Consider the following 132,643-nt stretch of genomic DNA (forward strand, 5'->3'; position numbering starts at 1 on the left):
CCACCCGTCTGGTTTTGACCTTGACACCCAGATTTCCAGAAGGTCTGCCTGGGTCAAAACTGCCTGCCCAGTTTTCCTCATTTGGAAAACCAGGCAGGACTTTTCTAAACTGACATGACAACCAACCAGTGACCGGTGACCCGTAGCAAGGTGTAGGGAAGCAGGGGCATGACAGTGCCGTAGGGGTTGTAAGCCACTCCCAGTTAGTGGGGGATTGGTTGGTTTGAATTGTTGCAAGTAAGGGGTATAAAAGGTGGCTTTGAGATTTCCCGCTTCCTGTTCCATCTTAGGCAGTACAGGAAAACGCCCACTCTCCCTCCCTATACAGGTGAGTTGGTATTAAAGTTTAGCTGGCGGGGTGGTTGAGTCTGGGAACCAATGGTTGCACGGTTATTGGTGGTTGGTATGCCTGGCACCTCAGGGGTAAGGAGGAGTATCAGGAAGTGAATTTGTTGAGGAGTAGGTGGTTCCGGGCTAGGATGGCAGCTGGCAGTGCTAGTGGCATTGAGCAGTTATTGGATTGTTACAGTTGTTTGTTACACAAATGTTCAAGTTATCATATGTTCATGATATGTTTATCATATTTTCATGTTATGTTTGATATGTTTATCATATGTTCATGTTATGGTATGTTATTTGTTTATGGTATGTTTTAAATTAAAACTTCAGATGTTAATAAATGTTCTGTGGCCCTTTTCATCCAAAGCTGGTGTCTGTGTAATTTTTCTGGGATTGGAAGGATAGCAGGGGTGGTGTGGTAGGTTGTCAAGAGGTGGGGCAAGTTTCAACGATGCGCCTGTCAAGTCACCGATCACTGTATCCATACCTCCCAACTGTCCTTCTTTTAACAGCTCAGCCCACAGTCCCAGATTTTTACTGAAAAGTCCCTCATTTCCCTTTGATCTCCTGCAGTTGATGTTAAAAAAGATACAATGTTTCTCAAACGTAATTAAATAGGTAGCTTTTGATATATGGGTATAGGTGGTCTGGCATTATAAGGGGTAATTCATCAGTGAAGAAGGCCAGGGAAGGGAGGAATTCATAGGGTATTACAAATTTACATTGCTGGTAGATTTGTCATTCCGGCCCTGGTGCTACTGGTGATTTACTGGCTGGGCTGGTCAAATACTTGCCTGGTGGTAGCCCTAATCACTACATTTGTCAAGTCTCCTGTGTCTCCTGTGCATGGATTGTGACCCCAAAGACCTGCAGCTTGTGTAGTCAAAGAATATCAGTCAAAACCATAGTGTATGTTTGGCAAACTGGTGACTTAGTGCTGCAGTTACTGGGCTAGAGCCCCTTGCAAGTGTTCCTGTTTCTATAAGGTAGAGGTAGAATTTAGGCCCAGCACGTGACACTGGTGCTTCCCCGGAGCTGTCACTCATTGCCTTGTTGTAGAGACATTAAAGAAACATAATTTCAAGTAGCAAAACATGGCCTGGCAGCGGAAGCCAAAGCAGAGGTTAGATGTAAGACCTCAGAGAAAGAATAAGTAGTAAATTACTCTGAGTCATGTCCTAATGTGCCAAGTTTAGGAAATAAAAATCCCCAGAGTTCAGTGATCAGAATCCTGATTAGGCATAATGTGAATGTTGTGACTATTACAGAGACATTGTGCAATAACTTGAAGATTTGGACATTGCTTTACAAGGTCACAAAAAAAATTCCAAGACCAGTGGTCACAAATTTTGCATTATAGGAATTTACTTTCTTGTTATTTAAACTGATGAGTGTTGGCCAGTATTTGATTTTTTTTTTTTTTATATAAATGTGGCTTTAGTTTAGAAGTACATTCACAAATTATGTACAGGCATAGATTTCCCTTTGAGAAGTATTATTACAAACTCCAACATAAATCACATTTTTGGAGTAAATAAATATGATATAATGAGAGATGAGGGCAGCCTATAGGGCTCATTTACATCTGCACGCACAGTGGGTAACTGGCACTTGTGTCTAAATGTGCTCCCTGCACTTCCATATAGTAACATAGTAACATAGTAAGTTGGGTTGAAAAAAGACATACGTCCATCAAGTTCAACCATAATGCCTATATATAACCTGCCTAACTACTAATATCGTTCAGTCCTTCCTGCCTTCCATTCCAAATCGGTGTTGCTGCACCTATTGACGAATGGGAGCCCTGGAGATACCGCCACCTCCTAACCAGGTGATAGCGCCAGGGTTTCCTCAGCATCCGGCGCCAGTAGGAGCAGCACACTTGCACCAAAAGAATAGGTTAAACGTGTCACTTGCATGCCGAAAACTGCAAATTACACCAGAAAACATTCTATTTGCGTGTTAGGTTCAGCACAATTGGGGTAAGAGAATCGGCTACTTGTGTCTGTAAGGGCACTGGGATTCTGGGGAAAAATTTAGCAATTGTGCTTAAAATTGCTCTTTGCACACTAGATCCCGGTAAGTGGATGCACCCTCATGTCTCTTATGATTATGGGTCAGATTTTATAATTTTCTTAGTACCAACTAAATAACTTTTCTCTTAGTACCAATAACTATGCTTTGATACAATTAAAGGAAAACTATACCCCCTAACTGTGTAGGTCTCTATTTAAAATGCATAAAACATATGTAAATAAACCATTTTCATAAAAATATTTTTAGTAGTATGTGCCATTGGGTAATGCTAAATAGAAAAGTTACCATTTTAAGTACTAAGGGCCGCCCCCTGGGATCATACGATTCACAGTGCACACAAACAAACCAAAGGCATGCATATATGTTAGAAAGAAATATATAACCCCCAAAGGATCAAATCAAAAGTAAAATGATAACTATATTATAAAGTATATTGGGATGGTAATGTAAAGCATACCAGTCACTCGTAGAGGCTTGGGTGTATAGACCTCGAGCCTATCTCAGACCATCACAAAATGGCAGCTCAAGGTAAAAGATGTACATGGGCAATAACTACTGATATATATATTCCAGTTTGGTAAGATTCTTTAATAGGCAACTTAATATGATATAAACTATGGTTTATGTATTCATTCTGGCGGTATATTTTTCCCTTAAGGAATTATAATGTCATGTCTGATTGATAGTGATTTGCGGTTCTTCTCACTTTCTTATCTAATGAGGCCACCTTAGATGTGTTGGTCACCATGGATTTTCAGGAAACAGCTTTATATACAAGGACTAATAGGAAGGATACCTTAAAACAACCTGCATGTGCTCCTGATTGGATACAGAGTTCACATGACCACTTGGCCACCCTAGGACCTAAATATGCCTTCAAGGTTGTGTGACTGCATGTGATGTCACTTCCTACAAGCCCCCTACCCCTCAACCCTCCAGCTCTGTTTCTGGATTTCCTATGGAAATCCATGGCAGGGGCTGGGGGCATATTTTATTAAAAAAAAATATATATATATATAGTCACCTGCTCGGATGCTTTAATAAAAATATGGTTCTAATCTCCCTAGATCTCCAATGCAGATGCATAAGATGATGAGCTGCAATTATACATCTCCTCATAATACACATGATCTCACATCTCCTCATAATACACATGATCTCCTGGCAGCAATGGTTCTGGTAAAGCTGACTTGCTGGAAATGGGAAACAAGCTGAATAAGTGCTTTGCCTCCTTCAGAGTCATTTGGACTAGTATTTTCTCATAAGCAGATCCAAAGGATCCAAAGGAGGGAAGGGCAAGTTTATCAAAGTTTGAGGTTGGAAAAGCTAATGGGAGCTTTTGACATTACCCTTAATTCATGACTGATTTTTTGATTGATGGCGTGCAATTTCATTTTTTTTCCTGATACAAACATTTTCATGATTTCTAATATAAGATGATGTTTCATCTCTCCGGCTTAGATCTAAGGCAGCACTATAGAAACCAGTGAACCAGTGGCCATTTGGTATTCTAATTGGGATTTAGAAAATCGAGTTTTTATGTTTCTTGAGCAGTAAAACCAGCGTTTTCAAGATATCAACCAAGTTGTCAAATGGCTGGAGACCACAAGAAATGTTGGGATTCAAAAAAATGACCTTAAGGGTGAAGACACACAGACCTACTAGTTGCAGCTACTTATCAAGGCTACTAAAAGAGACAATGCCGATCATTTACTGATAATTGTCAATTCTTATTATTGTCTATGGCAGGGTATTTTCTGGTGTTTAGTAGCCATGAAAAAGTAGCTGCTACTAGTAGCTCTGTGTGTCTTCATCCTAAACCTTTGAGTTGAACCTATTCAAGTCAAGGAGATGTATCAACTGGTACAATGAGAATAACTCATGATTATGCAAGATGATCTTTGATACACGTGACCCTATGTGTGAATACTGTGTGATTCTCATTGTTACATTTCTGGGTAAAGCCCTTTACAACAAAACTCAGATTTCCTGGTATGTCACATACCCCTTCCCCACCACCACCAACATTCACTCCTATGGCAGTTGCCTATAAGCTCTAGAGCGGTCATTTAACAAGCAATTGGGAATTGGGGGGGGGGGGTTGCAATAATACTAATAATCACAGCAAGAAAACACTTGAAATCGGCCTGTCCACCATAGCCCTTTGCTGTAGACCAGTGATCCCCAACCAGTGGCTCGTGAGCAACATGTTGCTCCCCAACCCCTTGGATGTTGCTCTCAGTGGCCTCAGAGCAGGTTCTTATTTTTCAATTTCTGGTTAGGAGGCAAGTTTGATTGCATAAAAACCCAATGTAATTGCCAAACAGAGCTTTCTGTAGGCTTCCGGTCAACATAGGGGCTATTAAGTAGCCAATTATAGCCCTTATTTGCACCCCCAGGAACTTTTTTCATGCTTGTGTTGCTCCCCAACACTTTTTCCATTTGAATGTGGCTCACAGGTATAAAAGGTTGGGGACCCCTGCTGTAGACAAATAGACAAAACAGCATTGGGAATCTGTTCCTAATCTAAATGAACTTTCAAGAGTTGGGCACACTGTACGGTCTGACTGTACTTTGCATTGCTTATTAGTTGCTCAGAGCCCCACTGAGATTTGTTTATTTAACCTTTATTGGACTTTAATAATAAACGTATTGTGACATATAAGATGGGTTTGGCTGCAGAACATTTATCTTCTGAAAATAACATACTGGATATAATAAACAGTTTTCAGACTTAACAAAATACCCTTAGGCTATTGTTTCTACAAAAGCAACACTGTTTATGGAATCCATATCAATTCACTGAAGATGGAACAATACGGTAGTGATGTAAGAAAAGAAAGTAGATCTGAGGGCCAGAGCCCGATACCCAACTGGGGAAAACCAACTGAGGTTCTTAAAGTGATACTGACACCAGAAAGTAAATCTTTTTTTTACATCTATCATAACATTGTCTTTGCAAGAACTTTATAATTTTGCCATAAAAATATTTGCCTGAGGCATTTACATAACCTGTCTGATCCCCCGTGTTCCTCTATGAGGGGGCGGCCATATTTGTCTGTTAGCATTAGAAGCTATAACTGACAGGTTGGGAAGGGACAGTCAGGTTGGCAAAACAGTCAGGTTTAGGAACTTCAAGTAACAATTACTTACAAAACCAAACCTGTCAGCGAAAAAACCGTCAGCATGACCTATAGGCAACTTTTTATGTATAATTATATTTTGAAAAGTAGTTTTTTCGTGTCAGTATCACTTTAAGGAGGATATTTCAATATCTTAAAGGAGAACTAAAGCTTAACAAAGATGTTGTATATTATGTTTTGGGGTTCTGTACCAGCCCATGGCAACCACAGCCCTTTAGAAGATCTGTTCCACTGAAGATGCTCCAGGAGCTTAGGAACTCAATCACAATATACTGTAAATATAAAAATATAAGGGCTTATTGTTAACCCAGGAGCACAGTGCAAAGTGCAAAAAAATGATTGGCCATTTTCTTGCACTTTGTATACTGTGCCTGGGTGTATGCAAATAGCTGCACTCCATTTTAAAGCAGCACTAAGCTCACTATATTCAAAAGGGGCAGGCAGGGGGAGGGTTGCCATCTCTTTTGGAGAAACAATACTGACCTTCTTATAGTTTTATGTTTTTCCTCTATTAAAAACATTGGCATCAAGCACCATTTTTACTGACCAGGCCAGTTAAATACCAGCCAAGGGGCAAGTAGGTGCCTTTACCTCCCACCCATAAAGCAGAAGGAGGCTTCTTATCCCCTGCCCAAAGGCGGTAAGGTCAGGGCTGACGCTACTCTTAGAATGAAATGTCATATTCAAAATTCGGCAACAACCCTGGAGTAGTGCAAGTTCTGTTAACTGGGAACTTCACCTTTTTAGCAAAACTGTAATAACACATAAAACAAAAGCCCCAGAAATGTGTTCAAACTTTAAATTAGCTGCCAAATTTTGTCAAATGGGAGTGGTATTTAGGGGGTGTGGTTGCAAAAATGGGCATGATCAAAACTTTCGCCACGCTATGCCCGACATTTATTTTTGTCCCTCTTTCCATTATCAAAATGTTGGGAGGTATGCTATGGTACAGTACAGGTATGGGATTCATTATCTGGAAACCCGTTATCCAAAAATATCTTAATTACAGAAAGGCCGTCTCCCATAGACTCCATTTTAATCAAATAATTAACATTTCTAAAAATTGTTTGCTTTTCTTCTCTACTAATAAAACAGTACCTGTACTTGATCCCAACTAAGATATAACAAATCCTTATTGGATTCAAAACAATCCTATTGGGTTTAATTGATGTTTACATGATTTTTTAGTAGACTTAAGATAATATCCAAGAGATTCAAATTACAGAAATACCCTTATCCAGAAAACCCCAGATTCTGAGAATTCTGGATGAAAGATCTCATGCCTGTATTAGTAAATAAATATAAAAAATAAATATATAAGGGCCAACAGTACACTCTCCTGTGAGATTGGAAGTACGGAGGTTTCTCAAGGTGCAGAAAAGGTAAAGTGAGGGTCACAAAGTTCTGGAGGGAGAGGTTCTGGCAAGGTTTAGATGCCATTTTTTAAGAAAAAAATATATAAGCCTGCTGATCAAGTCAATTGAGGCGCTGATCTAATTATCTTTTTTGGGCACGGTGGCATTTTCCCCCCTTTTGAGGCAATTCATAAGCAGCTAAAAAAAATTCTTTAACCCCTGATCAACTAGAAATTGAGTAGAATTTATTGGACAATGGTTGCACTTGATAAATGTGTCATTTTTCAACTTCAGCTACTGTGTAGTTATCTTCATCTTACGTATCTCTAATAGTTTCCCTTTAAACCCCCGGCAGCACGTTAATAGAACTCAATGGGGACAGTTTACAAACAAATTAATATTTGCCAAGCAGCCTACGCAGAAAGTGTTTGGACCCTGTAGAACCCAGGTCTTTTCTGGGATAAAAGTCACACAGTGAATGGGACATTCTTTCCAAACAGGATGTCATTTGATGTAATGATTACTGGGAACTTCTTGTTGTATTCATAACTAATAAGATCACTCCAAAACAATTCAAAACAATAACAGATCGGAGCGCTTGGTGAACTTGTGGTAACTCCTACTAACGTCAATGTATCTCACCGCGCCAGCAAAGTTTGTGGGGAAGGTATACACTCATTGCTGTCTTCAGAAACCTGCCAATATATATGTTTTATGATTTTGCCCTTGGAACCGTTCACAGACAGGTCTCCCCAGCATCTCTGTAACCTTTGCACAGTCACCAAAGGTAAATATGACACGGTTTGGCAGCCTTTCTCACTAATCCCCAAGCCATTCATGTGGTAGCCCCGGACTTCCAGCTCAGGCTGACTCAGAGCACTGGACACAGCAATCAGTTTCCTGTATTGTACTTTCTTGGCAAAATGCAAAGTGTGTCATTAAACTTCCTGACATCATAAAGAGCCTCTGTGATGTCAAAAACATGAACAACACCTCATTGTAAAAACAAGACTGTGCAATTGGTCATTGGTGCAATAAGCAAACACGAATAAGGAAGGACTCAGTGACTAGACATGCAAAGTACGTTACACATCCAGCCGTGCACTTTGTAGCCGGAAACCAGATGCCAATTGTAATGGCTTGTCCCTGGATGCCATCAGGCAGTTCTCCGATTAAAGCTTTTGCTGTATCCAGCCGCTCTTAGGAAAGGCTGGGGATTCCGCTTATGATATCAGTCTGTTTCGTAGCACATTTTCCTGAGAGCGGTTATTTTCTATGGGAATCATTTTGTGCTTTATGTAGCCCAGGGGAGATCTCATGAGGAAATGCACATTTATTATACTGTTGGCTGCCTCTGGGTAGGATAATTTCCTTTGTACAGTACGTAGAGAGAGAGCGATTTCACTTACAGGCAGGGCTTTTGCACAAGGAACACATGCTGAAAGCCTCTGTGCCTTGATAGGACTATTAAAAGTCCACTGACTTCATTATGTTGCCTGCTATTTAACTAAATGAGGTGTTACATGTATCAATTGGGCATGTCGTGTGTGCGTAAGGATATATATCAATAGTAGTATAGGAAGCTCTAAAGCAACAGTGCCACAGAGAAGGTCTGAAAAAGTGTATATACAGGTACATATCCGAATATTGTTATTATTCACAACAGCACTTTACAGAGTAGGGGGAATTAAATACAAAACATGGCAATTTACATGTACAGGTTATCCGGAAACCTGTTATCCAAAAATTAAGGGAGGGCCATCTTCCATAGACTCAATTTTAAGCAAATAATTCTAATTTTTAAAAATGATTTCCTTTTTCTTTATAATAATAAAACAGAACCTTGTATTGATCCCAACTAAGATATAATTAATCCTTATTGGTGTCAAAACAATCCTATTGGGTTTAATTCATGTTTAAATGATTTATTAGTAGATTAAAGATATGTAGATCCAAATTAGTTTCAGTTTGCAGAACTTCCGGCAGGGGGCGGGTGGTGATATTATAGGGTTGGATGACATCAGGGGTGGGTTTGTGATGTCATAGGGTGGTACTATGACACTGCGATCAGTAATTGGCTGATCGTCACGTCAACAAGGAGAGTCTGGAAAACTGGGCAGGCAGTTTTGATGTGGTTTTTGAATCAGGCAGGTATCAATCCAAGTTGTACCTATTACTCTGTAATACTAACAATAGGGCTCATTTATCAAAAAATATGATAAGAGAAGTCCATGCGAGAAAAAAGTCGCAAAAGACACAAATTTTTCAATTTATTGCTCATTAGGTTTTCTTGGATATTATCCCATAAGAGCTTCCATATACTGTATATATGGCAATTTTCTAATTGGGCCAGTGTGTGTATAAATAGGTTTGTGGGTGTGATACATGTATGTATGTATGTATGTATGTATATCTTTATTTATAAAGCGCTACTTATGTACGCAGCGCTGTACAGTAGAATACATTAATACAAACAGGGGGTTAAAGATAATGGATAAATACAAAGTATTACAATAAATACAAGGTACAGTTGCAATAAGAGTCAGAAACAAGATGAACGAGGTCCCTGCCCCGTAGAGCTTACAATCTATATGGGAGGGGTAACTAACAGACACAAATGGGCAAATGTAAGTGCTGTAGGTCACAGTGGGTGACACTACAATATAAGTGCCAGTTCCCAGATCAGGTGCTGGGTGAGTGCTCCAAAAGGTAGTCTTTAAGTTTAGATTTAAAAAGACTGAGGGAGGATTCTCTCCGGAGGGCATCGGGGAGGGCATTCCAAATGTAAGGGGCAGCAAGGCAGAAGGGTTTAAGGCGGGAAACAGCAGTAGTAGTGGGGGGCGCAACCAAACGGTTGCTCTGCGAGGAACGAAGGAGTCGGCCAGGAACGTACGGAGACACAAGGGAAGAGATGTAGTGAGGGGCAGAGGAATGGAGGGCTTTGAAGGTTAGGAGAAGGAGTTTGTACGATATTCTTTGTTTAACAGGAAGCCACGATAAGGACTTTAGCAGGGGAAGGGCCTAACCTCTCCTGGATGAGAGGAGGAGAATTCTGGCAGCAGTGTTTAATATAGATAAATAATATAATATATGTGCAATGGAGTTTATTTGGAGGAGCTAAACTTGGACATTTTTTTCAACCCAAATTGACTATGTAACAATGAACTATGTAACATGACACTGGGCTACATGATGCGCAGTATTTGTGTTTCATTTATAAACAGGTGCAATTTTTGGCCCCATGCTATCGCATTGCTTGTGCCCAGCACTATGCATAACTTTGCAGAAGTCTACAGCAGGTTCAGTTACTTTGTCCCATTAGTAAATTAAGAATCCTGTTCAGCGTATTTAGTGGATTTGTAACTTCTACTCCAATTTATTGTTTATAGAGCACCAGCACATCTTTATTGTGTCATGAAAAGATTTAACAAATTTAAAAATCGAAATATACAATTATACATACAGATGTAGAACTGCTATACTCGGGTACTCACATCGGTTTGTTTCCAACTTACTTTACAAATCATTCTTTCAGTGTCGCTTATAATGGAGCATCATCTTCTCTCTTACCTCTTTCTGTTGGGGTTCCTCAAGGCTTTGTCTTGGGCCCCTAATGATTTTCTCTCTATACTTCCTCCCTTGGCAAACTAATCAACTCATATGGGTTTCAATACCACCTCTTTGCTGATGATATTTAGATCTCTCTCCTCTCCTAATCTCAACCCAGAGCTTTAACTTGCATCTCTTCCTGCCTGTCCGCTATCTCCACTCGGATGCCCCAACGTTACCTTAAATTAAATTCCACTATTACCCCATCTCCCCAGGCCTAGTGCCTTGGGGTTATCCTTGATTCTGCCCTGTCCTTCACTCCTCATATCCAATCACTTATCTACTCATGTCACTTTCACCTAAGAATATTTCCAAAATAGGAGCATATATCACCTAAGATGCTGCCAAAATTCTAATTCACATCATGCCTGGACTACTGTAACTCTCTATTTATTGGCCTGTTCCTCCAGAGAGTCATGTCTCCAGGCCACAACCAATACTGCTGCCGCTAGGCTCATACCCCTCAGCAACTGCTCCTCCATAGCCATGCCACTCTGACAATCCGTGTACTGGTGTCAGGATCAGCGGGATTCGAACACCACTTGTGGTGTTCCTGGCGGCATGCATTAGCCTCTGTAGCCACTGGAGGCATTTGGGCTCTGTCTGTTTCTTCCCTTGTCTCCTACTTTCTGTCTGCTCTCTTTCCTCCGCCCACCTCATTAACCTCATGTGTTTCCCATCTCCTAATCTTCACCCTTTATAAGCCTTTCCCTGACCATTGCCCCTTGCTTGGTCATTAATTGTCTTTCGTGACCCTGCCGTCCTGTTCCTGTGTCCTTGTTCTCGCTGGTTCCAAGCTCCAGTTCCGTGTCCTGATCCTGCCTTCTGCCTTGTTCCTGAGTCCTTTCTAGTTCTGCCTTGATTTCCCGGTTTTGACCTTGGCCTGTCCTTACTTCGCTTGACTGCCGCTTGCCCTGACCTTTTGCCTGTTTTGGATTCTGCCTCTGCCTGCCGTTCAAGATTCAGTCTGTATATCCTTTGTGTGCACTGTTAAGTCACTAAGTTTATTAAAAGTTCTTCACTATCAACATGGCCTCTGACACCAGTTCTGTTACCTATGGTTACACTCCGGGTTACCCCGTCTTCAGGCTCCCACCTTCCTGGTACTCCATGGTGTCTCCTCAGGGAGACCGTGACAGAATGACCAAGCCATACAAAATGGAGCCTGCCGGTAACTCCTCCATGTCCTGTGATGTTGAACTACAACTCTCTACCGCTCCTTGGCTCTCTACCCTCAAGAAATACAAAGGTGAGGAAGATTCTTTTTCTGCCTTTCTGCTATCATGTAAAGCCTTAAGTTCTGCTCCATTTTTTGTACAAGCCACTAATCCTTTAAGGAGTAGACTTATAGCTCATTATCTCCTAGAGGGAGATGCTCGTGTATGGGCGGAATGGTGCATTGCTGAAAAGGCCAGTTTTTTGGAGGATCCCTGTGCTTTTTTGTCCTATCTGAAAGCTACTTTTACTGGGGATTTATTCCCAGTTACCTCTGACTCATTCTCTTCAAGTGCCACTGGGACTGCCGGTTCTGTAAAACCTTTCCCGTTTACCCCTTCAGTCCCAAGATATTCACAGCTTGTTGAGTTAAATATATTGAATATCCACCAGCCTACTGTTCCTTCCTATTATGATTTTTATGATGAGGAACTAGACTGTGAAGATGACTATACTGATTTTTCTGATTATGAGGATTGGGAAGATGTGGATACTGATGAGGATGAGATTCAAACTGCCATTAAGCCCATGTCTGTTCATTTACCTTCAGTTCAGTCTGTAACTGCTCCCCTGTCAGCTTTGGCTGTTCCGCAGTCTGACATCAAACCTGTGACAGTTTTCAAGTCTCTCAGACCTGAACCCCAGTTCGTGAGTCTGTCTATTAAAGACCAGTCTCTTACTCAAGTACCTGCAGCCAAGCTTCCAGTGTCTGCTCCAGTGCCAGCTATCTCCCTGTCTGCTCCAGTGCCAGCTATCCCCCTGTCTGTTCCGGTGCCGGCTGCCCAGCTTCCAGTGTCTGCTCCAATGCTGGCTATCTCCATGCTACCTGCTCCAGGGCCGGCTGCCCAGCCTTCAGCACCTGCGTATTTGTCAATTTTTCTGGTACCTGCTCTCAGGCGGCTTGGTCCCTTGCCAGCTTTCCCACGGATTGGGTCCCTACCAGTCCTCGGGCAGTCCAGCTCTGAACATTCATCAGCTCCTGTGCCTGAACTGCAACCCTCGGCTCCTGTGCCTGAACTGCAACCCTCGGCTCCTGTGCCTAAACTGCAACCCTCGGCTCCTGGGCCTGAACTGCAACCCTCAGCTCCTGTGCCGGCTCCCCGAAAGCTGACTACTCCAGTGTCAGCTGACTCCCTGCCCGCTCCTGTGCCAGTCTCCGCTCCTGTGCCAGTCTCCGCTCCTGTGCCGGCTCCCCGAAAGCTGTCTGCTCCTGTGCCGGCTCCCCGAAAGCTGTCTGCTCCTGTGCCGGCTCCCCGAAAGCTGTCTGCTCCTGTGCCGGCTCCCCGAAAGCTGTCTGCTCCTGTGCCGGCTCCCCGAAAGCTGCTGCTGTCTGCTCTAGCACCTGCTGTTAACCTGCCGGTTCCTGCATCCGCAGTCCAGTCTCCGGTTCCTGCATCCGCAGTCCAGTCTCCGGTGTCTGCCATCCAGCCAGTGCCCGCTCCGGTGTCTGCCATCCAGCCAGTGCCCGCTCCGGTGTCTGCCATCCAGCCAGTGCCCGCTCCGGTGTCTGCCATCCAGCCAGTGCCCGCTCCGGTGTCTGCCATCCAGCCAGTGCCCGCTCCGGTGTCTGCCATCCAGCCAGTGCCCGCTCCGGTGTCTGCCATCCAGCCAGTGCCCGCTCCGGTGTCTGCCATCCAGCCAGTGCCCGCTCCGGTGTCTGCTACTCAGCCTGTGCTTGCACCCCGACGGCTGCCTGCTCCTGTGCCTGCACCCCGGCGGCTGCCTCCTCCTGTGCCAGCAGTAAGGTCTGTACCAGCTCCAACCTCCGTGCCGGTTCTCCAGCCATCAGCTCCTGAGCCGGTTCTCCAGCCATCAGTTTCAGCTCCTGTGCCAGTGGTCCTGCCAGCTCCCATGCCAGCAGTTGTGGCTGCTCCAGCCTCTGTGCCAGCGGTCGTGCCTGTTTTCGCTTCAGTGCCTATGCTTCTGCCACCTGCCTCTGAGGACAAAATTGCTTCCGGGCCTACCTTCCCTGCTACTAGATCTGGTGGTTCTGTTGTCACAGGCACTGCCAGTTCTGTTGCAGTGAGTGGTGGTCTTGTTGCTTCCCTGGGCATCTCTCTTCCACCTGTAGTGGGTGTGTATGATGGTGCTTCACCTGTAATGGGTGTCTATGATGGTCCTCCACCTGTAATGGGTGTGTTTGATGGTGCTTCACCTGTAATGGGTGTGTAACACCTATTTCAGCTCAATAGCTGCTTTCCCGGACTAGTACCAGTAGAACATGGGTTACACTGTACTCTCTTACCCAGAATGGGCCTTCGCTAAGTGGAAGAGGAAGGTGAGGGTGTTGTGCAACTACACCTCTCTTGCTGCTATGCAGAAAAATGAAAACAGAGGGCGCCAGAGGTTCTTGTAATTAACAAAAGAATAAGTGTTTATTGAACATCCACAGGGTTTACTTACAATACAGCTTCAGAGGCCATTGGTACATGCAACACATACCGAGTGTATATTCAGACTCACACTCTCCTGCGGGCAGACTGGCAGGAATCTCCCTTCACCTCTGCGACACACCCTGTAGTGGATCCCTCAGGGAATTCTCTATCCTGATTCCCTATTCACTTGGATCCCTACACTACAGGCAATGTGGCCTGGGAGAACTATCTCCAGAAAAACTGCAAATCCTATGCAGGAGCTCATTGCTGCTCATTCTAGCTCAGCCCTAACTGCCTTACACTCCTAGAGTGTACTATAAAGGGAGCTACACCTGCCACTATCTAATGCCTCATTCACGGGGCCCTGTTCCCCGACTTCACTGGGCCTGGGCCCATGCCCTGGGCTCTCAGCACACATCCACCTTGTCCCTAAGGTGGAAGCAAACAACAGGAAGGTGCCACTCCTCTCCCAACACTATACCAAAGTCAGGCAGGATGTGGTCACTATACCTTCTAACCAATAGCACACATGTTAATGAACTCACTTAGATACATTCCCTTCTGCCCAGCAACTAAGGGAACTAAACCTGTAGGGATTTAAAGCCATAGGGACCATTTAACCCTATGGGTCCCTACATTCACCCCTGGGAAAAACCCATTTCGTCCCGACAATGGGGTACAATATCAAACACATCACATTACCCACAGAATACCATAGCACCATATGACATCCTCTTCTGGTAGTCTCTCCAGAGCACTACCGGGTAACAATGGTCACTGAAAAACAAGCAAAGCATTTCAAACATTGCAACATATCAACAGTGCAATCAATAACATTGGAGCAGAATGGGGTACCAGGCCTCCCCCCTATTCCAGTTCCTTTATCACCACTGACAGTCCTTCCAGAGCAGAAATCAGGGCAGACCTCAGTTCAGAGTCTTTGCTTTTCCCAACGGCTTGGAAGGGTCCCACCCAGCAGGGCATTTGGCAACGAGGGCATTTAGCAGCAAAATCACGCAGCTCCCTGGTGACCTCCGCATTGCACTTCCCACAGCAAGGAACCATGACCCTCCTGCCTTCACTGTCAGACTTCTGTATAAATGTGCCGTGCCAGACATACCGCTTGCCACTATCAGGCTTTGTTCCAAACGTGCCACGCCAGATGTATCTCTGGCCATTTTCAGTCACTGGCACTTCCCCTGTGGCACCACCAGAAACTCCAGCCGGAGTGTACTTTTCCTCCCAGCCATCCCAGCGGGCATCCGCCATTCTGCGTGGGTATGGGTTTACGGCCTTCCGATGCACACAGAGTCACTGGAAAGATACTCTCATAGTCCCACAGCTTATGCAGGTACAGAAACAGAATGCAGCAGTCTCTCCTCAGCATGGATTAGAGATAATGCGCACACCCAGGTACAGAGCAATCACCAGACATCCGTCTTCCTCGATTGCTTCCCACAAAATGGCGGCGATGACCTCACATCAGGGATCCTCCCTGGTCAACTCGCGCCAAAAATATTCACTCGCGCCAAAACATATGCACGCAAGACTTAAATGACAGGCAGTAACTGCAGCCAATGGGAGTAACGGAAAAGAACCTCAGAACCCGAACCCACGGCCAATTACTTTGCGCCTTTCACGAAGTGACCAAGCAGCTTTCTCTCCTGCATCCAGCAGTGCCTGCGCTTGTCACAAAAAAATTAAAGAAACATGCACTAGCAGCTTAACCTTCGAGCCCCACGCCTTTTGGGCGCCAAATGTAACACCTATTTCAGCTCAATAGCTGCTTTCCCGGACTAGTACCAGTAGAACATGGGTTACACTGTACTCTCTTACCCAGAATGGGCCTTCGCTAAGTGGAAGAGGAAGGTGAGGGTGTTGTGCAACTACACCTCTCTTGCTGCTATGCAGAAAAATGAAAACAGAGGGCGCCAGAGGTTCTTGTAATTAACAAAAGAATAAGTGTTTATTGAACATCCACAGGGTTTACTTACAATACAGCTTCAGAGGCCATTGGTACATGCAACACATACCGAGTGTATATTCAGACTCACACTCTCCTGCGGGCAGACTGGCAGGAATCTCCCTTCACCTCTGCGACACACCCTGTAGTGGATCCCTCAGGGAATTCTCTATCCTGATTCCCTATTCACTTGGATCCCTACACTACAGGCAATGTGGCCTGGGAGAACTATCTCCAGAAAAACTGCAAATCCTATGCAGGAGCTCATTGCTGCTCATTCTAGCTCAGCCCTAACTGCCTTACACTCCTAGAGTGTACTATAAAGGGAGCTACACCTGCCACTATCTAATGCCTCATTCACGGGGCCCTGTTCCCCGACTTCACTGGGCCTGGGCCCATGCCCTGGGCTCTCAGCACACATCCACCTTGTCCCTAAGGTGGAAGCAAACAACAGGAAGGTGCCACTCCTCTCCCAACACTATACCAAAGTCAGGCAGGATGTGGTCACTATACCTTCTAACCAATAGCACACATGTTAATGAACTCACTTAGATACATTCCCTTCTGCCCAGCAACTAAGGGAACTAAACCTGTAGGGATTTAAAGCCATAGGGACCATTTAACCCTATGGGTCCCTACAGGTGTTTTGTGTGGCGTCTCATCCGCTGTGGCTCCTGACCCTGGCGTCTCATCCGCTGTGGCTCCTGACCCTGGCGTCTCATCCGCTGTGGCTCCTGACCCTGGCGTCTCATCCGCTGTGGCTCCTGACCCTGGCGTCTCATCCGCTGTGGCTCCTGACCCTGGCGTCTCATCTGCTGTGGCTCCTGACCCTGGCGTCTCATCTGCTGTGGCTCCTGACCCTGGCGTCTCATCTGCTGTGGCTCCTGACCCTGGTGTCTCATCTGCTGTGGCTCCTGACCCTGGTGTCTCATCTGCTGTGGCTCCTGACCCTGGCGTCTCATCCGCTGTGGCTCCTGACCCTGGTGTCTCATCCGCTGTGGCTCTCGATTCTGACAACTTCTCTGTTCTAAATCCTGACCTTGGTGGCCTACCTTGTGTTAATGATCCTCTGGCTTCGGCTCCTGACTCTGGCGACACTCCTGTTCTGGCTCCTGGCTTTGGCGACCCTTTGGCTTCGGCTTCTGTTCCTGACGACCCTCTGGCTTCGGCTTCTGTTCCTGACGACCCTCTGGCTTCGGCTTCTGTTCCTGACGACCCTCTGGCTTCGGCTTCTGTTCCTGACGACCCTCTGGCTTCGGCTTCTGTTCCTGACGACCCTCTGGCTTCGGCTTCTGTTCCTGGCGACCCTTTGGCTTCGGCTTCTGTTCCTGGCGACCCTTTGGCTTCGGCTTCTGTTCCTGGCGACCCTTTGGCTTCGGCTTCTGTTCCTGGCGACCCTTTGGCTTCGGCTTCTGTTCCTGGCGACCCTTTGGCTTCAGCTTCTGTTCCTGGCGACCCTTTGGCTTCGACTTCTGATGACCCTCTGATTCCGGCTTCTGTTCCTGACGACCCTCTGGCTTTGGCTTCTGATCCTGGTTATTTTCAATTTTTTGCAGTTCTTTTGTTTTTGGTCTCTCTGGACTTGAAACTTTTGGACATTTTTTGGACTGCAAGCCTTAAGGACATTTTTGGTAGGAAAATGTTTAAAATATGTCCACCCGATCCTGGGATCGCCCAGTGGTCGATCCTCAAGGGGGGGGTAATGTCAGGATCAGCGGGATTCGAACACCACTTGTGGTGTTCCTGGCGGCATGCATTAGCCTCTGTAGCCACTGGAGGCATTTGGGCTCTGTCTGTTTCTTCCCTTGTCTCCTACTTTCTGTCTGCTCTCTTTCCTCCGCCCACCTCATTAACCTCATGTGTTTCCCATCTCCTAATCTTCACCCTTTATAAGCCTTTCCCTGACCATTGCCCCTTGCTTGGTCATTAATTGTCTTTCGTGACCCTGCCGTCCTGTTCCTGTGTCCTTGTTCTCGCTGGTTCCAAGCTCCAGTTCCGTGTCCTGATCCTGCCTTCTGCCTTGTTCCTGAGTCCTTTCTAGTTCTGCCTTGATTTCCCGGTTTTGACCTTGGCCTGTCCTTACTTCGCTTGACTGCCGCTTGCCCTGACCTTTTGCCTGTTTTGGATTCTGCCTCTGCCTGCCGTTCAAGATTCAGTCTGTATATCCTTTGTGTGCACTGTTAAGTCACTAAGTTTATTAAAAGTTCTTCACTATCAACATGGCCTCTGACACCAGTTCTGTTACCTATGGTTACACTCCGGGTTACCCCGTCTTCAGGCTCCCACCTTCCTGGTACTCCATGGTGTCTCCTCAGGGAGACCGTGACAACTGGTTTCTGCTACTATCCAGAATAAAATTCAAACTAATGACCCTCATATTTCAAGCAGTTGACAACTCTGCCCCATCGTATATCTGATCTTATCTCTAAATAACCACTTGTTACTCTACTAACCTGCTCCCCAACTTCTCTCTCATTACCTCCTCACACACTCACATTCAAGATTTTGCAAGAGCTGCCCCCCTTCTCTGGAATTCTCTCCCACATTCTGTCTGACTTTCTCTCAATCTTTCTTCCTTCCAAAAATCTCTTAAAACACATTTATTTGAAGCTTTAAAGTTAAACCTTATGCAACATTTCTCACCTGGCATTTTACAGCCAATAGTTTAGCCACAATAGTACAAGCTAGAACACTATATTTATTTTGTAGAAAGCTTTCCTATACCTGAGTAAACAGCCCTAGAAGCTCCCTCTGTTTGTTTAAGATAGCAGCTGCCATTTTAGCTTGGTCTCAGTAGCTTCTGTGCTGCAGCTCTAGCTGCTGGTAGGTCAGATTACACAGTACATTTGGGAGGGGGAGCAAATTATTATAGGAGGGGGAGCAGGTGAAAGAAAGGGGGAGAGGGAGAGAAGAGCAAAGAGACTTGTGCCCTGAAAGATTTTTCTGAGAGAGGAAGTCTGATACCAAAGAACATGTGTACTAAAAAGAAGAAAAGAAATTCTGTGTTTCTTTTGATAGAGGACTTAGTTTTTACTTTCCTTCTCCTTTAATTCTAATCATGCCCATTCCTACATTTTGTGTCTCAACTCCTTCCGTATAGATTGTAAGCACTTTTGGGCCGGGCCCTCTTCGCCTCTTGTATTGGTTATTGGTTGCTTTATGAACACATGCTGGTGCTTTATAAACACATGTTAATAATAATAATTGGAATGGGAAACCTTGCTTTGAGCAGGTTGTGGCTGAAACCTACTGCATGGATACTCAGTTTCACCAGCAGGGCCATTTTAAAGCACTGGTGGGTCCAGGGCTTTGATGGACCCCTGCCCTAAGGACTGGCCTTACCCAACTTAATGCATGTATATTTCTTTGTATTAAAGCTGCTTGCTATAACGTGACTAAATAGAGCATCCAGCGCTCCTTTCAAAATGAGTACTCATTTTAATATGTTATTATTATGATGTATAGTGAGCCTACAAAACCCTATGCAAGTAAATGTTTGTGGTGCAGAGAAGAGCAATTCCAACAAAAAAAATAAATCAATAAAAGTTAATGTAGTAGAGCTTTTCCAGCTGTTTCCCTGCCATTCATGGTAGATTTTATTGTCCCTGCCTACTTCATCATTTCTGTACCACATTGTGACCACATCATGGCGCTGCGCCTTTGGCACCAAATGCAAAAAAAAAGTCAGCTATACCCAGGGCCGGATTTGTCTTCTGGGTGCCCCGAGGCCGCCCCTGTTGGTCGCTCCCCCTCCACCCGTGTGCATGCACGAACGCCCCCCCCCCCCCCGCACGCCAGCCGCGAGTGCGCATGCGCGAACGTGCGAATCCCCCCGGTGCCAGCTGCGAGTGCACATGTGCTCCTTTAAACTCCCATAAGGAGCAGTGGGGAGAGGTCCCGACTGCTCCATATGGGAGCCAAATTTAAAAATGTTGTTGCGGCGGGGCGGCATGCCGCCCCTAAACCTCTGCCGCCCTAGGCCTGGGCCTTTGTGGCCTCTCCACAAATCCGGGCCTGGCTATACCCAGGTTCAGCGACTAATTATAGGTCTTAATCTGGTTAATTCCTGGGTGCGCAGTTTTGCTCTGATAGTCCAGTTATTGAATTCTGGCCTACTCAGTTCTTGATTACTATCTGTCTAGATCTGATATGTCACTCTAAACCTCTAACACCCCTTAGTGATAGGCGACTCTGTGCCATTTTGCTTTGCCGAAAATTCGCAAAACACATTGTTTATTCGTGTGGCTTTTTTCCCCAGTTACATTGTTGACAAGTGTTTTTTCGCTGTAAAACCTGACAAAAAATGTTGCCCTACACCCCATGAATTAGTAATTAATTCCATATCTTTAAGAAATGTTTTTCTTTATATCTTCCCCTCATATAATATCAGGATAACTGCCTTTGCCCTAATTTATTGCCCCTGAGAGGTCACAATACATTACAATCATCCTAAAATACTTAAAACTCCCCTTTATTGTGTTGATCCCTTTTCCTATGCACTATGTGTGAGTTTGCCAAATGCCTTTGGTTTAAACAGTGGGCTTGCAATTTTTAAATGGTCTGTGGCCATTTGCCAATTGTTGCCGAGACATCTAATCCACATGGTGAAAGTCATTGTATCCAAGGCCAATTTGCTGAGTGTCGGCACAGCGCCACTGCTACGCTACGACGAGACATTGACATTTATTTCCTTCACTTTTACTGTAAAGAAAACAATGTTTTTAACTGGAAACTTATGTTGTACAAGGTTATTAATTCTACTTTTTTTATTATTGGCCTTTTGACAAACATATTTTTAATTTGCACAAAATGCCTTTCTCATCGTGTAACCTCTAAAAACAGTCTATGTCTGTCTGCCTAGGGTCTACAGGGCTTTTCTATCACATTCTCCGTACACTGCTAAGCCGACATCTGTGTTTTTGCTTTATCTGTGAAATGTCTTCACTGAGCGCTAATGATACAAATCTGTTAATGCTTGAAACAAACTGAGTGCAGAAACAACACTTTAACGCATTCATGCCTAGATGGGCTTTGCTCGGCTTGAATATACAGCCAAACCTTTTATAGAGTAAGAATTAACCCTTAATCCATTATGTATTAAATAAACAGCTCAGTCTCCCTTTTCTTGCTGATATTTTCCTTTGAATTTCACATATTTTATAGAATACAGATATGGGATCCGTTATCTGGAAACCTGTTATCCAGAAAGCTCTAGATATGGGAAGGCTCTGGTTATGGGAAGTCCATCTCCCATAGACTCCATTTTAATCAGATAATTCAAGTTTGTTTCAATTGATTTCTTTGTTATAATAAAACAGGACCTTGTACTTGATACCAACTAAGACTGTATTAGAAGCAGAACAATCATATTGGGCTTATTTTATGCTTACATTTTATTTTAGCAGACTTAAGGTATGTTGATGCAAATTACAGAAAGATCCCTTATCCAGAAAACCTCAGTTCCTGAGCATTCTGGATAACAGACCTGTACAGGTATGGGATCCCTTTTCCAGAAACCCGTTATCCAGAGAGCTCCGAATTATGGAAAGCCTGTCTCCCATAGACTCCATTTTAATCAAATACAGTCATTCAGAATTTTAAATTTCCTTTTTCTCTGTAGTAATAAAACAGTACCTTGTAATTGATACCAACTAAGATATAATTAATCCTTATTGGATGCAAAACAATCCCATTGAATGAATGTTTTCTTGATTTTTTTAGTTGACTTAAGGTATGGAGAACCAAATTACGGAAAGACCCCTTATCCAGAATATCCTTGATCCCGAGCATTTTGGATAACGGGTCCTATACCTGTACTATATATATAATTCAGGGTTAAAGAAGGGAGCAGAGGTATTGCTGGGTGACTAGGGTACTAGCACTCTCTGAGTATAGCCCCAAGCACGTGCCTCTGCTGTCTAACCCTAGTTCCAGATGTTCTTGAGGTTACTGGACTCCACTAAAACATTGTAAAGACCTACTGCAGAAAAGTAGCCATATGGTTACTGAACCAAAGCAAACTATGTCGCTGTAACTACCAGGCCCGCACATAACTGACTAAGCATCCTAGAGGGTCATCATCTCATTTATTTATATTCCATATGAAAGGTCTGACGTAGCATCTGCGCTGCTCTATGGTTTTCCACAAATAATATTTGTTGGTGAGACCCAAAGACAGGTATATGTAACAAGACTTAAACACCTTTAGCTTGAAGAACATGATAAAGAATCATTTTCTTTCTATAGTAGTAAGCTTTTCAAAAGTTACAGGATTAGTACTTCCATCAAGCATGCTTTCTAGGTTAATCATTGTATACTATGTACATCCAGTCAGTGTGTATTGCTGTAGTGCATAATGGGCTGTGTTTGCAATTCATATTTAATCATGAATAATGCCCATTCTGCATTGCAACCATCAGCGACCATCTCTGTAAAGGCAGTAGGAGGCTTTCACTCATCTAGGACCTACATTCACAATCGCCCCTTGCATTGTATATAGCTAAAACCTACTACAGACACCCTCCAAGAACTCTGCACTGCATGTAGCACATAACATCATATTAGAATCCTAACATTGCCACTATCCTGGGGGAGAAAACTCCATTCGTTCCAAAAGAACCCATTTTCTTATCCCAACAGGCAAATCTGTGAAGAATGCCTTCCTTTGTTCCTTGGGTGTGCATAGTAAAATACAGAACAGTAGGCTGTACATACCAGGGGGACTCCGAGGGATACCTGCTACATTTGTTGTTGGGGGGTAATAAAGCCAATAAAAGGATCCAAATGTAGTCAAAGAACCTTATTGAAGCTATTCCCAACTTAAAAAAGAGGTAACTCTTTTGGGCAGGGCCCTCTTCACCTCTTGTATCGGTTATTGATTGCTTTATATGTTACTCTGTATGTCCAATGTATGTAACCCACTTATTGTACAGCGCTGCGGAATATGTTGGCGCTTTATAAATAAATGTTAATGTAATGTTAATGTAACTGAGTGGTAAAAATGCTAACTGAGATGAAAGTAATAGGGTTTCAAGAGTCAGGGTCTTTGACCTCATTAGAATTATATTAGAAAATATGTATTTTTTAGACAAGTCCTCACCATTTAGACTGGGGCCCCCAGACACTCTCTCACTGCTCCACCTTCAAACCAACCTTAGCGCCCAAACTGCAGCAGCGACATTCAACAGGGAAAGCTAATTAGTCCCAGGCACCAGGAACGCTACAGCTTATGCTAAAATTTGTTTCAAAGAAAACGTGTGTTAAGATAAATTATATATCTTTTCCTTTAAATATCTACAGAATAGGCCATGTTATGTAAAAAGCAAAAAGGAATTTAAGCATAACTAGCTTGAAAGCTAAAACATTAAAGTTTTGTGAGAAAGGTTTGACCCAAAATATACACAAGCCTGCCAAATTTCACCCCAGGCCAGCGTTCCTAGCCAAAGTTATAAACAAGTTAAATAGTCATTTAGTATTTAAATGCCTTGTGATCCATATTTATGTCAGTATGACCACCCTGGCAAGATAGTATAGGTATATCAAAATACAACTGTTTATAATGCCTTTAATATATCATCCTCCAGAATGGAGTGATTCTAAACGACTGCAGCCATACATTTTACTATAACATATAAATGGGTGAGACATCATAAATCATTTCAAATCACTTTAGGGTTTCAAATGTTGAGTGTCTAATTTATTTAGCTTTTAGAAAGGTACAAAAGGACATTGAAGGTAAAGCCATTCAGGGTTGGGCAAAACAACGCCAGATGCTGCGCTTTTATATGTCTGTCTGCACTAGAATAGAACACAAAAGGTAGAAAGATAGGGACATGGACACATAGATCATATTTATTCCTAAGGGGCACATTTACTTATCCACGAACGCTCCGAGTGATCAGTCCAATCATATTTTCTGCAACTTTTTCGTACCGCGCGCGACTTTTCTGACGCTTGCGCGACTTTTTCGTATTTTGTGCGTGAAACAATTCGGATCGGCTTTGCCTCTGTTTAAAATCGTTCAGTATGAACATTTTGTGACTTTCAGATCGCCAATACGATATTATCGTGACTAATACAATTTTTTCGTAAACATTTTCATGATATTTGCGATCTTCAGAAATTTCCGTTTCCAATCTGAATTTCGAACTCGTGTTTTGATAAATCTGCCCCTAAGTCATAATAGAGCCAAATTGCTAAAGCCACATTGTTTGTAGGCTGAATATAAAACTTACCAGCGGAAAATATGAAAGATCTAAAAAATGCCCATGAAATGAAGAAACCCATCTGCTCAAACCTGAGTTTCTCCAAGTAGTAAGACAACATATAATATCATGATAATAACATGACACTATCACAAATAAAAGGCATAAAAAGCAGGTCTACTGCCAAACAGAGTCTCATGTAGGCTGCCAGTCCACATAAGGGCTACCAAATAGCCAATCACAGCCCTTATTTGGCACCCCTGGAACTTTTTTTCATGCTTGTGTTGCTCCCCAAAACTTTTTCCATTTGAATGTGGCTCAGGGGTATAAAAGGTTGGGGACCCCTGCCTTATAGCATATAGTATATCTACAGATATGTAGGTTCCACATCAGTGGTTGCTTACCAGTAAGTAGTATGCAAAACAAATTCCAGGAACACATTGTACACATGGCCCTTCTTGGCAATCATGAAACTTTGTTTAAATAATGAAACAGCACCCCTCTTTCAAACCAATATTTTCAATCATCCAGTGTAAATTTCAACAGTTATCACGTATTACAATATTTACCGATTCCACAATGAACAGCACCAGTCAGGAGAATATCTTCAATAATAAAAGGCCTTTAATTAATTATTTGAAGACCCCTGTTTGTTATGAATTATAGTAAAGTGCTTGTGTTACTTGCTGATGCTTTATATGGTGATGACCTTGATATAGGTTCATAGGTAAACACACTGCAAATCTCCAGTGCATGCTTATTGGCCTCCAGGCTGGGGGACCAGGAATAAAATAAATAAGACATTTTTCTCACCTTTATAGCCCCCTCATGCATTGCCTTTGGCCCCAGATGGTCTAGTAATCTCTTCTTTGTTATCTTCCTTACCAATAGGCTGTGTGATCTTAATTCTAGTGACCACTAAGTAGTCATGATATGTGGAACCTCTTCCAAGTCTGTATGCTGTCATATATATATATATATATAAATTACAAGTTAGTTGCACTGCCAAAAAGATAAAAAAAAACACCAATTTTAAAACCTATCCCTACTGTAGATGTAGCTTCTCTTTTTAACAGGCCAGATTACTAATGCATATTAAGAGAATCCGTGCAGACACACCCTCACATTTATGGCTTATATACTACTCTTTTGCCAGCAACCTTTCCAACGTTTCCATCTTCTTACTCAATTCACATCTGGGTTTATACAAACTGATTCCACAGGACATCTCTCTAAAACATATACTGTGTAATAAAATCCACTCCACCATGGAACGGCATGCATACTTGTACTTTTCCCTTTGTTCATTTATTGAAGCTTTTGAAACACTTGCAAGTAAGTTTGATTGTGCTGTTAAGGGGTTTAAAACATTTATTTAATTCTAAAATAATTTCATGAGAGATCAGAGATTAAGAATAAGAGATGAGTAAACAACAAGGAATGTACCCTTATCTACAGCTACCCTGTTTTCTTTTTATATTCTGTACTACAACAGTCGAAACTAACTGTTTTATCCATGGGTTACTGGGTTGGGCCAAACTTCATATTCCCTTTTATGCTAAAATTGTGGTTATCTACTTAATTGCATTTTTAAAGCATTGAAGTTTGTTCCATACTTGAGTAAAGGGAAGCATCCATCATGCTTGGAGATGATTGATTGCTCCAAAAAGTGTCCCTTCTTCTCATATAATGGGCCTTGAAATGAATCTTGTCCATGAGTTTTCATGTGATAAACCATGAGATAACTTTTTCTTATTGAATTGAATCTGGTCAAATATTTTCTTTGACTCCCCTATATGACAATGAAACTCCTTGAAGTGACCAAACCAGAGCATCTCCTCCAGAAGGTCAGGGCTCATCTCAAAAGAGTTCAAATAACATAAATGATATCCTCTTAGTAGGGGCAGGTTAATCTTGTCCTTGTTGGAGGCTAAGGATCCTTGCAGCAGTTTAAAAAAGATTACCGGTATTTTTGAGACAAATCACATAGAACAATGTTGCACCAACTTTATTTTGACTGTACTCATTGATTTGCAAAGCATCAGTATTCATGCAGTTTCCTCAAAGATCCTTTATTAAATGATACTAGAATGATTTCTTGGATGTTAGCTATTGGTACAACATGTTGCTATGCAATGGGCCTAAAGCCTTATGTATAGTGTATTTGTCCTTATGCAAGTAAATGGCAGGTGTTACACTGTTACTCCCATTCCATTAGCTCCATATGAAGGCAGTCCTGAGGCTGAACTGTGCCAAAGGCACTTTGGCAATCAATGTGTGAGGCCCACCTGAGCAGCCCACCGTAAACCCATCCACTATGCGCCTCTGCTTTCCTGCTAATACAGAATAGCTGGGTGGGTCTAAACATGAAAGTGTAAGTCACTACTTTTGCAAGAATAACTTGTTTCTATATGAACTTTTATAGCAGAACAAAGTGATCAAACGTTATGGGGTATATCGTTCCCATAATGACCAATGCAAATTTGCGAAGAATGCTCCCCAAACACAATATGCTCTTACCCTAAATGTTGAATAAGGGGAATTTATATTTAAGGTATATTTCCCCCCAGTTTAGGTTACAGTCAACTCTGCCTTTAAGTAAAACAGTATCAATTGTAGGAATTGATTGATTAGTTATATGACTCTTACTGTATTAAGCACACAAAATATTAACACTCCAATGAGGAATTCTTTGTGGAGCTATTTTAAGTAGCCGTTATTGGCGCAGCCAGCAGCTGAACATGTAGGGCAGGGTGTAATGTGCCAAAACATGGGCCAATTTGCTGCTTTTGTTGTACTGTTCCCTGCACGTAGATGAATTGTCATAGGTCTCTCTCCTCCCAATTGAGCACAGAGTCCTGAGTCCCCCCAAAGAGGGTTGAGTGGGGGATGGCACCATTCACATGTGGGAGTCTGCAAAGAAGTTTGCAGGTCACAACTGAGCCCTGTATTGGTCACCTGTCCTGTGGTGCACTGACAACTGGGTGTCTGTAAATAATCCCAAAAATGTGTTACGTAGAAGAAAAGTAATTCATCTGGTGGTAAAAGATATTTCATTTTTTATGTTACATTATGGCCAATGGAATAAAAGTGACTAATGAAAGTTGGGAGGGGGATTCAGTAGTGACCCCAAAGCCCTACACCTTATGAAGGTGATAGAAGATGGAAGAGTCATACCCCAGCTTCTTCACAATGCAAAGCAAGTTCCCCCTGTACAGCCTATTACCCACCAACCCCTGTATGTGGAAGGAATGAGGGTATAACATGAACAATATTGGCCCTAGGATATGGCAATTTATGAAAAGGGGAGTCCTCCCCTGATCCTTATTTTCAAAGGTTTCGCCTCAGTGTGCAAAGAGGTCTGCAAAACCAGAATAGTTAATTGTCCCTAAATGCTTTCCTATTTGTTACAATAAACTATATGTAGACTTCCTGTCTTGTATAAAATAACTGTTATTAAATTGCAAGCTCTATTTAGCAAGGCATTTTTTTACTTCCTGAACCCATTACTATTTGTTTGAAACTTGAATTAATTCACCATTCTGTGGTACAGCAGAACTTTATAAATATGCATTAACAATGTAACTCTTATTTACAAAGTAAGGCAATCCTATTATATCAAGCTATATCTTTACTATGATATATACACTCCAAGTTCCTTCTTGCTTCAGGATGTATATTGTACCAATAAGTGGTTCCTTACATGTAGCAGCCAAAGATGGAGACTATGATAAACCACTGAGATATGAGTTTGTGTGCAGTGAAGGAAGAGATTGTGGAACAGAGCAGCGGAGAAGGATCCTATGCAAACAGTGCTCTCTGCTGCAGGATTTGGGTCATTGTGCCAAAGGCAAAATTAAAAATGTAGTGAATGGTTAAATACAATCCAGTAATATAGTCATTTGACTTCACAGTAATATTAGCAGGTTTACTTTTAATTTCTAAACAGCGGTAACTTCTCTTGATTATTTTCCTTTTTGAAAAGTTGTTTGTATAGTTCTCCAAACAGACTTTCCAATATGCCAAGTGCACATTTATGGTACAGGTGCAAAATACACTTTTGGATGCAATTGGCAATGTTTTCCCCCATAGATCGGCACTTAGTGGCATCCGAAGCAACTTGCAGCATAGGGTGCTAATATAGATGCAATTCTTGGCAAATGCACGCAAGTTATTGGGGTTCTAGAGAGGGAATTGCATCATTTTTAGCTTGCTGTGTTATTAAAGGGGCAGAATTTCTCTATGTGCAGCATTAGCTCTATAATTAGTACATATACTAAGCATACTTTTAATCAAGAAAAATCTATGGTTTTATTTAGTGATGTGATGTAGGTCCAGTGCCACCTTTACGTGTGATGTCACTTCCCTTTTGTGACGTTACATCTGCCCATCAAAGCGTCCAAACACTCTCACCCCCAGCTCAGCCGTCGGATTTACCCCACAAGCCTCCAGTGGTAGCGGGGTGAATTTTTAATTAAAAAAAATAATAATACTATTATATAGGCCCCTGAGGGCTGCCACTCTAGGCACAACCCTTGATGCCTATTTATAAATACGGCCTTGGTTTTATTATTTCTTTATCTAAACAGGGCAAAGGGGGAAACTAAAGCCACTATATCTTTGTGTGGTATATAGATTCCCTGTGCACAGTTAATCCCCTGCATAAGGAACAATTAATCCCCCTACCTCACAAGAAGCAAATATGAAGTAGCTTCAGTTTCTTTCAATGCCCTGTTTTATGATTAAAACAATAAGCAAAAAGTATGTTAAGCACAAGCCCTAATTATTGCACTCATATCGATCAAGGGGCACTGTATACTGTACCTTTAATCCCATCACTAGGCCAAGTCAGTTGTGTCCCCGACACCATCCATAAATCAGAATTCAGACTTATAAAACTTGCTCAATCCATTTTTAAATGACAATTGACAATTTCCCATCTGCTTTTGATAATTATGACCATGGATATGAAACTATGAGAAAAGCTGAAAGAGTTTGATGTTGCCAACCTAAAACTTGAGTTGTATGAGTGGGATTGGGTTTTATGAGGCTTATTTGCTTGATTTTCATGGGTTGTATAAGAAATATTGTTATGCCTTCAAGATAAGATTGATTTTTTTTGGACTTAATTTTAAAATATTATTAGATAATGTTCCAATTCAATACCAGAATCATGTTTAATGTCCCAGGACGCATATCAGTATAAATGCAGTGCCAATTTCATTTTTAATGGCCCCAGTATACATAGTGGTATAAAGGCAGTGACAACTTTAAGTATAGTGCCAACTTCATGTTTAAGCCTCCAGAACACAAATCAGTATAAATGCAGTGCCAGTTTCATGTGTAATGGCCCCAGGACACATAGGGGTATATACGTAGTGCCAAAATTCATGTTTGATGCCTCCAGAACACATCAGTATAAATGCAGTGCCAGCTTCATGTTTAATGCCTCCAGAATACATATCAGTGTAAATGTAATGCCAACTTTATGTGTAATGGCCTAAGGACACATAGGAGTGAAACTACAGTGCCAACTTTATGTGCAATGGCCCCCCAGGACACATATCAGTATAAATGCAGTACCAGCTGCATTGATTCTACAGTATGAAAGCAGTTGCAACTTCATGCATGTTTAATGCCCCAGAAACATATCAGTATATATGCAGAGTGAGTAATATGCTTGCTTTGGATGGGTACTTCCAAAAATTGACCGAGGTGTTAATCATGTGTTCCATTTAGGTATAGATTATATATATATACAGGAAGTTAAAGTTTTCCATGAATCTAAGATGCCTCCCGGGAGTTTCCAGTGGATATGTAAAGTGAGGCGTGGAGGTATAACACTGAAAATGTCAGCCTTAGTGTCTATACTGAATTATGTCCCACCAATAGGAAGTCATCTAGTCTGCAATATGTAAAATGTGGGTGTGAATAAAATGCCTCCATATGTCTTTTAACTAACAACAGTTTGCTTAAGCCTTTGGTGGGGATGGATTTCTCAGTGTTTGTGTTCTATTATTACATTTGTCTTTGGGTGGATTTAGTATGACATTGCAGTTGCTTAGTGTTCTAGGATACTGACAAACCTTGTGAAGAATGGTTTGTTTGGAGAGGAGGGTGTGTAGATATCAAAGTTATTGGTTTAGTCTGCAGTCTTAAATCAAATATCTGTTTTGGGGGCTGAGTGTGTGTAATTCCAGCTGTGTATACTGTATGTCATGCCCTGGGACATACTGTAGCTTTATAAACCCAACAATATGCTTATTGCAGTTCGGCTAGAGAAGCGCTAGCTGTGCAATCTCTGGGGCAGACCACAACAAGGCAAATCATCATTAGTGACTAAGCAATCCTACCTTCAGACAAAATATAGTAACATAGGTACAAATTTCCACTAGTGCAAGCATTCTAACCAGCCAACAAAAAATAAGATTTAACCAAACTACCAGCTGAAATAATGAAGCAAAGTGTGATTGCCAATGTCTAGAACCCCATTGACTATTATTATTCTCATTTATATCTTTGTCAATTTAAAATCCCTTTTTTGTTAGGGTGTACTTTAATTTCAAGCAGGTACCATCTGCAAGGAGTTTGTATGTTCTTCCCCTGAGTGGGTTTCCTCTGGGCATAGCTGGAACTAGGGGGAGGCAGAAAGGCCTAGGGCGCAACAATGAGGGGCCACCATGAAGTTAAGTCTTCTGCCTACCCCTATTCCTCTCTGTCTTGCCCCGCTGCCACTTGTCATTTTGGAGCACCCCGCAACATCACTGTGCATGTGTGCCCTTCACACACGTGTACACGGGGAGAGGGTGCTGAGGTTTCCAGCCAGGCGCCCTAGGTAACCCGGCTAGACACCTCAGCACCCTTTCCCCGTGCATTATCCCGTCTCTGCCTCCAGTTTCCTCCTACACTCCAAACAATAACAGGCAGGTTTGTTGACTCCAATGAGTGTAGGTTCATTAGCTCCAATTTAAACTGATCATAGTTCATGTGAATGTGACAGGTGCAAAAGGATACTGTCAAGAAGCCAACCCCCAAAGCCCAGATAATGCAATAGACTTTCTTTATCAGGATAATTTTTTTTGGAGATTTTGCCTCTGTAAACAGCCTTGATTCTTGGACTTTTTCTAACTCTACAGGGACATCATAGCACATTCAAAGGGCAAAATGCATGCTCCACATTCCAAAACACAGCCAGGTTAAAGGCAGATTAATTGGTTCCTGATTAAACTGATCCAAAAAGTCAAAAGCATTGTATGAAGTAGACCAGCTGCAAATTTAGAGATAGATGAAAAAATGTAAATTTAGAGCTTAATATATGGTTGAGTTCACCATTTGATAAATAGAACGCGGGTACGTTTTTAATGTATTAAGCTCTAAACTCACATTTTCATTAATCTGCCCCTTAGTGTTAAAATAAACTTTGTCTTTATATTTATGTTCCAAACCTGTTTATTTTGTACTACATACATTGTATGGCATATTTGCGGTTATCTCGATATTCAGACTAATCATGTCTTTGTGTCCCCCAGTTACACTGCAAAGCCCAATATGAAGCTGGGTCTTGTGGAGGCAATGGTACCAAATTCAATTAAGCCTAGATATTGCCTATTGCCTTCTCACTTAGTAGGTTTTGTGCCAAATGTCTGTTTCCATTTTATTTCCAAGCTCTTTTTGTCCCCTGGTGCATCTGAATAATCCAAAAAGACCGAATAGACTTCAAAATGTTTCCTTAATCTTCTGCCGTCCTCCTTTCCTTTGACTCCCACCTCTTGTGTTTGATCTGGACAGCTCCGGCAGGACCCTGCATTGAATAGAGGTGGCTGGTTTGTGGAGAGTGGAATGTGAACAATGTGATGACGCACTGTGGTGAAAAACCATTCCCCACATGACATCATTCAGCCCCCTGATCTGAGGGACCATTAAAACCTTTAGTTTTTTCCCCCACTTTGGCCAAGCAGAGTGCAGGGAGTAGGGAGGAGATGACAAAACACACAGGAAGGGAAAGTCTGTTAGAAGACATGAAAGGGAGAATCGGGAGTAAAACAAACAGAATAGATTACAAAGCACACTTATTGAGTTTCCCAGTCATTGTTGGGTGCAGAAAAGGGATTACCTGCAAGACAATTCTCCCACCCTGCGGAATGCCTGGAACTTTTCCCAGCATGAGCTGCACTGTATTCAACTGATGACACAAGCGGGGAAAATGTTTTTCATCTCAAAGCAGGCTTTACTAGAGAATGGCTCAAACTGTAGGTAGCACGTCCATCTCAACTGGTCATTAAGGCTCCCTATTCAGCATGGGACAGAAATAGACACTGCCAATTAAAGGCTGTCTCACTGATGTCACCCACGTCTTTGACTGAGTTTAAAGAGATACAGACTTTGGTTTAGAAAAAGAAAAAGATACTAGTCTATTTCATTGTTAGACAAAACCAAGAATTAGTATGGGATTCTTTTATTGTCTTCCTGGGAGCTCCAGGTAGCTATTATTGTGTTTTTTATTATGTAGGTTGCCTGGTGTAGTGTCCAGCTATGGAGCTATAAAGCTCTCTGCTGTCTGTAAAAGCCAAGGGTTTTGTTTTAGAAGAACAACCAGGTGGTATTGTTTCTGCTTACCACACTTCTACTAGTAATGGCCTTTAAAACCAAGTGACCAAGCTCTTCTTACCCAACCTGGATTTTGATAATGAAAATGTGCCTGATCTGCACAAATTGTACAGACTAAGTTTATTATAAACATGGGGCAAGGGAATGTGCATTGTGCAACCCGTTCTTGTGTGTTAACCAGATCTTCCATTATCCTATACTTGGCATTAGCTCCCACTTTGCGTTGTATTTTAACAAAGTTATGAAGAAAAAATGGCCAATGTGGTTGCTGCACCCTGACACCAGTCCCTTTAATGGTGGTCTTATGTCTTTTGAAAAGGGAGATTGGTCTTGGTAATTTCACCCCTGTAAAAGCTACAGTGAGGGAGGATCAGCCCCTGACCTATTCTTTAGTCAGAAGGAACTTTTCCCAAGAAATGCAACCATACAGGGAAGTGCCAGCCTGTAATAAATATAAATAGAGGTACATAGTTATGGGGTTAACCCTGATTTGGTATGGTGGCTTGCCAATTATATAATGCATGCACTTGTACAGATACAAAATTACTAATGAAACATGGAGCCAGGGAAATGGGGATTTGTGGGCCAATTTTGTGCACTGACCAAATCCTCTCTTTTGTATGTTCATTGTTCATACCATTGTTTGGTTGCTAGGGTAAATTGAATCCTAGCAACCAGATAGCTGCTTAAATTCAGTGAGAGCCACTGAACAAAAAACAAAAAAATTCAAACACCACACAAGAGAAATGAGCCCCAATTGAAAATTGTCTCATAATATCACTCTCTGCATTATATTATACAGCAATAACAATATTTTTTAATGGTGAAAATCCAGCGAATCCACCATCCCAGCATGGCATATGTACATAATGTACAGACATATAATATGATTTGGGTAACAGTATGTATTCACAGCGCTACACCTAAGCTAATGAGCCCTGGCACACTGCTTTGAACTTGTACATGAAAGGGGAGGGGAGTTGCCTGGCGCACAAAAGGTTAAAAGAACCCCATCAAAGTGACCACTAATCAGACAGTATAATTTGTCGTAGGCATTGAATGAATGACAAGACCAGACTGTCAGACGTTGGTGGGTCTGCCCCTTTATGTGTCACATTGCTGCCGACTTCACTCTCTCCTACTGCACTGTGTGCGCTTTCCCTCCCCACCTCTTCATTCCCTAACAATTATCCGGATCACTGGCAAAACGCTCACAAAGCCCCAGATATAAATAGCAGGGAACCCTTTCCTGAATGTTGAGTGGAGTTCAAAAGCTGCAGAAAATATAATGCAGTTATAAGAGTGGGCCAAATTTATCAAAGAGCAAAAATAGAGTTCAACACAGTTCACTAGAGGGGAATTCCAATTTGTTTGCTCTATTTTCATCCATTGCTAAATCTGCACATAAACTATACTACTAGAGAGCTGTGCTACATGTGCCAATTTTATATGTAAAATATACCCAGCAGGACCTAGCAGTGCAATTTAATATGGGCTCTATTTTGCCCAGTCCCCAGCACACTAAAAGATAGCCCTAGTAAGGTAAGGATCCTGTAACTTGCCAAGAACCTTGCCGTTATGACCAATGGGAATCTGTACTACCAGTGTCCCTGGCTAGACGAGAAAAGAGATGTTATGATAATAAACCCATAAGGCTTATGTAAAAAAAGGTGCAAAGTTTGCTGCAGGTATAGTTACCTATAGCAACCAATCAGCAGAATTTACTAGACACTTGTTTAAAACAAAAACATCTTATTAGTTGCTATGGGTTACTGCACCTGGGCAAACTTTGTGCCTTTTATTACATAAGGGGGCATGAGCGTCACTGCCCTTTGCAACTACTGAAAAAGAAACAAAACTAACCCTTTCTGGGTGTTGCTATTCCCTTTCTATTTACTGGTTGCCACAGCCACGCATTATTTATTTACTTTCACTCGAAGTAAAATCTCATATTTATTTTTTTATTATTTACTCAGTAATGTATGGTGGGGATTCTTAATCCATGCACAGAATATTATTCTTCAAAATATTTTCATGTATCATTTGCACTAAATGGGCAACAGTGTTTGGACTTCTGCATGTCCAATACATATTTCCAGGGCCCCAAGCCCAAACCATTGTAAACCCTTCATATCATTATTCTTCCTCTACCATGGTGACTTAAAGTCACCATGACACATTGGTTATCCAGGCTGCCAGCTGTCGAGGTGCAATTTACCATTATAGAGGAACACTTTTCCAATGGTGGCGACCTTTATGCCACTCCTGCTGACTCTTATTAAAAAACCCCTATGCTCTTGATAAATGGTCTTGATCAGAGACAGTTTTGAACTTGACAGCAAGTGCTCCAGCTAAGGACATGTGATATCAAAAGGGGGGTGATCGGTGTATGTTTGGCAAAAAAATGTGTCCAGATACTTTTGGCCATATGGTTGTGTATACTGTATATAGACAGCCCTTTCTATCGCATCATTCCATATAGACAGATGTGTAAGCAGCTTCTCTGGTGGTTAAAATTAGTGCTGCTAGAAGCAGGTATATACAGTATATATAAATATATTTATATAGTGAGAAAGTAGATATTCCCTTTACAGGTATGGGATCTGTTATCTGGAAACCTGTTAGCCAGACAGGTCTGAATTATGGGAAGGCCATTTTCCAGAGACTCGATTTTTAGCAAATAATAAAAAAAGTTAATACAGGTATAGGACCCATTATCCAGAATGCTCGGGACCAAGGGTATTCTGGATAAGAGATCTTTCTGTAATTTGGATCTCCATACCTTAAGTCTGCTAAAAAATCAATAAAACATTAATTAACCCCAATAGAATTGTTTTGCATCCAATAAGGATTATTTATATCTTAGCTGGGATCAATTACAAGGTTCTGTTTCATTATTACAGAGAAAAAGGAAATCAGTTTTAAAATTCTGAATTATTTTATTAAAATGGAGTCTATGGGAGACAGGCTTTCCGTAATTCGGAGCTTTCTGGATAACGGGTTTCCGGATAAGGGGTCCGATACCTGTAGTACCTTATACTTGATACCAGCTAAGATATAATTAATCCTTATTGGTGGCAAAACAATCCTATTGGATTTATTTAATGTTTAAATAATTTTTAGTTGACTTATGGTATGGAGGTCCAAATTACAGAAAGATCCCCTTTCTGGAAAAACACTGGGCTCTGTGCATTCTGGATATCAAGTCCCATACAGTACATGTAGCATGTATGAGGCAAGCTTAACATTTGCAACTCGTACCCTTGATCACTCAATAGTGACTACTCCATACCCTATATACAGAATGTCCCATATTGTATAATATACCAGAAACTCAGTTCTCATTGCATAATCCGTATTATAATATTTTCTTAGATCCTTTGAGCTCTGCTAATACACTGACTTAAGTACCAGTAATAAAGTCAGCCATGGAATAATTTCATTTTTCTTTTGTTTTATGAAACTATGGAAAAGGTTACTGACATTTCCATAGAATGAACAAATCACTGTTTCTGGTTAAAGCATTCACTTTAAGCCTTACTGTTGCTTTAAACAAATATATCTCACTTTGCAACAATAGGCCTGTTATGGACGTATGATAATTTGAGATGAGGTCAGGTAGACCACCTGGAAAGAGGGAGAGGCATAGAGAAAGCATGTGGGTAAGAGATATGTGAAGTCTCTGGAAAGACTGCAGCAAAGGACAATATTCATTTTAGTCTAGACATCAATGGGAAAGAGAGCAGAATGCACGTTCCCCCGGCTTTTGTGGTCATGAGGTGAAGTTTCCCTCCTGAAATATTATGGAATACCTCAGATAAATACAGAGCAGTCTAGAAATCTGACAGCTTAGCCGTAAAAAGGAAGTGCCTGCTCCCCCCCAGGTGTGGCCATTGACTCAGCAGTGCACACAGCAAGAGTTAGCCAGACGCCCAAACAGGGCAAGTAAAGGCCGTTTCACCATGGAAGAGATGGCCCCACAGAGACTTGCAGGAAGCCAAGCAGCCAATGAAGTTTCCAAAGCTTTAGTAGGACAAGTCATTCTATTTGACAACTTCATTCCAGCTACGCTGAATGTGCCAAATATACCAAATAAGAACTATAAAGGGATTTCTCTGATATGGGAGTCCTGTTATTTCTCTCAGTAGGAAATTTCATACTCTACTTTTGTGCTATTTTATTGTGCCTGTGGCTGCTCAGTGCCCCTTGAAAGAAACCAAACACCGCAAAATTATGTGAAAACCTCTAAGACTATAGGGTTCATTCGCAAACACAGTTCAAGTGCACACGTCACCATGTTTTTCCCAATTTAGCAACAGCCACAAGACTTACATTCACCTCCGCTTGCATGTAATGCACCAATATAGATGCCAATTTTTTCCATTTTAATAAATGACGAGGTGTGTGGGTTTTACCCTGCATTTGTGTTTGAATAGCATCACTGCCAGGACATTGTGTTAATAGTAGCATTCACAACTGATTGGCCCAGCATTCTAAACAAGCCCTTATGTTTCTTTTAGTAAGGTGGGGGCATGGCTCACAAGTAACAAGCATGATGTTTTTGTATTTGTCGTTGTTTATGATTCTACCAAACCCCCAAGTACAATTGCACTGATTACTAGTGAATATGCAACAGTGTATGTATCCTGTACACCCTGCATTGCCCAGTATGTCTTGGGCTAGTAATTTAAAAATATCTGTGCCCATAATATTATTTTTTTCTTTTGTTTACTGTGCCAATTTACAGTATATATAATCCTACCAATAACTGTTTTGCATTTAGTTTAAATTCCCTGAGTGCTCTGTGATTCCTATGCTGATAAACATATATTTTACAAAGTACCTACAGTCAAGCCAAGGTCTGCAACAGAGGGGACGCTATGTGGACAATTGCCAATAAGAATCCAATTATAAATCCAAAAAAGAACCAGTCTTTCTTTTCTTGTGAACTGTTTATGTCATATAAATCTAATGTTTTGGAATTGATCAAGGTTATTAGTGATGAAGCGGAACTAGCCTCTTTTATAAAACCATGGAAAAAAGTAAATTCCAAATACATTAGAGTCAATGGTTGATTCTTACTGCTTTTTTTTCTCATGTAAAATACATTGGAGTCTATGTTTTTTCTCTTGTTCTTTTCTTGCACCAAATGCAGTGGATTAAATGAGCTGTTTTTCTTGCCAAATGCATTGGAGTCCATGGCTGTTTTTTTCTTTGTAGTTTTTCTTTCAACAACTGCATAAAACTCCGTTTTAGAATGTAAGTTCTTGCGAGCAGGGCCCTCCCCCTAGTGTCTCCGATCCTCATCCAATGTAACTGCAAACCATTTTTGTGAATTGTTTATATGTATATGTTAACTGTTCTGTCTTTTGTACCCCTATATTCTGTAAAGCGCTGTGTAAATTGATGCGCTTTACAGAATCAGTCAGTGGTCGAGTCAGTGGTCATTTTTTTTCTTACCAAATGCATTGGAATTAATAGACATTTAGGGTCTAAGGGTGATTTTTTTTTCCTGGTAGAAAAAACTCTACCACAAAACCAAAGACATTCTAAAATTCTACCACAAGTTAGGGCCAAAATGTTGCACCTTAAATAAAAATGTCTGCATTTAGAGCCTATTTGTGCACGAGGACACATATGATGATAGAACAGAAGAACAGGTGGGTGAGGGTAAGTGGATGGGAAATCAAGATGATGCAGATCGATAAAATCCCAAATGCTGAAGCCTGATGACGTATTTCACAATAATATTCTGTTTATGAATTAGTGACCAGTTAATTAGTACCACTAAAGCAACACAACATCTTGCTATACGTACTAAGGACTTCACCACCAACAAAACCATATTACTATGGAATGAAAGAGACTCACAGAGAAATAATTTAACCCAAATTTAAATTAAATTTGTCAGTGCAACGTAACATCAGCAGAATTGGATCATCTTAAACCAGCAGGCAAACATTTGTGGTATGACATCTTACCTAGAGACCCAAACACTGCTGATTTGTGGCTCACCATGGAACAACGCCTCTGCCATTTCTTACTGACCACATAGCAAATTGTGACCCTGCCACTCTAGCCACAGGGATGGAACCGGCTGTCTATATCAAGGTCCCGTCACCCTGTTGGCTGACTTCTGCTAATGAGAGGATTTCACTTGCTGTATATATTGGGTAAGAGTACAGCAAGACAGCAGTCCCCAAAATAATACCAGACAAGAAGAACAGTGACACATTGTCTAGTCCAGGGTTGTCTACCTGGAGATTGCGTGCAGAGTGTGGCCCTCTTGGAAATTTTGCCGGCTTCTGGCGTGCCCAAGATATCATAGACCTCTTTGTGTGACATCATTGTTTTATAATAACCTTTAATATGTGAAGTGGTGAAAAACTGGACCACAGCATGGAAAATATTGGACAGCACTGGTCTAGTCAAATGCATAGGCACCATATTTCATATGTATTCCTTCTAGGAAGAAACACTAGTATTTTGATTGAAATATCTCGCTTCAAGTTTCTGATATTTTCTGCAGTTGAATCAGCATATTTATGACTTTCTGTATCTCCTTCCTTACACTTTTTTCCAGGTTCTTATAGAAATGAAGCAGGGGCATCCAGGAAAGAGTGTTTTAGACAATGTAGTTTGGCCTGTGTATAAACCAGAGTTCTGCGGATTTTACTATACCACTACTTTAGAAAGAGAAACTTCACTCATTATTATCTAGATCAGGGATCCCCAACCTTTTTTTACCTGTGAGCAACATTTCAATGAAAAAAGGGTGGGGAGCAACACAAGCACAAAATCTTTCCAAGTAGGTGACCAATAAGGACTTAGATTGGTCAATTAGTAGCCCAATGTGGACTGGCAGACTACTAGAGGTACTGTTTAGCAGTACAGATGGCCTTTATGCCTCCGAAACATGCCTCCAAATAAGAAATTCAAAAATGGGCACCAACTTTGAGGCCACTGGGAGCAACATCAAAGGGGTTGGGGAGCAAGATGTTGCTCAGGAGCCACTGGTTGGGGATCACTGCATTAGGGAATCCTAATGGATTCCTTGGGTGGTGAAAGAAGTAGGTGGCAGCAATAATAGCTACTGTTCAAGACCCCATATTTGTTCAGGGTCCCCTCTTAGTTTAAGGTTACAGTATATGAAAACACTATTCTATCATTCAGTCACAGTTCAAAAAAATATCCAGGATAGCAAATACGTCTTCAAACCCTACTTTAGCCCTCATTAACCTTCATGTTGGGTTTCTATGCAAACAAACAGCCAATCTGTCCATATTTCACCCTAATTAGCCTTTAGACTACTAATTTAGACTACTTTAATAACACTTAGCATTTCTCTATCTAGGAGCCCTTTTTTACAAGGGAATGTTATCATGTACAGTATTTATAATGGAGGATTGACAGACCCTTTAAAGATTCATATAGTAAAATCCCCATGGTGCGTGGCTAAATATGTTACGTATGACCAGACTGATTGCATATTATATTTATTATGTGGAATATATAAATCGCTTTTGAAGCAGTTAAGAATATTTAGAAAAATAAATATATATTATTGACAGGCCCTTGGCCCCTCTGGAAGTTTAGAACCAGGGATTGTCTCATGGTTTTTATGGTGTACATTTTATTTCTAAATTACATTGTTTACAAATAATTCACTCTACCATTTAAATTTTTATTTTTGAACCAATATATGTATTTTTTGTTAGCTGTAATATTGGTGTGTAGGCGCCATCTCAGTGCATTGTGCCTGAGTCTGAGCTTTCAGAAGGAGCCAGCGCTACACATTAGAACTGCTTTCAGATAACCTATTGTTTCTCCTACTCCCATGTAACTGGAGGAGTCCCAAGCCGGACTTGGATTTCTTACTATTGAGTGCTATTCTGATACCTACTGGGAACTGCTATCTTGCTCCCTTCCCATTGTTCTGCTGATCGGCTGCTGGGAAGGGGGGGGGGATATCACTCCAATTTGCAGCTCAGTAGGGGGGGATATCACTCCAACTTGCAGTAAAGTGTGACTGAAGTTTATCAGAGCACAGGTCACATGGCTGCTGCACCCTGGGAAATGAAAAATATGGCTAGCCCCATGTGAAGTTTCAAAATTAAATATAAAAAAATCTGTTTTTGGAAAAGTGATTTCAATGCAGGATTCTAATGGAAAAGCTCTATTAACTGATGCGTTATAATAAAAAAAATGTTTTCCCATGATAGTATTGCTTTAAGTTAAAACTTAAAGTTTTTACTATGCTTTCAGCAATACATGCTCCTATCTGTACATGCTACAGGGCTTTCAGTAGGGTTGCATGGCTGTACTTATTTTAAGTCCTTAATCATTTCAAATTGCCAGACAAGCTGACAGTGAGCATGAAAACTGTTTACTCCACCCCAGTATTAAAATAAATTCCATGTGCAACCTGTCTGTTCTGTATGACATCAAGAATGGAAAAAGACATGGATTCCCCTTGTTTGCATTACATAATTCTTTGTATAGGGAACACCTAGATACTTGTGTTAAAAATGTAACTAATGTAAAGGGTTTTAAATAGCGTGATGTTGCTTCAGATTACAGCATAGGGGTGTTTTGTCATAAATATCTGAGTATCGAACACCTTAGCAGGAGGGTTCTACTGTTTGACTGTTATGGCAACAGGGACTTTATTACAAAAAATAGCTAGTTTGTTTTAAGATAAAGACTTTCTCAATAAGAGCCTTATTACTGTCAGAGGGAGTTGCTGGTATTTTCCTCCAGGACCTACACACAGTGATTGTCAGCTGTGTTGCTCATTTGCACAGTATTCATTAATTTTATTGCCAATCAATATAATTAATGCTATGCTAATGGTTAGGAAGAGATGGGACATGTGCTGTAGTGGAAGCTAACTTGTTTCTTCAAGCCGGCCCAGGGGTGACAGCACTTGATCAGTTCATATAATATAGAAAACAAACTATTTTACTAAATAAAGTCCTTGTTACCAGATAATAAATATCATTCCCGTACCTGGATAGAGGCTAAAAAGATAGATTACAAAAGTGAAAACTAATTCTCTAATTGGACCAGTGTTGTTAGTTTAGTATTTTAGAAGTCTGTCATTGGTCCTTTGATTTTAAATTGTTCGTAAATGACCTTGAGTTTGGCATTGGACTGTAAGTACTGCCTCTAATTTGCTAATGCCAATTAATTAAGAAAAGAAATAGGTTTCATGCAGGATGATGAGTTTTAATGTTAATAAGTACAAGGTGAAACCCATGGCAGCTGCCCATTTCCTTATGGTAAATGTAAACATTAATTTGCGTACTATCTCTTCAAAATTTTTCCCAGTAAAATGTTTTTTTACTATTGGACCTCTACTAGTTATATACTAAATAAGTGTGTTGAGGGTCTCCTTAACTCAGTGATCCCCAACCAGTGGCTCCCAAGCAACATGTTTCCCACCAACCCCTTGTATGTTGCTCCCAATGGTCAGTGGGTTATTGTGGATAACAGACTGTGCAACTATAGGCAGTGTCAGTCATTTGCTACTCAAATGATTACAGTTCTCTTCCTGATTAAGAGTGGAATAGGTTCATTAGACAACAAATGGGGGGGGGGGCGGGATTTACTAAGACTTGATTTATATTCAGACTTATATATGTTTCAAACCATGAAAAAACACTTTTTTTACTTGTCACACGAAAAAGGTGACTTTTTTTGTATCATCACACAAAAGCCAGACTTAAAAACCCTGGCAAACCTTTAAAACCGCAAAGCAAAGAAAAAATTTCCAATTGTCAAAGAAATATCTGCCATTGAATTCTACATGATCTTGACAAGTTTTATCTGGTGTATTTTAGCATTCGGAATTGTTGCGGTTTTGTCATACAATAAATCGCAATAAATTTGCTCTTTTTTTTTCCACAACAAAATTAGGTTTTTGGTGACAAATCATTTTCACAAATGCACAAATGTTTTTGTTTTGATAGTATTCCTAAGGGACTACCAATTTATCAACTGCGCTGGTAAATGTCCGTTCCATGTACCGTATTACAATAAAGCAATCAGCCAAGGAGTGACGTTCAGCAGCTGTAACTTTGTGTGATGGTGAAGTGACCACTTGGAGATCATGCTCCCCGTAGAAATAATAATCACAGCACTTGAAACTCAGGTTGTTACCATTGCCTACAGATAAACGGGATAAAAATATTATTCTGCCTGGCACAGGCTCCAAACCTCAGTCACACTTCAGAAATCCCAAAGAAGTACTTAGCAGACCTCCCGCTGGTAAGGAGGATACTCACAGAGCCTACATTGCCATCTAGGTTTTTATCAAGTTAACGCATGGGAATAAAACTCGATCTTCACTTCACATATCCCTTTTTACTAGTTATCCTCCGCACATGTGAAAGCACATTGTAAAATGGAGTTTAAAGGTGATATATCATTTGTTGATGTGCACAATCACCCCTGTTTAGGTCTAATTATATTGTACATAGTCTGGCTTAGTTATTTTATGCATATTTATTACATATATGTTCCTCCACAACACTTGCAGATACTAGAATATTTAAACAGTCAGACAGGCTGTAAAAGTCAGTGTGGACTCATGGCCCTCAAACAGAACAAAAACATTACATACATGCCTACTATATACAGGTATAGGATCTATTATCCAGAAAGCTATCTGGGAAGTTAAACATGATTTCCTTTTTCTATGTAATAATAAAACAGTACCTTGTACTTGATTCCAACTAAGATATAATTAATCCTCACTGGAGGAAAAACATGTATTGGGTTTCTTTAATGTTTAAATGATTTCTTGGTAGACTTTAATGAAAACTATACCCCTGAATGTTGGTTTCTATAAAAATTTATTGCATAAAATAGTCCAAATTTAAAACCTTGCTACATCTAAATAAACTATTTTCATAAGAATATGCTTTTATCTATATGTGCCATATTGTTGCCACCTGTCCAGTTTTGACCCAGACAGCCCTGTTCACGGTCCCACATAGTGACTTATATATATATATATATATATATATATGGGAAATATTCTTTAATAAGCCACTAAATATGATATAAACTATCTATTGCTTAAGTATTAATATTGAAGGCATAGTTTTCCTTTAAACTTAAGCAATAGATAGTTTATATCATATTTAGTACAATTTATGGAGAGAGCCTTTATCCAGAAAGCCCCAGCTCCTGATCATTCTGCATAACAGGTCCTATACCTGTAGTTTGAATATTTTGAAGTAGCAGGTATTTTTTTTGTCCACCAAAGTTTCAACAAATATATTAAAAGTTCCAGTTTACCTTGTATATTGTCATGAAACTCCTTGGTGACTCATAATATCCTTATATTTTACACTAGGCGGGTACATTATTCTCTGTATCAGGATCAGTAATATATGTTGGCAAGCATTGTTCTGCCATGTCTACCTGCTTATACAGTATGGAAGGCATCGGACAACAGGATTTTCAGTATGGAGAAACTGTCTGTGATCCACTTGGACTATAATATGGTCACTCCTGTGGCCACCACAGAGTGCTAATAAGTCAATTCAGTTGAAATGGAAGATCTGACAAAAGATTTTTTTCCATGCGTGACTAGTATAAAGTCGGCTAGAACCCTTTTCCTCTGTTATGCGCTCGAACCAGCTGAAGGTTGTAGGCGACTTGAGTCTGTTTATTAAAAACATATGGAGCGAGTGACTACAATAGGTGTTTCATAACCTTAGCCAAACACACCCAAACATGTACCAACACTTCCCTCTCAGAATGAAGCGCTGGATGCGATCACTTGAATTTCAATGTGTGGTATGCAATCGAAATGGCAAACCGTAACCAATGATCAGCGTTATCTCTCTGAATCGTTATATTTAAAAGGCAGTGATTTATGGAAGCTGTAGTTCTTATTACTTTCAAATAGCTAAATTATTATTAAACAAAATAGCTTAACCTCCAGTACCTCATTCATTTGTTCATTTGCCACCTGGCTGGCATTTTATAAACATGACCACAGTACTAGATGCCAATGTTATTAATAAGGTAGAATAGTAACAGAGATAACCTGAGGCCCAATGGTTTGGAGTAAAATTAATTAACCTTTTACGTGCCATGGAGTAAAATATACAGCAGGACTATAACTGCATTACATGGAGTGGCAAGATCATGGTGCCCCGGCACTTAAGGGGTGCAATTAGTGGTAGGAGGGTTTGAGCGCTGGATCAGTCACCAATGAAGCCACAAAGACTTGGAGGCAGAATCTAAACACTCATTATTCCCAGTCTGAGGCATAGGTTCCAGCAGCAGCAGCTTTTAATGGGTTCTTGTATATCTGAAAACAAAAAAGTTGTGGTTCCTGTGGCTCTGCTCTATTTTTTGTTTATAGTTAACTTTTCCCTCTGTGAAGCATGTCTGAGTCCAGCCAATGAGAACAGATGTTTTGTTGCTCTATAGCCCACCTATTGTGACCCAGACCCTCTTCTGCTCCCTCCTCCTGCCCAATGCCTCAGCTTTCATTGGAGGAATCTTCAACCCAGTAAATGACTGAGAACCACTGCGTGTTTGTACAATAGAATGAAAGGTTGCCTATACACTATCATTTTTTTCTGTAAAGCATTCACTTCTAAAATGTGTGCCTAAGCCAGGCCCAGATTGGCAATCTTTGGATTCAGGCAATGCCAAAGAAGCTGCCATAAGATGCCATAGACAGTCACTATTTATTGGTCTGGTGGGGGCTTTTTGGGCCTCTGTGTACTTGAAATGCCGGGGCCTATTTTAAATCCTAGTCTCTGCCTTGCCTAGGCACTCACACATATAGGTATAAGCCAGAAGCAGAAGAAATTAGGCTTGCATCAATAGCCACATAGTGCCTATACACAGAAATCAAGTCACAGTTATTTATTAAATAGGGTGTTGGAATTGCTGTTTCAACCTCCCTTCATCAGGTATGAATTTAGGATTTTTTTGTCTGTAAAGCATGAAACCAGTCTAGCATCACAAAGAAGCAGTCCTCTTTGTTTATTGAAAAAGCAGCAACACAAGGACAGGAGGCTGCCCAGTCATATTCTAGAGAGACAGAGGGAGGGAGATATATAAAGCATATTACAACATATAGACCTCACTTTACAGTATCTAGAGGGGTTGCTCCTCGGTTGAGTAGGGTCTGCAGTTGGCCAGTTCACCACATTTTCAAGTGACTTGTCTGACTTTTAAGTGCATAGGTTCTAAAATATTGACATTGGAATGAATAAACAGTAATTCCCAGTGTTGGTGCAGACCAGTAAGCTGAATCACCCTGAGGGTCATTGTCCTATTGAGGTCAAAAAATAAATATTCACCTGTAAATCTCACTCTAACTGGATGTAAGTGTGTTCTTCTTTGAGTACCTTGGGGTGCAAATGGGCATTCTCCTCAAATTTTACCTTAACTGGTCTTCTGGCTGCCACCCTCTGCCTGGCTCTGGGACCTCCTGGTGGGGACTGCCCCTTGGTTGGTAACCACTGTCCCAAAGAAACATTAAATCTGAGGTGGCAGAGGAAATACGGTGGCTATAAGAACCTTCATTTCCAGGGGATTATTCAATGTTGCCCCTCTGTTACACTCATATTCATGTGATCTTTTCCCACTCCAGGTTAAACTGTCGAGTACATAAGAGGCAACTTCATGGAAAGTGTTAAAATAACAAGGCAAAACCATACGCTTTAATGTGATTAAATCCCCCTAATCCTTTCCTGCTACTTTAGAAAAGAAAAAAAAAAAAAAACACTGCGAAAACTCATTTACCTTCTGCCTATTTTAACACTTTGAATATAAAAAAAAAAAATTCCAACTTTATTCTGTTAATGTACAGGAAAAAAGGGTAACTGGCTATGGAAAACGTGTGGAATTCAGAAGCCGCAATGTTTTCTTAAAGCAAATCCTTGTGGAACTGACATCATGTCCAAGGTATACATGCTATTGTTTTCCCCTGCCAGAGACTCCATAGATACCCAATGAAAGTAAGAGATGGGGGGGGGGGGGGATTTCGTGAATCGGTCACTTCTATTTTGAAAATTTAGGAATTTGCTGAGGGCAGAAAGGGTCGGGCGCCTGGGAGCACTTACAGACAGCAGCATTAGCGTCTTGCCTTGCTCTGGGTTTATTTATGTTACACACACTCACTGCTGCCCGATGCTAATCACTATCCAAAGAATGGAAACTGGTTTGGGGGCAAATGATTTGCAGAGAAATGACTTTACATGATGATCATGACTTCCTTTTCTGAGATGGGCCGCAGCCAAGCAGAACCCAGACATGCTGTATTTGGGATGTAAGGGAAAATTCAGTGTCATGCGTGATGTTTTAACTCTTTCCCACCGGAGCAGGGCTGATGTACGTCACAATGATTATGCACGTCTAACGCACTTCCTAAGTTTATTATCATTATCATAATAAGTTTATTATAACAGGATTCTTTGCTTTTCTTTCAAGAGAGAGTTTAGCAACATAATAATAGTGTATTTGTGGCTAAAAAAACGTATGAGGTTTTATATTTGTTGGAAGATGGCTGTTCTTTTGCAGTGAGCAAGTGTGACTTATTCTCTGTTATAAATAATGAAACTGTAATTGTAATACATACTGTTATAACAGAACATGAGTCAAAAGAACTTTTATAAGGTAAATGACATCCTCCCTGAATGATTTAAAGGTTCATTTATGAATTGGGCTAAAGTGCAAAAATGATGTGTTTATGCTCACATTCGCCCTGGAGTGCTAAGTTTGCCCAGGAGCAGTAACCCATAGCAACCAATCAGCAGATAGCATTTACTGAGAAATGACTTTCCCCAGCATGCCCTGTAATAGCACCCAGTGCTATAAAGCACAAATCTTTGTGCCAGCTGAACTTACAAAAGCCTAACACAGGAAGATATAATGCATACAATATATATATATATATATATATATATATATATATCTTACATAACTCACATATATACATATATAGCATTGCAAAGGTTCAATGTGAGAAACCATCAAACTTCATTATAATGGAGCTGTTGCTGATACCATTTGTTTTAAACTACAGCACTACAGATGGTATGTATGTATATCTTTATTTATAAAGCGCTGTACAGTAGAATACATTAATACAAACAGGGGGTTATTAAGATAATAATAGATAAATACAAAGTATAACAATAATTACAAATTAATATAAGATACAATTGCTATAAGTTAAGAGTCAAAGACACAAGGGGACGGAGGTCCCTGTCCCGTAGAGCTTACAATCTATATGGGAGTATTTAAAATTCATGCACCCATATGTAAAAGGCCCAGTAGCAGTAACCCACACATACCCATTATCCACTGTTTGTTTTTAAACAAGTGAGCAGTAAATTCTACCTGCTGATTGGTTGCTATGGGTTACTGCTCCTGGGCAAACTTAATGCCTTTTATTACATAACCCCAAAGGTTTTCATAATACGTTGTAGCAGGAAACCTTTAACCTTCAAGTTGTTCAACAGCAATATATTTTGTTCTCAGCCCACTGGTGTGTATAGTGCCATAGAAATGTAATAAGTCAAACTGTGACTAATAAATGAAGTGACAGTGGGCAGAATAGGAATAAGTAATAGGTGGTTATGCACAGTGGAAATGCATTAGCACTTATTATAAGACAATTATTATAAGACACTTAAGGAACACAAAAAAGCAAGATCTATTGCCTATATCAGTGCAGTCCTACTTTTTACTTGTAATAGGCCAATTTGTGCTTATATATCATGTTGGAGGGCCGGATTCAATTAAAATGGTAATGTCATACAGTGTCTTTGAGCACTTTGAGCCTTTGAGCAGACTGGGGGACCTTCAGATTCTTTGCAGGGCCACATTCAGCCCACAGGCCTCCAGTTAGACAGTTCGATCTATATATGTATGTATGTATGTATATCTTTATTTATAAAGTGCTACTTATGTACGCAGCGCTGTACAGTAGAATACATTAATACAAACAGGGGGTTAATAAGATAATAATAGATAAATACACAGTATAACAATAAATACAAATAAATAAATACAAATAAATACAAGATACAGTTGCAATAAGTTAAGAGTCAAAGACACAAGAGGATGGAGGTCCCTGCCCTGTAGAGCTTACAATCTATATGGGAGGGTGCCTTACAGACACAAACAGGCAAATATAAGTGCTGTAGGTCACAGCGAGTGACACTACAAATATAGTACCGATTTCTTAATTTAATTCCAGGTATGGGATCTAGCACCATAAACCAGAGTGCAATTGTCTTACAAAATACTAATACTTTCTAGAGAAGGATCAGTGTAAATATTAAATCTAGTAGAGGCGCCTGCTGCCTAGACTGGGGTGAGACAGAGCCCAAGAAGAGGTCTGACAAACTTAGAAGAGAATGTGTGTGGAACGGGTCATCCCTTACCTCTAGACATGTTTGAAGACCAGTATCATAAATGTCCTGGAGTAAGTATTCTATTCTACATGTGTGTTAGTTACCTTGTATTTTATTCTCCATTGTGGGAAGGAACTGATGCAAGGACAGATTTATAAGGATAGTATAAATAGAGGGTACTAATAGTTACCAAATAAAAGAATGCTAATCGCTGGAAAAAGAAGACTCTGTTTACAAAAACTTACAATCTAAAGGCTATCTACAGGATTAGAGCTAACACTTAGGGGCCCATTTATTAAAGCATGATTGAACACGAATGAGACAATTTCGTATTTTTACTAATTGTTAGAACTTTTTGTATTGCTCACGATAATATCGTTAAAATAGTACGATTTTTTTGTGGTTATCATTAAATTCCATGAAACAGCCATATTTTTCACAAGACTACGATGGAATTTATTCAAGCTTTGTTATTGTGACTTTCTTTTGGCCAGCTTAGAGCTGCAGAGTGCCATTGAGTCCTATGGGAGACTTTCCTTGGGCCAGGTTGGAGCTGCAGAGTGCCATTGAGCCCTATGGGAGACTTTCCTTGGGCCGGGTTGGAGCTGCAGAGTGCCATTGAGCCCTATGGGAGACTTTCCTTGGGCCAGGTTGGAGCTGCAGAGTGCCATTGAGTCCTATGGGAGACTTTCCTTGGGCCAGGTTGGAGCTGCAGAGTGCCATTGAGCCCTATGGGAGACTTTCCTTGGGCCAGGTTGGAGCAGCAGAGTGCCATTGAGCCCTATGGGAGACTTTCCTTGGGCCGGGTTGGAGCTGCAGAGTGCCATTGAGCCCTATGGGAGACTTTCCTTGGGCCAGGTTGGAGCTGCAGAGTGCCATTGAGCCCTATGGGAGACTTTCCTTGGGCCAGGTTGGAGCTGCAGAGTGCCATTGAGCCCTATGGGAGACTTTCCTTGGGCCGGGTTGGAGCTGCAGAGTGCCATTGAGCCCTATGGGAGACTTTCCTTGGGCCAGGTTGGAGCTGCAGAGTGCCATTGAGCCCTATGGGAGACTTTCCTTGGGCCAGTTTGGAGCTGCAGAGTGCCATTGAGTCCTATGGGAGGCTTCCAAAATCATGCACTGAAGTTTCAAAGTCAGAAAGGTTTTCGCGCTGTTTAAAAAAAAAAATTGTGACTTTCAGATCCCAATCACGATATTATCGTACGACCAAGAACACAGTGGCTCCAGTAGATTTACAGTATGTACTGTAGTTACAGTGACACTCCATCACATATGCAGCAGCAACGTTGCCCTTCCCATGAATGTAAAGTTCACTAAATGCCCTTGAACAGATATTGTTCATCTTCAATACAAATATGAATAACCAGATTTTGGTGCAATTTCCCTGAGGAAGTTTCTGTTTTTAGCAAAAGGCTTTGCCTACCAAGATTTGCTGAGTTTGCAGTCTATTCTCTTTGTATCCCATGTAGGCCCTGGCTTTACTCACTGCCTCTCTGCTGTTGCCATAAATATGAAATGTGCAGCTGTCTAAATCCAGATTAATTACTATTATTCCTGGTATATTTTGGGCTTCCTTAATTGTGGAGTGCTTCTTCCCAATGGCAAGTTCTATGAGATGTTGCTGTACCTTGACCAGCTAATGGAACCTAGCAGAGACCTTCTCTAGCTTTTTATTGGCCTTTTTCTTTCCCACCTTAAGAAACCACTTAAGCTTAAGGCTGTGGAAAAGATTGGCTTTCAGCATATTTACCCATGTAACACTGAACTGGTTGGAAGGCACAATGAAGGTCTGGCTGTTCACCTAGTTGTACTTTACAGTAAATGTCCCAACTGCCTTTTCAAATTCTTGGTTAAGAAATTTCTCAGAAGTCACTTGCTGTAAATCTACAACTTTACCTCATCTCCTACTGTGATGTTCCTGTTGTAAGGAGATGGAGGTGGAAATCATATATCATAGAATGGTATCTGCTTTTTTGCCCAGTTTTTCTAACAACAACAGTGATGGCATCTTTGTGCCCCTCACATCTACTTCCAGTTCATCAATGTTGCCCTGTGGCATCGCTTTAGTTATTGGCAGGATATAAGGTGGATCTCTACCACCCTTTACCATGGCTCTTTTGATGGTACCCAGCACAATGGGCACTAGTGCTCTTTCTACTGCTCTTAGCAAATAAAAAGCAAGGAATCTGCTCAAACTCAGCTTCCACCCTGTACCATTGAATGTTCTGTTTAGTCAGGTTATAGATTTTCTATAAGACTAATAATAAAGAAATATGTGTGGGTATTAAGCTCTGATAGGACAGTACTGCCACAAGCTCCTTTGTGAGGAAAACCATCAATGGTATCTTTGTCTTGGGTCCAACAGTACCCTAAAGTGCCCCAAAGAGTTTCCATTATTTCCCTTGGCCCCCCTCTCCTCTATCTTTCACCTACGGTAAATATTCAGGTCTGGACTGGGATTTAAAATAGGCCCTGGCATTTCAAGTACACAGAGGCCCAAAAAGCCACCCACCAGCGCATATTACATTATTTTATGAATTAAATGCTTCCTTCCCATCACATCACATAAATCCGCCAGATACAGAGGATGTACTGAATTAAATGTCCCACTAGCAATGGTTTTTGCTTTGAACTAAGCAAGTCTAAATATTTGAGAAACAGCTTTTGATGTTGACTTAATGCTGTGTCTCAGGGCAGAACAACCAAATATATGTATTTAGGGTTTTTTATCTCCTGATTATCCAGAACAAAAACAATGAATGCGTGTCCTTCTTCCTGTTCTGTGCAGGTACTGACGTACATATGTCACTGCACAGCAGCAGGGCCTGGTATTATTCACTTTTCCTGTTCTCCACACCAGCCCCTAATTTCATGTGATTAGCTGAGGCATTAAATCAGGGACACAGAACTTAAAATCCCCTAAGGCCATCATATTCCGGCTTAAGCTGGGTACTTATAAAAAAGATGTGATGCTTTGCTCTGTCGTGCATTACTGTACATCCTGTGTCAATTCAACATGCAATGGAATGTTTCCCACAATAGCACTGTACTGTGTTCCGATATATTTGCAACTTAGAAAAAAAGGGAAAATGTAGTACAAGACCCCAGTGCAACAACTCATAAGGGGGGTAATTTGCTGAATGGAAGGTAGGGTGCAAAAAGGGTGAAGTTGGACATTTTTTGACACTTTGAACTATCTTTAGTACAATTTCTGCAGGTCTCTGTGCCAAGAGCAGCCACCCCCATGAATATAAAGTGGCCTGGGGTCACCAGTGATGTCTTTATAAATGGTGGGAGGTCTTGCACCCCTTAGTTTTCTTGAACTTCTGTCCAGAGTCTTTGTAAATGACCCTGTAGTAACCAAGGCTTTGCTTTTGCCTAATGCAGCTGGTGTAGAATAATAAATGTAAATGGCAGACTGAGTATGGGTTACTACACTGGGGTTAATCAGTAAACACCACCGAGTATGTAATAAAAGGCCCTAAGTTTCCCCAGGAGCAGTAACCCATAGCAACCATCTATATCCATTATGGGCTTTTCTGGGCCTTTCTGTTCTACACTCTACACTACATGAGTTTACCCCATAAGATCACCCGTGACTGCTTCCACTCATATTAATAAATGGTAATATGCAGTTTGTTTCACTGATCATGTATACTAATTCAACTGAATGTCAAGAGATCTATAATAAAGTATATATTTCCTTTAAATTAAATCAAGGCAGTGCCTTTGGCATTGATACAGGAGCAAAGTGCAATTCAAAAGGGGTGCAAAGGGCATAGATAACTGTAAAGCAAGGCCCAGCTGCTGTTTATTGCCAGAGTCAGGACAGTTACCAGCAAGTAATTTGCTTAACAGTTTTTGCCACTTTATTCAATACTACAAAAGGTAACTTCTGATAACAATATCACAATGACATGTATATGATCTGTACATATGTATATACTGTATATATACCCTGTTGATACTGTTTGTGCTGTCTAACGTGTAGCTGGAATTTCTATTAGACTATTAGCTTGGTTTTCCTTGGTCCACAATGAGCCTTTTTGTCTGGAATGTAAGCTATGCACAAGATTTCAAAGGCATTATTAATATTACCCCCAGGCTTGGAACACTCAGGAAGATAATAACAAGACATAACAAATATCCAATGCTGTGATTTATTAATGTTATCATTCTGACCCACTTTTATCTGCAAAACCTCAATTTTCCTACCAGAGGAACAGGAGTGTTCAGTGGTAATGACAGCAGCTCTTCTGTAATGATCAAACAGAGTCGCCCCAATGTGGCAACGTGAATTAACTTGTAAAATACAGTCAGCCCCAGTATGGTGGGCATCCTATGGTGTAAACGCAAGCTTAAATAGTAGGTTAAACCTTGGCCACCCACCTTGCTTCCAAAATGCCCCTGCGCCAGCCACCATCAGGTTCTTAATATCCTGCCCTTTATCCGCTCGTGAACCCCAACATTGGATTTGTGCAAAGCAGTCTCAGGCTTTTTGTGTTTTCCCTGCATAGAAATAACTGATGCTCCACCTCATAATCCAGGGTCTAGAAGCAACTGCAACCCCCATTCTTGCCACAGGAACCACCTTGCCACAAAGAAGGAAAAGAACATTAATAACATAGATGCCATTCTCCCTATTATTGCATAAAGTTTACAGTAAATATGCTCTGAAATTCACAAAGTTCAGGAACTCAGTGTTTACCTTAAAGGAGACATATCATGTTAAAATTAAGAATGTACCCGTGAATTATACTCCTCTAAATATAGAAGGATTGTGCTTTAAAAAGTTGAGTTTCAGGCTGATTTATTGAGAGATTCTCCCAAATCTCTCCCAAAATGCCCATCTGTTCCACTTCCTGCTGGCTGATGTGCAGGGGAGCCGACAGCACTCAGTTCACTGCACTGTAGGATAGGAACCAATCAGCAGCTAGGCTGACCTGATAGGGAACTGAAGCCTGTCTTTGCTTGTGTGACAGCAGGGCTGTGATTGGCTCTCCCCGTCCTACTGTGCTTATTAGAAATAGGGTAGATCTTTGTGTGAAAATGGTCCTTCTGCCTCCCTATAGTCTATTTATTTATTTATACTGTACATGCCCATAATAGTGCCAATAATATACTACCCAGCCACCTATTCATGCTCTACAGTCAGTACATTCAGACATTTGTGTTTTGAACCCCCTCCCACCCCTTTTGTGTACTAGGAGGACCACAGGATAAGTGTAAGAATACTCCAGTCCCTACGCCCTCCAATCATTCTCTGATCTTATTTCATGCTTTATTATTATTTATGACTATTATTATTAATGACCTGGAGGAGGGCATAGACAGTACTGTTTCTATTTTTGCTGATGACACTAAATTGTGCAAAACTATAAGTTCCATGCAGGATGCTGCTGCTTTGCAGAGCGATTTGACAAAATTAGATAACTGGGCAGCAAACTGGAAAATGAGGTTCAATGTTGATAAGTGCAAAGTTATGCACTTTGGTAGAAATAATATAAACGCAAACTATCTACTGAATGGGAGTGTGTTGGGGGCATCCTTAATGGAGAAGGATCTAGGGGTTTTTGTAGATCACAAGTTGTCTAATTCCAGGCAGTGTCATTCTGTGGCTACTAAAGCAAATAAAGTGCTGTCTTGTATAAAAAAGGGCATTGACTCAAGGGATGAAAACATAATTTTGCCCCTTTATAGGTCCCTGGTAAGGCCTCACCTTGAGTATGCGGTGCAGTTTTGGGCTCCAGTCCTTAAGAAGGATATTAATGAGCTGGAGAAAGTGCAGAGACTGCAACTAAACTGGTAAAGGTGATGGAAGATTTAAACTATGAGGTGAGACTGTCGAGGTTGGGGTTGTTTTCTCTGGAAAAGAGGCGCTTGCGAGGGGACATGATTACTCTGTACAAGTACATTAGAGGGGATTATAGGCAAATGGGGGATGTTCTTTTTTCCCATAAAAACAATCAGCGCACCAGAGGTCATCCCTTTAGATTAGAGGAAAGGAGCTTCCATTTGAAGCAGCGTAGGTGGTTTTTCACGGTGAGGGCAGTGAGGTTGGGGAATGCCCTTCCTAGTGATGTGGTAATGGCAGATTCTGTTAATGCCTTTAAGAGGGGCCTGGATGAGTTCTTGATCAATCAGAATATCCAAGGCTATTGTGATACTAATATCTACAGTTAGTACTAGTGGTTGTATATATAGTGTATGTATGTGAGTGTATAGATTGGTAGGTGTGGGTTAAGTGTGCTGGGTTTACTTGGATGGGTTGAACTTGATGGACACTGGTCTTTTTCAACCCTATGTAACTATGCCTTCATGCCTATAACTCACTTGAGTCTTCTATTGTTGACACCCATTGACATTCCCCTGCTCTCCCCTAAGACGGCAATCAACTGTTAAAATTTTTATCAAGGCTGCCAAAAGATAGCATACAAAATCCTTTTGGTACCATTTAAAGCTCTTCATTCCACTGCTTGTATCTCTATTCCTCCCAGAACCACCGTCTTTTCCCACCATCCATCTGCCATTTCTCATCTTAAACCATTCTCTCTTGCTCCTTACCTTTGGAATTATATCCTTGGTAAGTAACACTCTTTCATAATCTTCTAAAAGAAAGTCAGGTCCTCCTTTTTAGAGTCCTAGAATAATATTAGGTCCAATTTGGCACTAAAAGGCCAATACTTGACCTTTATGCACAGCAACATTTTATACCCTCCTTTTTGTGCCTGTATGTTACTTACCTCTGAGATTGAAAGTTCTATGGGGAGTTGACCTCCTTCCACTTATATTTCTTAGCACACAGCATGTAATCCTTACAACTCTATTTATATGTATTTATTGCCATGTTTGTGCTCTCTGTTTGCATTTGTACTGTATTATAAACATGTACAGCACTGCACATGCTAGTAGTGGTATATAAATGAGGCTATACATTCAGTATGCTCTGTACCTCTGCAGCCCACAATTATTGTGCCTATATTTGGCTTTCCCTTTGCTAAATACACGCAGGAGACTTACCACAAACTTCTTACATTTCTTTACATCCCTCTGGGTCCCTAAGGACCTCTTAAACTCACGGTTATTTACACTAACTAAAGCTTTACCACCCAAGCCAAAGGTTAATCCAATTGTAACCATTTTCTGCATTTGTCTGACTAAGAATCACATGAAAGCAGTAAGCCTGCGGACTGTAGCCCTGCTGTGAGTCAGGGTCTGTAAGGAAAGGGGGGGCAATACCAAGTACCAAATCTTGTGGTTTCTTTGCTCTTCTATGGACAAAGCTTTACCTCCCAAAGCAGGAAAGGGAAGCCAAAGGCACAAAATCTTTCTTAATCTGCCAATTAATATGCTACTAATTCAGGACACAATTTGTGAACTGTGAAAATTCCTGCTGATTCTACACCTGGAAGTAAAATTTAAGCACTACGGCTAAAAGCACATCAAAGAGCTCATAAAAAGATAGGCACCAAAGCAAAGGGGTGAATTTTATTTCCAAGGCCACCTCATACATCCAGGATATTTGTCTTTCAGTTCTGTGGTTTCAGTTTTATATGCAAAGTTTTATTCAGCAGTTTCTTTTTTCACTTGTTTAGCATCCATTAATGATCAACTTGCCACCGGCGGAACCTTCTTATGGTCAGACTGGGTCACGCAGACTCCTTGAAGGCTTTCCAATGTATGTCAAGTTTAATTTCTTCTGCCTCCGACACCTCAACCCTGCTTTGTAGTCATCTTTATTTCCTTCAATATTACGTACAACTTTCCAGAATGTGAACTTGTTTTCGGTTTTTTCTTCTTAGTTCATTGATCTACAAATAAACATAATTCTTCTGTCAACAATGATAAAAATAAGTGGAAAGTCACATAAATCATCTTATTGTTTGGTTAAAGCAACATCCATTGTTTTCATAAATAGGTACAACTTTGCTTAAGCTCTTGTGGTGGGAACCATTCTATTGTAGGCACCTAGCAACGTAATGTTTTCCCCTATGTTGTTATACATGTCGAACCTGGAACACTATGACCTCATATTGGCACACATCTGTGTTTTCTCTCGAGTGAAACATGCTTTATTACCTTTTTATCCTTCCAGAACCCATCTTCTTTGTCCGACTGCTGAAGCAATCGATACGGCTACCTGCCATCACAAGGAACGCCATCTAAATATTATCTTTATCGACGGCCTGCTAAGAAAATGGCAGCGTGTTTCTCCAAAACATGACAGTATTTTAGGAAGTGCTTTTGACTTTTCCCAGTCATGCTTGGAAATGTGCTTGTGAAATGTGATTTCAGTACCCTAAGAACAAGCCCGGCTGTATAAACTGCTTTATAATAAAGGCTTAGATAAGGGCAGACTACACCGAAGCTCTGAACCTGATTTTCTTTTAAATGATTTGATATATATGACAATATTTTACTGCCTCAAAAGGAGTTTGATTTAAAAGAGGCATTACAAAATTGTAGACTCAATGCATAATCATTTATTTTTTTAAAGAATAACTAAAGTTTGCAAAGAAGATAGAAATGGTGCATGTTATATTATAGGCTTCTGTACCAGCCCAAAGCAACCACAAGCCTTTAGCAGGGAAGATCTGTACCCCCAAAAATGCACCCAGTAGCCCCCCATCTTCTTTTCTGCTGATTCCCAGCAAACACTCTGTGCTGCTCACAATATACTGTGTATATAGAATATAAATAAGGATGATTTGTCATTTATTTAGATTCCCATTACATGGCAGCTTATAAACCATTGAGATTCCCATCACACTTTAATAATTAGCCCTGTAGCACCAGATTATAAGACAGGCAAACTTTATTTTCTGTTTGATGATTTTGATGACCCCTAGGCTCAGCTTCTCAACAGCTGCCCAGAGCACACTGAGCATGTGCAGTGCCACTGACACTCATAAAATTCAAGATAGTGAAATCCTGTGCACTTTGAAGGCCTGGGTCATTACTATAGAGATGCTAAACATTTAGGCTGGTGCAATAAGTCCAATATATATAATAAGGCATTTTTAGGTTTTTATTTTCCTTTAGCTAGTTGTCTATCCTCATTGCCTTTTATTTTTTTTTATTCATTTTTTTATTGTTTTATAGCAGTACAATATTTCACATTTCAAGCATAAAATTGCATTCTTTTTTGTTTTTTACAGTCATTAACATTTAGGAAGTAATGTCATGTTGTGTCATTGCCTTTTCGTAATTACTGAGACCCCAAACCCAAGAGCAAAAGGAGATGTGCATACCTTAATGCTTATTTACAGAGCACTTGCATCCAGGTTCTTGCTGAGCTCTGCACCACTTGCAGGTGCAGGGCACAAAAAGGGAGCTCTGTTCTTAATGCCTACTATAGGCATATTTCCTAAATTAAATTGATGAAAAATTGCTCTTTTGGAATTTTTTTTTTTTTAGATTTGACATTGGCGGATCCTATACTGCCAATAGCATTCCCCTGAGGCAGGAAGTATCTGTTGGGGCTTAACTGATCAGAGCATTTACCATTCTTTATTTATGCAAATTAAATATAATTGTTATTGAAAGCAATAAGCGTTCTCATCCAGATACAATTTCATTTCCAACAATGCCTGCATACTCTGTGAGTCTTGCTTTTTACCAGTCTGTTTATCACAGAACATACAAGGCATTGTGGGATTTTAAGTATTTAATATTGGTATTCCCAATATTATTATTAGAACATTATTACATCATTCAAGTCTGTCCCTGACACAATAATATACATAAGGGGTTATGTAATAAAAGACACTAGTTTGCCCAAGATTAGTAATCCATAGCAATCAGCAGGTAGAATTTACAGGCCACCTGTTTGAAAGCAAACATCTTATTGGTAGCTATGAGTTACGTGGTGCTCCACTTACACAGTGTTTGTGACTGCAAAACATATCCAGAGGTGTGTATGTGTGTACATATATATATATATATACTGTATATTTCGCATGTTATATGAAGTTTTTATGAAAGGATACAGTAAAAGGAAAAAATCAAATCAAGTCATTTTCATTGAAGAGACAGTCTCAATTAATGTATGACTGCAAAGATTCACTACCATAGACCTCCAGCAAGGGGAGCTCACAGCCAAAACATTACAGCAGGTTGGCACTTCATAAGCAAGAGTGATTTAAAGGCATATTTCCTAAATATAAATTGATGAAAAATTGGATTTTTTTTTTTTTTTAGATATAATATTGCCAGATCCTGCACTGCCAATATTATTCCCCTGAGGCAGGAAGTATCTGTTGAGGCTTTTCTAATCAGCTTCTCCCCTTATGTCACATTAAATGCCTCCTGCTTCAGGGAAAAGAGCATTTGCCATTCTGCCCGGCCACCACACAGACTGAACAGCAGGGGGTGCTCGGGCTATATTATGTCATTAGCAACATAAGAACTGTTAATAGAAGTCTAAAAAAAATAATAGCATAACTTGCAAAAGTGCTCATAAGAGTGCTGAGCAAGTTTTAATTTCAGCTAAATGTCTCCTTTAATAAGGGCAGATATACGGTCTTATATAGTATGTGCACTAAAGGACACCTTGACACAGGCTTTATACAAACTCATCTTTCTATTCTTTGAGATTTTCAACCCCACTTGATTGATATCTGCCCAATTTTCAGCCAAGTATCTGTCGGCCAGTCAGTAGGCCCCAGGCAAGGGCCAATCAACCATTTCAGATTAAGTGCCTGCAGTTTTCTGGGCATTCTAGTTTATTGTAGCCTGATACACAGAGTTCTCTTCTGCCCCCTCCCCAGTGCCAGTGGCGCCCATTCCATACAGCAGACCAATGGGCCTGGGCCCCTCCACTGTAGGGTTGCCACCTGCCTGCCAGGTATTTGACCAGTAAATCACCAGCTAGGTCTGCTGTATGGTAGTTACACCCCTGGGATATGTAGATTAACCAAGGGGCTTCAGGCTGGATAGGCCTATATTTCATCACATAAAGTACAGTTGATCAGGAAAGGTAGGAAATTTTATTAGGTTTCTTCTATTATTTCTGCTGATTTGGTTAATCTATGACACAGAATGAAAAAGAACATCTAAAGAACGTCTAAAAAATTTTAAATGCCTTAATTCTGCCTAATTGAGTTTTTACACATTTTATTTAAGTATTAAACACTGGACAATTAAGAACAGATGCAGTGAGTAATTGAACGAAAGTTCCTGAAATATTTCCTTCAAAGCTTGCCTGGTGGGTGAGAGGGAGCTTTGCATCTTTAACTCCGTCTGCTGCGCAAATCATGGAAATTGCTCCCAGGAGAATAATCTGTAATTGGTTACAATGCTGGATCTGTTCAGCCATTCCAAGGAAAATAATGGGGCAGAGGATTCAAAGGGTGTCAGCGCCCTCTGCTGCTCAATCTGATAACTTCTCTCTCAACACAGTCAACTCATTTACTTACATAGTGGCTAAATGGCATCAGAGCAGTTACCTGTAGCAACCAATGAATTCCTTGCTTTTTTTTTTTTTGCTTGGAATAAAATGAGCAATACTAATCGATTGGTCGCTATGGGTAACTGATCTTGTTGAGCTCTAAGTGCCCTATTACTTTGCTCATGTAAGTTCACAGTGTATGTTGTATTGCTAAAGGTACCTGCATTCTAATTGTAATGCCTGTGTCCACTCCCATTTATGGAAAAGAGAAAAGGGTTTAGTACACTTTTCTCCTATGCGTTAGCTTTTAGAATTTAGAAGAAAAGGGCAAATAGATAAAAAGAACCTTTAAGAAATAAATAATGAAGACCAATTGAAAAGTTGCTTAGAATAGGCAGTTCTATAACATACTAAAAGTTAACTTAATGCAATCAGGAAGGCAACTGACTCCATTATCAAAGTGAATTCATTATACCAGATAACTAACTCCAATGGTCAACCACAACACATGAAACATGCATCCTAAAATGACTATGTAAGAATAAATCATAGGGGGAGAGCCCCCTTCACCTAACCCCCTCTGTCCCCCCCCCCCCCTTCCTTTCTTCTTACTTCTCTTCTATACTATATTTTTGTTATAAAATTGTTAACCTTTTAAATAAAACACTGTACACTTTACTACTCGACTAACTCCGAGTAGCTCCAGTGGGGAACTGTATGAATGTAGCTGACGGTCTTTTATAATTAGAAAGGAAAAAAAGATTCTCCTGCTCATTAACAATGAGGCAAGGCAGACAGTCTTCCACACAGCAAGAAAGAAATCCTCTTGGCAGCAATTAAAATCTCCCTTTATTATTATTATTATTATTTATAGCGCCATCAATTTAAGCATCGCTTTACCTTTCTCAAATGTATCCCCCCATTCATCTTATGCTTAAACAATGCTCTATGGGGCTTGCCCTCATTTAGGCAGATGGGACTGGCCATGCAATAAGTTGTGTCTCCTACAGTTTGGTCCACTACAAGCTCCTTTTCGCATCCACAGTTTATACCTACCTCCCAAATGGACAGCTATAGAAGTAAAGGTGGCCATACACGTAAAGATCCGCTCGCCTGGCGAGGTCGCCAAGCGAGTGGATCTTCTCCCAATATCCCCACCTACGGGTGGGCGATATCGGGGGAATTTAGGCTAATTCGGTCATTTGGCCCTGGGGCCATACGATCGAATTATAACAAATGGAATAGGCGCAGTTGGTTCGGGGACCGCATCAACGAGCCGATACAGTCACCGATCCGACTGAATTTTGTAACCTGCCCGATCGATATCTGCCCGATTTCAGGCCAGATATCGGTCAGGCAGGCCAGTCGTTGTTTCCCCTACACGGGCCGATAAGCTGCCAAATTGGTCCAAGGGACTGATATAGGCAGCTACATTCGGCCCGTGTATGGCCACCTTAAGGCTGCTCCAATAATATAGAAAGGAAGTGCATAACTATACATAACAACAATAAAAATAAATCTGATCCTTTGCAATTGCCTTGTGGGCTAAAACCAGCCACAACTATTTGGAAAACACCCTTGAGATATTGTCAAGCTGGTAAATACAACCGTTCCTTAACAGCTATACTGCCCATGTGTCATCTTAAAGCTGTTTGTCATACACATACTTAAAGGTCATGTATGTATGTATGTATATCTTTATTTATAAAGCGCTACTTATGTACGCAGCGCTGTACAGTAGGTACAGCGCTGTAACAGGGTGTTAATAAGATAATAATAGATAAATACACAGTATAACAATAAATACAAAATAAATACAGCTGCAATAAGTTAAGAGTCGAGGACACAAGAGGAAGGAGGTCCCTGCCCCGTAGAGCTTACATGTCAGCATGGAGTCCTGCCCACTTGGGTAGTAAAGCTGCATACAGTATAATCTTTTAAAAGATATGGTTGTACAAAAACCTCATTAAACCTCTATAATGGTGGATCTCCTGCCATTTGAATTAAGGTATAGAAAATATACAGATTGATATGGTAGAACTGCAAATAGTTTACAATTACATTGTTGTTATCCTTCATTTACAGAGTAACACAGTAAGTTATGTTGAAAATATACACATGTCCATCAAGTTCAACCGTTTATGCCTATACTGTATATAACCTGCCTAACTGCTAGTTAATCCAGAGAAAGTCAAAACCCCCTTCTGAGGCCTCTCTAATTGACTCCAAGATGGCAATCGGACTAGTCCCTGGATCAACTTGTACTAAGAGCTATCTCCAATAGCCCTGTATTCCGTCACTTTTTAAAAAGCCATCCAGCCCCTTCTTGAAGCTATATAATGTATCAGCCAGTACGACTGGTTCAGGGAGGGAATTTCCCAACTTCACAGCTCTCACTGTAAAAAATCCTTTCCGAATATTTCAAGGGAACTTTCTTTCTTCTAATCAGAATGGGTGCCCTCGTGTCCATTGGAAGGACCTACTGGTAAATAAAACATTAGAGAGGTTATTATATGATCCCCTTATATATTTATACATAGTTATGTCACCTCTTAAGCTCCTCTTCTCCAGTGTAAACAAACCCAACTTGGCCAGTCTTTCTTCATAACTGATACTTTCCATACAATTTACCAGCTTAGTTGCCCTTCTCTGGACCCTCTCTAACTCAATAATGTCCCGTTTGAGCACTGGGGACCAGAACTGGACAGCATATTCTAGATGGGGCCTTACCAGCGCTCTGTAAAGGGGAAGAATAACCCCCTCCTCCCGTGAATCTATTCCCCTTTTAATACAGCTCAAAACCTTGTTTGCCCTTGCAGCTGCTGCCTGGCATTGCTTGCTACAGCCAAGTTTATTATCTACAAGGACTCCAAGGTCCTTCTCCATTATGGATTTGCCTAGTGCAGTCCCATTAAGGGTATACGAGGCTTGCATATTTTTACATCCCAGGTGCATGACCTTACATTTATCCACATTAAATCTCATCTGCCACTTAGTCGCCCTGTTTGCCAGTTTGTCAAGATCCTGCTGCAAGGATGCCACATCCCTTTATGTACCATGCCCTGCGACAACCACTGACTGGACTGAGCTGAGCCAACATTGCAGCTATTGGGTGGGTCTTGGAACTCAGATTCCTCTATTGTATACACTGAAGAAAAGAACTGAATTAGCACATTTGCCTTTTTTTGTATCTGTTATAACCACATTATTTCCATTTATGTAATGGAGCCTCACTATCAACCTGCATTTTGTTACTAATAATATACTTAAAAAAATATATTGTTTAATGGGCTTATGTATTACAGTTTCAGGTATAGTGCAGATAGACAGTAGCAGTTTCCAAACACCACTTATATGGGCAGTGGTTCTACTATAGATATGGACTATTATGGACTCATGAAACACTTTGGATCAAGGACTTAATTATGGATTTGTAAACTAATGTGTTTGTTACCTGAGCACTCACAGGTGGGTGGCACTTGAGAGCACTTGGAGGTACTGAAGGATATATGCCACATTGTTGGTTGTGATAAAGGGAAGTATCACAAAACACGTTGTGACCTTCACAATAAAGGCGTTGGCAACCATGTTATGTCAACAGTTCTTCATCTTGTATAATTTTGGAAAAGTCTCCAACTGCAAATAGAACTTGATCCTGCCAATGCAACCTGGCCAAGGCCTTAGCATATTAATCCTTGGTTTCTCTGGGCATATATAGTGTCAGAGTTTACTCCAAGCACTGGCTAAACAAACCTCTGTTGCTAATACACATGCACACATACAAAAGTAAACAGCATTAATATCATAATATACTCATGGATATATAGAATAAATATTATAAAGCAACAACTTTAATTAACGGTATAGAAGTAATTGGGAGTGCAGTGCACAACAATAATATCATTATGAATATCTTAGCTTAAAGTAGAGCTGGGCGGTATGACCAAAAATTTATATCACAGTATTTTTCAAAATTATATCGGTGTCACTGAATTTGACTGTATTTTTTTTTTCCATGCATGATCTTGGGCAGGCAGCAGACAGAATCGTAGTCGGAGGCAGGCAAAAGGGTCTTGGGCAGGCAGCAGGCAAAAACGAAAATCAGAGTCAGGCAAGCGAAGGATCGGCAACAGAAAGTTGCAAGGTAAATCAGGCAGGCTTAGTTTCCCAGGCAAGGACGCAGACAACATAGCACAGGAGGAGGCGTTTGATAGCTTTAAATACCCCCCACGCATGCGCAGAACTGGCGCCATCAGCGCGTCACGGATGCGCACGCTTTGACATGTACGTGTGCTTTGACGCACGCGCACCTGGACGCGCGTGCGCAACGTCCCGCGGACAATGGGACGCGCGTGCGCAACGTCCCGCGGACAATGGGACGCACATGCACAACGTCCCGCGGACAATGGGGCGCGCGTGTGCACGCAAGGAGGCGCGCGAGACTGGGCCGCACGGGTGAGTACCCTGACACACCGGTATTGGGGTATATGCAAAATGAATATCATTTTTAAAAAAAACAACGGTATTCGGTATTAAAAGGTATACCGCCCAGCACTAGCTTAAAGTATATGTATGAGGTGAGTACAGTGGTAGGCCCCATAGCCAGGGGATCAAAAATAAATTGCAAAAATTGCAGGTGGGCAAAGCCAGCTGGGAGTCCTAGGATACCCGGCGGGCTACCAACCCCCTGTGTGGTGCCCTAGGCAGGTGTCTCTTTTGACAATCCCCAGATCCAGCCCTGATGACAGGTGAAATGGTTGATATTGGCAAGTGCCCCCTTTGTCCATTTATTAAGGCTCCTCGGATAATGTACAGATATGGAGAGACACATATAGACACTCCTTCTGGAGTGTCACTGTAACAAAATAAAACCACTGATTTATATGCAGACTGATCTGCTCCTTTAACAAAGCACTATTTGCCCCACACCCCAAGCACATCATCCTGATACAGAGAAGGGAGTGGAGCCCTGGGTCACTAAATGTCAACCCCTGGTTCTATACATGTAGTCTGTAAATGACCCGTACAAACTTCTTACTCATCAGTGCAATGGCACCAACTGTCCATTTTATTTTTTTTTAGGTACACTTATGCCATCAACGTATGCCCTGCCTGTGTTCGGTTTGCCTATTTACTGCTAAATGCCTGCTGTACACAGGTGATTTCCGTGAGATACAGCAGCTGATTAATCGGCCCATTTATATAAAAACTATGGAATCTGTGCAGTAGCCAATCAGATCTGATATGTGCAGTAAGAAATACAAAGAAAACAAAAAATAAATCAAGGATTTCGTGTCTGTTTTTTTGTAAACATGATGTTCCAGTGTCTGACTTCCTCTCTCAGAAACAACCTTAATTCCCTGGGCCAGAGTCTGTGTAGTTCTCTCCTCACTCCCCTCTCCTGCTCCCCCCTCCCACCAGAATGCTAAGAACTCCCTCCCCCCCCCTGTTAGGATTGTGTGATCTCAGCTATAACGGCTAGAGACGACAGGAAGGAAGCAACCCAAAATGGCAGCTGCTATCTTAAGCAAAAGGAGAAAGCTTCTAAAGTTGTTTACTCAGGTATGATAAAGCTTTCTGCAGAATAAATATATTGTTCTAGGTGGCACTAATGTCTGTCTAATCTATTGGCAGTAAAATGCCAAAATGACTTTCCTTCTCCTTTAATATAAAGGCAGGGTTTTTCAATACAATTTGTCAGCTAAATACCAGTTAACTGAAGTCTATTTTATACATAGAGATATCACAGCAATCTGTGTGGCAGCTTTTAAATAGACACAGTCCGGACTAATTCTACATGGGCATCTCTGTTCTCCTGTGTGTTCTGCTTGTTGTATCATTGTCTGTACAAGCTGTGCAAGAGCACAGAGCAATTAACCATTTAAATACTTTAATTTCCCCTGTGACATTGTATTACAAAAAGTTACACTAAAAATTACAAAAGTAACACTAAAAATTTGTATAAAATCTGTTAGTAAAAAATCTATTTGTCATGTTACACATGCATTGTTGTTTCATGCTTTGCCTTTTTATTCATTTGTTCCCTCTCCCTGTAGTTTCCTCATTTTTCTGTCTGTATGGTTAACCCCACCCCCAGCAGTATCTCTAGACTCCATTTTATGTACACACATGTATTTGCTGGAGTGGATCATATTATGATCTTTTGACCTATCTTTAGTGTTCATTGTTACCAAGATCTTCACAGTTTGGAATAAACTTCTCAATGATCTCCAAGGTGCCATTCCGATTGAGTCAACTGTCTGCCAACACTACTGAGGTTGTAAGTTATTGCTGTCTTAAGACAATTTGATAAGTTATAGAGATCACACTTGCAATGCTTAGAATGGGGAGGCAGAACACTATTCTACCCTGCCCCAATAATTGCCCTTACCTGCAAACCATTTATTATTTTGAATGCTGTAGTACAAAATACCTGTTAAAACTTGGCTTCCGGTCATTTGAAGAAAGGCGATACGGCGATGCAGGGAAAGTATCAGGGGAAGCATCCACTATGCGGTGATCTATTGAGCCTAGCCTTCCTTCTGTATAGGAAGGAGTCCGGCTAGGCTCGATCAATCGATCGCCGCATAGTGGATGCTTCCCCTAATACTTTCCCTGCATCGCCGTATCGCCTTTCTTCAAATGACCGGAAGCCAAGTTTTCACGCGTATTTCATACTAAAGCATTGAAAATAATAAATGGTTTGCAGGATAGAGCAATTATTGGGGCAGGGTAGAATAGATTTTTTACCTAAAAATTTTTAGTGTTACTTTTCCTTTAAAGGACTGCATTTTGTTACAACAGCACCACCTGCTGGTCACTTTCCGAACATGAAGTAGTCAAGGACATTGTCAGCCTGGGGGAGTGGGGAGAGGTCCCCATTGCTCTGTATGGGAGCAAAATTTCAAAATCATGTTGCGATGGGGCGGCATGCCATCCCTCAATTTGTGCCGCCCTAGGCCCGGGCCTTTGTGACTTCTCCACAAATCTGGGCCTGGACGTTGTTCTTCTGGTTAGGGATATCAGATCAGCTCTCTATCTTTCTCCTTCCTTGGCAACATCCTTGACTACTTCATTTTTGGAAAGTAACCAGAAGGTGGTGGTGTTGTAACAAAATGCATTCATATTAAAGGAGACATTTTATATAAAGTTCATATTCAGTTATAATATTCATCCTCCCTCAAAATGTTAAATGATGCAGAAAGAAAGATGTTTTGAAAGCATTTTACCTCCTAAAACTGCCATTATATGAGAGCTGCATACACAACCTCACTGATCAGAAGTCAGATCCAAATGAGACATGGGAGTGTCCTTCAGTCTCCCACAGGAAGTGGTCACAGCACTGACTGACAGGCTTTACTCAGCAGCAGCAGGGAAACCCCTCCCTCCTTCTGTGTCTCTCTGCTTGTGCTGCTGCCAGGGGAGGGGAGCGAGTAGGAATGGACTGTCTGTGAGCTTGCTAAGCCCCGCCCACTCTATGAATATTCACTTTAAGTAGGTGAGGTGGTGTCATAGAGGGCCGGCGGCTCTGAGCAATATACTGAAGAGTCTAAACCGGAAGCTGGCATACGGTCTGGGTAGAGCACAGTTTTCAAGCAGTTATGGACATATTTGAACCCAAAGGTATTAAAATAAAAGCACTTCCTTCTATTTTACGTTATTTTGTTGTAAAAATTTATGATATATATCCCCTTCAACAGTACTTTTAACCCTTAATATCTTGGAATTAAAAAAATAAATAATGAATGAATGTAAACTGCAAAAGTGCTTAGAATAGCACTCTGATCATGTGGATCAGAGCTGGGCAGCTTTACAGCTTTTCCAGAAAACCCCAGGTCCAGAGCATTCTGTGTAACAGGTCCCATAGCTGTATTTATTCTAATTTATTAAGTATTTATTATGGTGTGATGTTTTAGCAGGTAACTATATTTTCACTATATTTTTGCACCCAATTGATTGCAAGATCTGTTTAATGTGTGAGACGTCATTATTGTGGAACTGTTGCTCCAGTTGGACAGCCAGGGCCCACCTGATAGAGATAGTAGTGTGCAATGCACACGCTACTGGAAGCTGTACCTCATGTACCTGTGACAATGCAGCAAATGATGTTTCTATTGAGAATTAGCGAACATCATCACTCTCTATCATCTTGTCTATGTTCGTATACAGTATAAACTAGAAAGGGAAGTTTGAGAACAAACTTTATGTTGGGTTGAAAAACGTGAAGTCACGAAATGAAATCTGATCTGTTGTTGGCTCCGCCCACTTTTTCTAACCTTGGACCCACAGTTATATAGTAAAAACCACTGTGCAAAGTTTGGGGACCCTGGTTTTAATAGTGTCTGCATGGCAGCGATTTAAATTTCCCCACTGCAGTTACCCAGTGACTAACTCTGCAAAGTTTAGGAACCATAGGATTAATAGTTAAAGAACGGCAGCAGTTTAAATTTAAACCAATAAAAGTCTATAGGTAAATTGTGATTGGTGGTTGGTGGCCCCACCCACTTTTTCTAACTGTGAGTCGAAGTCACATTGGGCACCCTAGCATAAATAGTGTGAGAATGACAGCATTAAATTTAAACCAATAAAATTCAATGGATGAAATCTGATTGGCTGTTAGTGGCCCAACCCACTTTTCCTATTTTTTAACTGCAGTCCCCCAGTGACCAACTTTGCAAAGTTTGGGGACTCAGGCATAAAAATTGTGAGACTGACAGCATTTTACACTTCACCATTGAAACGAAATAGGTGAAATGTGATTGGCTGTTGGTGGCTCCGCCCACTTTTTCTAACTTTGAACAGCAAATACCCAGTGACTAACTTTGCAAAGTGTAACAACCCTGGAATTAACACTTAAATAATGGCATCAGTTTAAATATAAACCAATGAAATTTAATGGGTGGAAATGGATTGGCTGTTGGTGGCTCCGCCCACTTGTTCTTACCCTGAATACATAGTCAGCCAGTGACTGACTGTGCAAAGTTTGGGAACCCTGACATAAATAGTGTGAGAAAGGCAGCATTTTAAATTTAAACCAAAAAAAATTCAATAGGTGAAGTCTGATTGGCTGTTGGTGGCTCCACCCACTTTTTAAAACCTAAAAATGCAGTCCCCTAGTGACCCTGGTGTTAATACTTTGAGAATGGCAGCAGGCTGAATTTCCCCATTGACAATCAATAGTTAAAATTGATTGGCTGTTGGTGGCTTCGCCCACTTTTTCTAACTCTGAACCGCAGTTACCTGGTGACTAGCTCTGCAAAGTTTGGGGACCTTAGTATTAATATTTAAAGAATGGCAGTAGTTTAAATTTAAACGTATGAAGTCCATAGGTGAAATCTGATTGGCTGTTGTTGGCCCCGTTTCCTAAACTTGGAACATAGTCACCCAGTGATAAACTGTGCAAAGTTTGGGGACCCTGACATTAAACGTGTGAGAATGGCAGCAGTTAAAATGTCCCCACTGAAAACAATGAAAGAAATGTGATTGGCTTTTGGTGGCCCCCCCACTTTTTCTAACCTTGAGTACGGTCACCCAGTGACATAGTTTGGGGACCCTGGTGTTAATAGTGTGAGAATGGCAGCAGGTTGAATTTCCCCATTGAAAGTCAATAGGTAAATCAGATTGGCTGTTGGTGGCTCCGCCCACTTTTTCTAACCTTGAACCGCAGTTACCTGGTTCCTTACTCTGCAAAGTTTGGGGACCCCGGTGTTATTACTGTGAGAATGGCAGCAGGTTGGATTTCCGCCAAGTCAATATGTCAAATCTGATTGGCTGTTCACAGCTCCGCCCACTTTTGGGCATCCAACAATCATCATATTTTCATTCAGGCTGACCCCATGACTGTGTGATTCAAGTTTGGGGAGTGTAGCTTGAAAGCTGTAAGAGTGGCAGCGGTTTGAAAATCTTCCCTGTCAAAGTCAATGGGAGAATTGGGGTGTTCGGAGCGGCGCTTAGAAAAGCACAAGCAAACTGCTCTGCTATAGGGCGAAGAAGCGTGGGGAGTTTGGGTGTTGTACCCCTAAAACTGTAGGAGGAGTAGCGTTTAGAAAAAGGGGGGCACTAAGAAGACAGATTGAAAGACATATTTAAACTGAGAGCCAAACCCCTTGGGCCGTATGGTGGCTCAGTGCATAGCACTGCAGCCTTGCGCGCTGGAGACCTGAGTTCAGTTTCAAGCAGGACACTTCATGTCGCGTAGGAGTCTCTATGTCCTCCCCGTGCGGGCAGTGGGCTGCGCCCCCACAGCACAAAGACATAAGTTGCCAGTTACAGTTCCGGGAGTTGGCCGCTCCCAAGTTTTTTATGTGCTGTCAAAGAGTAGTTATGTCACATATTAAAGCCAAGCGCCCCCCATTTTCTAAACTAAGCCAAGCCAAGCCTTAAGTCATTAGATCCATTGCAATGTACCTATTGCTCCAATTCATCTACGTTGGAGGCCATTATTGCTGCTCTCCATCTTTCTTTGTCTCATTTGGACAAAATACTTATGTAAGGATGTTGTTTATTGATTTTAGTTCTGCTTTTAACACTCACTCCCTCACACACAGCCATTTTGTGAGCCAGCCTCACTCTCACACACTCAGCATCATGTGACCAGGCTGGGGCTCAGAGAAGATACAAGGGAACAAGTTTCAGGCTGCAGCAACTGCCATAGAGACAGACAGTATTATCAGGAGAGAGGCCCAGAATCAGCACAAGCTGAGATCTTAAACACCACTATGGCGACCTGGGGCAATTGTACTCTCCCTGTTTGAGGGGGAAATTCTGGGGGGCAAGTGACTCCCTTGTCCCTTACTGTGGATGCCAATGCTGCTGACATTAAGAAACCATAAGAAATAAACAAAGAGTTGGGAAAATAGCAGAGAACATTATAGGCAAATATCATCCCCGAGCTTGTGGAATAGCTTCTTTCCCTATGCTGTGAGACTTATAAATACATTGTTTTCTATAATTAAAAAAATATGGGATGTAATTCTGTGTAATACACATATTCCACTCAGGTACTGTATTTCAGTTGAGGTTCAGGTTGTATAAAATAATGAAATAGGGTAGCAAAAGTGTTACTCATAAACTGATAGACAGAGAGAGATATAGACAAACAAAGAGAGAGAGAGAGAGAGAGAGAGAGAGAGAGAGAGAGAGAGACATAGACTGACAGACATAGACAAACAGAGAAGCAAATTTCTTTGTCTCATTTAGATAAAACAAGATACTTATGTAAGGATGTTGTTTATTGATTTAGTTCTGCTTTTAACACTGTTATTTAACAGAAGCTAATTTGTAAGCACTGTAAAACTCTACCTTATTTATATTTTGAGGTATTTTTAAAAAAGGGAGAATTTGATGCTTGATTTTGCTCACATAGGCACAGTGGCTTAACGAGAATGCTTTGAGCCCCTATGCAAAAAACCTTAAGCAGGACCCAGCACGCACAGGTACTTGAACACCGGCCCCTTCCTGCCTGCTCTTATGCGCGCACCACAGTTATGCGCACCCCCTACAAATATTAAACAGCGGTGGCTATAGAGGAAGCAGACCCTGCGGTCCAGGCCCCACCCACTTTTCTAAACTTGGAACATAGTCACCCAGTGACAAACTGTGCAAAGTTTGGGGACCCTGACATGAAACATGTGAGAATGGCAGCAGTTAAAATTTCCCCACTGATAACAATAAAAGAAATGTGATTTGCTTTTGGCTGCCCCGTCCACTTTTTCTAACCTTGGGTACGAGGTCATTTTGTATTCTGTTTGTAGATTGTACAGCACTGCGTACTCTTGTGGTGCTTTATAAATAAAGTTATACATACATACATCTGCATGTGAGTATTGATTCATCCCTGTACTAATAACATCTGTCTTGGACAATAAAGAGTTACCAGTTTGATTTGCAAGAGCTCCTGGCGTCCATTTTCATTAATGCACTACACAGTAGCAGTGTGAGTTACAGTACAACAACATCTCCAGTCCTATCCTTCCACCTAGCGAAGGCCCATTCCTTTGAAAGAGAGTCCCAATGTGCCCCATGCTCTATCCATAGTCGTGGTTTGTCTAATTACAGCCAAAAAGGGGTTACACAAGTAAAAAAGGTTGGGGATCCCTGCTGCAGGGTTATCTGTGTTGTGTAAAACAAAGGAATGTTCCCTTCCCAAGCTACTTTCCTTGATCCCACCTCCCCTAGAATTCCATTCCTAAATAATTATTTGCAAACAAAGGAAAGCAACTTTTAAGTAGCGCAGAAGGAGCTTTTTCAGTCCCATGATGAAGCTCATAAAGATACAGTAGATAATGTCAAATCAAATTCTTCATCGCAGGTCTGAATATGCTTGTTCCCTTGTTCCTTGCCTTGATTGCACCCTCCACTAAAGGTGGCCATACATGGGCCGATTCTAGCTGCCGATATTAGTCCCTTAGACCGATTCAGCAGCTTATCAGCCCCTGTATAGGCACTGACGATGGGCCTGCTTGACCGACAGCTGGCCTGAAATCAGCCAGATCTCAATTGGGCAGGTTTGAAAACTAGTTGGATTGGGGACCACATTGGCTTGTTGATGCGGTCCCCGAACCGATGGACGCCTATACACTGGATATCGGAAAAAGATCCGCTCACTTGGCGACCTCGGGTATGTTGTTTTGATCACGTTCCTAGTTCCAACAGTGTCCTGGCTCATGGTTCAGAGAAGCCATAGCATTGCAAGGTAAGCACTTTTTTAAGCACATGGGGGCCAGCAACCATATGAGAACATTAATACTCATTTTTTAATAGCAAAAGCAATAAACTTGCATTTGTACAGGAGGGAGTGGGGAGGAAGGTAGTGAAAGCAGATGATATAACCCTGGGTGGAGTGAGATATACAGTTACTGATGCACAGGTACAGCTGAGCCGGCTGTGGGAGCTTGCAAACAGCTAACTCACCATGTAATCCCATGGGTCCCATAGGTCTTGCCACTAGCCCACTCAGAGCAGCAGGTCCAGGAGTGGTGCCATGGAGAAAATATTTGTACAAGTATAAAAGGTGATATAAATACAATGAAAAGCTAAATTGTTTTTTTATTGTTGCAAAATTAAAATATTTGTGTATTTATATTATTTTATTTTCTCTATTTTCAAAATGATTTATTGCATATAATTTGATTTTTAAACACTGCTATCATCTATATACACAAATTAAAACTGTCTATATAAAATAGTGGTAAAACAGGGAATAAAGCAGTGTCTCCCTTTGAAACAGAAATGTTCAATGCAAAATAATGTACATTAATAAAATGTAATGAAAATAGATGAAAGTAAAGGAAAATACAAAGGAAAAATATAACAAAAAAACAAAAATTACTGTTGAATTTTCTCATGCGTGAGAAAACTGCAGAACGTTTCCTTCTGTTTTAATTCTGCAGTATTTATTTTTGTTTAAAGAGGTAGTTCACATTTAACTTTTATTATGATGTAGGCAGTAATATTCTGAGACAATTTGCAATTAGTCTTCATTTTTAATTTTTTTGGCTTTTGAATTATTTAGCTTTTTATTCAGAAGTTCTCCAATTTGAGATTTCAGCATCTATCTGGTTGCTAGGGTCCAATATACCCTAACAACCAGGCGGTGACTTGAATGAGAGACTGGAATATGAATAGTAGCGGGAGTGAACAGAAATATAAGTGTTGCCATTCTGATTAAGAGATGGAATAACCGGTATAAAGTATTAGCTCAATCTTATGTGATAATAAAGTCTCAACTTTATTAACTCTTCTGCATTAACAGACAGACATCATGTCACATGACACTAGATCAGTTTGAGATCTGTATGAGAGCACACCCATTAACGGGGTTGCTCACCTTCAAGCTAACTTTTAGTATGTTATAGAATGGCTAATTATAAGCAACTTTTCAATTGGTTTTCATTTTGTTCTTTTTTTTTAGTTTTTAAATTAATTGCCTTCTTCTTCTGCCTCTTTCCAGATGGGGGTCACCGACTGTGGAAGCCAAAATATTATTGTTCTGTGAGGCTACAATTTTATTGTTACTTTTTATTACTTACCTTTTTTATTCAGGCAATCACCTATTAATATTCCAGTCTCTATTCAAATTCTCTATTCCAGTCTCAATTCAAAGCCTGGTTGCTAGGGGAATTTGGACCCTAGCAACCAGATAGGTGCTGAAATTCCAAACTGGGGAGCTGCTACATAGAAAGCTAAATAATTCAGAAACCACAAATAATAAAAAACAAAGACCAATTGCAAATTTTCTCAGAATTGAACTAAAGGTTAAGTTGAAAGTGAACAACCCCTTTATGATGAAGCTGGCTTAGGGCAATGCCACATGCAGCGTTCCTTATCCACAATTTTCCCCACTGCTTTGCGCCTGTGCAAAGAGCCTCCTTTTATGGGAATGGGAAGCGATCCATAGTGGAAGGTCGCCTTTGATTTCCTCACAGGGTACACGTTACTTTTAAACAAATGAAAAGAAAATATATTTTCTTTTGGTCTCAAGTATATATGTACATTATTTACAGAAATTTAAATTTTTAAAAATTGTTTTTTTCTGTTAGTAGGAAGAGCATTTCCTGACGGTATGGCTATATTGTTTGGCTAAAGGTAGCCATATGTGGGATAATCATGTATGGTATCTGACCACAGGCTGAATAGACACACAGTACTGCACAGTATGGCCACTGGCCCATTGTTTGGCTCGGCAGCCCAAAATCAGATCAGCAGGAAGTGAAGGGCACATGTAGTACATCTGCCTGGTACCTGTAAAACTTTATACAGCCCCTGCAATAGACCAATGAAAATAAAGTTCTATTGGTTCATAGGGGTTGCAGAAAAAATAAAAAAAACTTTAAAAATATTCATAAATGTGCTACATTGTTTCTTTACAGGTTCTTTTAATCTGTTCTGTATCTGTGAGACCAGCACATGGTTCATAGATTGAAATGTTTCAGCAGCCATAAAGGGGACACCGAGCAGTCATTTAGTGCCTAAAGATAGCTAAAAGCTTCCGTGGCAGCTGGATCCTGGGCAGTTCATCGGGGTGGTTCTATTTCTTTTTTTGCTACAAAACCTAAACACAAAAGGAAAACAGAAGTTAAAACAGGACAGGAAAAGTTCAATCAAAGGCAATGTTAATTAAATAAAAACGCAGTACTCTCTAGTCTTGCCACACCCTCTATTATTTAATGGTGGCATCTTTAAAGGAAATTAAAATAACAAAGATGAGCAAGGTTTTAGCAGACTATTAAGTAAGAGTTTATGCAACTTTAAAACAGTCCATCAGGTTATGACTTGGGACTAATTGGGACTAATATAATGCCTGACACCAGATGATTAATGTGGGTGTGTATCTCCACTGTCTGATCCTCCTAGGTTTATAAATAACACCATTAGCTTGGATGGAAGGAGAAACTCTCACACAGTGTAGTACAGGTATGGGACCCGTTATCCAGAATGCTCAGGACCTGGGGGTTTTTGCATAAGGGGTCTTTCCGTAATTTGGATCTCCATACCTTAAGTCTACTAAAAAAATTATTTAAACAGTAATAAGGATTTATTATATCTTCGCTGGGATGGAGTACAAGCTACAAGGCACTGTTTTATTATTACAGAGAAAAAGGAAACCATTTTTAAAAATGTGAATTATTTGATTAAAATGGAGTCCATGGGAGATGGCCTTAACATAATTTGCAACTTTCTGGATAATGGGTTTCTGGATAAGGGGTCTGATACTTGTAATACAAAGGCTGATTTTAAAATATCTTTATTGGTACACAAACCAATGCTCAAGGCTACTAAGCTAAACATATCATCACATTACATCTTGGTCAGTAAAAGAACCAAAAAACTTGCCCCTTTTTACATATACTTGTTTCATGCCAGGCTAGCAAATGAGAGCACAAACTACATTTTTAATATAGAACCAGGAGTCTTTACTTTAGCTATGGATAATATTAAGGGCTTTTGGTGTGGCTCTAGGGGTCTCAGAGAGGTGTAAAGATTCAGATTTTATAGGCACTTGAGTTTTGGTTCTCTGCCATATGTCTAACAGAAAAACTAATTTAGGCTTTGGTCTAATGGTCCTGTATCCATCTTCCAAACTCTCCTTGTAACATCCAAAGTGGTAAATGCATGGCACTGGACCAACAGCGGTGTGTTTTTGGTAGAAAATACATTCTTGTGGCGATGAGCGTTTTTTTGCGAGGCATGGATTCGCAATGAAATTTCGCTATTGGAGATTTTTTTGTGACACTGCCACAAAATTTCGGCATGCAAAATTTGTGGTTGCATTAAAAAAACAAGGCGTGGTCGTGTCAAAAAAGTTTGCATCAAACTCAAAAGAGTTTCACAGTATGTGAATTTTGCAAATTTTTTGCTGTTTCATAGGGAGGCCATGCATTGAAACCCAACCAGGGCTGGTGTAGTTTTAATCCACCACTGCTTTCACTATGTAAATAAGTGGCATGTGATATGTCATGTGATTAAAATAAACAGGAACTGTAGATAAAGGCTCTGTGTAAATGGTAAAAACCTGTCAGATAAAGCAGAAGTTCTCAATTTATTACCTTATTATATAGAGTGGATGGGGATGTTCTAAAAGGGTTATATGTTCAGTCATTCTGGCTACTTGGAGGCAAATTGCACAGTCATGTCTACATGTATGGGTTCATTGAGGAGAAACATTTTTTACACACTGTCCTGAATAGAGATGTAGCGAACTGTTCGCCGGAGAACTAATTCGCACGAAAATCGGGTGTTCGCAAGTTCGCAAGTTCGCGAACTTTTAGCGAAGTTCGCAATTTTGGGTTCGCCTTAGCTGGAGCCAAATTTTGACCTCTCACCCCAGAGCCAGCAGATACATGGCAGCCAATCAGGCAGCTCTCCCTCCTGGACCACCCCCGGACCACTCCCTTCCATATATAAACCGAAGCCCAGCAGCCATTTTACATTCTGCCTGTGTGTGCTTGATGAGATAGTGTAGGGAGAGAGCTGTGCAGGGGTTTGAGGGAAAGTTTAGGTAGCTTTGCTGACTAGTAATCTACTTTCTACTGCTCTATATGTAGCTGCTGGGGACAGCTGCCCTGTGCTGATCTCATCTGCTGTAACCCAATACGTTACACATAGTAGTGACATTGCATTGCAAAAAAATCACCTGAGCAACGTTTTTCCACCAGCAATAATATATTCCGTATCCACTACTGCGGCGTTTTGTCTTTGCGTGTGAACCGGCCGTAACCTTTACACGACTTGATTGGTATGTAGACGCCGGACGTTTTAAAGCAGTTTATTACACAAATTTAGAAATGTAGTGTGATTTCTGCCCTTTACAGCACAAAACGCAAAACTGTGTCAACAACGTATTTTTCAGAGAAATTTTTGCCCTTGATCCCCCTCCTGCATGCCACTGTCCAGGTCGTGGCACCCTTTAAACAACTTTAAAATCAGTTTTCTGGCCAGAAATGGCTTTTCTAGGTTTTAAAGTTCGCCTTCCCATTGAAGTCTATGGGGTTCGCAAAGTTCGCAAAAGTTCGCACTTTTTGGCAGAAGTTCGCAAACGGGTTCGCGAACTTTTTTTGTGAGGTTCGCTACATCCCTAGTCCTGAATGGGCTCACAGCAAGTCTCGGGAAATCTGGTCTGACTATGCCTTCCACTTAACAATTATGGAGCACTGATCAACCTGGGGATGACACCAGGGGCCCACACCTGCACTGAAATACAGTGGACCCTCATAGGAATCACCTTATCCCTGCTGCCTTACATTCTGCAAAACATCACCCAGAGCACTTCATGCATTCACTGGCAAGTAAATAAATACATGATATAAAGCACTGGTTTCCAATCTGTTGGGCTTGCCCCACTGAGGGCCTTAAGCTGGCCATACACGCACCGATAATATCGTACGAAACCTCCTTTCCTACGATATTCGGTGCGTGTATGGCAAGTCGGCGAGTCGACCGATATCGCAGGAGGCTGCTGATATCAGTCGACTTGCCAATCGGCCAGGTTAAAAGATTTTGATCGGGCGCCATAGAAGGCGCCTGAGCAAAATCTGCCGTCAGGGCTGAATCGGCAGAAGGAGGTAGAAATACTATTGTTTCTATCTCCTTATCTGCCGTTTCAGCCCTGAACGGTTAGTGGCTGATTAAACGATCTTTCATGGGACCGATGGTAGCACGAAAGATCCCAAATCGCCACGTGTGTGGCCACCTTTAAGTACTGGCTGAGCAGCCCAGTCTGGAAGTCAGTTGGGGTGAGATTTGCAGATAGCTCTCCTAGCTACATGGATGTTTTGTTTGAAGGTTGATTGCAGTGAGATTTAGGCTTTGTTCTCCTGTTTTTTTCCCCATAAAGAAAAAAAGCCTGATGCTGGTTGTGGATGCCTTGGCTGGCACTTACAGTTAAAGTATAGGAAAAAGTGATGTATACATTTAAAAGGGGTTTCTGGAGGTTGCTATGACTAGTAATGTTGAGCTGAAGCGTCACACATTCTAAAGACAGAGTGGAGTTGAGGCACTGGGTGAATAAATGACTGATTGTACAACAAGAGAATCCTAATGTAAACATTCCAAAACCTTTACATTTAACATGATATTAATGATAATAGCCAAATTATCTTGATCTTCATCTCCCAAAACCCATTCAAGAAGCAGCTCCATAGTCGAGCCTCCTTTGTTGTAAAACAAAAGGCAGGTGGTCTCTGGCAGACACAATGGGAAGGGGAACAAGCTTAGGTTACAGAGCACAATGACAATAAACAAACCATTCAAATTTGATGAGAGAGTGTAAAGCTTCAGGCCTGTGCTGAGAATACTAACAAAGAGACTGTATAATAAAAGCATATTCTTCATGTAACCCAGTGCCAACATTACATTTTATACATTTGTGCTATATCAGTCAGTCTTTGATATCTTCTGAGAGTTCCAACACTGTATTGGTTCTGGGTGGTATTTCTTTTACATTTACTTTACCTGAAATTTCTGAATACAAATCTGATAAAAAAAATCCCTTATACTGCTTCCCATTATAAAGCTCAGGCAAACCTCTTCTTGTGAAAGACACAGGTTATGGCCAAATGCTGTGGACTTCAGGCTGCCCAAAATCCAAAACTCAGGCAGGTTCAGGCTAAAATTTGTTGATCTGTGTTGGTTTGAGTTTGGGTCATAAAAGTCTGGTTTTACCTTTTTTGTAATGTGGCTGGGCTCCCTGCATTCAGTATCCATCAGCACTAGTTTCCTGCCCAGCTCCCTGCAAAAATTACTGGTCTCCATCACAAAAAAAGCCTAATGCTAAACCCTTCAGAAAAGACAGCATCAGTGGCCCATTGGGGTTTTAAACTTTAGTGCGAGGCAGAATCTGCACGTCAGTAACAACATTATAAAAAGCCAAAGAAGTTCTGCAAAATGGTTATTATCAGACTCCACGAAATGTCTTTTTCAACCTACGTTTTATATTCCCAACCTTACACTGCCAGCTGTTGTAAAACTATAATTCCATAGTCCTTTGTATGAGGAAGAAGCACACCAGCATACCGGCAGATGCCTTTTACACATTTATTGCAGGAAGATGTGGCACTGGGAGCTGCTGAGGAATTGAATGCACCTTATGAAGATATGTAAGTGGTGTGCCGAAGAATCTATTTATTGTAAAATTATATTTACTGCAATCCCTCTGACAGTCTATGGGCAGGAAAAATACATAAAAACTTTAATCCCAATGCATTAGCATGTTAATTTGGCCCTAGCAAGACAGGTCTCCATTAGCCCACAGCATGATCTGTTTTTGAGGTCCACCTGTCAAGCTCTGTGTGCATCAGACTGGGTGCATTTCATTCAATAACATTACCAGCAAGTAATTTTATCCAACCTTCCTGTGTGCCATTATTAAAGCAGACCATACACAGATTGATACTGGATACCATGTCAGTCTCTCCTGGCCTTCATATTGGTGGCCAAACCAGGCAAATTTGTGTTCAAACGGCAACCTCACACCCTTCCTTTTTGACATTCATTTGGGCTTATGTAAATAAAGGTGCATTTACACAGAACATCTAAACTGCAAATTATATATATATATATATATATATATATACACACACATAAAGCCATACATGATTCCTCAGCTTTAGTGGAAACCTGGATAGATTGCCTCTGACTTGCAGGAACCATCTTCCAACCTTGCTAAGGCTCACAGAGTCGTTCGTCCCCTTGCTTACCTTGTTCCATTGTGAAGTAATGACTATTGGGAAGTACCTTTGAATTCTGTAGAGGGTGGTGCACAAGGCAGAGAGACTTTCATCATCACCAGGCACTTGCATTTTGTCTGTGGACTACCAAAACCAGACAAAGGAGTGGCACTGATTACACTCTTTAATTTGTTAAGGGATGAACTATTTTGAAATTTTTATTATTAAACACTGTACTTTGCAAATAGATTCCTTGTGGGACCTATATTTTGATGTTTTACTAAAAAGTGCAAACAAAGGTGAGTATATTACTCACTGAATAGCATATTTATTAAATAAGTGCTGTTCTTATTGAGCAACCGTCTGCTTATTTAAGCCCTTTCAACAATGTAGGACACTCAAGCAAGGAGTGGCAATTCCTACACCCATTTACAGTGAGCCATATTGGCACCGATAGGTCTTCCCAGCAGCCTGGTGTGGCCCAAAGCTGGCAACTAAATATCAGGTCAGGTGCAAACAATTGTGCCAATGAATCTTATGGACTGTATTTACATATATGGGGACTAATTACCCCTCTAATCAAGTGCAATGTCAATACTCTACATAGTTAAAATATTAGAAACTATATTAGCATATGTTTCTTTGCACCCAACTGCTGCTCCATGTCCTAGTCAGAGTTTTGCGCAATGTCCATAATGGCATATACAGTAGTATACCAGGGTGGTACTAGGTTAGGATATGCAGTGGTATCCTTGGGACCTGAGATTTACACCTGGTTGTGAAAGTATGATATATACCCTGTGCTTCTCCCAGCTCCTTATAGTGGTACCCTAAATCTCTGTCCAAGGAGAAAAGGCTTACGCAGCAGCATATGTGCAATCGCTACATACAGTGTCGGACTGGCCCACCAGTATACCACGAAAACTCCTGGTGGGGCCCCCCTGCTCCTGACCATTTGGCCTGTTTCATGGTCATTCCCTATTTCTGAATGGGAAGACAGAGGAGAAATAGATGGAAGAATAGATGCTAGCATGTAAATAAAAGAAACTAGGAGTATAAAGAGGTTGGGGGAGGAAAGGGGGAAAGATAGTTTGGACAGTGGGCCTATAGTCTAAGGTTATCTGGTGGGACCCTGGGTTCCCAGTCCGACACTGGCTACATACTTGGCAGGTCATTTTCAGGAAGGACAATGGCAAAATGTAGATTTCTTAACTGCACCTTGGTACATTCTCAGTGTGTCCAGTAGGATGGCAGAAAAGTTGGATAAAAGGATAGTTTAAGAACACAATTCTTTTCCATGGTAGATTTCTGTTAAACATTGACGTAATATAGAGCAACTCACCTTAGGATTCGGAAGCTCCTGATAGCAGTTCTGGCTTTGGGGCCTTGGCTCTGGATAGCTGTAGGGTATCTGGCTTTCTAGATCCTCCTTGTCCCTCAGTTTTCCATCTTCTGCTTCCACGGTTTGTCCCCCGGCTAGAAATGTGACGTGAGATTTTCCGGGCCAGACGGGCAAGGGTGCCATCCTTAATGACATAGTCTTGCTGCAGTTCTTCCAGAGATATTTCGATATTCCCTGTGTACCAAAAGATCCAGCCAATCAAACTCAAGAAGACAAGAATGGCTCCAGTGTATATCAGTAGATCACCAAAGTCTTGACCATTTAATTGCAGATCTGCAAAGATGCCAACGAGGAGGGAGACCACGCCAGCCAAGTCCATTAAAATCGCAAAGAGCAGGGCTAGCCGACAGCGATCTAGGGTGCTTGCAGCCATTGCTGTGACATAACCAGGTAGTATTAGTTTTTCCCTGTGGGCTGTATGCGTGTGCTTACTAGTGTTCAATTCAAATGGATTGTGTGGAAATGGGAAGGAACTGGTCTAACAGGTTTGAGGACACAAAGGGGAGGTTGAAGGGATCAGTTTTCACAGGGCTATTAACTGTTTAAGTGTTCTTTTCCAACACCTAGGCAAGGGACACATGCATGGCAACCTGGATGTGCAACTTGACTTCCTTGAGCCATTGTTAAACTACAACTCCCAGCATGCTTCTCTATCATCACATCAAAAGAGAGCAGATCACACCAAATATACCACAACATTCAAGGAAGTTAGTAGAATTTTGCTGTGTCTTTCTACACAGTTGTAAATGAAAGTATATACTTTTATTTTTCATTTTATGATACAGTGAATTTAACTTTCAATTACAGTAAGCGTTTTAGAGCTTATTTATTATCCTTTATTTTCTACTGTCAGTACAAAGTGAAAGCAATTTTTAACTGCTCTTGAAAGCAGTATTTGTTAATCACATTGGATATGAAACAATTTATCAGAAGCCAGTAAAGTATATTTTTTATCAATAAAAAAATGAAAACAGTTCTCTGCAAGGTCTGTCTGTCAGCTTGTTCCTTCTACATTGTTTCAGTGATATTTTGAAAGATACTGGGGTAGCAGGAATAATATTAGGGCAGATACTGAGGCAGCAGGAATGATATTATGGCAGATACTGGGGCAGCAGGAATGATAATAGGGCAGATACTGGGGCAGCAGGAATGATATTAGGGCAGATACTGGGGCAGCAGGAATGATATTAGGGCAGATACTGGGGCAGCAGGAATGATATTAGGGCAGATACTGGGGCAGCAGGAATGATATTAGGGCAGATACTGGGGCAGCAGGAATGATATTATGGCAGATACTGGGGCAGCAGGAATGATAATAGGGCAGATACTGGGGCAGCAGGAATGATATTATGGCAGATACTGGGGCAGCAGGAATGATAATAGGGCAGATACTGGGGCAGCAGGAATGATATTAGGGCAGATACTGGGGAAGCAGGAATGATATTATGGCAGATACTGGGGCAGCAGGAATGATAATAGGGCAGATACTGGGGCAGCAGGAATGATATTATGGCAGATACTGGGGCAGCAGGAATGATAATAGGGCAGATACTGGGGCAGCAGGAATGATATTAGGGCAGATACTGGGGCAGCAGGAATGATATTAGGGCAGATACTGGGGCAGCAGGAATGATATTATGGCAGATACTGGGGCAGCAGGAATGATAATAGGGCAGATACTGGGGCAGCAGGAATGATATTATGGCAGATACTGGGGCAGCAGGAATGATAATAGGGCAGATACTGGGGCAGCAGGAATGATATTAGGGCAGATACTGGGGAAGCAGGAATGATATTATGGCAGATACTGGGGCAGCAGGAATGATAATAGGGCAGATACTGGGGCAGCAGGAATGATATTATGGCAGATACTGGGGCAGCAGGAATGATAATAGGGCAGATACTGGGGCAGCAGGAATGATATTAGGGCAGATACTGGGGCAGCAGGAATGATATTAGGGCAGATACTGGGGCAGCAGGAATGATATTAGGGCAGATACTGGGGCAGCAGGAATGATAATAGGGCAGATACTGGGGCAGCAGGAATGATATTAGGGCAGATACTGGGGAAGCAGGAATGATATTAGGGCAGATACTGGGGCAGCAGGAATGATATTAGGGCAGATACTGGGGAAGCAGGAATGATATTAGGGCAGATACTGGGGCAGCAGGAATGATAATAGGGCAGATACTGGGGCAGCACGAATGATATTAGGGCAGATACTGGGGCAGCAGGAATGATAATAGGGCAGATACTGGGGCAGCAGGAATGATATTAGGGCAGATACTGGGGCAGCAGGAATGATATTAGGGCAGATACTGGGGCAGCAGGAATGATAATAGGGCAGATACTGGGGCAGCAGGAATGATATTAGGGCAGATACTGGGGCAGCAGGAATGATAATAGGGCAGATACTGGGGCAGCAGGAATGATATTAGGGCAGATACTGGGGCAGCAGGAATGATATTAGGGCAGATTTTAGAGCAAGCAGAAATTATATCAGGACAGATGTTGGGGCGGCAGGAAAGATAGTGGGGCAGATACTGGGGTGCAAAAGGGATGCCTGGAAGTTCTATTACAATATATTGGCAAGCATAGTTTGACCAGCAGGATATCTTATAATTCCGATTGGTTTAAAGGACATGACAACCCCAAAAATCATTTTTTAATAAAAGAAAAGAAAATTCTAAGCAACTTTCCAATACAAAGGTTAATTGTAAATATAATTACTACTGAAAACAGCATTTGTTTAACTCCTTGTTATGACAGTTTAAGCAGTGTTGCAAGGCCAATCTCCCCCAGCAAGACAGGTCTGTCAGTCTGCTGGCTTGTTACTTTTATGTTAAAAATCAGAGCTACAAGGGCTGAGAATGGAAAAGGACAAACACTGCTTTAACTTGCAATAATATATACAAGTAATTTCAAGACCATTACAATTTTGTAATGAATACATAGTGCAAATTTGCTTGTAATTGCGTTTTCTTTTATTACACAAAAAAATATTTGTTTTGGTTGTCACGTCCTTTAACCATCAGGCAACGCCCTGCTTAGATTTCATTGGCTAAAAAGAACTAATGGACGGGAAACGCAAGCAGTGAGAAGCTGAGGGCGGGCTGATGTAATGTACTAGTGACAGAGATGAGAAAATGCCAGCAGATAGGACATCCCTTGCAGCATTAAGTTAAGGAGCAGGTCGGGGGAAGGGAGTAAAATAATGGGGAAGGAGTAAGGATGAGAAAACACAGGGGGACGCGGATATCCGGTTGCGAGGGGCACAGGCACTAGTACCGCTGCAGGGAGAAAGTTGGAAAGCTGAAAGGGGAGGGAGCCAGCGGAGGTGTGCCGAATGCGGATCATTTGATTGGCTGAATTATAGGGTAGGCGGGGACACAACTCCCATGCAGGAAGTGGCGAGGTGAGTGACTGAAGGTGAATTGCAGAAATTGTGCGCTATATAAATAACATGTGTATCGCTATTTGGATTGTAAACTCCGCTATAGGAACCTTCAGAAGTAACTGCCCCGTATCCTGTGAACAGGGGCTTTTTTATACATTGCTTTCCTACGTCTTACAGTGTTATAGGACCCCTCAATTTTTTATCCATATGGTTTAACCCATTCCATCCTGTTGCTGTTTTAAAACACAGACAATTGGATCAGTGTGGTTTGAAGCAACGCTAGGATTGGTGCCTTTCTAATAAGTGTGTGACGTGTGGGGGCAGAGTCTAGGCAGGGGGTAAAGGAAAGGAGTGGGATTATAAAGTATAAAGTGGCAGTGTCCCCCAACCCACTGCTCCCTAGTCAGCTGCCTGGGGCACAAGTACATTGTGGGTTCATTGGCATTGTGGGCCAGTTCACAACCCTACCTAGAGAGTACACAGAGTGGATCAAAGAAGCAGATCCTTGCCAATATGTCACCCAGGCAGTGGGTTAAACTGAGCTGATCCGATCATTTGGCCAAAGATCATGGAAAAACAGGTTTGGATCCACTAAATCCTCAGTAAAGAATTTGGCCAAATAGTGAATCAAATCCAAACCCTGATTTGCATAATAAGATTACAGAAAATGAGCAAATTTGCATCATCAACAAATAAAAATATTGTTTGAATGGTGCAGATTCAGTTTGGCTAAATCCAAACCCTGCAAGAATCGCTGCCGTTCAGCTGAATCCCAAACCACATCCTGAATCCAGAGCATCCCTAATAGCCTAATGATACACCATTCCCTGCTGTGTATCTTGCTGCTTTTTCTGCTACGGGACCCACCAGAATGGCACCAGTATGATCCCTTTTGTAAGGCCACTGCAGGAGCCTCAGTGAGGAGACCGAACATACGCAGCTGTTTCTGCTTTGCTGAGTTTAGAATCTCTAAAGATGGCAGGAGAGTTCATCTTAAAAAGTACAGAGGGGCACAAACCTATAGTGTGATTTGGTAAAATTGTTTTAATAAGCTTTTACTCACAATATAACAGACAATAAAAACCTCTGAATTCTACCGTCTCTGGTTCCGGATTGCTCCAGATGTCCTGCATGGAGCCTGTGATTGCTTGCCCCCTCAGCTGCATTTCCCTATATGGTCCGTATGTAAGTAAGCTGACCAATCCATTAGAAAGATGATATGAACCTAGGGGGTCTCTTCTGCTGAAACAACTTCCTCAGGGTTAAAATAATTATTAAAGTGTTACTAGCTACTTGTTTTTCTAACCATATTCCCACAATAATTTGCCTTCTTGTCAGCTTTAACTCTGCCCTCCACCTCCATCATTATTTCCTCTTATTATCTGTGTGATAGACTGGCCCCACTCAATCATCAGCAATCATTTATCAAAACGTAGAAGTGGCAGTCAGGGCCAACATCAGAAATCATGGGCCCCATACTAGGTTAGCAGAGCTTCCACCCCTATGGGCACCAATGTTATTTGCCCACTGAGGCCAGTGGTCAAGTAGTAAAAAACATGGAATACCCTAAACATTATGGCACTCTCCTAAAATCCTCCAGATCTCCTAGGGCCTATCTAAACCCCCAGATTAATTACCTGCTTTATAAACACTACTGCACCTGTGTTACATAGCTCATATATGGTGAGATTAAACAGACAAATATGGTCCCGAGATGACTTCAAGGATACTGATATCTCAGAATGTGCTAGGGTTTGCCCCGGTTGTGGCACATTTCTTTGCTGCGATACTGACTGGAGAATATACCATTGTGACTATCACCTGCCACAAGAATATTCCAGCCATTTATACCAATCAATGTTCCTATAAGACAGATGACTGAAAGCTGCCCACAATACCCATTGCCCAAATTCATTAAACTGGCAACATTGGGTTGAATACCTGCAATGGTCATAGGAGTCATTAAAAAGTCAGTTTAAACATTCATCTCACAAAGTGCTTAAATGCATGTTTTCTCAAATGGTACTTTGTAGTGTGCATTACACAATATTGAGTAATTGATCAGTACTAATAATAGATTTAATTAGATCTGGTTCTCTAGGTATTCAAGATGTCGTCACTGAGGCGCATAGGAAAGCTGGGTGAGCGATCCAGCATCCTGTTCCTGTGCGATATGCAGGAGAAATTCCGGCAGAGCATTGTATTCTTTCCTGAGATTGTGTCTGTGGCTGCCCGCATGCTCCAGGTAAAATACGATACAGTGACATAAATATCTTCACTTACTGTCTTTCTGGATATCCTTCAGAATTCCACACTTTGACTTTTAGTGCATTTGACCCTTAAAGCTTGAAGTTCAGGTTGTTTGTTCAAATAGTGATCCCAAATTCTTTCATTGATGCCAACCTTTCCTGCTTTTGCTGTTTCATTTGTGATTCCAGAAATCTTCTAGCCTCCAGGCTGCATCTTACCTGCTTTAGGGAACTCGATGTCAGATGTCCTGCATGGAGCCTGTGAGTAGGGCCTAAAGGTGGCTATACACGTTCAGATCCGCCTAAATCTGTCCCTTAGACCGATTTGGCAGCTTATCGGGCTGTGTAGGGGCACAAACGACCGGCCTGCCCGACCGTTATCTGGCCTGAAATTGGCCAGATATCGATCGGGCAGGTTAAAAAATTTAGTCGGATCGGGGACTGCATCGGCTCACCTATTACCAACTGTGCCTATTACCAGCTTTCTAATTTGATCGTTTTGCTCCAAAGCCAAATGACGGCATTAGCCTAAATTCACCTGATATCGCCCACCTGTAGGTGGGGATATCGGGTGTAGATCTGCTTGCTTGTCGACCTTGCCAAGCGAGCGGATCTTAACGTGTATGGCCACCTTAAGCAGTTGGCTGTCCTTTCCCAAAAGGGCAGGTCCTCTCAGCCAAGCTGTGCCCCAGGCTTCATCCAGGGGATAATGCTGATGAAGTGTATGCTATCCATCAGAATGTAGAGAATGAAGCTTTCCTGTGTTTTACAGAAATATCTATTAAAACATCATTATAATTCTTTGTTTCCTTCAATGTTGTAGAGGAAGGGTAAATATAGAATCCTGCAGTGGGTAGAGTACCCTTTGGGTTAGGGTAGATTTTTGCTGTTTACTTACAGTCTTATTCCATGTTTCTTATCTTATATTACCTATATTATCTATATTCACTATATACACCTTAAACATTTTTATTTCAATTTTTTTCTACCCCCACTTTTGGTTTGCAGCAACAGCACTTTCTGTTAAATTTTGGTCGTTGGGTCACAGATTGGGTTGCAGATAACGGCAGTTCTCGGTTGGGTAATGGGCCAAAGCAAGTAAATATGTGGGTTTTGGATTGGATCGCGGGTTGCAGGCCCCTCAGGTTAAATGAAAAAACAGCAGCAGGTCTGGCCAGTTACTGTTGCCCTCCAACTACTAAACAGTTCTTTTAAATCACTGCATTTATTGGCATTGCATGGCAATTACAGTTCTCTCAGTCATTGGGCAGAAATTTTCTCTGTGTATAAGTAATGCTACTGCGTGTAACATTATACTGACATGTTCATTTTTTCCTGCTAGGGACAGTTCAGGGGTAGACAGTGGATTTGGCCTGAATGCCAGTTAGGATAAGATTTGGGGAGACTGCCAATTTTTTCTCCTACCTACACCATAAAGTCTATCTTAAAGGTCAGTTGGAGGAAATTTGGGGTTAAAAACATAATTGTAGTTCTAAATATTGTGACTATGACTAAATTACTCAAACCCAAATATATCTCTAGAGTGAAACCTGTTTTACGTACCCCTGAATTGCGCACATGAGCCACAAGGTGGCATTCAAATCCTTCCTCCATATGAGAGCAGAGCTTCTGGTACAGAATAATGATGTCTTGAAACCCCAACTAACCTTCTGCTGGGAGTTTCTGATGGATTGTACTAAAACAATTTTTTTCCATTTTGCAAAATAATGTCAATTTTAGACAGTATGCTGTGTAGTTTTTTAATTCTGTTACCGCTGGTTTTCATGTTAATACTAAATTAGTAAAATAAACCCAGGCTGCCTTATAGGGAAAATGAAGATTTATTGTTGGTGATGTAGAAACCCAGAAGCTGTTGGCAAAAAGGAATCAGAGCACAGCCTTTGCAAATTTCTTTTATTATCCTGTTATTTATATATAACCCACATATTATGACATCATTTTGTCATCTCTCCATCTGTTACGCTCCAGCACACCACCCTTTCCGTAAAGCATTGCTGTCTATAGCTCACACCCTCAGGGGCCAAGTATTGGAATATCCAGTTGCTTACCTCACGCATGCAGGGAATCATTGACTTGTTGCATATGCTGCTTTTGAGAATTTTGTCAGTAACTGATTGAGTGTTATAATAAATTATCCTCTATTTGGCTATTTCAATATTAGAATTTTTGCATGAAACATTGGCATTGGCATAGTCTGTGCAGCGCCGCGAAATGCGTGTTCCTTCATTAAGGCTACAGGCTGAGGTTTAGTTCTTGTTATCCTCCTGCTCTAAAGTAAGTTCCCTGTCCGTTCCTTTCCTTGATTTATTTCATTTTATAGCACATGCTCTCCATCTCTTCTCTTGTTTAAGCAATACACAAAGTATTGACATTTTTATAAGTCTATATTTAATGTATTAGGTATGGGACCTGCTATCCAGAATGCTCAGGACCTGGGTTTTTTTCAGATAAAGGATTTTTCTGTAATTTCCATACCTTAAGTCTACAAAAAAATCATTTAAAAATGAATTAACCCAATTGGATTGTTTTGCCTCTACTAAAGATTAATTACATTTTAATTGGGATCAAGTACAAGGTTCTGGTTTGTTATTACAGAGAAAAAGGAAATTATTTTCAAAAGTGTGAATTACAGGTATGGGACCCATTATCCAGAATGCCTTAAGTCTGCTAAAAAAAAAATTATTTAAGCAGAAATTAAACCCAATAGGATTGTTTTGGCTCCAATAAGGATTAATTATATTTTAAGTTGGGATCAAGTACAAGGTACTGTTTTATTATTACAGAGAAAAAGGAAATCATTTTAAAAATGTGAATTATTTGATTAAAATGGAGTTTATGGGAGAGAACCTTTCCGTAATTCGGAACTTTCTGGATAATGGGTTTCCGAATAAAGGGGTCTGATACCAGTATTATTTGATTAAATGGCCTTCACATAATTCAGAGCTTTCTGGATAAGGGATCCTATACCTGTATTTGTTATGTTATCCAGGACCTGCAGATGTTTCTGAAGATCAGTTTCGTGCTTCTATTTATTTTTATCATGGTCTATAACAGGGGTCCCCAACCTGTGAGACACATTCAAATGTAAAAAAAATTGGGGAGCAACACAAACATAAAAAGTTCCTTGGGTGCCAAATAAGGGCATTATTGGATATTTGGTATTCTCTGTATGGACTGATAGCATAGATAAGGCTCTGTTTGGCAGTACACCTGGTTTGTATACAACCAAAACTTGCCTCCAAGGCAGAAATGCAAAAATAAGCGCCTGCTTTGAGGCCACTGGGAGCAACAGCCAAGGGGTTGGTGAGTAACATGTTGCTCTGGAGTCACTGGTTGGGTATCAATGTTGTATAATATTGAGTCAGTTACTATCTTTATATTGCTTTAAAGCTGAAAATGAAAAGGTATTGGATACATTATCCAGAAACCTGTTACCCAGACAGCTCCAAGGCTATCTCACATAGACTCCTTTTTAATCAAATGATTCAAAATTTTAAAAATGATTCAATCATGAAATAATCATATTATGTTTCTTTAATGTTTAAATGCTTTTTTGCAGGTTTTAAGTATGGAGATCCAAACTACAGAAAGATCCCTTATCAGGAAAACTCCAGGTCCTGAGCATTCTGGATAACAGGTACAGGTATGGGACCCTTTATCCAGAATGTTCGGGACCTGGGGTTTTCCGGATAAGGGGTTTTTCCGTAATTCCTACTAAAAAAAATTATTTAAACAGTAATTAAACCCACTAGGCTTGTTTTGCCCCCAATAAGTGTTGGGATCAAGTACAAGGTACAGTTTTATTATAACAGAGAAAAAGGAAACCATTTTTAAAAATGTGAATTATTTGATTACAATGGAGTCTATGGGAGATGGGCTTTCTGTAATTCAGAACTTTCTAGATAATGGGTTTCCGGATAAGGGGGTCCGATACCTGTACTAAAGACCAGTGCAAAAAGCTCAGAGAACATTTAGTAGAAATCCTCCACTCATAAAGCCAGATCTTTCACTGGGTATTTTATTTGCCAAACAGGTACTTTCAAATATGACACATTAGGGTAAGTTGTTCCACTAATAAATATTCATAGAACTGAATATTCATCATTTCCATAAACCTTTATGAAATTCCAATATGCCGGAAAGGTCCCTTATATGGAAAAGCCCAGGTCCCTAGCATTCTAGATAATACTTCCCATAACTACTGCAAAGGAAGCAATCCTCTACTCATTAATTGTTACTGTTCTTACCACTTACTTGAATCAGTTTATTGTGTCGGCCTGCTCCTAATGATTTACTGAAACCTTTGTTTGTTACATTCACTGTTCCACCCTGATCTATCTACATCTGAATCCTCGCATGCAAGAGTGATCTCTTGGAGATACATAGAAGACATACATTAAACAGCTGGCAGTTGAGATATTGAATGAAAAATACAGATGGGGGTCAACAAGGTTTAGGTGAATATATTAACAAATAGATTGATGGGGAGGGAGAGAAAGAGAAAGCATAGAAATGCTGATTGGGATGTGAAAAGGGAATTTAATTACAAATCAGATGATTAAGTGGGAGCAAGGCAAGCAGACAAAGAAGGGTTAAAAATGTTGATGAATAGTAAGGTGCTTGGGAAATGCATAATGGGAATGTGGGATAGGAAAGCTGGACTCATGTAAATGCTATTTATTATATCATGAACGAATCACATTGCTGTACCATCTGAAGACCAGTCAGGCATGGTTTTGTTTTTTAATGTAATTTAAAATATAACACTTATTCTTAGTTTGTGGCTTAGCTGATCCTATGTTTTTTTAATTAAAGGAGTTTCAGTGAGGAAGATAAGGCCTGAAGCTTGGGCAGAGTAGATATAGTTGTACTGGTGTCTTAGGGTTACAGTTAGGCATCTGAAAAGGGCAAGTAAAGATTCACAGTGGGTATGAGATAGAGAGAGACTGGGCACTAGCCTTGTTAATGATCATTATACAGGTATGGGTCCATTATCCGGAATCCCATTATCCAGAAAGTTCTGAAATACAGGAAGGCTATTTCTTATAGACTCCATTATAAGCAAATAATTCTAAATTCTTAATATTGGAGGCAAAACAATTCTACTGGGTTTAATTAATGTTTGTTTTTTTCAGTAGACTTAAGGTACAGAGATCCATATCTGGAAAACCCCAGGCCCAGAGCATTCTGGATAACAGGTCCCATTCTAATATAGAATGAGAGTCTGTTAAGGATCACTGCAATTGCACAGCATACACCAAGGTTGAGGAACTGGAACCTATAGGGATTTAAATTAAATTGTAATTTGTCCTAGAATGTACTATCCCTAGCAGTTTTGCAATTGGTCTTCATTATTTCTTATATATGTTTATATGTTGTGTTTTTTTGTTTCTTTAAAGCTTTCAAATAGGGGTCACTGACCCCAGCAGCCAGAATACACTATTGCTCTGCAAGGGTTCAATTTTATTAATATTGTTACTTTTTATTAATTATTTTTCCATTCAGGCTTCCTTCTATTCATATTCCAGTCTTTCATTCAAACCACTGCCTGGTTGCTAAGGTATACAAGACCCTGGAGAGCCGCTGAACAAAAAGCTCAATAGCTGAAAAACCACAAATAATAAAAAATGAAAACCAATTGCAAATTGTCTCAGAATATGATTGTCTACATCATACTAAAAGTAAAGGTGGCCATACACTATAAGATCTGCTTGTTTGGTGAGGTCACATTTTTCTCCTTATATGACCAGCTAAGGTGGGTGATTTCAGGCTGTTTTGATTGTTTGGACCTATGGAATTACAACAACAGGCTATGAACCGTTGGAGTAAAGACCACATTAATAAACCAATGCTGTTCTCGATCTTACAGGAAAATCAAACCTTCCCATTTGACATCTGACTGATTTTTGACCAGATGTCGGTCAGGTAGGCCCGTTGGTGGGCCCCATATACAGGCATATAAGCTGAAGGACCTGAATCACAGAAGCTTAAATTTGCCTGTGCGTGGCTACCTTTAGTTTAAAGGGAGACAACCCTGTTACAAAGAGTGCAGATAACTGATTGTGTAAGATGTGGCACTGATGAGGCAATGGCAATCCTTCTCTATGGTGATTGGTGATTGTGTCGCACAAGAACAGAAAATTAGTGACTGGTAATAAGTCTCCTTGAGGATCAGTGACTGTGGAGTTGGTGAAGGACAAGTTCTTGATGATGATTAATTGTATATACCAAGAACAGACGATGAGATCTCAAGGGATCAGGGCAGCGGCAATTAGGGATAAAGAGTAAGCTCCTGGGTATCGTCTTTCTTGAGGATCTGTGACAGTGTGCAAAACTGGCAGTGGATGATGGTCTGGGGTTCAATCTCTGACAGTCAGTGATATCGTATACGGTAGCAAGCTCAAAGAATGAGGGACTGGGGATCATTATCCTGGAGAATCAATTGCAATGTGCAGTAAGGCCTGAACAACCTTGACAATAGTCAATAAAACAGATTTGAATTTTGTTCCCAGGGAATTGCCCAACATAGGATTCTCAGCGAGGGTAGAGTTTCTCATTGCGTTCTGTTTGCAATTAGCCTGGTCTCCCTCTACTTCTAAATAATTGTTATTTATGCAAAGTGGACACCTGTTCTTCAGTATCTCTGCCAGGCTGTCATTTTAATTGGCAAACATAAACTCTTTGTGGGAAATGGCTTTGTATCAAACAGAAAGAGCTTTTTTTTAACCACAGTTCACTATATTTAATCATTTTTATTTTGGTCACTAGGAACAAGGCATCCTAAGCTTTAGACATTAGAATGATAGTCATGATGTTGCATAATATTTTTCTACCCAAAAAATGATTAATGATATTTTTGTGCATTCATATAATACCTGGGAAAAGCAATTGGAACACACAGAATAATACAGCCCTCTAACTAAACTTGGAGATCTCACCTGTATGGGCCCTGTCTATCCTCCTCCCTAATAGATATCTGTCCAAAAATTAATTGTCACATAAATGCAGTTCTCTCCCAATGGCCTGTATTGGACCCATTATGATTGACAGGCCAAATGGTCAGATCAGCCTAATATGGCCCAGCAAATAGGTGGCCATATCGGGCAAAGACTTTGCATGAAGTTGAACAGTTCCAGAATTGCTAGTACGCAGAAAAAAATTGTGAGAAAAGAACTGCAGCAGAAACAGTGGTCATTACCTAAAAGTCATCAGTGGGGATAGATGGGCACTAAGGCTAAAAACCAAAATCCTGTAGCCTTGGAGTTTTTCTAAAGGAATCTACACCTCTGTGTCTGAACCTAACTATTTAGTCTGTGTAGTAAATTCTACAATGCTGTTAATGCTGGCATTTAGAAATAAGTAACCTTGTCTAATCAACACAAATCATGAGTTTATGGGTAGTAAAAGAGAGCATTATGATTAAAATAGTTTTCACCCCCCCCCCCTTTTTTTTTAAGAATAATTGCAGGGGAGCAGGAGAAACCAACACTGCTTGTTATCATTTTATGAACAGTATAGATGTGCTATGATGTTATTGACTGCTATCTTGTGCAAGTCATTCTGATTACTCTGCATCAGTGGTTCCCAAACGATGGGGCTGGCCTCTCTGGGGAGGGGCTAGAACAGAGGCGGTGGGGGCTGAAGTCTATCTTAGGTAGAAAGACAATTTTCTCCTTTCCAGGTACACCTGAAAGCCTAGCTTAAAGGTTGGGTGAGATCTTCTATATCTGTAGCCTTTTTATGGACTATGTGAAGGAAGGTTAGACGTCCAATGGGGGCTTTAAAGGGGCAGTTCACCTTTGAATTAACTTTTAGTATTGTAGGCAGCGAAATAGATCTTTATATTTTAGTTTTTGTGGTTTTTCGGTTATTTAGCAATTTGTTCAACAGATCTCCATTTTGGTTGCTAGGGTCTTGTTTACCCTAGCAGTCAGGCAGGGGTTTGAATAAGAGACTGGAATAAGTATGGGGGGGGAGAATAGGAAAAGCTGGAAAGAGGTATTAGAGAAAGGCAAACAACCAAAAAAAAATATAAAGAATAAATAATTAATAATTGCAAGGTTTCTAGGAATAGGACATTCTATTAGTTAACTTAAAGTTGAACTACCCCTTTAACCAAAAAAGTTTGATACTCCTTAGCATAGAACTACAGTTACCACCATATGCCAACATCATATGTGGGACATTTTGGAACATGCAGTGCTGGGTATATTTCAGTGAAGGTAAAAAAGATAAGGAAGCCCAGAAAAGCCAAAAGTCTTGGTTCAAAGCACCCAAACAGCATTTTGTACCATTACTCTTAAAGCTTATGTAGAAATGAAATGGTATTATTATAAAAGGTGGTCATTTTTAAGGTTCTTCCTATTATAACATAATGCAGTGTGCTGCTGAAAATCGGCTTCAGACTACTTCACAAGTATGGGATCTGTTATTCATAATATATACTTCAGCAATATAGAGTAATATACCTTAAGCCTACCGAAAAGCATTTACGTGTAAATAAAAATGGTTTATTTTGCTTTAACTTGCATTTCATGGATAAGAGATTCTGTGTCTCCAAGAAAACTGCCCATGACTGTTCATTCACATTCTTGAACCATAAACCAAGAACAAGATCAGGCAAAGTGACTGTATAGATTGTAATAAAGCAAAGGTTGGTCCAGATGGTGAAACAGCAGAATGACAGAACAGGCAGGGATCCGCAGTGGGAACCTTCTACATATGCCAGCATCATTTAGGCTACAGGTTAGAGTCAGAATGGCAGTACAAATAAGTCCTGGATCAAGGACTTCGGCATCTTAACATGATAATGACTTCCACAGGATTCACTGTGTTATAATGGAAACCTTGACAGCGATTTATGATATTCAGATGTGTTCATGATTCCCTATGTACAGCTCTGGATAATGTCCCAAAAACTTGTTGATTCAATTTTAGGGTGCCAAGAAACTAGAGATGCCAGTCATAATCACAGAGCACTACCCAAAAGGACTTGGACCCACAGTTCCAGAACTTGGGGCAGATGGCTTAAAGAAATACGAAAAGACTTCCTTTAGCATGCTGACCCCTGAGATAGAAGAGAAACTGCAGTCGATTCCTGACCTGCGCTCCATTGTCTTGTGCGGCATTGAGACCCAGGCTTGCATTATGGTAGTTCTTCTAAACCTTTCTAATCTTTCATAGGTTCTGAAACTAGCCCTAAGCCCTTACTAATAATGGATATCCATGCTTTTTTTTAGAATATTCCTCTATTTAATGTGGTCTGCTCAACTGAAGACCAATGGCGAGGCCTGTGGCCAACTTTTAAAGAGTCAGATCAGTAGAATGTTCCCAGTTCACACGGTCACTGAGGCAACTGCAAAAAAGAAGTTTATTAAATTTGCCTTTGTAATCGTACTTTTCTCAGAAGGGGCAATGATGTTTGGAGATTCAGTTGTGACCCAGTGTGTGTTAAAATGATATGTAGATAACTGCAGAAAATGTGTGGGACCACTCAGTTATGGGCAGTTATGTTGATCATGATACAGTACAGTTCTTCCATCCTTTCCAAAGCAATTTTACATTTCTCAAAGCCTTCATATTTATATCAAGTAAATGTTCCTTCAGTATGCCTAGTAGAAACACACATTTGTTCTTTTTTCAGAGCACTGCCTTAGACCTTCTGGACAAAGGTTATGATGTCCACGTTGTGGCTGACGCTTGCTCTTCCCGAAGGTATGATTTAAGTGAAGTTGCAATTTCATGATGTCTTTTGATACTGTAGCTGCTGAATGTATTGTATCATTCAGTGGTGTAACCAGTTAGAGGGGTTTTGCAGCAATATTTACTGCCCTTCTTGGCATGTCCAAATACCCAGGACCAAAGCATTACCAGTCACATAACCCAACCTCATCTATGCATCTCTCAAACCCTGCAAATATGAGTGCGTTTTAGTACCTATTTTTTTCTATTGCACATGGTCCCCCTTACGTCTGTGTGTGTTATTACACTTCTGTTGTTCTTCATGTTTTTATAACCAAATAAACCTATTTCTTAATTAAACACTGGTTTCTGGCCCTCGTTGAGCAGTAAATTCTATCAGTACAGTGCCTGAAATATACAGTAGATCTTAATGCTTCTACTCGCAGGGGTTCTAGTCAGAATCCAGATAAATAATGTATCTATTCAGATAAATAATAAATACAAGTAGATACAGGTATGGGGCCTATTATCCTGAATGCTCGGGACCTGGAGCTTTCTGGATAAAGGATCTTCTTTACCCTTATTTATTAAATCAGTTCATGCCAATAAAATGGCAGAAATGTAGGTATTCCCATATACCAGTTACATTTTAGTCCTACACTTATTATTTTTGTTTAAAGGGACAATTTCACCAAATGAGGGTTAGATTAAAGCACTGCATAATACTGCTTATTCTTTCATGTGTTCTCATTGTTCTCGGGGGATAGCAGTAGATAGCATTTACGTGCATAGGTGACCTTTTGGCGGCTTTGTAAATGCGCCACGGGGCAAACTGGCATCAGGATCACAGGGATGCTCTCTGCATTGTGTAATAAATAATGTAGTTCCCTTTGTAATATAATTATTAGCGGAAAGCTGGATAATGGAAAGAGAGCGCTTACTCTGCATTCAAGTAGGTGTTTGCCTCCTTAAAGGAACAGTGGGGGGCGGCATTTATTAAGGAGCCAGCTGTGCACAATTCGATGCGCCTGCTTTATGGTATCAGCAGCAATAGTTGTGTAAGTTCAGGGCTTTGCATTGTTGGCACAATGTGTTCTAGAGATAAAGCCTTAGCTCTTAGCGTTCATGGCACTGCACAAAGTGGCTTTAAGATTCATGTATGATTTCCTTATTATTCTATGCTCATATAGTTTATTCTCAGTCTTAGCCTTAGTTAGTCATATTTTGCACAGAGCCTACCTGATCAATATTTGGCCTAAAATTTGGCAGATCTCGATCAGGTTCCATCGGAACCTCAGCCTGATGACGCCTATCGCCCGCCAGTGTAATTCGGTCATTTGGCCCTAGGGCGAGTGATCGAATCAGCCCGATATCACCCACCTCACCAAATGAGCGAATCTTACAGTGTATGGCCACCTTTAGAGATCATTGCTACAAACAACCTTGGCACCTTTTAGTTCAGTGCTGTCCAACTTCTATGGTACCGACGGCCGGAATTTTTCCGACCTACGTGGTGGAGGGCCGATAATGGAAGTCAGTTTTGACCACTCCCCTTTTTGAAACTGCACCCACTTGAAACCACACCCATATTATCACTTGACCATACCCATATTAATGGTTGTAGTAAAGCAAAAACCTGCCATACTCTGCCTTCCCTACCCTGCCTGTGTGTGCCATACTCTGCCTTCCCTACCCTGCCTGTGTGTGCCATACTCTGCCTTCCCTACACTGCCTGTGTCTGCCTTACTTTGACTGTGTGTGCCATTCTTGGCTGGTTTGTGCCATTCTTGGCCTGTGTGTGCCATACTCTGCCTGCCCTACCCTGCCTGTGTGTACCATTCTCTGCCTGCCCTACCCTGCCTGTGTGTGCCATACTCTTCCTGCCCTATGCTGCCTGTGTGTGCCATACTCTGCCTGCCCTACCCTGCCTGTGTGTACCATTCTCTGCCTGCCCTACCCTGCCTGTGTGTGCCATACTCTGCCTGCCCTATGCTGCCTGTGTGTGCCATACTCTGCCTGCCCTACCCTGCTTGTGTGTTCCATTCTCTGCCTGCCCTACCCTGCCTGTGTGTGCCATACTCTGCCTGCCCTATGCTGCCTGTGTGTGCCATACTCTGCCTGCCCTACCCTGCCTGTGTGTACCATTCTCTGCCTGCCCTACCCTGCCTGTGTGTGCCATACTCTGCCTGCCCTATGCTGCCTGTGTGTGCCATACTCTGCCTGCCCTACCCTGCCTGTGTGTACCATTCTCTGCCTGCCCTACCCTGCCTGTGTGTGCCATACTCTGCCTGCCCTATGCTGCCTGTGTGTGCCATACTCTGCCTGCCCTACCCTGCCTGTGTGTACCATTCTCTGCCTGCCCTACCCTGCCTGTGTGTGCCATACCCTGCCTGCCCTATGCCGCCTGTGTGTGCCATACTCTGCCTGCCCTACCCTGCCTGTGTGTACCATTCTCTGCCTGCCCTACCCTGCCTGTGTGTGCCATACTCTGCCTGCCCTATGCTGCCTGTGTGTGCCATACTCTGCCTGCCCTACCCTGCCTGTGTGTGCCATACTCTGCTTGCCCTATGCTGCCTGTGTGTATGGCACACACAGGCAGCATACAGTGACACTTGTGGCACTGCTCCTGCAGTCTGCACAATAACTATATATTAAAAAACTTTTTAATTGCAGTACCACCTCAGTATATGTTCTTTTTGTACTGTGCAGGGGTAGTCTGAGGTGTGAACAGGGGAACAATGTGGGTGATTACAGCCTGAGCCTAAGGTGTGAACACTGCAGGGGGAAAACAATGCAGAGATTAAAAGGTGTGAACAACACAGGGGATTACATTTTTAAACAATACAGGGTGATTACAGCCTGAATCTGAGGTGAGAACCATGCAGGGGGCCAGTTAATCTCAGTACTGATACCATTTAAAGCTAACACAAGAGTAAGCCATCAAAGCAGCCAGACAGGTGGGGGGCCACACAGAGGGGGGTCGCGGGCCGCCAGTTGGACAGCACTGTTTTAGTTAATGACAATAAAGTATTATGACAGAGCACGGAAGGAAGTGACACATCTTAATATCATGCCATCCCAATGAAATGATCAGAAATGCATCTTCAATCTGTTGCTAGCCATGTCAGATTTCTGAACTATGGGCCTTGGCCCCTGGGATGGACAGAGTGGTGCATGGGGCAAGGGTTTGGCTCAAAAAGGATAACTACAGGGTCATCGTTACAGTGAAATTTTCATTTTTTTCTGCAACTATGGTGGACAACAGGTTTCCAGATCCCTGTTCCCAGGTTATCTTTAAGTAAATGTATTTGAAATAATGTCCTTATTAATATCAGAATAATAATGCCATAACACTTTGCCTATTAAAAAAAAGGTGGCTGGGGAAAGAGCGCGATGCATTGCGCAAACAGGCGACTCTAATTAATTCAACATGCTGCTATATTTCTATCCTATTAAACATGTACTGTGTAGGGGGAGGGCGGCAGCTGTTATGTGAGGAGAGTGAAGCTGTATACTAAATGCAGCACCAAGCCCTTTAGAAAGTGAATAGATAAAGATATGCTCTGATCTTGTATCGGCTGGTGAGCTAACTGCTTCTCCCATCAGAATAAGCCATTGGCAGAGCCCCCCGTTAGTTGCCACCGCACTGAGCCTTTTAAGATTTTGTGCTTTTATTTAAGCCTCTGTACTGTGACCCTGCTTTCCCTGCGCTTATTGCTAAGTACAAGGATTCTGTCGGCGCCTACAGCTCCATTCCCAAAAGCATGCAAAAATGTCCAATCAGTGTTTTTTCTGGAGATGGAACATTGCTTGCTGAATTATTTGTGAATTTGTCAGTTAGGATAAATATCTAATGCATCTATAAAAAGTGTTTGAGAAATTTCTTTGACTTTCCCCCCAAAGACTACTGTAGGGAATGATTGGTGCTAAATCCCCTGCTCAATCCCTTATTGGCAAGTAACATGAAAAGGGCATTAGCCCAGTACTCACCATAGGCCCAAGGGAAATATAAATGGGTGCATGCTATCCTGTCTATTTTTACACTTTGTTCATTTCTTGCTAATCCTTGTGATCTATAGTTTGTATCTGTGCCCCTTTTTTTAAGCAAAAGAAAAAGTATAATCACTTGGGGTGACAACTTGTTAGGCACCCCCCCCAGTCATTTTAGTTACTTATCTCATGTCTGCCTCACCCCGTTCCTGCGTTCCTCTTCTTTAAACAAAATGCATCAGTTTGGGGTACCTGACTTGCAAGCACTTTATGCCTTTGTATTCCACGTCTCAGGTTTCCCTGTACTGCCCTAAACAAGTTCATGTTCATTTTGCAGCTTTATAACCAAAGCTAATAACTGGTTGTGATGGGTTACTGCACAGGTTCTCAACAAGGGGGTGGTCTTATCAAGGCCACTATAGTATAATATACTTAACCTGAAGGTAAACCACCCCTTTAATATTTAGTATTTTATAGAATGACCTATCCTTTGCAACTTTTCAATTGGTCTTTATTATTTTTTTTTTTTAACTAGTTGTCTTCCTCTTTTGACTGTTTCCAGGTTCTTTCAAATGGGGGTCAATGACCCCAGCAGCCAAAAAACTATTGCTCTGTGTGACTTTAATGTTATTGGTATTTTTCTATTTAGGACCTCCTCTATTCACTTTTCACAAACTGGAGAGCCACTGAACAAAAAGCTAAATAATTCAAATAATAAAAAAATAAAACTAATTGCAAATTGTCTCAGAATAGCATCCTCTTTAATATACAGTACTATAGTAAAGAGCAATGTATACTACATTATCTGGCCTTATTAGGTTTTCGCTTGTTGCCATGTGGGGCACATTGAAGCTTTGCCTGTCTGTGTCCCTTATTTGTTCAAGAAATCCATTGGGGTTAATCAGAACCCATGTTTCTGCCCTCCCAATGTAATGTAAAACATACCTGAAACAAGAAGCTGGCTGGTCATAGAATTGTAGTGGGCTGCAAAGGAAACATGAGAGACTCTACTAAGTCAAGGAGCAACCAGTGGCCATTTATAATAGTTAATATTAAATAGTAAATAATATTGTCATTTTAGGTACATTAAGCAAATGGTATAATTTGTAGTAATGGGGTAAATTTCAATAAGAAATATACAAATATAAAGTGGTATAAATAGAAGGCATGGCCTAGTGTTAGAACTTCCTTGTGTTCTTCCAGTACAGATATATGTTTCTATTGATTGATAGATGCTGATATATAAAGCTTATCACGGCTTTCCAGACAGTCAGGGGAAATAGTTTCAACCGCATTTATAATTTTTTTTCCCTGCTGCCACAGAATGTTACAGTGTGCAACTAAACACTGCCCTTGGGTCAAAAAGCTGCTCGGAGCAGTCATACGCTGACACACTTGGCACTCCGTCACTGGCAGTTTAGCAAAGGGAAAAAAATGTGCCTCCTGGCTTGCTTACTGACCCCAAGGGTTGTCTCACATCATTCGCTCCTGGAAACATGTACAGCAATTTCTTTTTAGTTCACGGCAACTTTATTCAACCAACAGAAATATTTATATAAATGGAGAAGCAGAAACAAACAGAACAGCAGGTTAGTAAAGGGAAAGGTGCACTTCATGGCAGAATTAAAGACCTCCTTCTTCAGAAGAACGATTTTATAATGAGGGGTCATTCTTGCTCCCAGGGAGGCACACGTGCAAAGGCAATAAGAGCGAACCCCATAGTTCTCATTCTAGGAGCACTTCTGCACCCCCCTCTGCTGCTGTGATCTGCACTGAGCACTGGATGAAAAATCTGGCACTTAGTTATGAGCACAGTGCCAGGAGACGCAGCTAGCCGTGTTCTCACCACATGCCTTAGGGCTGGCAGTAAGCTTAGGGCACAGTGCAGGCTGCACTTCCTGTTGCTTCGTACCTTGTACAGTATTGTTGCTCTTTACTGCAGTCACAGTCCTATTCTGTAAAGGTGCTTGTGTTTAATATGCACTCCTTCACTTCTGTATAATTGTACTTGACGCTGCTGCCTTCCACCCTGTTGAAAATGGCACCATTGCGCCTGTTAAAAAAAGAATTTAACCATAAAAAACAATATGGCTAAAAATGCCATATACTGTATTATATACTGAACTTATTGCACCAGCCTAAAGGTTCAGCATCTCCATAGCAGCAAAGGTCCAGGCCTTCACATTTAGAACAGTAACTCCCCGTTTTGGATTTTGTTAGAAGTGTCAGTGACACTGCACATGCTCAGTGTGCTCTGGGCAGCTGGTGAGAAGCTGAATTTAGGGGTCATCACAAATTATCAAGCAGAAAATGAGGCTGGCCTGTCATATAAACTGATGCTACAGGGCTGATTATTAAATTCTGATGCTAATTGCACTGGTTTAAGAGCTGCCATGCACTAATCTTTATTATTTACTAATCAGCCTTATATTGTGACATATATTCTATATATACAGTATATTGTGAGTGGGTCCCTAAGCTCAGTAAGTGACAGCAGCACAGAGCATGGGCAGTGAATCAGCAGTAAAGAAGAAGCTACTGGGGCATCTCTGGAGGCACAGATCTTCCCTGCTAAAGGGCAGTGGTTGCCTTAGGCTGGTACAGAAGCCCAGAACACAATGTACAACATTTCTGCCCTACTACGTTAATTATGCTTTAGTTCTCCTTTAACCCTGGGGAACTATGGAGCTATCACCACCTCTGCAACAGACAGTATAGTCGGGGTTTCCCCACCAGCCTTCGTTACTCGCCAGTGTCGAAAGAACAGGCCGTGCACTTCACTGTCAAGTTTAAAGCCAGAAATGGCACCAACTGGACTCTCCCAGAGGATCTTGGGACTTTTCACTCCAAGTTGCTTGCTCTGATTACTCTTATATCAGCCCTATAAATACAGTTTACACGGGGCACTAATGCTATATTTATTATGCCTCTTGTAACACAAATAGTTACATAGTTACTTAGGGTTGAAAAAAGACCAGACTCCATCAAGTTCAACCCATCCAAGTAAACCCAGCACACACAACCTATACTTACCTATCTATTACTAACACATACATAAACTACATACACCAACATCAATACTAACTGTAGATATTAGTATCACAATAGCCTTGGATATTCTGATTGATCAAGAACTCATCCAGGCCCCTCTTAAAGGCATTAACAGAGTCTGCCATTACCACATCTCTAGGAAGGGCATTCCCCAACCTCACTGCCCTCACCGTGAAAACCCCCCTACACTGCTTCAAATGGAAGCTCCGTTCCTCTAATCTATAGGGGGGCCTCTGGTACGCTGATTGTTTTTATGGGAAAAAAGAACATCCCCCATCTGCCTATAATCCCCTCTAATGTAATATCTTTACATTTACCCCTTCATAGATAATGATGAACCATTTGAGCTTTGTCTTCAGTTATTTCCTTTATATTTCCTTTTCATGTCATTTGTACGTCTCCATCTATTACACATTTCTATACAACATACAGTTCTACTTTATATGAAGTGCTGTTGCATTTGTAAATACTTTCATGTCTTTTTAAATGTATATTTTATGGTGTCATGTATTTTAATGATGTAAATACATTCTGGTGCGTTTTTTTAGTAATGTTCTCAGTAATAAGATGAAACAAGACTGGAATCTATTAGCAAGTATAGTTGTACAGATGTGCTGGAAAGTGACTCCCAGGATATAACCGTGTTGGTTTGCACTTTGGTACATACATATGCATTACTTGGGTGCCTCATAGGTTTCAGTAGAAAGGAACATATCAGTGGACATGTAAGCTTGTTCTCCATTATAAAAATGTAAAACTTATAAATATCCTGTCAGTGTCATACTCATTCAGTGGTTTAGTGATGTCATCTGTAATTACTGGTGCCTCATTTAGAGTCATGCTTTCTATTATATGGTGACGGAAATCCTTATCTGCTGAAATTATTATAGCACACAATGAAGAGACTATAATTCCCCTTTGTGCCACTTCTGACATTGTGACATTTTTATATCTAATAAATGCCATTTATCCATTCTTCCTTAATAGATTAAGGACATACATGTCCTGGTCATTGACACCACCCAACTATGTTTCTGTTGTGAGTGAGTGGTCAGTTGCCCTAGTTCACAATTGAAGAGGTGGGGATCTGTAATTCTAAAGTACTTTGTTTCCAGTAATGTCTTTAGCCTTAAAGGACATATATTTGTACTGCATATTTGCCCTCCGTTTGCTAGCACCGTCACATTTTTCTAAAACAAATAGCAGCTTTCACGCGGCAGCCATTTTCCATATGCACTGTAAAGTTCATGCAATCAAGAATGCAGGCTTACACAGGCAGAACTTACTTTGATTAAACAGTCCTGCTTAGACTAAGCATTTTTAGGGTTAAGCTGAGCTCAGAAGAGGAGGTTAGGAGAAAGAAATAGGAGTAGACAGCTAGAGGAGAGTTTCTATAGGAGCTAGCAATGCCATCTCTTCACTGGCCGCTAGGCTGGAGGGCATGTTTAGAAAACTGAGCATGCTCAGTAACCAACAGCCAAAATAAATTCCTGACAGAGGGGGCTGACTAAGTTAGAGGAGAAGAAAGAAAGTGGCAGGTACTTAAAGATTTCAAAGATCACTGACTAAATTTTGGTGTGGGGGTTTACAAGACCTTTAAGTTAGTAACCCCCATTTGCAGATTTGTCATAGGAAAGAAGGCTGGCCAAAGTAATCATCACTTGAGCTCCAGGGAAGAAGTACAGTGACCCTTTATCATCATAGGATCTCTGCCCTTCCAGGTGGGTGGAGTTGCCCCACAACTACATTTCAGTTATTGGTTAAGACTAAAGGTATGGGCACCCACAATGGGCCTACCTGACTGAGATCTGGCCTAAAATTGGCCAGATCTCGATTGGGCAGATTTGATTCTCCATCAGATCGGGGACTGCATCGGCTTGTTGATTCAGTCCGTCGGCGTCTATGCCCACTGGTTTGATTCCATCATTTAGCCCTATGGCCAAAAGATTGAATTAGCCCAATATCGACTACCTTAGTTGGGCATATCAGGAGAAGGTCTGCTCGTTTGGTCCATCTGGCCTATTTCTGCAGCATGTAACTTCATGGGGTCTAAAATCATAAGGATATAGGTAGCACAGAAGCTCACCTCTACCTGGGACATGTACTTTAGCTTTTGGGTACCTTTAGTTGAGATTCCATATCTACGGCAGCATGGGGTTCCATGGCAATGACTCCATGCTGAGTCATGTTAGCCTTCAGACATAGATACTTACTAAGTACAATGTTATAAATCATGTGATCGTTGTTTTTTTAACTGGTAGTGAGCAGAAGTCCACGGTACCTGACTAATGTTAGTCTCCTATGCTGGTATTATTATTGCCAAATTGCTGGATTTTGGCTTGCATTGAATTTCTGCAATCAGACCGCCAATTAAATTAAAGGCCAATGTGATTTTTTGTTTAATGCCAGCTACTAGAAAGTAACTATAGCTGATCAGTGGCCATGTTGTACAAACTATTAGCAGCCAATTTGTGCTAGTGTCATCTTCTTTCTGCCAGCCAGGTCGACCGACTCTTTGCCCTCTCCCGGATGAGACAGAGCGGAGCATTTCTAACCACGAGTGAAGGTGTACTCCTACAACTTTTAGGGAATGCCAAACACCCAAAATTCAAAGAGGTACCTTGTTTATTTTACTGCTGTTTCGTCATGAAAAAAAAGCTTTCAAAAATATTTAACTTTAATTAAAGTCAGTTCTGGCCACATTTGAATGAAACATCTCCCAGAAATGACCGAGCCCAGTTTTTAATCAAGTTGACAAGATTTACACTGTACATGACTTGGGGGAAATATGCCATTTCCTACAAAGATAATACTTACCCGAAAGATTCCTGAAATACTTGATTGTTTGAGGATACCTTGACTCTGCTGTATTTTGTACTCTATTTTATTAGGCTCAGAGTTCTCATTTGTGACCATTCTGTGCCTTGTTAAATAGAAAGCTTTGCCTCTCTGCCACTTTCTAGTTTTCATTTCCCTTCTCCGCTCTGACTTTTTGCCGTCCTTATGTTTCATCCAATTCTGCTTCTTCCCTGCTGCTTCTGTTTCATGTTTTGAAAATGATATTTAATTGAGATCTGCAGGACAAAGGAAACAGAGAGGCAGTAATATAATAGGACTAACGGACCATATCTTTCTTTTTTCTTCAAGGTCCAAAAGATCATAATGGAGCCAGCTCCCGACAGCGGCCTTCTGTCTATTTTCCGAGGCCCGAATCTTTTCAGCGCATAATGTTCTTCAAATGTCTTTACTATTTCCCACTTCAAGAATCACAATCTCAACTTAATGAGATCCGAGCCAAAATCTAAGCATCGAGAAGATTATGATTATTTGTATTATATTCAATGTTCTCACATTGCGGGTGGCACTTAATTAAAAAATGTACTAGAAGATTTTCATCGGATGTCGGGAACTTTTTCTTTCTGCGAATGTTGTGTTTATTAAAGGGGAATGTACACCTATGATCCATATGGGTTCAGTAAGTAGGACTTGTCTTGCAGATTCATTCTGATTGTAAATGGCCTCTGATTAATATTAAGCGTTTGTAGCTCCCAATCGTGCCCTTACCCCAAATTGGCAATGTTAAAGAGATATAATGTGTATAATAAGCCCTTCCTTTTCACTAAGTGCTAAATGTGTTGTTAGAGATAACAAGGTGTTCACTATGTGGTGGGGAGTAGAGTAGGGTTCTGGTTATAAAACTTCTCCTCCTACAGCTGTTCCCTTCTGTAGCGCTGTTTGGGCATCATAAACAGGGTCGGACAGGAAAAATCCCAGTGGGCCCCAGCGGCACTGACCCGTCCCTTACCTGCGCTCCCCCTGCCCGACCGCTCTTCCCCTGGCGCGTTAAATTTACACGCTCAGGGGAGGATGTCGGGTGGGGGGCCCTGCGAGGAAGGTTAGGGGGGCCCTACAGGGGGGGGGGGGCGGTGCGGGCACCTGCTGGGCCCCTTGGAGGGGAGCCCCGGTGGGCCTTCACCCCCCAGTCCGACCCTGATCACAAAGTAAATTCTAGGGAGAATTCCTACAGAGCACAAGCCCCATGTTAAACACAGCTGCATATTGCCTCTTTTACCAAGTCACTATTGTTCAGTATGGCATGAATTGCTAATTATGCATGTCTGCTTATTTAATTTTTCTATGTTCTAGGGTGAACATAATCTCCATTGTTGTATATAATGTCTGTGCCCAGTGTGGGGTGAAGGTGTTGATATAGGAGTGGAGAAAAAGGGAGTATACAAGGTGTGTGGGGGGCATAGTAGAGGTGGGCAGTCGACTGCAATAAATCTTCACTGTCGCAGGCGACTAATCTCCCCAACATGCCATCTCACCGGCAACAATGTAAATCACCGGTGAGATGGCATATGCTGCGCTTTGGTTTTCCGAAGTCGCCCAATGTTTCCTTGCGAGGCAACTTCAGGTGACCGAAGCGATGCATATACCGTCCCACCGGCGATTTACATTCTTGGCGGTGGGATGGCATGTCAGGGAGATCACCCTAAGGGCAGTGGCAACTAATTATTATTATCGCGGGCAACTAATTTCCTTGTGTGCCACTGCCCTTAGGGTTAGGAGCTACTAGTAGCAGCTACTAAAATAGACAATGCTGATCATTTATGTATAATTGTCTCTACATGTGTTTTAGCAGAGGCAATTCTCAGTATTGTCTATGGCAGGGTATTTTCTGGAGATTAGTAGCCATGAAAAATTAGCTGCTACTAGTAGTAGTGTGTCTTCAAGCGTCTGATAAGTGTTTTCCTCCTGGTTATCTGGAAAGTATATTGTACTTTTGTTTGTTCTTAAATGCTTTTATGGTATGCTCGTGACATTATCATTATTATTATGTTATTTCCTGAAATTTATATAGCACTGGGACAGTTCCACAGCTATTTACAGAGATTATACATCATTCACATTAGGCCCTGCCCCAGTGGAGCTTACAGTCTAAGGTCTCTATCATATTCATTCACACTGTGGTCAGTTTAATCAGAAGCCAAAGAAACTGCCTGTATGTTTTTGTAGAATGATAACCAGAAAGACACAGAGAAAATATACAAACTCCTTGCAGATAGCGCCCCATCAAACTACCCAGCACTGCAACTCTACCCACTGAGCCAGCCAGTTATTCCAACCTGCTACATAATTATTCTATTCATTCTAGAAACAGAATTGAATCTGGTGTTTTCTTTGGGATCTTGGTTCTTCATGTTGCTGAATAATGGAATTATTTAGCAATCTCACCAATACAGCTGTCAGTGGTAGATGGGAATTGTACTGCAGCAAGAGATGTAGATTGGGCCCTGCTGATATAGCAAAGCATCTACAACATACCAGATATTACACAATATCTGTCTTTTCATTTTACAAATACATGTGAATTATTACGGGAACTATGAGAAACTTTACAAAAAGGTAATTCTATAAAACTATTTTAAAAATGCAATTGAAGAAAAGATACAGATCTAAGTTCTGGGAGCACTACTTCTAAACTTCTCAAAATCAGTTGTTGATCCCTTTAGAACATACAGAAAACTTTCAAAAGGAACACAGTGAATTATTCAAGAAGAATAAGTGGCTGAATAGATAGAGAAGGCAGGATAGAGCTTTGCTGTAATGGAAGGGCGGCTCTTCCAGGTTTAACAATTCGCTTAACACAAAAGGTGAAATTAGTGCAGCGCACGAGAAAGCCACGATGGAAAGATGCATTTGGAAACTTTAACAATTTATATTGCATGGAGGCAGTGATTGAAGTGATTAGCAGATATATAAAATATAAGTCAGATCATGAAATTACTATAAACAATCGGGATTCCATGCAAAATTGAACAGAATTTATCATTTTACCCAAGATAAGTGATCTCTCTCGGAACAACTAAGGGCAGTGATAGATGGGGAGATTAGTCACCCCACCACAAACCTTCATTGCCACGGGCGACTAATCTCCCCGCAGTGCCATCCCTCCAGCAAGAATGTAAACCGCCAGTGGGATGGCATACGCGTCACTGTGATGTCCCGAAGTCGCCCGAAGTTTCCTCTCAAGGCAACTTTGGGTGTCTTCTGGAAATCGTAGTGATGCGTATGCCATATCCCACTGGCAATTTACATTAGCATTGTGGGGAGATTAGTTGCCCGCAGCAACGAAGATTTGTTGTGTTGTGACTAATCTCCCTGTCTGTCACTGCCCTATGGGTGAAGACACACGGACCATTGGTTGCACGAAAGATCGTTTTCACCCTCCACTGACGTTCAGGGGGTAGAAACAATAGAAATTCTACCTCCTTCTGCCGATTCAGCCCTGAATGTAGATTTTGCTCGGGCACCTTCAATGGCGCCCGATCAAAATCCTTTAACCTGGCCTATCAACGAGTCGACCGATATCCGCAGCCTTTTGCAATATCGGTCGCTTCGTCGAGCCGCCATACACATACCGAATATCGTACGAAACGGTGTTCTTTGTATCTTAAACAAATCAATCATTTTCCTATTTACAGGCACAATACATGCAAAGACTATAGCAAAAAAAAATGAAAGTTGTGTTCCCCACTAAATTTTAAACCATTAGGGGTGCAATGAGGCTGTTAGAACAAAATTCATACAGATGGCAATAAGAGTTCTTCTGCACTCACCCATTACCAATATAGGACAGTAATGGCCATACATGTAGCAATTTCGAGCAATTTTGCAACCATTGGTCGGGTGGCAAAGATCGTTCCCACCCTCCATACTGACATTCAGCACTGAATCGTCAGATATGGAGGTAGAAAAAATAGAAATTTTACCTCCTTCTGACAATTCAGCCCTGAACGTGGATTTTGCTGCCTTTTGCGATCATCGGTTCGTGTATGACCAGCTTTAGACATTCTGTGCATTAAGCTACAAGCAATGCCCTCCCCTTTAAGCAAAACAGAGATTATTTGTCCATGTATTACAATATACTTCAAGCTGCCCACCTACGTTAAAGTCATCCCTGGCCAGTCACTTTCATCTGATTCATCATTATACATTCTACAAAGGCATTCTAAGTACATTCTAGGTACAATGCAATGAGGTCCTCTGCACTCATCCACTATATATATATAGGACATTAAGGCATTCTTTAAGCTACAATACATGCATAGGATCTGGCATTTAATAAGCAATATGAGCAATATTGTGCATATATACTCTGTACATTGCTCAAAACGTGCATGTATGTGCGATGGCGAGGTAAATGAATGTTAGGAGTCAATGCCAGGCAAGCAAGGTGTTAAATAACTGAGGAATATTAACAGTAAAAATATAATGATAGGAAAGCAGAGTGAATAATGATAATTCTTATGTAACAGTGAGAGAAAGTTAAGTGACAGTTTAATAGGGAATCTTACCAGCTCAAAAGTGTAAAGTTAAATACGTTAACAGAAAAATGATGATTGCAGAGATAATAAAGGGAAAATGGATGGTTCTACTAAGAAAAAATGAAAGAAACCCAGAGTAAGTTGCGTTAAGCAAAACTTCATACAGGAAACAACTCGGTGCAATGAGTGTGGGCTCAGTAGGGACAAGGAACTTGATATCCTTTACTGCAAAGACATGTACATGATGGAAAAAATTATAGCTTGTAGAATATGAAAGATTAGTCCAGTAATTAGGTACAATGAGAGGGTAATAAATGCTACATTTACATATATATCAGCTTACAGGAGGCTTTATTTGGTAGTAAATCTTGTTTTTATGTAACCAAAACCATCAAGTCAGGAATTCAAAAATAACTCCCTGGTTTGGGGGCACTGAGAGCAACATCCAAGGGGTCGGTGAGCAACACGAGCCACTGGTTGGCTCGTGTTGCTCACGATTATACTGACCCCAGCACTGTGTCATTGCATACTTTGTCCACATTCTCCCAATACCCCGTGTACTCGCAGTCTGATGATTTTGTCTCTCTGGACAGTGAGCTGTGATTTTCTTCCTGCTGTTACCCTATGGGCTAGCTTCATTACTGGAGCGACCATCAGATCTAATTTAATTAAGAACATTGGCCTCTGTTGCAGGAATTGTGACCCTTTTTTTTCTCCCTTGTCCAAATAGCTCTTTGTTTATTATCTACTAGATATCTTCCCAGACAAACAGATCTCCATTATGACACAAATGGGAGTGCAGGTTCTTAAATAACAAGCATAATAGTCTTATAAGAACCTTAATAACACCCTGTCAAGACCACAAGTACCCTGAAGGCAGTGACATTGACATTCAGAAGAAGGAGTTATAGCTATGCAGCATCTGATAGGCTGTGAGTTGGACATCTCTGGCTTAAGCACAAACATAACAAGTAACAAGTAGTCTGTTTATGAATTCATTTCCTAAAATGTGGCCATCTAAGCTTTGCCTGTCAAAATAATAATAAGCTGTAGAAGTATTTGAATTGCACAGGGCTGGCTACACATAAAAAGACCCATGTTCCCGTTTTTGTGTGTTCATAGATAGTTTGGAATTTGTCAGTAAGTGTTCCAACTGCAATTTTTGAGCTCTGAGCAATGTGCCACAATCTCCCATAACAAATAGGTCTTGAAAGGGACATCCTATCTATATCATTAAAAGTGGCCCCTTGTATTTGTCTAATATGAATATTAAGGTGGAGGGTGTCCATAAAAGGCAAATATCATAGCAGAAAAAACTCCATAGGTTTAACCACTACAAAGAAATCATGAATCTACTCTACCACAATTCTGCAAAACATTTTGGGGTGCAGTTTTTTCCCACCTCCCCTATCATATTTGTCCATCCCATCGACTCCTTTATGCCCTTCATAGAAGTTGTGGAAATAGATTGAGCACAAATCATGCAAAACGTTATGTTTCCCTTTCTAGTCAATTAGTAGATTTCCCGGGGGGATGTGACCTAACATCTCTCCTAATTCAATCATCTTCTCTTCATTATATTCACTGGTCTTGGGCCCAATTCGCTTGTATGGTTAATGACTACATTAGCTGTCAATGATTTTTTTTCAGCCACATGACAGCCATTTCAGAACAAAATTGTATAGTTATGCCAGCTAATGCCTTTGATTTCTAAAATGCATACAAACTATGCCATTTAGTAAATGGAGGGTTATATTGTTGGGAAGTCACTGCTGCCTGTTAAAGTACCTTATTTAGAATTATGCCTTTAAACATATTGCCAAATTATGTTATTGAGAAGGGAGGACAAAAGGCTGGGGCACCCATTACAATTAGCAACAATATTAAGTTCCTATCAATGGTTTTGTTGCAATAATCAGTACCTCTACAACGGGAAGCAGGGTTCTATTTTATTAACTTTACTTTCTATTTTGTTAACTTCAGAGAAGGAGAATAGGTGTTTCCACCACGTAAAGGATAGGCCTCTATCATTGAGAATAGTGGTGCTACCATAGAGAAAAAAGACCTTCCCACCAAATAAATACGTTCTTCTGTGCATACACTAAAATGCTTCTAAATGCTTAAATGCTCATAGCCTAAATGTTTATATGCTTCAACACCTTTAAACTGGTTTAGCTTTGAAAACCAGCAATAATGAGCATTGGTTGCAGTATAACGGTTGGCATCATTGGAATCTGGAACGGTGGAGATTGATGAAAGTTTACTATCCAGCAATTTGATGGCACAATCTGAGTTTGGCAGAAGCCAAGAGAACTTGTTTGAATGTGAACTGGCAACTGTAGCATACAATGTATAATGATGGAGGTGGGCTGGGGGCCCTGGTTCCAGTCAAATCAAACCGTGCTACCAGGTACAATGGAATTCTTTGCAGTTGGTTACCTCCTACTTTGTGACAACAGTTGGGAAATTCGTTCCTGTTTCAGCATGATGATGTCCCAAAGAGTGGTCCATATAGAACCCTGATTTCAACCCAGCTAATTAGCTGTGAGATGAATTGGAACTGTGAGCCAGGCCAGGGGTGTAACTACAGAGGAAGCGGACCCTGCAGTTGCAGGGGGTCCAGGAGTGTAGGGGGCCCAGCGAGCCATAAATAATGAGCAATTTCAATATATATTGGTAGAATGGGTCAACATTTTTGGGGGTCCTAAATTAAATTTGCTGTGGAGTCCCAGAAACATCTAGTTACACCCCCTGAGCCAGGCCTTATCCCCAACATCACTGGCCAGCCAACATTCCAACACGTAATGGAAGAATAAAGTGACAAAGGGAGAACCAATTTAAGATTAATACCCTTGGTTTCAGATTGACATGCTGCACATGCAGGTAGTAATAGAATATTAGCTTGACAGTAAAGACTGCATATTGTATTCATCACTAATTGGTAGAGGTGCCTTTTAATTTTTTCACCAGACCAGATCGTATTGTATTACCTTTTTCTCTGAAATAACCTCCGAGAATAAACTATGACTTTGCTGCCAAGAAAACCTTCAGTAAACTAATAAGGAAGCTGACACAAATGAAAAAGAAATGCAAAGATTACTGTAATGCCCTCTCACTGCATCCTAGACATACATTGATCTTACACTTACAATGTCACTTGGCAGGTACCCATGATGGCTGTCATCTCAGCCCAGCCAAGGAAGAAGGTCAGTTAAGGATAACTTAAATTCCACAGCATGAACATTTTATCTATATATTGTACATATTTTGTGCGTATATGTGCATAGCAGGCCGAACTTAAATGGAAAGCCTACGTCCTCTATGCCCCGCCCCTTAAAGGAAAAGTATTCCCCCAGAATGAATATATATATATCAGTAAATATTTGACATCTTTTCCCTTGAGCCACTATTTTCTGATGGTCTCTGTGCTCCCTCAGAGATCACCTGACAGGAAATAATGCAGCTCTAGTTGTGACAGGAAGAAATCTGTAAGTAAAAGACAGAAATGTGTCCATTAATTGGCTGATGTTGCCTACCATGTATGTGTGCTTTTGTGTGTGGCATATACATATATATATAAGAACAAAAAGAGCACACCCTATAATGGCTCAAATGCCCTGAGGAAGAGCACTGTCAGTGCTCGAAACGTTGGACCTTTTATATATATATATATATATATATATATATATATATATATATATATATATATATATATATATATATATATATATATATATATATATATATATATATATATGCACCATGAATCATATGATCCAAAGAGGTGGCCCTTAGTACTTAAAATGGCATTTTTTCTATTTAGGATTACCAAATAGAGCATACTACTAAAAAAGTATATTTCTATGAAAATGGTTTCTTTAGATGAAGCAGGGTTTTACATATGATCTGGTTTAAGCAACATATTTTTATAGAGATCTACATTGTTCATGGGTATAGTTTTCCAGCTGTGAATATACATGCCTGAATGATATTTCCAGTGATACCCAATAGTCTGAACACTAGGAGTATATGGTCTCTCCAATGCATAGGGTTGAGACCACTTGACCCGAGCTTGAATCTAGGGTTGTCTATTTTTTCCAAAAAGGAAGCAGCAACCCTGCTGGAGTCACGTTGCCTCTCTAAGACAGGCTGCTATGATATTATATTGCTGTGTGTTTTTACTGTTATTATCTTTAAAATACTTTCTTCGTTACTGTGTAAGATGAATTGTGTTGGTTTACCTATATGTGTCCTGAGAGATAAAAACAGAAATAAAGGCTTTGTTGCTGAGGTGTTAGTTGCTATGGATATCAGATTTAAACGGCTTTGGTAGCATGAGAGTACCTAGTTGGTGGTGTATCCCGCTTTGCTAGAGAGGGGTTTGTTATGAAACACTGGAACTTTTACCTGGGGAACAGCCTGGCAGTGTGTTTTAATGAAATGTATGGTCTGAACTGAAGGATAATACAATCCTGGCTGTCACTGCCCAGTAATACAGCAGTACTGTGCCTGCCATTTAGTGAGTCATCTAACTGCCACTTACAACATGAATTTGCTGTACTTTGCCACTGCAGTTCACATATATACATACATCTTAATATAATACGCTGAAAAGGTAACTAGAATACATTGCAGGTGTACTGTGTACTGGGCTCACATTCAATACTGAACACTTACAAACGGCTGCCAAATCAGTGCTTCAGCAGCTGTTATGGAACCACAGTCCCCAGCAATCTCCCCAGACAGTGCTTTCCCCCAGTATAAAGCTGGAGTGAGCAAGACAAAGTATTACAGGTATTAGTAGAAGGCTACTAACCTAAAATGTGCAAAAAGTATACTGAGATTTTTCTTTTACAAAAAAAAGAAATTTTTTTTGCCCATACTCCATTCTGCCCAGACCAAACCCAGATCTGCCCTTCTTCTCCCTGCTTATATGCACACTTTTTTAACCAGGGTTTGAGGACTGTTTTAGACAGTTGCCAGGTGTGCCACGTACATAACTGGGAGTCAATAGCCCCTACACTGACCCTGTAGCATATGTTCTATTTGTAAGTTGCTGTTTTGTATCATGTAAATCAATGGCACATTCAAAAATGTATTTTTTCTCTTTAGCTAACTGGACACTGTGGGACGTGGATTTGCTGTATTTTGACTATTTCTAATAAAGGTTTCCCATACTTAGTATATAGTATATATATATATGGGTGTGTTATATTTACTTTTAGGTTGTTTGCTTTCAGCACTTGTCATCCACACACAAGGGGCAATTGATGAACCCGGAAGTGCAAGTCCCTTAGAACTATTTTCCTAAGCACTTGCACCCCCTGCAATGAAAAATCCAGTTCCTATTGCAGAGAGCAGCGCCAGGATGCACAGCTCAGCCCCCCAAGGCAGGTGGTAAGGACATAGCCCCAATGCAGGCTCTGTACCCAATGTCCCATGCAGTGGGCAAAGTGAAAAAAAGGCTGAGCACAAAAAGTTGCACCTGGGTCCCATCAGAAAAATATTAAGAAACACTCCCTTGGAATGTGGAACTATAAAGCGCTGGTATAGTGTGCACTGCACCATACTACTGTATATGTAAGCATCACGTCTTCATAGTGCCACATTCCTACCCGCCATTTTGTCTTTATATTTGTGTATTTGTACTTTAAGTATTCCTGATAAGAATCCTGACTTCTATGTATCCCATAATTGTAGCATAATAGCTATGTTATTTCCAGTTTGCCTTGTGGTAAATGCCTGCATTAATGCACATCTTAAAATTAGAATTTTTAGAGCCAAACTTAAATGTATAGCCCTGAATAATGTACGTTTGATAAAAATATATTAAAGCAGAAGGAAAGTCATTTTACTGCCAATAGATTTGCCACATTAGTGCCACCTAGAACAATATATTTATTCTGCAGAAACCATTAACATACCTGAGTAAACAGCTTTAGAAGTTTTCTCCTTTTGCTTAAGATAGCAGCTGCCATTTTAGGTTGCTTCCTTCCTGCAGTCTCTAGCGGTTATAGCTGAGATCACACAATCCTAAAGGAGTGGGGAGGGAGTTCTTAGCGTTCTGGTGGGAGGGGGGAGCAGGAGAGGGGAGGGATAGCCGGAGAGAGGAAGTCAGAAACTGGAACATCATGTTTACAAAAAAAGAGACAAGAAATCCTGTGTTTCTTTTGATGGAGGACTCAGTGCATCATTACTGTAAGTGCTTATGGCTGTATTTACATAGACCTTTCTGATAAAGCTTACTTAGTTTTTACCCTTCCTTCCCCTTTAAAGTTCATATGTAAAACCCTCCTTCATTTAAATCCGCGGTTCTCAACCTGTGGGTCGGGACCCTTTGGGGGTCGAACAACACTTTCACAGGGGTCGCATAAGATCATCGGAAAACACATATTTCCGATGGTTTTAGGAATAATTTTATGGTTGGGGGTCACCACAACATGAGGAACTGTATTAAAGGTTCTCGGCATTAGGATTGAAAACCACTGATCTAAATAGACCATTTTCATAAAAATATACATTTTTAGTAGTATGTGCCATTGGGTAATCCTAAATAGAAAATTGCCATTTTAAGTACTAAGTGCCGCCCCCTGGGCTCAAATGATTCACAGTGCACACAAACAAGCCAAGGCACACATACATGTTACATCAGCCATTTAATGGGCAAAGTTTTGTCTTTTGCTCCCACACTACTTCCTGTTACAGTTAGAACTGCATTATTTCTGGTCATGTGATCTCTGAGGGAGCACACAGCCCTACACTAAATGGTGGCTCAAGGGAAAGGATGTAAAAGGGCAATATTTACTGATATATTTATTCAAGTTTGGTCAAATTCCTTAAATGAGAAGGAAAAGCTAATAAAGAGTTAATCTCAAGCTGCAGGCATACCTTCAGTTCTCTCAATAGTGCCCGTAAGTCTCCCCATATTTCTCCTGTTCAGATGATCATAGGAAAAAAAAAACTCTGAGCTCTGTAAAGAAAGTTCCCACAATGCCTCACTCCTTCACCGAGACCAAGACCAGTGTACATGCGCAGTTAGTAAGACTATGAGGAAGCTTCCTATTGATTGGGTCACATCCACATTCCTAAGGGGGGTGGAGTTCTTAGCATTCTTAAGGGGGAGGGGAGAGAGGAGAGAGCTGCGTGTCTCTGGCACAGGAAAACAAATCCTGTTTCTTTTGACAGAGAACTCTGTAAGTGCTTATGGCTGTATTTACATACACCTTTCTGATAAAACTTACTTAGTTTTTACCTTTCCTTCTCCTTTAATAGGCCACTTAATATAAAATACAGTAGTTGAGTATTTTTTCTGGTGGTATAGTTTTCCTTTAATAAAATGTCAAGGATGTGTTTCTTATTTTGAATGCCTCTGTAGTGTTTTGATCTCATCTTTACAGCACATTTGGTCAGTGCCTGCATCAGGATTTGGGCACTAATGACTGACATAGTCTGGGTTCAGTGAGGCTTTGCCTTTCTCTGCCATCATGCAGACATGAAGGGATCCCATGTAGTACAATGCTCTAATGTGCTACAGAGAGACATCTGCTGAAGCAGAACGTGTGACCTCCGTGTTCAGATGTCTACAGCCCGCAATGTAAACCTTTCCAGCTTCAGATGTTCAGAGACTGTGGACAGATTCCAGTGCCTGATGTTTCAAGCTGCTTTTCGCCTGGGGTTTTAATTACTCAGTCTCCAAGGTAGTTGATCCGCATGTAATGTACATACATCCAGCAAGGAACCCGGGGAGGAAGGGAACGGAATATCTGCAAAAACAGCCAGAAGTGTTTTTATTGTATGTAAGTGGCACTGATGACGTGCAGGCAATGAGACTCGCCGCCGTGTCATTTGATTACGCCTGACAGAATATCAAATAAATATTTATGATCATTTGTGGGTAGAACATTTAGACAGTATTGCATTACAGTATGCCGAGCTGGCTTTGATTCTTCCACTTCAGTTACAGATGGATGAATGGGGAGCGGAGAGCAGGAAAGAAGCAATTAATTAATCTTGTCTGCCCATGACAATATTTATTTAATGTGCCTTTTTAAGTACTTAAAGGGGTAGTTTTAATGAAAAATGAGCTTTAGGTATGTTAGTATTCCAAGACAGTCTGAGATAACCTAAATAGAAAGATAAGCAATATAAAATAATGGTAACCATATACTGAAGCCTTGCAGGTTGGAGGTAGGTTTAGTGTGGAGGAAGTGGTGTGCTTTTAAAGGGGAACTCCACCCAAACACAACTTGAGCTTTTTGAAAAGGAAACCTAATTTCAAGCAACATTGCAATATCTTTTCATGATTTTTGGAACAGTTACCTAAGCCTGGCCCTAAGGGCCTGAGGTGGAAGGGAGGCTTGAAGTTGCATTTCAATTGTCTTGTCTGCCCTGTTCAACGATATTCCATGCATCTATGACTCTATCTATAAAGCAGGGCTTTCATGTATAAACAGCCTGCCTTCCTCCCTCCAGCTTCATAGAGATTCCATTATTTTCAGTCTTTCTCATTCCTGCCTGGTCCCTTACAATTTTACAGAGACCTTCTATGTTTCTTATATGTTAAACCAGGTTTGAGAAATCTGTAGCCTTCAAGATTCCTACAACTGCTGGAGAGATGCAGGGAATCATACATTTGCAACAATGGCTATTGGGGTGCTGGGTGCTACATTTCAACAGCATCTAGAGTAGTGATCTTCAGCCTACTACGGACCACACTATGACCCCATTCTTTTATCAGTCATTCAGCCATCATGCAAGAATATTGTTGACCCCAAATCTCACCAAAACCAACTTTCAGGCTGGATTTGCAGAAGCCAGTACCAGGTATCCTACCCCTTATCCAGAAACCCGTTATCCAGAAAGTTCTGAATTACGGAAATGCCATCTCTCATAGACTCCATTTTAATGAAATAATTCACATTTTTAAAAATGGTTTCATTTTTCTATGTAATAATAAAACAGTACCTTGTACTTGATCCCAACTGAGATATACAGTAATTAATCCTTATTGGAGGCAAAACAATCCTACTGAATTTAATTACTGTTTAAATAATTTTTTTAGTAGACTTAAGGTAGAAGATCAGAATTACGGAAAGACCCCTTATCCGGAATACCCCAGGTCTCGAGCATTCTGGATAACAGGTCCCACACCTTTATTTACTCTCAGACTGGGCCCCTTGGCACTACTCTGGGCCCTTACATTGGGAACCATTGATCTAGAGCAGGGATCCCCAACCTTTTATACCAGTGAGCCACATTCAAATGGAAAAAGTGTTGGGGAGCAACACAAGCATGGAAACAGTTCCTGGGGGTGCAAATAAAAGCTATAATTTGCTATTTGGTAGCCCCTATGTGGACTGGCAGCTTATAGAAGGCTCTGTTTGGCTTTACACTGGGTTTATATGCAACCAACTCTTGCCTCCAAGCCAGGAATTCAAAAATGAGCACCTACTTTGAGGCCACTGGGAGCAACATCCAAGGGGTTGGGTAGCAACATGTTGCTCACGAGCCACTGGTTGGGGATCACTGATCTAGACCATATATGTCAAACACAAGGCCCGGGGGCCCACCTGGCTGTTTTATGTGGCCCTTGGTGAGTGTGTCTGACCATCCAGCCTGATCAATTTCCATTTTCCTCACATAGTAACTAAGACTAAGGGGTATATTTATCATGCTGTGTAAAAAGTGGAGTGAAGCATTACCAGTAATGTTGCCCAAGGCATCCAATCAGTAATCAGATTTCAACAGTAGCAAAGCATCTATTGGCTGCTATAAGCAACATCACCGGTAATGTCTTACTCCACTTTTTACACATTGTGATAAATATACCCCTTAGTATCTTATTAAGTATATTAATAAAAAATTTGGCCCGCGAATTAGCCCGTGTTTTAGATTTCGACCCCCTTATGGGATTGAGTTTGACACCCCTGATCTAGAGGGTCTCAGGATGTATATGCCATATGATATAATTGCCCATCGTAATGTTAATCCCTTTTCGATAAAGCATCAGACACAATACTTAAGGCAAGGTCACCCCAGGCAAGGTCACTCCTTCTGCTTTTCTACTACTTTTCCCATACAGGTATGGGATTCGTTATTGGAAAACCTCATTATCGAAATTTGTCCACTTGCTGCCAGTCTATGGCCCATAGAGGTAGCACCTCTAAACACAAGTTGAATCCAAAATGAGGTGCAGTTCTTTGTGTTCCATTCTTGGAGTATAAAGAGATGTACCTCAGGTACCTAACCACTTTGCCCTCATTTCCTGAAGCACCCAGAACCTCATTTAGGGCGATGTCAGACAGAGCAGTTATAGTGTTTATGTAGCACTTTGCTTACAGAGAAATCCAATGTATCCCATGCAGCAACAGCATCATAGAACTTTAGCCCCACTGCTGGGAAAGGGACTCCAATTAACAGTTAACCTTTCGAAAAGGGTTAAAAACATTTTAATAGATTCACAAAAAATGGGAAATTTTCCCTAAGATGGGAAAATTAAAAAACAAACGAAAAATAATTTTTTATGGCAGTTCTACATAATTAGTGTTGTGCAAATGATGTCATTAAAAAAATGTTAACATAGCCCTGTAGATATTTCTGTTTGGGGTTGATATATGTGACCTATAAATGTTACAGCAGCTTAAAGCTAGGACTGTGATGATCTGCAAAGGGTAAAGCGATGCCTTTGAACATTTATCAACATTATATAGCTTTCCAAGTTGCCTTTATACTGTGCAATAGGCTTAAATCCATGCAAGGCAGCTTGTAATCTCATCTCATTAGTTTCTGACATGTGGCTTATGCAAGGTGGTTGTGTGAATATATATATATATATATATATATATATAGCAACAAAAAAGTACTGCACTCAGCAGGCTCAGTTGGAGTAAATGATTTTAACAAACAAAAGTAATTCCATATATATATATGTGGACTGACCCTGAAGAAGAGTACTCGAAACGTTGGATTTTTTCAAATACATTTTTTCACTAATCACTAAGTCCTTGTGCATGCGGCTCTCTGTCTATATATATATATATATATATATATATACATGCTACCATATATTAAGAGTAAACTTTCTCATGCAATTTGTATGCACTGGTTCCAGGTAAGCCTTCCTCCTGATGACACTTACAACTGGGTACATGCAAATCATATTTGCTAGCACCACTGCTCTGTGGAATGGTGCAACTTCTGTGTCAGCCAATTGTTAACAGGTGACAACTGCTATTGACTATAGGGTGGCCATCGGTTTACCACAGGGAAGTGCAGGAACGGTGGAAAGCAGGAGGAGGCAGGAAAAAGCCCACCACAGGAGAGCACAGGAACAAATGCTCCTGAGTATGTGCACTAATTAACCTTTTCCCTATCTGTGGAATGGACAGGTTACTACTGAATGCAAAAGCTTGGGTACCCTTCAGCTTGTGCACTGATAAGCCCTGTTTTTGTCACTGACCCTAATTACCTCATTAGGCCTTATTAGCCACTTATGGTTGCAACCTTTTGTTTGAAAGAAACCAAACAGGGGGGCCAGGACAGTGGCTTCACAGGGCAGGGTGGGGATGTCACATGGGTGACTATTTGGGAGATACCTTTCTGGATTTCCTTAACTGGAAAACTGGACAGCCCCTCTGAGGAACGCAGGAGAACGCCGCCATGGGGAGTGCAGGAACAAATGTCCATAATACAAGATGCTCCTTATAACCAATTACATTATGCAAGGCTCAGCATATCCACAGTGCAGGAATTTGAAATCAAGAGGTGAGACCTGAGCATTGCAATATAGTTAAGTGGCCTTATGGAAAAATGATTTTGTGATTCCAATTGGCAGGCTTCTAGCCAACTACATGACAAGGGGACTCCTCAATTGACCCTTTCGCCTTGAGGCACCCCACTGAACCCCCTTGTTACATAATGTAACACCAGGAGACAGAGGTGGAAAAAATGGCCACAGCATTTATTCACATCTTATCAAATAAATAGGACCTTGCCAGCCTAACCCAGGGCGATATTCTAAAGCCATAATTCCATAAGAGGTCGCTACTATGCTCTGCCATTCCTCGCTGAAGACTTGAATGAGTATTAGGCTGCCTCTACCTACAGAGAGGATGGCCCCAAACTCTGCTACCAGCAGGAGCTGCATTAACAACCATGAAAGAAGTTACGCAGCCCTACTGCCGGTCCTGGATCTGCAGGCTGTCACCTAGCACAAGCAGTAGTAGTAGCATCTGTATCTATCAATCCACCGTGCAGTCACAGGAGAGAACCTCCTTTCTCCCTCTGCTAAAATTACATGTGCAGTACTCTGGCAAGGTCCTACCGCATGTGACAAATAAAACTTAAAATATATCATCATATATCCACTGTTTTGATCCAGAGGAAGGCAAAAAACCCAACCTGAAGCTAGTGCCAATTATGCCTCAAGAGGGAAAAAATTCCTTCTTGACCCCCATGGCGATCAGAAACATTCTCTGGACCAAGCAATCATAGTTAACATGAATTAAATACAATGCTGACTCTCAAGTTTATACCGTATACAGAAAGCACAATATACAGTAACAATGATTTCAGGAAAACATCCACATTAAGTTATTAATACACGTAGATAATATAAAAACAAAAAGAAGAGAAACTCCTGACATTTTGCAGTATATGCAAAAAGGGGGAGTGTGGGTTCTACCTGCTCAGAAGATAAGGAAGTGAGTGCTTCTTTTTCTGACATCACATCCCTCTCTTTCTCCGCCCCCCCCAGGCCAGCTTTCTCCTGCTTTAACTCTTTCCTTCTCACCTAATCACAGTTGGACCTGGTTCTGCCAATCTCTAAACATAAACCAGTGTAATCTGGCTGCTGGTTATTCGGATCCCTTGTCATGCAGCCTCTGCGCTTATATCTCCAGGGCTTTCCTTCTTTCAGCTTTTAGCTGCCATTCTGGGAGTTGTAGTACGACAACAGCTATGATTACAGGTCGAAGCCCCTGCCAAGTAATGAATCTATTTCCTACTCCAAATTAGGTTGATAAGAAATGTAGGGACATGACTAAGTCCAACTTTTCCAGACACTGATTTTGGCAAATACCAAGGTTTCCAGAGTGTAAGAGGCAGCTCCTGGCTCTTTTATTTTTCTGTTTTTCAACTAGGAATCACAAGAGCATCAGATTTTGCAGCATGACATATACAGATGTCCAGGTAATAAGTATGATGAGATAGGTGGAAGACAGGCTGCTGAGATTCTCTGTGTTCCTGTCAATCTCTGGCTCGCGCACGCATAACTCACGGTACCAGATTAATAACCTTTTCTGTTTGTCACCGTTACCAGCAATAAGCACTTACTGCTAGAGCAGAAATAAAGGACATAAACCAGAATGGGAAAGGCATTATATATGGCAAGGAAGCAACTTTAGGAGGCAAAATTGTTCTTCTTTTTAACTTACAGTATAGATTTTACAGTTTAGGGGCACTGTTTTTCGGATTTTCACAGTATTATGCATTGTGTGTATTCTTTGCAAGAGCAGGTGGTTTGACAAAAGAACACATAAAGGGTCTTCATTATCTTCCCTATGATCGTGTTATGTTTGTATGTGGCTTTAACATATACAATATGTACTGATTCCACTCCATACACATTTTTAAAGAGCATCATTCAGGATACCTGTACACACTCCTTGAGGCTCTGTGATTTCAGCCAAGAGTAAAAGATACTTATACATAACAGAGAATGGAAGCTAAATATTTTTTCTTGGCTCTTTAATTATCATTTTTTCTGAGGAAAATATTATTTAGTCTTCAGTGAGATCAAATAGCTAAGGAAACACTTTATTTTTTCATGTAGTACCAGGCTTTATTTGGCATATAGTCTTCAAGAAAGTGCATCGAAAACACGAGAAACGTGACAACAGATCTGGTGGAATGTGCTCCACAAAACAGTGAGCAGGTCCTGCTATTTTTATCGTATTCATATGGCACTAATACATTCTCATCCAAGTCATTGCCTTTGCTCATAATAAATTATGTCAATTGTAGATGTGAGTGTTCATGATGAACAAAGAACTGTTTGAATGCTCTAGAACAAAGCCGAGGAAGGCAACGCATACTCTGCCCACACATCTATACTATTTTAGTCCTTAATGAAACCTCACTTATATTACCAGGATCAGTCTCAAGAACAACTCCACTAGGCCCCCTTGCTCTGTATAAAGCGTAGTCCCTTGCTTGATGTGTACATAGGCGACATTGTGCGAGTGTGCATCATCCTTTGGAGTGGTTTTCAGCACAATGTAAAAGGATATACATTTGTACCTCACTGGGTTTCAAATCGCTGCAGTGATATTTATTACATATTTGCATTTAGATTTTGAATAATTTATTTCTCTAATTGTGGCCATGTATCATATAGAATACAGCTTAGCTGAACTATAGCTTCCAGTAGTCTTGGTGACTGGCTAGCTAAATTTAATTTTAAAGGACAATGATAGGTTAATATAAATTAAAAGTAAGTCTAAAGGCATTCTTTTTAAGTACTTACTGCATATCTAAATTCCCAGATCCCTGCTTGCTTCTCTGAGATATGGTGCTGGCAGCCTACAGCAGTGTGAAGCCTACAGTGACATCACTGAAATCTCTCTCCCCTTCCTGTAGGTGCCAGCGGCAGCCTTCCTATTCTCTGAGCATGTGTGTAACTTGATCCTGTCTCCTGTTCTGAGCTACACATGCCCACCAGCCAATCAGAAGCGGATCTGGCAGAGGGGAGGGGGGGAGGGAATGAAACACATGTGCAGTATGAAGCAAGGAGGGAAAGGAAGGGAGAATACCTTTTTAGAGATGGCTGCCTGTTCTAGAAAATGTGAAGTAAGTGTGACTGAGTAAATATTTGATTAGGTGAGCCAAATGTGTGGCGTTTTTACTAAACAATAGGAGGGCTATTGGGCAGTATGCTTTTTAAAAAGAAGGTCTCTAGACTGAACACTGTATATAGGGATGCACAGACCTCAGTAATTCAGTATTCGGCTGAATCCTTCGGTATGGACTGGGCTGATAACCAAACCGAATCTGAACCCGTAAGCAAAAGTTCCCAAACATGAAGTTGGAAACATCAGTAAGCATGGCAAGTTTTTTCCACTATATAGGGTTTGGATTCGATTTGGCCAGGCTCGGGTGAATCCCGAACCAAGTCTGGGATCGGTGCAGCCCTGAAAATAACCCACTGTAGGAAGCCAGTAATACAACTTCTTTTCATATACAGGTTATCAAGCTACTTTCCATTAAAGGCTCACCTTTAAATTAACGTTTAGTATGTCTTTCAGTAATTTTACTTTTTGTTTCCAGTTTGGAATTTCAGCAGCTATCTGGTTGCCAGGGTATTGCTTGCCTTAGCAACCAGGCAGTGGTTTAAATGAGAGACTGGAATTTGAAGAGGAGGGGGACTGAAAAGAAAGGAATAAAAATTAACAATAATAATAAAATTGTGAGTTCTCACAGAGAAGCAGTTTTATTACCTCTGGGGTCAGTGGTCCTTATTTAAAAGCAGGAAAGATATAGAAGAGATATAAAAAACAAACAATTAAAAAACTATAAAAAGAAATTAAAGAAGACCAACTGCAAAATTGTTAGGAATGGGACTTTCTATAACACACTCAAAGTTAACTAAAAGGTGATCCACCCCTTTAATCCAAACTAAATATCCTGCAACATTTCTATAAGTATAGGATATAACATTCTGATCAGTTAATGTCCCAGCCATATGGCTTTCTTTATTCCGATCCTCTTGAATTGCTGCAGGTCTCGTCTTGGTGCCATCCATCTGTACAGCTCCCTTTCCACTCATTATGCAATGCCAAGCGACCTTACTTAGAATAACTGGTGCTAAATTAGGACACGGAGTACTCCATGTACAGTCACTCTCTGTGCTGCCATGATATCTCCTTGCATTAAGTTGCTATGATTACAGCAATCAGTCACTACCATTATATAACTGCTTTCTCCTTGTCAGTGACATGATGTTTCTGTGTGTTTATTACCCCCCTTTTTACTGCTATGTCACTATCATGCCAGTGTCTGTGTCACTCCCTAGTGGCTGCGTGTGTATGTACATCCCTAGATTCATGTCCTCGGCAGTCCCTTCTCTGCACCTCACATAGGATTCAGTTTATCTCTTGGCTCTGCTGGCAAATCCCTTCCAATGCACATGATTTGCTTTGATGAAAGTGAGATACGTAATAATAATCTACCCATAGACAAAGCGATCTGCTTTATTAGGCCAATCACAATATTTCCTGTTTGTGATGAACAATTACAATTCATTAATATGTGTTAATGGTTTTGTTTGTTACGGTACTTGTGTCAGTTTTGCGTCAGGCTGATGCCGATGTCATTAAAGTCTATGAATGAAATCACTTTTTAAATGAATGGGAATTATAATAAAATTAGCAGTTCCCCTGCGTCATTGCTGAAGCGAGTAATTTAAGATGATGAAAGTTGGATTTTAGGTCAGATCAGACAAATCCAATAGAAGTCAATACACAATCCTTTACATTTAGGGAGGATTTAACAAAGTGTGAAATTAGAGCTTGCCACAATAAAGTAAAACTATACCACCAGAAAGGATACTTTATATCATGTTTAATGGCCTACTAAAGAATGTTTATTTCATTATTGCCCTTTTAAATCTTTTTTTCCTTAGGCCACCATTTTGTGATGGGCTGTGTGATCACTTGACAGGAAATAATGCAGCTCTAACTGTAACAGGAAGAATTGTGGAGTAAACAACAGAACTTTGTCCATTAATTGACTCATGTGACATAACATGTACAGTATGGGGCTGATTTACTAACCCACGAATCCGACCCGAATTGGAAAAGTTCCGACTTGAAAACGAACATTTTGCGACTTTTTCGTATGTTTTGCGATTTTTTCGGATTCTGTACGAATTTTTCGTTACCAATACGATTTTTGCGTAAAAACGCGAGTTTTTCGTATCCATTACGAAAGTTGCGTAAAAAGTTGCGCATTTTGCGTAGCGTTAAAACTTATGCGAAAAGTTGCGCATTTTTCGCGTAAGTTTTAACGCTACGCAAAATGCGCAACTTTTTACGCAACTTTCGTAATGGATAGGAAAACTCGCGTTTTTACGCAAAAATCGTATTGGATCCGAAAAATTCGTAAAGAATCCGAAAAAATCGCAAAACATATGAAAAAATCGCAAAGTACCGATCATTACGAAAAAAACGCAATCGGACTCCATTCGACCCGTTCGTGGGTAAGTAAATCAGCCCCCATGTGTGCCTTTTGTTTGCTTGTGTGCACTGTGAATCCTATAATCCCAGGAGGTGGCCCTTAGTTCTTATAATGGCAATTTTCCTGTTTAGTATTACCCAGTGGCACATGCTACTAAAATAGTATATTTTTATGAAAATGGTTTATCTGTATAAAGCAGGGTTTTACATATGAGCTGTTTTATTCCAGCATCATTGTAGTCTCAAGGGGGTATTGCGTCTGACACGCTTGTGCGTGCATTTCATTGCATATCAGACAGAAGTGTGTGGTGTCATTTCTGGGGTTTGGAATACCAGTGACGTCTGTGGCCAATTCTTTTGGCACACGTATGCCGATTGATGCTGATCAGCAAGTGGCAGTAGCTCCAGGGGTTCCCCTGCATCAAAAGGCACAGCAACACTCGAATTGGAATGGAAGGCAGGAAGGACAGAGAGGAGGTGCAAAGCACGTCTTGACACAAGTACCTTAAATGATGCACACCATCAGCCCAATCATGTATATTGAGATATGATAGTAGCTCCTGACCCTAACCAGCCTACTCCCAACCCATACCAAAGCCAACCTGCTGCTCATCATTTATGTACTTATGGCTGACCCACCCACCTCTGTTTATAAATAAGCAGACAGCAGGTAGCCATCTGGCTTGCAGACTCTGTGTGCTCATGGGCAATTAGTAGGGGCCATACTTGGGCAAATTTAAGATGCCGATTTTGTCCCTTTACAGATGATTTGGCAGCTTATACCTGACAGATATCAGCCAAATGTTGAGTGGGCAGGTTTGATTTTGCCGATGGAACTGCATTGGCTCGATGCGGATATCAGGGAAAGATCTGCTTGTTTGGAAACCTTACCAGACAAGTGGATCTTATTGCATGGCCAGCCTTATAATACTTCTTTGCTAAAAGAAAATTGAAGCAACTTTGTATGTATGGTGGGAAGCTGTATCCTACTGGGTACAGGTAAAATGTCCTTTTTGCCCCTTTTGAGATGCAGGTTTGAGTGCACCTATATGCATTAGTTAGCTGATTCCATTACATTCTGCCTGGTTGTACCCACCAGCATTAAAATCTGGATTTAAGCATGTCCACAATCCATTGTGTTTATTTAAATGCAACAAACTGTATTTGTATGCCCTCAATGCATATCCCCAATATATTAAAATAGAGAAATAGTTGTAGACTAAAAAAAATAAAAACATATTCAGTCCACCACCTGGTAACACTATTTCCTTAGTAAATATTCCAGCAGCTGAAATAAGTGAAATAAAAGTGATTTATCTTCCGGATTACCAAACTGGCCTAGCAGGCAGGACTAATGAGAAATGAATCTTAGCCTCAAACTGAACCAGATATAGTAAATAATACAGCAATTATTTGCAGCCCACCACTTGTGTATTCAATAGAAGTGCTATTTATCAAGCCATGTTATTCTCTCTAGTCATGATTTAACACCATGCATCACCATTCCCGAAATCAGCAGGCATGATCCATTGCAAATTTAAAAAGGCAAGTATTTTGATTTACTTATTTACAATTTTTCACCAATTCAGAGCAGTTTGGTGCTGATGAGAAATTTTGGAGAAAAAAAATGGTGTAAATTTCTGGAGTAAATGAAAATACACACCTTTATAAATCACTACTTTTTTTTCTCCAAAATTTCTCATCAGCACCAAACTGTTCTGAATTGGTGAAACATTGTGAACTAAATCAAAATACTCACCTTTTTACTTCACAATTTTTCACCAATTCAGAGCAGTTTGGTGCTAATGAGAAATTTTGGAGAAAAAAAAGTGGTGATTTATAAAGGTATGTATTTTTATTTACTCCAGATATTTACACCATAATTTGACTCCACTATAGATTAATATCAATTGGACATGTTCAGGCAGGGCTAAAATTCTTTAATAAAATGTGGTGTAAAAAGAGGTGCAAATTTGCTGATATTATGCTATATGTTATCTGTTATGCTTAATGTATGGTATTTGTTATAGTGATGGGCGAAATAATTCGCCAGGCATGGATTCACAGCGAATTTCCGCTTTTCGCCATTGGCAGATTTTTTACTAAAACAAGTGACAAAATTTGCTGAATTTTTTGGCAAAGCAAAACGGGACAGATTCGCTCATCACTAACAACAGGCAATAGCTTTTAGTATGAGTGAGCCTTAAATTGCACTGGCATCTGGTACAGCTAGAAAGCAATGCCATAAGAGTCCATTAGAAAAGGACAGAAGCACAGTAGAGAAGGTAAAGCAATTTATTGTGTTTTTTGCACTTACTACACATTTAGAATCTTGATCTCTTGTGTGTTTGATGTGCCTTTTACTTTTGATTTTTTATCTTCTGTTTCTCTCTGTACATTTATATAGAATTAGAAGGGTAGAGAAGCAAATCATCACAGTTCAGTATATGCTGTACCAACACAGAATGCACTGCTTTTAGATACCCACACAGCAGCATAAGTCAGTATAAGTAATATCTGAAAATTATACCTCTGCTACATGAACAAAAATGTATCCCAGACATATGTGTGACCTGTTCATCTCTACAGACAGCCATGTTACAAAGATATATACTCACAATGCACTCTAATAAAGGCTATGCTTCTTTATGAGAATGAACAACTTATACCATTGGTCACTAGTAATTAGGGAAAAGTTAGGAAAAGCACTTGTACCAAAATTAAAGTCCTTTAGGCGGGACTGGGGCAGTGGTAGAGGAGCTCGGCCTGAAGACCAGTTGGGTGAGAATTGTGGGAAATGGCCATTTAATCTCCTAGATACACCATCTTTTTGCCGACCAAAGGTTGGACTTTCACGGGGGCCCCTGGTCAAAGTATGGATTTTCATTGCGGATCAAATTGAAAAGGTTTGACAACTGCTGGAGCAGAGATGCATCCAAGGAGTTGAAGGAAAAAATGAACATATGAGTTTTAGGCAAATAGCTCTCAGTAGGGAAGTAAGGGGCCCCAAATTTACAAATTATTTGGAGAAGTCATGTGTATAGTACTAAATAGAATTTAGTTTCATAAAAAGCTCTATAAAAGTCCAAAGACAAATTTGGAACTAAATTATGAGTTTGTTTTTCTGAATTGAAACTCGTATAGTGAATGGTAGAATGGTGGAACTTTTTACAAGCTCTAAAAACATGAAAAACTCGAAAAATTTGAGTTTCAGAATATGGCTTGACTTTGCCTATGACAGCTACCAATGATGTCTATAGAAACTTGCAAGCTTTTAGGTGGTGATTTATTTATATTTTTTTGCGCTTAATAAATAAAGAGTTTTTTAAGCACAAAAAAAAAATCGAACTCGACCCTTGCTAAATCACCCCTTAGGTTACTGTTCTCAAAATAAACACTGCCAAAAAAGATAAAGGTTAAAAACAGAGAGTAAGTGGCCAATCCATTAAGTAACACAATATTACAGTTACATAAGAAAATCAACCTAGCTA

At 40.9% G+C, this 132,643-nt stretch overlaps 2 protein-coding genes and 1 pseudogene across 3 annotated transcripts; 1 reads left to right on the forward strand and 2 right to left on the reverse strand.

Moving 5' to 3' along the window:
• Window positions 1-50,439: 50,439 nt before the first annotated feature.
• Window positions 50,440-80,838, reverse strand: LOC100493891 (annotated as a pseudogene).
• Window positions 80,839-82,141: 1,303 nt separating this feature from the next.
• On the reverse strand, window positions 82,142-82,573 carry tmem238 (transmembrane protein 238). The gene has a single exon (XM_012967270.1). It carries the CDS (start codon window positions 82,571-82,573, stop codon window positions 82,142-82,144), a length of 432 nt encoding a protein of 143 aa, XP_012822724.1.
• Window positions 82,574-85,293: 2,720 nt separating this feature from the next.
• Window positions 85,294-107,987, forward strand: isoc2 (isochorismatase domain containing 2). Of its 2 annotated transcripts, none has more exons than NM_001005029.1 (6): window positions 85,294-85,616; window positions 87,700-87,843; window positions 96,806-97,018; window positions 97,512-97,582; window positions 107,089-107,206; window positions 107,738-107,977. In NM_001005029.1, the coding sequence occupies exons 2-6, from the start codon at window positions 87,709-87,711 to the stop codon at window positions 107,816-107,818; spliced, it is 618 nt and encodes a 205-aa protein (NP_001005029.1). In that variant the 5' UTR covers window positions 85,294-85,616; window positions 87,700-87,708; the 3' UTR covers window positions 107,819-107,977. The 2 variants fall into 2 exon arrangements, with proteins under 2 accessions (NP_001005029.1, XP_012821878.1); XM_012966424.3 differs by having other exon boundaries at window positions 85,341-85,630; window positions 107,738-107,987.
• Window positions 107,988-132,643: the final 24,656 nt, after the last annotated feature.

Source organism: Xenopus tropicalis, chromosome 7, assembly GCF_000004195.4.
Source record: "Xenopus tropicalis strain Nigerian chromosome 7, UCB_Xtro_10.0, whole genome shotgun sequence".
NCBI classification, from domain to species: domain Eukaryota; kingdom Metazoa; phylum Chordata; class Amphibia; order Anura; family Pipidae; genus Xenopus; species Xenopus tropicalis.

Coding starts and splice junctions, on each gene's coding strand:
- tmem238 (XM_012967270.1), bottom strand. CDS start 82,573: ATGGCTGCAAGCACCCTAGATCGCTGTCGGCTAGCCCTGCTCTTTGCG.
- isoc2 (NM_001005029.1), top strand. CDS start 87,709: ATGTCGTCACTGAGGCGCATAGGAAAGCTGGGTGAGCGATCCAGCATC. Junction 87,844..96,805: donor TGGCTGCCCGCATGCTCCAG/GTAAAATACGAT, acceptor ATTCAATTTTAG/GGTGCCAAGAAACTAGAGAT. Junction 107,207..107,737: donor AACACCCAAAATTCAAAGAG/GTACCTTGTTTA, acceptor TTTTTCTTCAAG/GTCCAAAAGATCATAATGGA.